At 38.8% G+C, this 113924-nt stretch overlaps 5 protein-coding genes and 1 pseudogene across 10 annotated transcripts in view; 3 read left to right on the top strand and 3 right to left on the bottom strand.

The window, feature by feature from the left end:
• The first annotated feature begins 2781 nt into the window (after window positions 1-2781).
• wdr17 (WD repeat domain 17) lies at window positions 2782-24540 on the top strand. Of its 3 annotated transcripts, none has more exons than XM_026303661.1 (31): window positions 2782-2904; window positions 3088-3271; window positions 3354-3584; window positions 3741-3851; window positions 4096-4236; window positions 4568-4690; window positions 5006-5193; window positions 5347-5515; window positions 6301-6392; window positions 6663-6745; window positions 6852-6938; window positions 7063-7227; window positions 7457-7572; window positions 8570-8656; window positions 8968-9117; window positions 10773-10903; window positions 12485-12610; window positions 13113-13268; window positions 13993-14057; window positions 14627-14759; window positions 14964-15049; window positions 17741-17840; window positions 17935-18074; window positions 19303-19414; window positions 19544-19685; window positions 20338-20440; window positions 20542-20643; window positions 21202-21300; window positions 23325-23387; window positions 23648-23750; window positions 23838-24540. In XM_026303661.1, the coding sequence occupies exons 1-31, from the start codon at window positions 2782-2784 to the stop codon at window positions 23955-23957; spliced, it is 3831 nt and encodes a 1276-aa protein (XP_026159446.1). In that variant the 3' UTR covers window positions 23958-24540. The 3 variants fall into 3 exon arrangements, with proteins under 3 accessions (XP_026159446.1, XP_026159444.1, XP_026159445.1); XM_026303659.1 differs by having other exon boundaries at window positions 23325-23392; window positions 23662-23750; XM_026303660.1 differs by having other exon boundaries at window positions 23325-23393; window positions 23654-23750.
• Window positions 24541-26214: 1674 nt separating this feature from the next.
• On the bottom strand, window positions 26215-42421 carry hpgd (15-hydroxyprostaglandin dehydrogenase). Of its 3 annotated transcripts, XM_026303022.1 has the most exons (7): window positions 42196-42419; window positions 41377-41500; window positions 38815-38921; window positions 34831-34927; window positions 30338-30414; window positions 30064-30227; window positions 26215-28404 (listed from the first exon to the last, which is right to left on the bottom strand). In XM_026303022.1, the coding sequence occupies exons 1-7, from the start codon at window positions 42286-42288 to the stop codon at window positions 28281-28283; spliced, it is 786 nt and encodes a 261-aa protein (XP_026158807.1). In that variant the 5' UTR covers window positions 42289-42419; the 3' UTR covers window positions 26215-28280. The 3 variants fall into 3 exon arrangements, 1 of the variants encoding a protein (XP_026158807.1); XR_003295493.1 differs by lacking the exon at window positions 26215-28404 and having other exon boundaries at window positions 30156-30227; window positions 30338-30994; window positions 42196-42421; XR_003295494.1 differs by lacking the exons at window positions 26215-28404; window positions 30064-30227 and adding an exon at window positions 30845-30994 and having other exon boundaries at window positions 30370-30414; window positions 42196-42421.
• A 5201-nt stretch (window positions 42422-47622) lies between these two features.
• glra3 (glycine receptor, alpha 3) lies at window positions 47623-71141 on the bottom strand. 2 transcript variants are annotated; one of them, XM_026303509.1, is made up of 8 exons: window positions 71063-71141; window positions 66668-66735; window positions 59998-60221; window positions 57774-57856; window positions 54476-54613; window positions 53894-54108; window positions 52179-52328; window positions 47623-49453 (listed from the first exon to the last, which is right to left on the bottom strand). In XM_026303509.1, exons 1-8 carry the CDS (start codon window positions 71139-71141, stop codon window positions 49121-49123), a joined length of 1290 nt encoding a protein of 429 aa, XP_026159294.1. In that variant the 3' UTR covers window positions 47623-49120. The 2 variants fall into 2 exon arrangements, with proteins under 2 accessions (XP_026159294.1, XP_026159295.1); XM_026303510.1 differs by having other exon boundaries at window positions 47623-49381.
• Window positions 69819-69937, top strand: LOC113128899 (uncharacterized; annotated as a pseudogene).
• A 20970-nt stretch (window positions 71142-92111) lies between the features above and the next one.
• Window positions 92112-101138, top strand: LOC113127730 (docking protein 1-like). The gene is made up of 7 exons (XM_026302461.1): window positions 92112-92234; window positions 93585-93663; window positions 95880-96007; window positions 96099-96209; window positions 96379-96448; window positions 98165-98334; window positions 98521-101138. The coding sequence occupies exons 1-7, from the start codon at window positions 92178-92180 to the stop codon at window positions 99406-99408; spliced, it is 1503 nt and encodes a 500-aa protein (XP_026158246.1). The 5' UTR covers window positions 92112-92177; the 3' UTR covers window positions 99409-101138.
• A 4713-nt stretch (window positions 101139-105851) lies between these two features.
• Window positions 105852-113924, bottom strand: part of gpm6ab (glycoprotein M6Ab) — an 18976-nt gene continuing 10903 nt past the window's right edge. The window contains exons 3-7 of the mRNA XM_026303569.1: window positions 113830-113924; window positions 112974-113127; window positions 111293-111369; window positions 111101-111166; window positions 105852-107087 (exon numbers count right to left, since the gene is read on the bottom strand). The exon at window positions 113830-113924 is cut by the window's right edge and continues 62 nt beyond it. Of these exons, the coding sequence (XP_026159354.1) occupies window positions 106935-107087; window positions 111101-111166; window positions 111293-111369; window positions 112974-113127; window positions 113830-113924 (545 nt within the window). The 3' untranslated portion in view covers window positions 105852-106934. The remainder of the gene's footprint in view (window positions 107088-111100; window positions 111167-111292; window positions 111370-112973; window positions 113128-113829) is intronic.

The following is a 113924-nucleotide window of genomic DNA, read 5'->3' as shown; positions in this document are numbered from 1 at the left end:
CCGGTAAATTGAGAACTTCATCTTTCGGTTCAGCTCCTTCTTCACTACAACAGACTGGTACATCAACCGCATTGCTGTTGCCGATGAACCAATCTGTCAATCTCATGTTCCATCTTTCCCTCACTTGTAAACAAGATCTCAAGATACTTAAATTCCTTCGCTTGAGGCAGGATCTCTCCCTTGACCTCCTAGAGAGAGAACTAGGTCTAAGTCAAGTCTAAAAGTAGCAATGAAAATTAGTAAATGATTAAATAGCCACTAGAATTTAATGATAGAGGTGGCACAGTTTCAATGAAATCAAACAACCTTTTTATTAAACATTGCTGCATCACGTCTAAGCAAAGTTAATACTTACATGTTTTTAAGTACTGAATGTTAGACAGTTCACATTAGAAAAACTAGAGACATGTCTAAACATTAAACTGAAATGAAACCAGGGCAAAATCAGGTCTAACCCAGGCCCAAACCAAGACTGAACCAGGATTAAACCAGGAATAAATTAAGATTGAACCAGGACTAAATCATTACCATCACATACTGCACAAACTGCCTTATCTGAGCGCTATCTAACCAACACGGCAACACCAGTGGGACAAACTGGTCGCAGCAGGTCACAACCAGCGTTCAAAGGTGCTGGTTCAAAAACCTGCTGTACCAGAGTGTGTATTTTTAGAATGTGTAAGTGGGACAAACCACACGCAAACAGGGAACTTAATGAACATGGTCAATTATTCTTTGGTTTTAAAATGTTCTACATGGTTAGGTTTACATTTTAGCCTATTAGCATTAGCTAATTGGCACTAAATTGGCAGTGGTAATGTCTTTAGTTTTGCAGAAATGATCACTGCCATTCCCAAAAGCACCACTTCTATCATCTCTAAAACTTAATGTTAACATCTTAATGATCTCCCTTTACTGTCATGGTACTTTGTTATTTAGGGATGTCGTAACCAGAGATGAGTATTTATTACCCTCTGCCACCTCTAACTGGGCCTTCTGTATTTTCTCCTCACAGTGTGAGTCTCACAGTATGACGAAAGTACCAGTGTTTTAATGAATCTAGAATTCCAGCTGAGAGAGTATAACCTGCCAACACCCTGTTCCCCAGAAACAATTGATCTTAGAAGTGAAGATTACTGATTCTATAAACTTTTACTTCTCCTAAAGCAGCTGTGATTTCAACACTGCTGCACACAGTGCTCATAAGATTGATTAGGCCTAAATCAATTTTTAATTAAAAGAAATATGACAAACTTTTTGTAGAAACAAACAAGTAAATAATATGGTAGAAGAATTTCTTCAGGACCATACATTCTCTATCATAGAAGGAGGATTCAAACTGTACATGAAAACACATTGTAACATTAGAGAAGTATGTCATATAGAGATTCCCAAATCATAAGGTGTTCCTCATTTCAAATTGCTTAGTCATTAGTGTAACAACTGCACAGCATTACAGTTGATCACCTCATTATGTACTGAAAAGAAAATGGACAGTGACAAATTTAAATATAAATCAGCCAATTTGCACCTCAGAGGAAAAGGTCACAGGATAACTGGTCGACAGGGTTTATCTTATCTTTAATAGGGGAATCACCGGTTCCCTGTTTCCACTCTTTCACACCTTTATCTCAGTTTGGTGCCTCAAAAACTTTTTTTAATAATACAAATATAAAAGATTAAATTAAAGTAGTAAATTGACCAACTATGACATGTAGCTTATGCAGATTTTCCTGCAAGTTTATGTACCTAAGAAAGTTGTAGGTTTCTACAAATGTTACTCTATAAACATTTCTCAGAGCATCTCTAGTTAAAACTTCAGAAATACCCTGTAGACAGAAAGGATTGGTTTAACAGTTACAGTATCTTTGCCGAAGATAGTTGGTGATAACTAGCCCGTAGTATACAAGTTTTCTTAGGCCTCTTAGTTTGATCATTTTATTTTATTCAACCACAAGGTGGGCACAATCCATTGTCTTCATGTGCCGGTCCCAAGTCCAGGTAAATGCAGAGGGTTGTGTCAGGAAGGGCATCCAATGTAAAATTTAAGCCAAATCAAACATGTGAATCACAAATATGACTTCCATACCGCTAAGGGAACACTGGGCTCAACAGAGCTGTCACTTTTTGTCACTTTTTGTGATTGGTCACTGCCTTAATCCATGTTGTCGAACAAGAGAACACTGAACAACCCCAAGTGCAATAACTGTAATTGGTCCAATAACAGGACAATTGGAAGCATTGTAAATATACATCAATCTCTTAGAAGCCCACCACTCACTGGACTTGACTTACTCTGTAATTCTTTCTATTGCTATTCTATTTCTCCCACTTGTATTTAGTTAATCTCTGTACATATTGTGTGAACTGTTGTGACAAACACACTGAGACCCACTGTACCGGAGCCAAAATCCTTGTGTGTCCAACATACTTGGCAATAACCCTAATTCTGATTCTGATGCAGTGCAATATAAGATCACAAGCAGACAGTCTCACAGCTGACAAATGCTGTTTAGACACTGTTAAATATACAGTTTAGCCATCATGTGTCCAGAGATAGAGGGAGTCTGGGGAAGATCAGTTTGCTCATTACGATAAATTAATGTATTTAAAACATTTAAATGTATTAATTTATGCAGGAGATCAGTGCTTGCTTTTCATCAAAATAAAGAGGAGAATATAAACACAACTGAAAGTTATAGGGAAGAGTCGCTTTTGGATTTGTAAAATAAATATCACATAATTAGTGGTCTGCATTTGTTTCTGTGTCCCTAGGTAAAGATGGCTAAGGTGAAACAGGTGGGCTTACTGGCAGCAGGCTGCCAACCATGGAATAAAGATGTGTGTGCTGCCAGTGGAGACCGCTTCGCATATTGTGCTACTTTGGCTATATACATCTACCAGGTGACCTGGCCATGTGTGTAACTGTGGTGGTGGTAGATAGCATTATATGCTAGCGTTTACATGCTCGAGCAGAGCACTATAGCAGAGATGTTTCATAACATTATATTACTGAAGAATTTATGTTTAATGCATCACAGGAAAAAAAATAATTTTAATTGTATCCTCTTAATCTCATTGTTGTAGTTGGACCAGCAGTATAATGAATTTAAGTTACGATCCATCATGTCAGAACATAAGAAGACCATAACAGCTATCAGTTGGTGTTCTGACAACCCTGATCTATTTGCATCAGCCTCTGCTGATAACCTGCTCATCATATGGAATGTAGCAGAACAAAAGACTGTAGCCAGATTGGACAACACTAAAGGTAGGTGGATGATGCAGGTTATGTGTTTTGTGATAGCTTATTGCATTTATAAAATATCCCAGCATCTTCTCTGTTTGCCCAGGTGTCCCTGCATCAGTCAGTTGGTGCTGGAACCCAGCTGATGGAGTGGCATTTGTTTCCCAACGTGGTCCATTGTATATCTGGGTCTATAGAGGTCCTGACCCGGGGGTCACAGTACATAAAGAAGCCCACTCCTTCCTGTCTGATATCTGTCTCTTCAGATGGCACCCCACCAAAAAGGGCAAGTTGGTGTTTGGGCACACAGATGGAAGTTTGTCTATTTTTCAGCCAGGTACTGAAATATGCATCTTTTGATTTACACTACTGTCATTGCCTGGTGGAGGCTTAAACTCTAACCATAAACTATACATGTTTCACCCTGTTCTCCTATTCATGTTGCATCTATAGAACCATCTTCATTAACTTCCCTCTTGTGTTTCTTTGTTAGGAAGTAAAACCCAAAAGCATGTGTTGCGTCCGGAGTCATTAGAGGGGACAGATGAAGAGGACCCAGTTAGTGCTCTGGAATGGGATCCTTTGTCAATTGACTATTTACTAGGTTTGACAAAATATTAAAAAATGTTAAAAGGTCTTTTTACTTTATGGTACAGCTCTTGACAGTATTTGCTGAGTAATTGCAAGCAAGTAACAAGAAATAAAGATTTATAAATAAATGATATTAATAAAAACATTTAATTCTATTCATGTAAACTGTTCAGATACTGATCATTCCCAAATCTTTGACTATAATTATAGCAAAAAGGTACTAAATGATAAGCACATCCTCTCTCTCCCTCTGTCAGTGTCTAACCTCCATAATGGAATCAGGCTGGTGGACAGCGAGGCCTTGGTTTGTATCACATCCTTTTGTTTCCCCTCAGCTGCTGCATCAGTTCAGTGTCTGGCCTGGGTCCCCTCTGCACCAGGCATGTTTATCACTGGAGGTATGCGGTTATGCGGTTTTCAATTTTATGTGATCTGGGCTCACTTCTGCCCCAATGTATTTATTTCTACAAGTTAGATTTGCCTTTCAGTATCCAACATACCAGGCATTTGGTATGTGGTACATCTTTTTCTGTATGTATACATTCTTAATAAATGAGTACAAATAAATATATTAATTACAATAAGACTTTAAGATACTAGCTGTGGTTTATATTAATACTCCCCATGTATTATGACAGGACAGGTTTACTGGCCAAGGAAAATATTCAACACATTTACATTATGAAAAAACATTTGAATTGTTTTAACTGATATGTATTTGTATGTCAGACTCTCAGATTGGGGTGTTGAGAGTATGGAATGTGTCTCGCTCCACCCCATTAGACAGCTTTAAACTGAAAAAGACTGGATTTCATGCTCTGCATGTCCTCAGCTCCCCTCTTGCCAAGAAAGGTAACATATATATAAAAAAAACTGTTGGACTTGTGTGACTCTCAAAAGTTTATAAGCAAAAAACCTCATTATCAGATTTGTGCTTGCGTGTATGTGATGTGTGTAAGGGACCAAAGTATAACATTAGATACTGATAATGTTTTGACTGCTCATAGTAAATGCTGCCTGGGTATAAAGAAGCTTTTCAAACACTTTTCTGTCCCTAAAATAACATTGAGACTGACTTATTGGAAATGTCAGGATTATGTTCTAGATTTCTAGATTAATACACTAAATATTTTCTCCTTTCTTGGACTTCTTCCATTCTCTCTGCAGCTCAAAGGTCCTGTTCTCCTAGTAGAAGTCAGCACACCAGTTCCACCAGTGAAGCAGTACCTCCACCAACTCTGTCACAGAACCACTCCTTCTCTCTGCCTCCAGGCCACGCTGTGTGCTGCTTCATGGATGGAGGAGTGGGACTCTACGACATGGGTTCGAAAAAGTGGGACTTCCTACGAGACTTGGTATTTTATAACATCCCTTGTAAATTCAACAGCCTATACATATTTATGGATCACCAACAACCAAACTAATAAAGGAACATGCTTATGACTGTGTTCTGGGGTTATGATTATTATTTTTTTTGCATTTTTTTCTCATTTTTCTGTTGTTTCCAGGGTCATGTAGAGACCATTTTTGACTGTAAATTTAAGCCAGATGATCCCAACCTGCTGGCCACAGCTAGTTTTGATGGAACCATCAAAATCTGGGACACAAACACACTAAAAGCTGTTTACACCTCCCCAGGAAATGAAGGAGTGGTCTACTCTCTGTCCTGGGCTCCAGGTACTTTAACTCCACCTCTACATGTACAGGCACACAAGCATGCATCTCCTCTATGTGTGGATGACAAATCAGCAGAAATTGTAGTTTTAAAACATTTCAAAAAGTAATCACAAAAACCACATACATATGAAATCTTACAGTGTCATACTCTTTTCCATCCAGGACAGTATGTTATCGTTCCTCATCTAGTATTTTTACCTATACCTTTTCTTTTTTTCTGTGCAACAGCAGAAAATGATGAAGTGTGACTGTTTTCCCTTTAAAATGTAATAGAGTCACATTTTTGTTTTGTTCAAGGCACACAACTTTATGCATTCCATTAGAAATAATAGTTTAGGTTAACTATATAACACTATATCATACAGGGCAGAAAATTATGTTGACTATTTGAAAATGCCAAGGGGTAAAAATAGAAATAACATACATTTTTTTTTACAATTAGCTCAATGTTTAAAATAAAATCTGTAACATTGCGATATATGATTTGTACAACCTTAATGGTCCAATAAAAATATCAACATAACAGTTGGAGTACACAGTTATCCTCTGTTTAAGTCATGTTGTCTGTTAGTTTGTATGCAGGTTGTGGCTGTTTGATGTTTGGATCAAATTGGAGAGCTTAATGCACCAACTTTAATTATAGTATATTATTGATATCATATCAGAGGAACTACATAAACAAATGAACTAATACCAATTTATATTGGTATAACATAATTTTTGTAAAGAGTATCATCTGTTGTTCATGTGTAAGTTTTTGATCGTTCTGTCTGCGTGTTTTGAAGGAGACCTGAACTGCATTGCAGGGGCAACATCTCGAAATGGAGCATTCATCTGGGATGTCAGGAAAGGAAAGATCATCACTCGCTTTAATGAGGTTGCATTGACTTTCACTGCAAAATTATGTTGGTGTATCAATATGTATAAAAATCACCAATGTATCATTTAGCTTAATCAAATAATGAGCTAAAGCATGGCAGCTATTTGTATTAACAATCAAAAAAATATTTTCCATACGAGCTGGATAAAAGGTCCTTTTTATTCTGTGCTTACAAAGTTCCCCTTAGTGAAACATCTCTCTCCAACTTATGAAAAGTGTTGGATGGCTAAGATGTCTGCTGTCATGACCTCTCTTGTCTTCCTCCAGCATGGTAAGAATGGCATATTCTGTATATCATGGAGCCATAAGGATTCTAAGAGGATTGCCACCTGTAGTGCAGATGGGTTCTGGTAATTCACTCATTTTGCTGATAAACCTCAATTTAATGAAGATAAAAAGCATTCTATATGACATTATGTGCTGAGAATCTTAAATGTTTTGTGTTATCTTGACCAGTATTATTCGAACCATTGATGGTAAAATCCTCCATAAATACAAACATCCTGCTGCTGTGTTTGGTTGTGATTGGAGTCAGAACAACAAGTAAGTTGGCTGGCTAACAGTTATTTCTCTTTACTTACATGTTTTCTAGTAAGTTCTCTGGCAATTGTTAACAGGTGCCCAGAGTTATTCACATATCCCCCTACTTCATTATCTCTCTTTCTAGGGATATGATAGCAACAGGCTGTGAGGATAAAAATGTTCGTGTATACTACCTAGCTACCAGCTCTGATCAGCCTCTGAAGGTCTTCATTGGGCACTTAGCTAAAGTATTCCATGTTCGCTGGTCTCCACTCAGAGAGGGAATCCTGTGTTCTGGATCAGATGATGGGTGAGTACAGACACAGAGCAGTCCTAGATATACTACAGGCTGTTCAGAATGTTTCCCCTAAATGAGACAAGCATTTAATACAGTGGCTAACTGTACACATCAAACAAGTCTATGTTATGTAATAATTTCACATGCATGGAAATGTTTTTTTTTTATGTAACTGATGTTCAGCATAGCAGGCTTCATTCTTCTTAGGATTTATTGTGTTGTATTTGTGTTGTCTGTGCAGTACTGTTCGTATATGGGACTACACACAAGATGCATGTATCAATGTGCTGAGTGGTCATACAGCTCCAGTCAGAGGCTTGATGTGGAACACAGAGGTTCCTTATTTACTCATTTCAGGTAATATATACAGCAGCTTCATCATTGGTCTACAGCAGCGTCATCAGGTTTTTTAGAGGCTTTGTACGAAAGACAGAGTACATGGAAAAAAGCTTGGGGTGATCATAAAAACTCCACAGAAACTCTGTAGCCACCAGATTCACACCCAAAATCTCCTTACTGGGAGGCAACAGTGCTACCCATTGCACCACTGTGCAATGAATTATGAAAGCTTAGTGTTTGGTTATCTTAACCACTGTTCTGTGCCAGTATTAGGTTACTAATAGCATCTTTAACAAATCTGAATCCTGTTCAACCCTGATACGTATGTGAGTGTGAGTGTCTGCCTCTGTGCCAGCCTTGTGATAGAATGGGGGTCTGTCTAGGGTGTACCCTGGCTTCCAGCTAATGTCAGCTGGGATAGGGCTGGGAATCAGTTTGGAACCAGTTCCAAATTTTACAATCCATCAGAATTGTATGCCTCCTTGCTTATCAATTTATTTTATTAGTGCTAACAGTTGCACATGCATCATGACCTCAGACTTTGCAGCTTTGCCACTAGAAACTTATAAATGGGTGTGACAAGGTATATTAATTAAAGTACCTGCGACAAATGCATGAATGCCACTGTTTCTCAACTGAACAGCATGTTCAGCGAGGGAAAATGTCCTGTGTTGTTACGCCACACTGCAGGCTCAGCAGATCTTTATTTTACTAAGGAAAATTTAATACTATTCTCTCATTCATTTCAGAAGATGACAGACTTACTACACAAAGCTCTGATGCTGTCTTTACCAAATGTACAGCACATAGTGTCTTGCACCAGAATCATGTTTGTGACAATACTGGACGTGTGTTTCAAATGACTAAAACATATTTTCTATCTTGTACAGAATTGAATCAAATCCATGGCAAAACTAATAAACTAATAAGAAAAATGCACAAATTTAATTTAATACAATTTCGACAATGTTGAAGTCATTGCTGTATTTTAATAGTAAAGTGTGACATTTTGTAGGTTCTTGGGATTATACAATCAGAGTGTGGGACACAAGAGATGGCACATGTCTAGATACAGTCTATGACCATGGAGCTGATGTCTACGGTAAGACAACCTAATAGACTATGAATGCTGGAGATGATGGATGGTAAAATGCTTTAGACTCAAATTGCATGCAAATAAAGTAAAAACCTTATTTACTTTAGTTCACTCTCTATAGGGCAGGCTCAGAATAGAACTTGTTCAGAGGGCTGCTGAATATGAAGATAGGGCTTAAATGAAATATTCTTATTTTTATTTTCTCTCAATAGCGATTTTGTGTAAATGTCCCTTCACTGAACTGAACTGTCATAAAGTGACATCCCAAAGATATCCTATTTCATTAACTCTGTGTATCACGTTGTGTTACACTATAGGTTTAACATGTCATCAGAGTCGTCCGTTCACCATGGCCAGCTGTAGCAGAGACAGTACAGTAAGACTGTGGTCTCTCACACCCCTCATCTCCCCATTGCTGCTTAACATCCTGACCAACCAGCCTTGGGAAAAAATAATAGGAAACACAGGTAAGAACAGCCCTGACCTTCTCTGTTTCAATGTGTTCTGTTCTAAATCCTAATTGTTCTTTTCAGGTTCAAAAATTCTTTATTATTACTATTTTTCCATGCACTTTTTTGATACCTTCTACACCTTAGGACATTATTGCTTCTAACGTTCTCACTCATTTCATTTACACTTTCTGAAATATTCAACATTTTTCACACACGCTAGAGTAGGAGAAGCTTTTAAGTTTTTCTAATGTTCTCTCTAAATTGCTCTTACAGCTGCAATTTTGCCTCTTGATAAACCATTTTCTCAATAGTAGTGGATAAATTTGTCTGGATTTAGAAAATGGGACCACTGAAACCATCAGACTTTTTTCTCCTGAGCCTTAATTTGACAGGAGTACCATCCAACTGCAACTCCATTCACTCCCATGTTAAATGAGTGCCGGATTTTGAGCTGGAAAGCTGTGAATTTGTAAATCGCTGCAGAGGGCACATTTCTGACACAGACACATTTTTCACACCATTATGATCAGCAGAGTTGTCTCTCATAAACTCACATTTTTTCAGATACAGTCTAGTTGTGGTCAGCCAGAGTTCATGGGGGTTATTTCAGGGTAATCTCTAAAAGACTGTAAGCAGGTCACATCTCCATGGTAACCAGAAGAGTAGTTGTAAATCAGATTAAATAATTACTAATGTCAAACCTCTGCTACATGCTGTATTTCAGACAGGTGTCAAGTTAGCACAATATACACACATAGACAGACATACACACACACACACACACACACACACACACATAAATAGATAAACATACACCCAGATGTACATGGTTAGAAACACATTCGTATATACAGATACAAATAGACTGGCATACAAAATTAATGTGTACACATAGGCACACACTCACACACACACACACACACACACACACACACCCTCACACACACACACACGCACACACACACACACACACACAAACAAACATTCACACATAGACACATACAGATACACACACACGTCTAAATGTACACATTTACAAATTTACTCACAGACAATCACACACATGCTTGCACACGATTACATATACACAGAGGCACACAAACAAACATTCATACATACAGATACATAGCAACACACACAAACATACACATGGACAGTTGTACTGAAGGCACACAAACACAGACATAAACATGCAAACAAACATTCATAAATATACTCATGGACATACTAACAATCAAATACATGAATACACATAAACACAGATGCACACAAACACCAAGATTCATGCATACAGACACATAAAGATAAACACATTAATCCACTAATGCAGAAACTTCATCGGAACTCTAAAGAATTCACATCTCTTAGGCTTCTCCCATTTATTCAGATATTTTACATGCTATCTCATTTCCTTGCATAGATTTTGTACTCTTCATCCACTTTCCTCTTTTTCTGTTCTTTTACTGTGCTTTTTCATACAAAATATATCACTGCAGTGTACAGTTCTCAGCTATTCCAATTGTGTCAGGCAATTCAAACCAGCTTCTGCTGTTTAGCAGCCAGCAATGCAGTTTAGCTTAAGTTTTTTTTTCTGCAGCCGGAAATCCTAACGCGATTTCTTCAGAAATTGCATTTTCTTGTTTAACTTTGGTGGTTGTTTCCCTTTGCAGACACCGCTATGGTTCCGGGCTCACCTCCACTGCTTTGTGGTAAAGTGTCTCGAGACATCAAACAGGAGCTAGACAAACTGAACTTAGACATCAAGGCCAAGAAGCTGCGCTGGTTCTCTGAATGCTTTTTGGTAACTACATGCTCACTCCTTATTTATCTTTAAATAAATGCTTCTGAATTTAGCTGATGTAGTCTGTCTAGAATAGTTTTGTCTTACACAAATCTTATAAAGTTTCCTCCAAATTAGCCCTACAAACATGCAGTGTTTTGTTGCTAAGCGTGTGTATTTTTTACGTTTTAGAACCTACTACCAGGGACGTTGTTTTCCTTCTTTATTAAAGACTATGATATTTACTAGCTAGCTGATAGTTCCTTTCGTATTTCACATTATTTTGAACTGGAAGTCTTAAAATCAGTTCAGATATGTAAATATAAAACCAAATATATCCATATACCATTTAGTTGTTTACTTAGTCAGAAACTCTAGGACAGTGAAGAAATGAAAGAGCACAATTTGCACCCCAATTTCTGTCCCATCATCTAATTCAATTCAATTAAATGTTGGAAATGCTGTTTTATTTGTTCAGCACCAAATCACAATCATCCCAAGGCACTTTACAAAAAACAAAAAAACTAAAAAAAAGTGTTCATAACACTGTCAGCAACAGGCTTTCTCCTTTACCTGTCTTATGTCTTTGTTTACTTAAAGGAAACGTAAATCAAACATAGTGTATAAAAGAAAATGCCTTAATGCCACTTCTCTAACATAAATACTGATCCACCTTTGAATTTCTTTGCTGAGTCAAATTCAGTTAGAGAAGAGAAACAAAAATACTTAGTGTATTTTCCAACTACCGTATTGTAACTGTATTACTATACACCTGAGGTGGGACCAGGTCTTTGTCTTCACGTCCCAAGTCCAGACTGGTAAGTTTTGCAAGTCGAATCCAAAGTCCTAAACTTTGAATTTCAAGTCCTTTTAACAACAATATACATATATTTGCCATTTAAATATATAAAATATATAAAATTTAAATGACAGATCATGTATACTTCTAAATTCAAAACGTAATTGATGAAACAAACAACACTTAAATAAGTTAATTCCATAATGCACTTTTAACTAATTACATTTAACTCATTTGGAGGAAGATTGTTCCTGTTAAACATTAAACAAAAGGTGCAAAAGTGCAATTGAAATTATTTGCACAAAAAATGTTGACATATAATTTCCATAATATAATGAGTATCACAATAAGTTTTTGTCCTGTCTTGTTCTCTGCTCATCTCATATTGTCTGTGTGTGTGTGTGTGTGTGAGAGAGAAACATAAATATATGAGCATAACAATGAACAGTCTTGTATGGGAGTTTTTTGGATTCTTTTGTGTTTGGTTATTGCTGATTTTGTCTTTCCTGCTTATCAGCTCATTTTTAATTCATTTAGTCAGCACCCAGTGTTTTGTAGGTGTTTTTTTTTTAAAGTTCATAAAGTCATGAATGCATATCCTTGGTGGACCTTCTTTTTTCACAGCATGAGTTGGAAATGTCTTACTATTCCCTCAAGTGGCATTTCTTTTTTTTTTTCGCTAGTTAAGATTGCCATATTTTGCAACTGCACTAAACACATCAGTGATCAGTTTGTTTCCTTTGTGTGAGTATGATTGTGTCTGTGTTTCTGAACATATTTGTGTGTATTGTATCCTTTGCCAGCCTCCAGGAGGCAGCAGTAATTTGTGGGACTTGGTGTCAGTCATTAATGGTCAGGATGACTCACTGCTGCCACCTAGCTACAGCAAAGGAGTGATGCACATGAAGCATCTGCTCAAGTTTAAAACAGTAAGTCACTCTAATATCCTAAGCGGAAAGGTCATAATATATGCAAAGTCCTAAAGGTAACATGCAGTGAAGAAGATGTTTATTACAAGCACTGCCCTGAGGTGTGTATTCCACTCAAGTAAATAAATATAATCTGAAAACACTAAACAGTTAAGATAATAAATGCAGGACATTTGGTCCATGCTGCTAATAAAACACAATTTGACTTCAAATCCATCTATTCCCATTATGTATATCCCTCAAATAAATATACTGATTTCCTCTAGTTTACAATATTTCAGCAAAATAATTCCTGTTTTTCCCTGCTCTGCTGCTGCATGGAACTGTATGCTTTCAAGCTAACTCTTGTTAGACAAGACTTCTTATTTCCTGCATATTATTTAAACTTTTCTGTTTAAATAGGATTATTCAGCTAAAGTCCTTCCAGAAGATGTTTAAATTCAGAGGTATTTGTCCTCCAAAGGGACTTTATGTTTCTCATATATTTTGTTTTGTCTTTCAGTCTGAAGCCCAGGAGCTCACTATAGTGAAGATGTCTAAATTTGGAGGGGGCATCGGAGCTCCCAGTAAAGAGGAGAGGCTGAAAGAAGCAGCAGACATCCACCTGAGACTGGGACAGATTCAACGATACTGTGAACTAATGGTGGAGCTGGGACAGGTAGGAAGTCTGTGTGAGATTATGTGCAAGTGTATTGTATGTGTATTGCTGTTTTCTTTTCTAGAAACAATGTGAATCAGAGGCTACTGAGATTCATTTTGTCGTCACTGATCCGGTCTGTGGCTGTGACCATTTTAATGTTTTACAACATGTTCTTTAATCATTGGCTTGTGCCACAATAGTCCCACTTTCACCTTTTTTAAATTATGCAAAATTATGCAAGTTCAAGTTTATTGTACAAAAACTAAATCATAACATTAATGTTAATGCTATGTCCGAGTCAGCTCTGCCGTCATGGAGCAAGTAGAACCACTAATGTGTTTTGGTGGTCAGAGTAGAAACGTAAGAGCTTGCAAGTGGAAACTTGAGGTAAAAGAAGTTGAGAAGAAGTGGGTAGGTATGGGGGTGTGGGCTGTTGATGAAGAAGTAGCTGTACAGATGCAAACAGTAATAAGTGCATACAAAAAAAGAGGAAAAAACAGACCAACAAGTTGTTGGCTGGTCAACAGAAAAAAAGAAAAATCTCTTCCCAACAGGAGGTATGCTGCTGCTATGTCTCTACCACTCATGATTGAAATAATCAATGAACTAAAGTCTGGTTGTTTTGGTATGGTATATTTCTTCCTTTTAAAATTAATGTGAAATTATTTTGCAAAATAAATAAATAAAGATAATTTCTGGCATGGTGGGGAACTCCCAACCCTCTATTTAATCTCTGTTTCAGTGGGAGAAAGCTCTATCTGTGGCACCAGGAGTCTCCATGAAGTACTGGAAGAAACTCATGCAGAGGTAAACCATGTTTACGTTTGGTTTTCATCATTAAAAGTGGAATACAATTAAGTGTATGCTGCCAGGATGATAGTTTACTTATTAGCTTAGGCTACTATCTTAGTGTCTGCCTGAGTGCTTAATTCTGTAGTTCTGATCTCACCTAACAGGGGGTAGACAAAATCAGAGCAACACTTGTGCAATACAGTGCAAGTCAGTGCAATTAATCTTGGATAAATACTGCACTACCTCAAAAAATAGAGTTGAATCCAAGAGAGGTCACGATTTAACGTTATGAGGATTTCTGAGGATGTAATGGTGGACAAAATATCAAGAATACTAATAATATAATTCAACATGATAAAACTATAAAATGTCTTCAAACAGCAACAACAAAGCTGAATCGAAACCTCTCTGACACAACCACAAAATATGAATACTACACTTTACAAGCACTAGTATTTTTTATGCACATTTGTGGTTCTTATTTGCCGTACAATGTGTAGTTGTTGCTCTTATTGTATTCATCACAAGCTTCAGATGTAAAATATATTATTTGTATATTTAATATTAAAATCTCTATGTTGCAGAAGAGCTGACCAGCTGATGGCTGAAGATAATGATGATGCTATCCCATACTGCATTGCCACAGGAGAAATAAAAAAACTTGTAACTTTCTTCACTGGCAAAGGACAGTTACTAGAAGCCTTACTAATAGCACAGGTACAGAGAGGGAGGGGATGGAGACACTGACAGTAACAGTTTTCTTTAATAGATCTTGAATAAAGATGGGTCACTGAGATTGATGGATGCATGAGGAAGAGGGTTACATAAGTGATGGGGAGACAGACAGAGAGGGGAGATAATATTTGAACTGTGATGTTGAAGTTGTGCTAATTGATCAGAAATTATATTTCTTGTTTCTAGGCAGCATGTGAAGGGAACATTCATGCACCTCAAAGCTCCCCAGTCAATCACACAACTAATGATGTGGATAACAGACAATACCAGAGGTAAAGTTAATACACACTAGTGCAAAATTTCTGTTATTGTTGCATGAATTAAACTGAATTTGAATATTTAACCAGAATGGGCAGCTCAAATCTGGTCTGCAGTTACAGAAAACTTCAGGCTAAAGCTGTTATGCAACATACTCTGTTGATATGCAGTGTCTCTGTCACATCTAGACATTTGGTACTAAGGTTAAAAAGAAAAGGGCGAAGGTGCTAATCCTAATGAAAGTATGGTAACATTTAAATATAACCTTTTCATGCGAAGAACTCTGAGGAGATACTTTTGGGAGGTTTTTATTTTCAGTGTGAAAAAACAGCATTAGTAAGACTATCATAAAAATTTGAAAATTTGACAACTTGAATATATAGTGTTATAATATAAAGTGTTATTCAAAATTGGATAACTCATTTGTAGTTCTCAAAACAGAACAGGCTGTAGTCAGCTTGAATTCATGTCAGTTACAATTAGGTGCTGGCTAAAAATTAACAACTGAATATTATGTACTGGTATGTTTACAAGGATATGAATCAAGTCTACACTAGTACATACTGCCTCCAGGAAATGTGCTCACTCTCTAGTCTGGCACTGACAAAAGTTTATTCCTTCTTCTGTCGTCTTTGTTTTAATATGTTTCCAAACTAACTGCCAGCCGTGATAATGAAAGTATTACAGCCTTAAATGGTGTTACAAATTTGCAAATACACAGGTGGTGACTGGCTGAATAAATTTCCCCTCAGGACTTATATTAGCTGTATGTGCTCACAACTGAGCAACTGGACTGGAAACTGGAAACGTGTATTCAACTTAACTCGGCTACTGCTGATCTCATCCGCTGTCCTTTGATGCTCGCCCGATTCATTCACGTACCCGACTCACACGGTAGACTCAGTGCTTGTCAGTCTGACAGACTGTGGATGTTACTCCTGATTTCTGCTGCCTGCAAACTTTGGAGAGACCCACGGCTGCAGTGAAAGTTACACAACTATTATGTCTAGATTACATTTATTTCTACTGTAATGCTACAACATGCATATGACAATGCAGAATTTTTACACACAATTATAGCTGTATCATAAAGACTTTTTAATTCATCAGCTTCATGTAACCTACAGCTTAATATATTATATATTCATTCATTATCTACCCCCGCTTAGTCCTAATTAGGCAGGTCACACCCTGGACAGGTCACCAATCCATTGCAGGGCCACATGTAGATGGACAACCTCACACTCTCACATTCACTCCTATGGGCAATTTAGAGTCACCAATCAACCTAATGACTGTGGGAGGAAAATGGAGTACCCAGAGAAAACCCACACAAGCATGTGTAGAACATGCAAACTCCACACAGAAAGGCCCTTGCCAGGTTATGAATCCAGGACCTTCTTGCTGTGAGGGAACAGTGCTAACCACTAAGCCACTGTGCTGCCATTATATTATGTATTTTATCCATTATCTATGCCCCCTTTTTCCTTTCTAGGGTCATGGGGATCTGCTGGAGCCTATGAAATACAGTATATTATATTAAGGTGTCCAACACTCAACTTTCTAAAATATTGTTACAGCATATTCCGCTTTATCTATTTGAATGCTTTAGACACTTATCAAAATATTGCAAAATCACTGTCCTGTTTGTGCCTCACCCTTAATATTTATATCGTGACATTAGCATGGTTGATGTGTCCACTTGTGGGCAGTTTTGAAAATGTCATTTGAACAGATCAACCAATTATTGCATCTGTTAGGGATCAGGGTTTTTTGTGCTTTAGCTCAAGAGAAAAATTTGACAGGAGGATTAAGTTTTTGGTGTGTATTTAAAAAAAAAAAGACGACTGAGGTAGAGGGTTAAAGTCAGGTAGATCAAAAAACTAGTTCATGCATTTATTACCTCAAGGCTACATTATTGCAACTCATTACTATCTGGATGTCCCAGTAACTCCATAAAAATCCTCCAGTTAGGTAACCCTGAACCATCCCTTAGTTGTGCTGCTATAGGCCTAGACTGCCTGAGGACTCTCCATCGGTGCACTGAGCTCCCCTATCCTAACCCTCCCCTCTCTTCCCTTCCTTTCCCCTCTCCTCCTCTCCTCCCCCCTCACATCTATATTCCACCATTGAATGTCACTCTTGTGCTCTCTCTCTCCCCTAGTTTGTGCTCTCTCCCTCTCTCTCTGTTCTCTCTCTGTACCTTCAGCAGGTGTCCCTGGTCCTGGAGCTGTATATTGCTGATGTGCAGTTACTGGCCCCACCAACCTTCAGTGTCTATTTGTTGTTTATTGTTGTTGTTCTTTTCTCTCTCCTCTATCCACTCACCCCAACCAGTCGAGGCAGATGGCCGCTCAAACTGAGCCTGGTTCTGCTGGAGGTTTTTTCTCCCGTTAAAGGGAGTTTTTCCTCTCTACTGTCACCTTGTGCTTGCTCATAAGGGATTTGTTGGGTTTTTTTTATTTTTTGTAAAGTGCCTTGAGATGACTCTATTGTAATTTGGCACTATACAAATAAAATTGAATTGAACTGAATTGAATTGGAAATGTTCTTTCTCATCCTTAATCTAAGTCTGTAGAAAGCAAAATAAGCTCTGCATCACTGCTAAGAAATGTAATGTTAATTTATTAGTTCTAACATAATCCCAGAATTCAGTATCTGTGAGCTCATTACCCCTGGCTTTACTTTGGTCTTTTTCTATTCAGTCTTCTCCATAAGGTTTGTAAGGAACTAGCTGAGTGGTACTTCCAGGATGGATGCTGTGTCCTAGCAGCATGTTGTCACCTAGCTGTAGACAACATTGAGGTACATACCAGTCTGTACATCTTAGAATTATTGTTTGTATGCACACTTCTCTGTTAATACAATTATTTGTGTGTTTCTCTGTATGTGTTTTTAGTTAGCCATGGCTAGTTTGATCCGAGGTAATGAGCTGGAACTCGCTGCATGTGTGGGTACTGTCCTAGGAGAGACAGCCCCTCAGAGCACTGCGTACTGCCTTGAACTCTTGGCCAGGAAGTACATGACCACACCTACATGGTACGTCTTTATCAATACACTTTCAATTAGTGCACAGTGCTTGTTTTCCAACTATTTTTACCCTATTCACTGCTGATTACCTGGACCAGGTGTGTTCAGCCAGTAGGAAGCTGGAAGGGGAGCGCTGGTTGGAAAACAGGCAGGGCAGTGGCTCTCAAGGACTGGAGTTGGCTACTCATCATTCTTCTGTAAACACTGGAAGTAATCACTAAACCAGTTTGGCTTCTTTTGTGCTAATTTTACAGTTTTTAATGTTGTACTTACATGAATTTTTTCCCCCCTACTTATAAATGTTTCTTTATGAATGATCTTTATCTTTTCATGTTGTAAACCTCATCATGAATGGACTCATATCTATTTTGGTTGGTGCCATTTTTTGGTTTGAGTCAACTACAAGAACAATGGGTTTACAGGTTTTTTTTTTAAGTTTTATGTTACAGCTTGATATATGATCCTGATTTGGAAAGTTTTATATGAAAAGCATTTCTACCTTGACCACAGTTGGATCCCGGTGACTGCCACTACAGGCAGACCACACAGTTCTGTTAAAAAGGGCACTTGTAGGCTAATCTAATTAGGGAAAACCCTAACCTTACTGAAGCTGTCTTTTATGTCCCTAAGTGAGTCTATGGGTAAGGAAAGCAACACAAAGAAATTATAGGGAAAGAACAAAAACACATACATATAATGTGGGGAGATAAAGGAGGCGTAAGGAGTAAAGAGTAAAAAAAATCATCAGACAAAGGAAAAAACAAACACACATTGTTCTAAATAATTCAATTTAATTCAATTCAATTTTATTTGTATAGCACCAAATCACAGTACAATCATCTCAAGGCACTTTACAAATAACAAAAAAACCCAACAAATCACTTATGAGCAAGCACTTGGCGACAGTGGAGAGGAAAAACTCCCTTTAACGGAAGAAAAAACCTCCAGCAGAACCGGGCTCAGTTCTGAAGGTACAGAGAGGGAGGACAGAGAGAGAGGGAGTGAGAGCACAAACTAGGGGAGAGAGAGAGCACAATGGCTGGGTAGAGCCGTGACCATAACACTGTCATTGCATAAATCTGTCAAATTTCACCTCTGCATCCACCAGTGTCTGTGATTCTGGATTAACATGTCACTAACGTTAGCTCACACAAATTTCTCTGTTTAATAAGGTGCTTGAAAGGTACAGCGTGTACAACATGTGGTGAATGTTTATCTTTCCTGTGTTTACATTTAGGGAGCTCTCAGCTGATCTACTGCAAATGATTCCTGACAACTACATTTTATTGGCTAAGCTGTGTGCATTTTACCCAGGAAGTGACACTGAAATCAACCAATTACATGAAAGGGTGAGTATGCAAGCTTTAAGCTAAAGCTAAGACAGGTGAAATTGAATGATGGCTTCATGGCTGATATTAATAATACTAACAATTGTGATGATTACAGTGATTGTGATTATGTGTTGTTTGTCATTGAAGTGCCGTCTCCCTTCATTAGAAGAGTGTAAGGCCTTGGCAGAGGCAGCCATGTCTGAAGGAGACTTGTTTTCAGCAGTTAAATTCCACCTGCTGAGCTCTGAACCGGAGAATGCACTTCGGATAGGGATAGATCATGTTAAAGGTATTGCCAAGTTTTGCTACCTAACATAATATCTGTACATTTTAAATATAGCACAGCTTCATTTCAAATCACATTTCACATCAAGCAGTAGACAATTTTTAAATGTTTTCATCTAATGTGGTAGTCAAAATACAGGAGACATGACCACAGGACTGGAGACATTCACAGGCAGTTACTCCATTTTTAAGCTCATTAAACATGCATTAGTTGGTGCGTTTGAAAGAAATCTGCAGTTTATTGTTGTTTTCACATTTTAAATTTAAATTAGGTCATGTTTTATTGTAAATAATATACACTATTATACAATATACAGTTATATTACATTACTATTATTATTACTATTATACTGTACAGTATATACTATATACTATATATACTATATACTTGAGAGACTCTGTATTCATGTAATTTAATATAATTAAAAGAATAGTAAATTTCAACCAATATATGTATTATGTTTGTTGTCCATTATCTATACCTGCTTATTCCTATTTAGTGTCACAGGGATCTGCTGGAGCCTATCCAAGCTCTTTTCGGGCGAATACTAATTACTGGTGCTTTGCAATGTTAGTTTCCCAAAAAAGAATCAAAATGGCTGTCTTTATGAAGCACTATTTCATTGGAAGCTGTATTTAACTTTCCTCCTCATCAGAACAGCTGGCTGGACCTGACTGGACGGTGGACATTGTTCAACCAATCCTGGAGCTGATGAGTTACATCAGAACTGACTGCCTCATTATGGCCAAGTTGACTGAGTAAAGCCTTTACTATAATATTAGTATTGATCTTGATTTTTATGAATTGTCATTATACTTACATTGTCAGCCTTGATCATAATCCAATTCTGTGTGTGTAGAGTCCGCAGTGAGCTGTTGATCCTGTGTGGTTATATTGGAGGTTTGCTTGCCATTAGAAGACAGTACTGCAGCATTGTACCTGCACTCTACGAATACACCAGGTATGCACACAATTGTGTTTGTAGATTTTAACATGGCTGCATTAATCGTAAAACTCTGATCATCTGAGTGGTGTTTCCGTGTGTTAAATGTCTGGCTAAAAATACTGCGACCTCCACATAACATTTTCTGTCCGGCTCGTCTGAAGTTTACATGAAGTCTTAGAAAGACTGGGCGTAGTTTATAGATTTCTCTAATTACATTATTCTAACGGAACAAGACTGAGCAGATCACTGATATATCTGTAATAAGACATGACTATTGCTGACATTTCTAAGTGATTTGGAACATTATGGACTTCAAAATGTTTCCCCACTTATTGCATCGAAAACAAGGAAGAATCTTTGTTTTACACTTTATTTTAGCATTTGTTACAATATTTATACTCTAGGAGCCATTACAGATGTTTTTTAAACAATAACACGAGTATACACCAATAATGGGCACTGTGCTCTGCAGTTTATATTTTCATACTTTGATAACTGCCATAATGTAGTTGAAAATGGATTTATGATTTGTATGTTAGCCTAAATACCACATTTTACTTCTCGGTTTCTCAGTCAGTTGTTAAAGCGGAGGGAAGTTTGTGTTCCTCTGAAGATTGAGCAGCTGTCTGTGGAGCTGGACGCCTGGCGGGCGTGCACACAACCTAACAGCAAGTAAGTTACACCCATACAAACATAGACACAATTGAATGACAAAACAAAATAAAAATCCTCAAGATAAATTGCAGATGAGGCAGATTCAAGAAAAAGCTGGGTGGAGAGGAGAGGAAGGAATCATCAGACTGAAAACACCATTGTATTCATGTCCAGTCTCAGCTGCCCAGTGGCACTTAAAACTGAGGCCATGAGGAATATGTTAGGCAGACTGTATGCTTCTTGTGATGGACTCCACAAACAGCCACATGTGCCATCAGACCTGCACAGTTGCTTAATTGCAGCCGGTCCATGTACTGTGTATGCCTCTAGAAACTGCTCTTTGTTGCTCTGTGCTTGCTGTAGACTGGTCCACAGCACCCCATACAATGAGGGCAACAACAACTTCTGCAAAGATGGGACTCATATGACATGAGCAGACTTGAAATGCAAGAAGAGTATGATGACAAGTATGGATGTTCATCAGGCTTCATTTGGGTTGTGTGTAGAAAACAGACTTCAGACGGCTGAGGTTAAGGCAAATTCATGGTTTTCACTTGGCCTTGGACAGATGCCCTTCTGTCCATACTGCAACCAGTGGTATTTATTTTCTGGCAGAATCCAAATTTTGTGCAGTACGATACAAGATGGTGACCTCTCACAGCAAGAAGTGTCACTTTTTTTTTTGTCCAGACAAATGGAAACTGGGATGAACATGATGCAGAATTTAGGAAAAGATTTTCACAAGATTGAGTCAAACAGACAAGTAATCCACGACGACAGAGGTCCATTCATTACTTATACATTGCTTATCAAATCAAATTAAATCAAAATGTATTTGTTTAGCACTTAAAACACAAAAACGTTGACCAAGGTGTTTTACAAAAAAATGAAGACAGACAAATAAGGTAATAAAAGGAAAACAAAAACAGAATTTCATACACACTAGATGCAAAAAATCAAAGAAATCAAAATCCTTGAACACCCCAACTTCTGTAAACTACTAGAGACTGAAAACTTTATCAAAAAGATAGGCCTTAACTTGGTTTTAAAAAGTGATAAGTTGATAAGGAAGACTAGACCTCATATTTCCAGTTAGAAAAAAGATCAGTTAAGTAGGGTGGAGCAGACTATTTAAACCTTTAAAAACAGATAAGAGCATAGAATCAATACTGAGACGGACAGGCAGCCAGTGTAGTCAACAGAGAATGGGGGTGACCTGCATTTGTTAAAAGATGCACTGGAGCCATGGATGGATTACCAAATGAAGAATGGGCACAGGCCCAGGGGCCCAATCGGTCAGGGGGCTAGAGAGAGAGGTATGGAGGGGCTGTTAACCCTGTCTGTTGGAAAGTCAATTAAATGACTGCAAAAAGTTACAAAATGAGAAAAAAATTATGCAGAATGACTAAACAGAAAGCATCTCTAGAAATATGCAAAATGACCAAATGCAACACAAAAAAATGGAAAATCATTACAAAGATGTAAATTGAGTAAATGTGCATGTACATATATTTGATATAAGACATGCACAAGAAAACAAACTGACAATAAGTCTTTTGGATGAATAATTTGTTGTCTTGTTTTGGGAAGTGTAGGAGAGATGGAGAGTGGGGACCATTTACATGTCTGTGCCCCTGGGCTGCAGCATTCTGCACAAATTGTAACCAAAAAAATAGAGGATTGATTTATCCCAGCACAGTGCTATAATAGTCAAGGCAAGAGATGAGAAAAGCATGAATTACTTCTACCGGTTTAAAGAAAGAAATGTTTTGACCTTAGTGAGTTGGCACAGCTGGAGAATGCATGTCCTGAACCAATTTGTAGGTTAAATTTGTGGTCGTTATCCAAAACGACCCCTAAATTCTTGACTGACTTTTTGAGAAACGCTGCGAAAGGTGCAAGATTTGAACTGGAACCCTAGTGGTCAGCACAATTGCCAAAATAATACAGTTTTACTTTGATTCAAACTGAGAAAATTTAAATTCAGCCAGCGTATGTTGCATTTAAGCATCAACAAATGTATTTCTGTCTGTTCTCAACAGTCCTCCATCAGAATGTCAAAGAGAAGAGTTCAGCTGCCTCAAGAAGAGAATCCAGCCAGCAGACTCTGGTAAAGAAAACAGTTTATTCAGGAGAACCTAGGTATAAAAACTTACTTTAGGTGTAGACATCATCTAGAACAACATAATTTAGCTGAGTTGTTGATGCTGGTACTGGCAGGCCACAAGGAGGCGACAAGATTTTGGTGCAGCTCATATGAGTGATTATGCAAATTAGTAATTGTGAAAGAACATAGGGGTTATAAGAGTATTATTTTGTATGTATAAGCATTAAACACTAAAATGTGTTTTTTTTTTTTTTTTTTTTCAACTGCGTTAGTTCTGCAAGGAGCTGATTACGTGACGGGCTCCAATATGCCGAGCCACTCAGATGTTGAACTGTCCTGTTTCACAGGACACAAAATACAGGTGTGTGTTTCTGTGTTTTATACATGGGAGTCTTGGCAACCTTTGACCTTTCTCATGGTTTCCATTTTTTTTTTATTTAATGTTCAGGGTCCAGTGTTTTTGCTGGAAGATGGCAAATCAGCAATCTCCCTTAATGATGCTCTTATGTGGGCCAAAGTCAATCCCTTTTCTCCACTGGGAACAGGACTCCGCATCAACCCCTTCTAATACTCACACACACACACACACACACACACACACACACACACACACACACACACACACACACACACACACACACACACACACACACACACACACACACACAAAAGAGGACATTCCAAGGGATTCCAAGGGAAAGCATTTACAGATTGTAGGGAAGGAAGAAAGAAAAGCCAGAGGGTAGTCTGTAATAGCAAAAGAAAAATTCAAACCTTACAGAAAACAACATTTTAGTGCTTCAGCTAAGTGGCCAGTGACAGTATTTCAGAATTTCCTGAGCCAGTCAACATGGTGACATCCACAAACAAAACATTTGTGAACATCTGTGAAGACAATTCAACTTCCTACAAACTCATGGTTTTGGTAGATTTGGGTTCTGGTTAGTTTAGCTGTCACGTGATGAGAATTTAGCCAGTCATACTACATTTGTAAAGGAGAACTCAAATGAAATATGTGGGCCATTTGGGTGGATTTGCTCTTTTCTTCAACCGACAACTTCTCAAAGATTGTATATACAGGGTATAAGTCTAAATTACTTTCTTTTGTTGTAAAAAATGATTGGTGGAATAAAGCAACCACTGAAGTGAGACTTGGCCTTGTTGTATTTTACTCATACTGATCCAAAAATACAGATATTAACAACAGCAACATCTCCTGACTGAAGGAAACTAAGAGACAATAAAAAAAAAAAAAAAAAAAAATCATTCGTGCATATAATGTAGGAGAATGAACAGTGTCAGAATATCTTCCTGAGACCCAGCCTGTTCATTTATGTCCTCTGTAGTCTCCATTTTGTCTCAGCATGAAAACGAAGTTCCCGCCATCCCACCCAAACACATGAGATATCATTGGAAAGGCCGGGATTTTCTCTATTGAGCACATCAGCTCAAATCAGTCTAAAGACGAAAAACAAATGTCCACCACAGAGGACAAATGAATAGGCTGGGTCTCAAGAGAATATAAGAACAATTCATGAACAAGCACTGTTTTATACAACTCTTGGTACAACTATGAGTATCAGGTACATCTATGAGCTTGTGATACTTAAATAGTTCAGATGTCTGTGAGCAGTTCCACTAGTCACAGATCCCCTCTAAACTTCTCAGACTGTTTCATTTCAGTTGTTTGCAGTTGTTTCAATTCCTCCTAATACTTAATATAAATTAGTGTATCAGATCCATCATCTCGCAAGGTTTGGGGTGGGACCTGCCTGCTAGACTGGGAACCACTGGACTTCTCAGTACTTTCTCAGTACTTTTCCCTCAGTAGTACACAGATGCTTTTGCATCTTGTGAGGCTGTAAAACCGTTTCTGGGATAATCAAGCTTCTTTTCATTTCAAGTCATTTTCCTACACACACACTGCCACTGCAGACTCTCAAACAATGACCTGCAAGACCACTACCTTCTCTGTCAACCTCCACTTGTATGTTTTTGATGTGAAGGTTTACTATATTAAGGGCTGTTCGAAGTCAGTTCCTGTGGAGGTCAAGAAAACTCTAGTTCCATATCTGAATACTGTATTATCGTAGTCATACACGTGCTGCAGTGCCCTGGCTTTTCATAGCAATGCATTGGAGCATTTTACTTTGCAGATAGTTATGCAGTTTAAACTGTACAGCAGCTGCACAGAGCAAGGAGTTTGTACACCCTCCCCTTCATGTGCCTCAACACAGACTTCAAGCAGCTTCCTGGAAAGAGACCAGATTGTTAAAGGGGCAACATGATCAAAACAGTGAAAGAATCAAACGGACAGAGAAGGAATGTTAACATGGACTGACATGCTAAGGCTTAAGGACACTGACACTATCACAGGTCAGTCGTGTCAATAGTGTTTCTGTAAATTAACATTGCGTGTGACATTGGGCTGTATAAATAAAGTTGACCTGATCAACCTACAACTCCCTTTCTCTCATTTTTCTTCACCATTTTGGACTTAACACAGTATCCTAAATATTACTTCATTAAACATGCTCAGTGCTGAACCCCATTGTGGACCTGTAGCAGATGTGTTTTATTTGGCAATCAGAATAAGCCTGATTTTTAACTTTGTGGGCTGCTAGTGTTCTCTGTTATTCTTCTACCACAATGTATTTACCACAACCAAGGAGATTGTTGGTTTTTTTTTTTTTTTTTCTTTTTTTTTTACAGACTACAGACACTGTGGTGTGTTTATCAGTGCACTGACCCAAACAGGAAGAACAACAGCGTGGGTGGGTGTGAAACACGTAAACACTCCTTTGAGAGAGGAAATGTATAAAGTTTCTGCTCAACATTTTTATTTTAATAGTCAATATTTGTTAGTGGGTTAATTGATATGATTTTTAAAAAAAAAAGATACAAACTGTGGTTTTACAGCAGACATCTGCATGTAAGAAACGGCTGATGTTCAAGTAGAAAAACCCTCCCTTAACAGGGGTGGAGGGCTCAAACATAACTTGTCTTCAATCTACCAGGCTGTCCCTTCATCTGTTTCCAGGAAATTAAGGAACACATCAAATGTCTTCCAGGGAGGAAACACTCTGCAGCCAGGTGGTGATTCAGAGGGGTCAAATGAGTCTACCATTAGATCCTAATGGTAGCATACAGCATATATAATATATAATATATACTGTATGTCATATAACAGTGGCTGTTTTAGAATAATGACATTATAAAAAGAAGAAATTCAAAAACGTCCAGAATTGGAGTGAAAGAAAAAACCCAACTTACAGCAGTCCATCATAAAAAGGATCATGCAAGTTTTACCTAACAATCTAAAATGGGTTCCAAATGGAGGTTAACCTCCAGTTGAACTGTTCTTTCCTCTGAAAAGCAGTCAACACATAAAACCAAAAAAAAAAGGAAATGGATGAATCATTTGCATTTTGCAAGACATTTTGACAGATCACAGTAATAGCTCGTGTATTCTGAGCTAGTCCTGTCGACTGTTTCAACCCTTCATTCAGACTAAAACAGCATTTTTCTTTGCCCAGAATGGGGCTTTAAAAAACAAAAAAGACAGAAAGAGAGAGTGAATTTAAATTTCAATCTTTTTGCAATAATGTCAGCCGGCCCTGTGGAGGTCAGAACTGTGATGCAGTAAAGTTCAGTTATCCGACAATAGAAACAGTCACAGATGATATCCTGACCACTCAATTATTATTTATTGGGAGGGCTGTCTGTGCCACTACTGTTGATGTGATGCAGGCTTGTTTTCTACCAACTGAAAACGAGGGTGTAGAAGATTTATGCAGTTTTACTGTGGGCAGACCTCTCTGCAAAAATGCCCTGAGCATGCTAAGCTGGATGCAGATTTAAAATGTAGACTGCTAAGTGCTGTTATTCTCAGAATAAAATACTAATATAGGTTGGTTGCTACATTTACACTACCTGCTGAAGTGCCCTAAATGAGAGTTTTGTGTCCCTCCAGCTGACTCAGATGTGATGTTTCCACAGAAGTGTGAGCAAAGCCAGATGTTATAGCTCTGGGTCACTGGCACATGTGGTCCCAGAGTTGATTTGTATCCAATTTGTGACTGTGTGAGTGTTGTCAGAAAAGTTAGATAAGTATACATATGTTTTTTTGTAATGTCTTCCTTCTCTTCACATACCACCTGTTGTCACTCTCACTGTTGACCCCTCACTAACTGATAAAAATACAAACATGGAACTTCACACTTGCTGGGCATTTATCATTTATGGAAAACCTTCTGATCAAACCAAATTGGAAGGGATATTTCACAATTCACTTAAATCTGTACATGCATGGCATTTTAGGACGTCAGCAGTGTTCACACCATTGCTGGACGGATCTCACTTCCAAATAAAAATGTAAAGAACACAAAAATTAAAAAAAAAGAAGAAGCTCTATCTCATTTTTTGGGAAAGAGCATTAAAGCCAGTGGTGTAAATGTAGTTTATGTTACACATATGACAATAACCCACTGGAAATTTGAGGTCTTTGTACACAAATATATAAAACCATATATAAAAGTGGTTCTTATAATAACACTGTTTAATCAAATAAGCTTCATGATAAGTCATATATGAGGGGGATGACAATAATTGTCTGATATTTCCCATAAGACACAGAAACTGAAAATACAGATCTACAGTATAGCTTTGTTTAATAAAGATATATTTCTTGTCTAGCAGGAAAAATCTAGTTCTAGTTTTGAGCACTATAATCAACATTGCCATGTTATTATTAACATAATTATTAAATTATTAAAATCTAAAAATTGCTATGACATAGTTCAGATATTAGCTCCAGCAACAACCAGATGTCCTGAGCTGGTCTCTGGTGTGTTGCACTTGAGACTGCAGTGTTCATCAGGTACGTCACAGCTCAAGCAGACATGGGTTCATACGTGTGGAAGTGGATTCCTTTGGAGCAGGTGATCTTCATCACTGCTCCGTTCAGAGTGGTGTCCATGATCAACCTCATCATGCCCTCTGCTATTAATGATGGCCTGTGGATGAACACAGTGAGTGAAAGGGTCATTAAATAAAACTACAGATGGAACACACACACACACACACACACACACACACACACACTTTATTGCAGGTTTATCTTTGAATTTGTGGGTGGGAGGAGGTTGCACAAGAAATAGATTACTAATTACAAACTCAAAACTAGAGGTGACAGAGCTTTCTTTGTGGAAGGTCCCGGGCTTTGGAACAGTCTGCCCCTGACTATCCGAGCTGCACAGACAATTTATGTTTTTAAATCCAGGTTGAAGACATACCTTTTTACACTGGCTACTTGACTTTTAGCTGAATGAGCTCGATCTTAGTATTTTATATGCTCTTTTATGTTTTATTGTATTTATCGTATTTATGTATGCATGTGTATGTGTATGTATATAAGTGTGTATATGTTGGCTTATGCGTGTATATGTGTATGTATGTGTATATGCATGCATATGTGTGTATGTACGTATATACATGCATATCCTTTTTTCCCCCTGTTTGTCCAGCACTTTGCGCAGCAAGAGCTGTTGTAAATGTGCTATATAAATAAAATTGAGGGGGGCGTTGAGTATCAGAGTATCAGGAAGTCATTTGGCCTCAATTTTCCCTGACATTAAAAAGCCCACACCAATGTTTGTTTCTGAGCTGCACATTTTGTACTTTTAAAGATTGCTTTCTGCAGACCCATAAATAAACACAGTCGTCACTGCGGTGTACAAACAGCTCTGACTGTGCTCATTAGTGTTTGTGATGAACCTCCACACTGAGGCAATGGAGAATCTTGGCCACGTTTTTTTTTTTTATAGGTGATGTGTAGTGCAAGCGCTTTTTAAAGTTAGTAAAGTCTATTATGCTTTAGTCCCACTCAGAACTGCTACAAATAAACACTTGTCAAGTTTTCTGAAAGATAAGTATCCAAGTCAAGTCTGGACTACTTGTGTGAAACAAGAATGTAATCAGAACAAGAAGAGAAAAGGGCTGGAAAGCTGCAGATGCAGCTGGAAAGAACAGTGGATGAGTGGAAAAATTACAACTCAGAGCATAAACACTGAAAATCCAGCAGCCTATTTAGGAAGAGCCATTTGTTAGCACATACAGCTCAACAGTTTGCGTTTGTGTCTTCTTGCAGACACACATGCAGGCTTTGTTGACCAGTTACTGCCAAGTTTCTGCAATTACTGAGGCATTCAAAATAATAATTCCTACCACCTTTACACACATTGCCACATAAAACAAGTTTACCTTTTTTCAGCTGCATTCTCAGCTTCATTCCCCATCCGGGGAAATAAAACACAACTCTTGAATATGTTACTCACAGAAAAACTCCTGTTGATTTAGTTGATACTTCCAGGTTTCAAGTCAAATTAAGGCTATTCCAACATTTTTCTCTGTAATTACAGAATAAGTACACCTCCCTTGTTCCATGTAATTACAAGGTAAGTGCAACATTTTGCTGGCTGTAATATAATACAGTGATTGCTACCTCAACTTTGCTCCCTTCACCTATGGTAACAACATCGGTTGTTGTAAAAATGTTAATGTAATCTTGTTTTACTATTCGTACTAACAAATTTACATCTAATTATAAAAGGATTTTACAAAAATGAGGCTTTAGGAAGGAAAATGTATGTTTGTGCTATCGTGTGTGAACTCACTGTAATACTCCAAACTTGTTCATGCTGCGTTTGAAATCGTCCTTGAACTTGACAAACTTGCCCATGTTGTCCTCCTGTTCGACAGAGTGCAGCAGAGGAGTGTCAACAAAGGCCGGACACAGGACGTTGATACGAACTCCATAGTTGTCCTGAGAGGATGCGTCCTGCAAGAACATGTAGAATAAACTGCTAAACTTTGGGTTTCCTGAAGGGCACAGCATCCACAAAGATAGTAAAGCAAAACCCTTTGTTTTTATGTGAGTGGGTGCCTTACTGCCAGAGCTCTAGTGAAGCCAATGACTCCATGTTTTGTGGCAGTGTAGACAGGCTGATGAGGAGAATGCATGAAGGCTGAAATATAGGAAACCAAGAGGACAGAAGACAAGAAAGTACACTCAGTGACTGGGAATTCCACTTACTGCCATACATATACTGTGTTTTTTTCCACTGTGAGCTTCTCTCCACTTACCGGGAGTTTTAAACATCCAGAACATGTAAGACAGTAACATGATGCTTAAAAAAACAAGCAAAAAAAAAAAAAAAACAAGACATGTATCAAGGCTGTTCCCAAACAACTACTTCACTAGTAGGTTTATCCAGGCTTGTTAAGCCAAGACTCAGCTGCTGTTACTCACAGCTGCATTAAAATATCTTAGTCTCACATTTCTATGTTCCCACATTAAAGAGAAACAGCCCCTAGAATTGTGGTTTAGGTTTTAATATCATTACATAGCCCTCTCTTTCAGTTAAAACATTGAAATCACTGCAAACATGACATTATGTTTCAGTCAGTCGTCTCCCTCTGTCCCATCAGTACAGCTCCTTGACGGTTGTTCATTTTCCTTTTTGAGAGGATCATCAACTGTTTTTAATCATCGTCCTTCATGAGTAAGGGTCACATTCACAGCAGGGGCATTGTGGCCAGCGCCAACTATGGGACAAGAATGCTATTTTGGTGGACTTTCAGGATTTTGGAAAGTGTTGAATTCCTCACAAACTTCTGGAAGAAAGATGTTGAGTTTATAGGCTTGGGTTCCTTCAGGACAAAGGTGAGAAAGCTGCCCTGCACCTACAGTTTGATGCGACATGCAGAGCTTATTGTTTTAAGATTGTTAAAAAAACAAGGTAAGAGGTAAAGACTGTTAAGATTGTTTCCAAATATGGACAATTTAACAGCCAAAGGTAAACTGTCAGTCTACTATGGGCTGAATCAACAGCCAAGAGTTGACATTAAAAACACCTTGAAAACACACACACACACACACTGTGTATACACACACATTCTTTCCCACACAATAATATGTCTGTAGTGTGCTTGACCATGTTTGGACAAGTCTGTGTTTGCTATGGGAATGACAAGTACACACACAGCGATGCTATCGCTGGAGAGATAAGTGAAAAACCAATTACCATATGTCTGCTGTTACTGCAGGCTCAGCTGTTCTAGATCTGCAAGACGATGTCTCCAAGAATCAAAAACATCCTTTGGAATGTGATTTAAAAACACGAGAGCTCTAAAAAAAGCTTCTATAGATTTAAAGGGCTTCAGTGCTGTGACCAGAGAGAATGGAATTCTATTTAAAATATACAGCAGCAAAATTATGGCAAACAGCTAAAACTGAAACCTAGCAAAAAAAAAAAAGGTTACTGTAGCACTACAGTACTCATTCTGGGTGTACTGCATGGAGGTGACCTGTGTGTCATGATTTATGAAACGCTCGCCACACAGAACTATTTACTACAGCTCTTCTCCAGACAAGAGAACTATGATAGCAAGCCTGTTGCTTTATGCTGCAGTCTGCTGGGGAGGCAGCATAAAGCAGAAGGATGCAAGGCAGCTGGACAAACTGGTGCAAAAACCTGGTTCAGTGAATGGATGGAATGAGGCTGGACTTCCTGGAGGATGTGGTGAAGAGATGCACACAGAAAAAAGTAGATGCCATCCTGGAATATACTGATCATCCCCTTCGAAACATCCTGATGGAGCAGAGAAGCAGCTGCAGTGGATGACTCACCTCACTGCAGAGCAGGACAGAATGATACAGGAGATCCTTCATTCCCACTGCCACCAGAGCTCCAGCCCCCATCATGCCCACCTTCTACAGAGGCACCATCGAGAGCATCCTGACCAGCTGCATCACTCTGCGGTACGGCGCATGCACCGCATCCTGCCGCAAGATCCTCCAACGCATAGTGAGAGCAACTGAGAAGATCGATACCCCCCACACCCACGCCCACAGTACACACACCGTCCTAAGTGGCTGCAGAATTTGGACTGCTCCTTGTGCACCACAGTCACTTTATCCAGACTGATAAGCTCACGTAATTACACTGCCATCAGAATTTGTTCATATATTGCACTGGTTTTGTATGCTAAGCTGCCATGTGCCTTATGCTATTTGTACTTATTCATTATTGTTTATTTTTTACTCTATCTTATCTAAGTTAATTTTGCATGCCCTTATTTGGAATTTTCACATCGCACTATTTAGTGTTTAGAGTTTATCTGTCTGCACCAAGGGTCTAAGAGCAACGAAATTACTGAAGTGCATTGTGATTTGAAGTTGCTGCCGTGGAGTGTTGAGGTCATTGCAGTTATTTTTGTCTTTTTATTTAAAAAAAATTATTTCAGAATGTAAAACTAATCCTTTTTATCTGGCACATTTAGGTGAACTTTTTCATTTTTTGAAAATCTATATTTTGTGCAACCTTGAGCTGTATTAATAGGTGGTGGAAAACTGTGCTTCAACCACCACATGCCACATGTAATGTGAATTGGTGCCTTTCATGGGGACAAACCCAAAGATAGTGATCTCCTAGGTCTGCACAGGTTTTAGTTCTTAGTTTGAGTCATGGCTGGAAACACCCAACTATTCAACCTCATTTAGAGCAGCAGCAGCAGCCAGCTGTTTCCTGTGAAGTGCTTACTGCAATGCCTGCTGAGGACAAATGACAGGCAAGGTTAGCAAACTAAAGAGCTGAAAAGAGAGAATACATAGCAGTTGGGAGGAAACCTACAGATGAATGCTGTTTGTCAGACATTTGGGGGGGGGGGGGGGCACTTAGATCAGTGTGTGTAATATTTGAATGTTAACATCAGAAATACTGATTGATGGAAAGATAGTAACAAGAATGTCAACTATTATTGCTTTGTTCCCTTACAACTAGTGACACCAGTATTCCCATTAGCATTTCATGTCATTATATAGCTCATGAGGGTGTTTGCAAAAGGAGTGATTTTATGTCATTATGATTGACATGGGTGGCAAATAACAGGAAAATCCAACATAACAAGTGTGTTAGTAAGCTATTGGGACACCAAAACTACATGTCAACTACTTCAGAAGTTACACAATCATGCCAATAACTCCACATTCCCCAAGTAAAAAAAAATTACATATATTCTGGGAATATTTTCATATATATATATATATATATATATATATTTTTTTTTATATATATATATATTTTTTAACATTTGCAACAAGTATACGTAAAATGTTTGAAGTATATTTTAACAGTAATGTACTATTTTGGTAAGCAAAAGTACCCAACAATACATGAAAAATATGTTTTTCATGTATTAAAGCAACAGGCAGCATGGTGGTTGAGTGGTTACAACTGCTGCTTCACAGCAAGGAGGTCGTGGGTTTGCAACCCAGCCTTTCTGTGTGGAGTTTGCATGTTCTCCATGTGCTTGCATGGGTTTACTCTGGGTACCCCAGTTTCCTCCCACAGTCCAAAAACATGTATGTCAGGTTGCTTGGTGACTCTAAATTGCCCATAGGAGTGAGTGTGAGTGTGTGAGGTTGTTTGTCTCTATGTGGCCCTGTGATGGACTGGTGACCTGTCCAGGGTGTACCCCTGCCTTTCACCCAAAGAGAGCTGGGATAGGCTCCAGCAGATCCACGTGACCCTGGTTAAGGAATAAGCGGGTATAGATAATGGATGGATGGATGTACTAAAGCAGATTTATTTACTTAGGTGGTTGCATTTTAACACAACTGCAAGTATAATAAAATGTAACATTTAAAAAGTATACTTAATATACTTTTAGAAAATATACAAAAATATTTTTTTCACTTAAGAGGATAACAGTCACTGGATCCACTTGATGTAGTGGTCAATCATTTAGCTTTTTTTTCATTTATCTCCCCTCTGCATATTCTGTACCTATAGTGGAGTTTTTGCACATTTTCTGCCACACTACCCAATAATGTCAGTCTTAAGGGCCAGTGTTCCTAACAGTTTTGTAGTGTTATACAATCCACATTTGGGCGTGTGTGTAGAAAGAGGTTTGGAGTGTGGTGAAGGGCATACGTTTTGTGTTGCAGTATTTATGTCTTCCAGTTAAAGATTAACTGGCTCTGTTTTTGTCACCTGCACCTAAACCACTCCTCTAAAATTCATGTGCACAAAAGCACAGTAAACCGTAGATATAAACAATATGTAATAGCAGTGACCAAAAACATAACACATGCACTGCATGGTGAAAGTGATAAATGTCACTTGAATCAGCTTTGGTTCGGTTGGAAGACCACAAATCTGATGGCAAAAATGCCATAATCTAACAAGTAAGAAAGATTTCTGGGTACTACAAAGGGCAATTATGAGTCCGTGAGACTACCCTGTAACAATCAAAACTGACTAAATATTGCAATGAGATTTTAAGGAATGGAAAACAAGATAAATATAACAAGCTCATAATTAAAGTGATTGTCTTTTAATATGTGCATGCAGTTGTGTTAGTATGAGTGCATGTGTTACCTGCCATAGAGGATACATTGATAATGGTGCCTCCTTCTTTGCCGTACTCTTTGCTCATATGCTCCAGTGCTAAGTAGGTCCCCTTAATTACAGAGGTCTGTAAAGATAAAGAGGCAACGCTGTGGTAAACTTCACACTAGGCAAGTGCACATAAGCAGGAAGTGAAACGAAAATTAAAGAATGTGTGAACATACTGATAAGTTAAAGTATTTATAGTTGTATGTTGCGCTGAGGACATTTGTTGCTGACTGTGACAATAGTGTTTTGTTTTACTTTAACTTAATTTTACTAAAACTTTATTTTGAAGCACAGTCATGTATGGTACTCCTTATTATTGCAATAAATGTTCCTGTTGGGAAGCCCAAATACGCACAGTAACAGACCCAGGTCAGGGTTCTGAGAAGCATCTGACCATGGATTCTATAGCTCTGGTGGGGGATGCCAAGAGGGGAAGTTTGTGAGTTTTGGGTAATGACCAAAACAATCAGATTGTTAACTCAAGCATCCTGCTGTCAGTGCTTGCTAAAAAAGATATTTTTTCAGTCTCAACTTGTAAGTGTTGCAGTACAGAAACTGGGATCTGTTCATTTACTTTTAAGAACCTTTAGCTATATAACAATGTAGCAGTATATAATATTAGCTTGTTTATTTTTGGGCCACATCGTAAGTATTGCATCCTCTTAGATTGATCGTTTGAGTCTCTTTTCAAATCATCAATCCAGAACAATATAAGTTAGAATACACTCTGTAGTCCTGCTAGTTGTTTTGTTTCCAGGTGTTAGACATAAAAACTGTGATAAAGGCAACCTGGTAGTTATATTTTTTGGCAGGCTATTCAGTCAATGGCCAACTTTGCAAAAAACAAAGAGGAATGGTTTCTAAACAGATGCTTGAGATTTACCACAGTGCTCTCACAAAGTGTGGTTAACCTGTGCTCTGATCCAGAGGGTAGACAAGCTTACCTTGCAGCAACACTCAAAAAATGTGTTGCAAGTGAAGTGCCATGACAGCACAAGCTTTTAAACATTTGTAGTGTGTAAACATCCTAAAATACACATCCATCAATCACGTCACATCCTGTTTGTCACACAATTATGTGCTTTGCCTCCTTTAAAGCCCACATTTCAAGAGTGATCACATTTTGATGGACTGAGGCTGCACAATTCTAAAAACTACTTCAATCGGGTCCGAAATATTTAGCTCCTTGAAAATCTCGTTCTGGCTTCTTTACATTTATGACTGAGTGTAGTGTTATTACTGTTGTCATTTCACTCCACTGCTGTATGCAGAACTATCTGCACACCTAAAGGCTTATGAGTCCAAAGACACAATAAGAGAACTATTATTATGAACAGCTGAATAACTGTGTCAATTGAAGTGAACTTTTTGCGTCTTTTAGTCTTTTATTGGGAAGCTGGACATGTTTATTTACTGTTGGACATTGAGCTGCTCACAAGAATTCTGCTTAGTAGTAATGCAGTTGTAGTAGCTTGAGCTTGGTATAGTGTCATGAATAGCTGTGGGGGAGGCCTTTTGATGAGAGATGTCTAAAGAGCAGGCAGAGACTCTCACAGGCCTGGGCTGGGGTCTTTAAGGGCACAAATGAGGCCTCCAGTTTGATAGGGAGCATTACACATTATCAGTAGGTTTCATTAGTTACATATTATTTCAATAGAGACTGAGTTTGCATCATGAGAAAACAAATTTCATGTACCTGAGTGTACTCAGGTACATGGATCCTGAACTCCTGATTGGTCGTTATATCTACATCATTCATGTTGGATGATGACATCACTTGCAATATCTTCCTGTCACAGGTTTTTACTCACTGGCATGTAGCTCAAATAGAAGATGAGAAAAGACAGAATAGACTGTTGGCTGTATTTCTTTCAAAATAAACAAAAATTGCGGTCACTTTAGCTACTTCATACTGCTGACCAACATAAACAACAAAAGGGTTCAAATAAGACTATAAATTACGTCCCACTTGGACAGGATAGCATTGGCTCACAAAGTGATTTTATCACTAATATGTGCATAAGCCATTACAGAGTAGCCTGCTCCATGTTTTAAATACAGGACTTTTAGAACAGAGGATTGTCTTTTCAGTTGTTTTGTAGTGTTCTGAAGCAGACTTTAAGAAGTTTAAGTCAGTCAATATTTGCTTCAAGGTTGATTCAGGAAAACAAAAAAACCTATTGCCTTTCACTTAAGTCCTTCTATTTATCATATAATCTGGATGAATGAGGCTTCACAGATAGAAATATCCAAAAAATAAAATTTAAATTTGGAACTTACGCTCTCAACACTACATAACAACTATATCTACATTAGAATTGTTTTCTGATGGTGTCTAAATTTAGGTTAAATCGGTAATACAACACACAATAGTAAATTAAATTATTAAACATGATGAGTGGACAAACACACAAGACAAAACAGTTAGCCGTTAGTGAAAGGTCTTTAAGTGTGAATATATATGTCCTGATTGGATTTAGATCATCTTGCTGAAGGACTGCAATTGAAAATTAGCTGGCTGGCTAAAACATCACAGAACTGAATCATTATATGTGACAACAACCAGAACTGTAGGAGTACAGAGAAACTACCCCTACCATGCCCCAGGCACTCTCCTAATACAGTATATCAGTGCCTAGATTTTGTGGCTACTGGCCTAAAATAGGCTCCTACATCCTATTTCTATGTTGACCTGTTTAAAGGCAACCAGTGATTCTGACACCTCTGGCCATCCTGCTAATGCTGTTTTTGTGAATGAGGTACATGTAGCAGATAATTCCTGGCGTGTCTCATAACTAGAGAAGTCCTTAAACCTAATTTTTAAATATTGAATGATTATTGCACCCTGTGGTGTCATGATTCTTTGTAATCTGGTCTCTGCATCAAAAGGCAAGTTTCCTTTTTCACAGATTAAAGTAACTTGCATTACCGTAATATCCCACATCTGAAACTCTGGCACAGTTTCAGTTACTCATATATGAATTTATAATAGGTTAGCACTTTTTTAAGTCACACAAATATATGTGCTGTCAGGTCATTAACCTGTGTGTTGTGACCTACGATCCACCCTGGATAATATTTGAACTGCCTGCCTACTTTGAGCTTTTAACCATTCCTAGCATTCCTTGTCATCTGACTCATCCAGGGTAAATCTCTAAACTGCTGTTTCTCAGCACAATTCACCACAGTAAAGGTGGAGGCTAAAAGTTTTGGCTGTTGTACCGTTTCAGTTTCATGAATAGCTTTTATGTTTTGTTATAGTGGTTTCCTCCAGATGTTCAGTGGAGTTCCTCCTACCAACAAAGAGACACCAGTTAAATTAAGTTCATTTAGGGATGGACATTACATATCAAGTGCCAAAAGGCTCAATTTTGGATCAACTAGTTAATAATCATAACTATTAGGCGTCATCGTTAAGCAATCTGCAATATTGATTCTCCTTTAATGTGGACAATGCCCAACTGCATACAACTGCTAATTTTGATAACTTCAACTTTATGGCCTGCCTTGAAAATCATCTCTCACAAATGCCAAGGGGAACATTTTCCTATGCAAAACAGACGTCAATGCCAGAAAATAGCGTTTATTTTTTTAAAGAGCATTACTAAGCTCTGACCTTTATTTCCTAGGAAGATACAGAGGTGCTTGGCATTGCATTTGTATATAACAAGAAAGATTGTATTCAAATACAAATGATAGTAAAAGTAACACAAGTAATTATTTTGTTTTCAAATTTGGCAGGGATGTTTGCAGAGAGCTTTAATAGTCAGGTAAATATTGCCACTCACTGAAGGTGACGTGGTCTGGCCAATAAGAACATCAACAGTCTTTTCTTGCACATATCAAACACCCGAATTGGAGGGCTGAAGATAGAGGGTGTTGGTACATTTTTGATCCTGGATAATATAAATAAACTGGAGTTGATTTAAAATCTAAGTTTATCTTATTACCATCTTCTTATCTTACCAGGTTTACTTGTATGGTCTTCTCCCAGTTCTTTTCATTGTTGATGCCAGCATTGTTGATAACAATGTCCAGACGACCAAACTGGTTCACAGTACTCTGGAAGGCATCTGAACCAGACACAAAAAGCCATCAGTGAATGGCTCTGACCATGGCTTTCCATGGCCACTTTCTGAAACTGTCAAACCAGAAATGAAATGCTACTTTCACACTGTTAATTAATGTTGCAGATAGGGGTATTCAGGAACAGGAATTGACAGACAAAACTCTTTACTGTCCTGGAAGCACTTTGTTTATACATGTAACTCAATGACATACTGTGGTCCACTGAGCCACTCCTGCTCCATCACACAGCTCCTAGTCCAAACACAACACACTGACGTGAGCTGTTGATGTTCAGGTTTATGGAGATAAGGCTGTATAACCCATCAATGCATACGCAAACTTATCTGTATGCCGTTTTTGCTATCTGTATTTAATTTGACCATCAATAACACCTAAAACACCATCTTGTCACTTGTGTGTTTTTATGTTTCTTCGAGTGTCACAGTAGATTAAATTAACCCATTACACCTTATACATTTGGAGAGAAAAAACTAAAATAAAATAAAACACAACTACCTGTACACACGTTTTGTTTCCTTGTGACTAAACCGACCTCAGACATGTTGACTGAACAGTCGAAAAGATTGGGCTGTACTGTACATTAGTGTGACAGAATGAACCACTAGTTGTTTGTTTATCCTCATATGCAGAAAGACATGACTGGATAAACAGCTGAAGGGAGACATCTGAGGTGGTAAAACCGGCATGTGTCGTCACCTGCCTCATTCCACACTTGGACATCCCACAATTAGAAACTAATATAAACACACACACGCACATTTATCCAGTTAACTTTTTGGTGACACTCACTCACATAATGCATTCCCTGGGTCTCTACCCTAACCTTAAAGGTTTAATGTGTGATATTTTGAGTGATCTAACAACATTGAAATGTCCTTGTGCATATGACAGTATGTGTTAGTTATTGTAACATTTCCTATTTTTCTCTAAACCCTAAACTTTTTTACTTGAAATGTGACCAATTTTAACAAATAAGGGAGAAAATACACAGCCCTTGTTCTATGTAAAAATGCTGCCAAACAAAGTGAAGTTACAGGATGTGGTCGTGTTTGTGTAAGACGATGTTCCTAAAACTGGCTGCAGTAATTTACACACTGCAGCATAAACAAAGATTAGGATGGCCAAATTATCATACGTCACTTCTCAAACTCAGCGTCTAAGATAACTATTAGTTTATACTGTATGTCTAATTCCCTCTGCTGGCACCGGTAACAAAACCTGCATGTGACTACACCAGTTCAAATTCGCAAGGAAACTCAAATTAACTAAGTGAGACACCTGATGCTCCTTTCATGCCATGAAAAGATACAGCTTTATTAAAACCTACCCTTTAATAAACATCTAAATAACTAACCCCAACAATAACCCTAACCTTAACCTTAACTCCTAAACAATTCTGAACTGTCTTTAAAGTGTTGTCAGAAGGTATGGACCAGATAAAAAGTCCTTACGTAACCTAAATGTTCTCAACCTATGGTCCTCACTGATCCTCACACTTGATGACCATGCAACTACACACACACACACACACACACACACACGCAGAAATGAGTCACACACATATCAGATGCATACAAAAACACATATGCTAAAATAATGCAATGAATTGCATGCCCTGTGCACGCACAACTATATAAACGTATATATACTTACCACACACAACACACAAACACACAGTCATTGGTTTGGAGCAGGCTTACACTGTGTCCACATCAACAGCAGTACTATCACACAGTTAGGAGTAACACTAAACAGCATTCCACAGCCGTTAGCCTGCAGGGATTTACTTTTTAAGTGTCAGACAATGAAACGTTGTTCCTCTCTCTTGCTCTCTCACTCACTCTAAGACACATTAGTCATTTACACACACTTACACATCACTGGGAGATCTGCAGAAAAGGGAAAGATAATTGAAGAGCAGTAATGTAGAACACAGCTGGATACTGTACATATGGTGCGACATGCAGTCATGTTAAAGATAAAATTTAAATACATTCAAATACATGATCATGTCACAACAGAACAGCTTACAGGCTTAACGTGAGGGTAAGAGACCTGACTGACCAGAAAACCTACTGTTTTCACAAAGGTCACAGATCCTTCTGTCTTGTCTGACTACTCTTTCACACATGCTGACTGCAGCTGTCAACGTAGACAGCAGTAACACTGTCTTTCTCCTAAAACCAGCAAATAATCTTGAGGTTTTGCTTGTGATTTTGCATTCTGAAATGACTTCCTTATTCATCATGAGGTAATTTTAAAAATGAGTGGGCAAAGCGCACTCTTCTGCAAACTGCATGAGAAGTCATGGGACCATTACTTTACACAAACAGCCAGGACAGATGCCAATACATCAACAAACTGAATCTGATGATAAAAATTTTATCTCATGAGATGGTGTCACTGAATAAGCAGTAATGAAAAATGCAAAGGTATTACCTGTCAGTGCTTCTCCATTTGACACATCACACTGAATGAAAGCGCAGTTGCCCTCTCCAAACTCAGCATCAAGCTCTGTCTTGCACTCTTCACCAGATGTTTTGTTCAGGTCAACCAGAGCAACCTGGAGGAGAGAATTCTGTTAGTGAGCTGGACTTTTTGAGTGCACCCACAGGGGAGCGGTGCAAGGCTAAACAAAGTTAAATGCAGCTCACTTATTATTTATGTGTTAAACTTGTGGTTTGGCAAGTGTGAAGATCAGTCAGCAGTGAGCCTTTCAAAAGGGGAACTAAAATACAAATGTAATGACATGCACATCTTTATGATTAGCATCATTTCAAATGGTGTAAAGAAAGTTTGCAGAAGATCATTTACATTTTTCCCCCTAGTCTGGTGTTTTTGTCTTACTTGCATTTGAAATTTTTCTTTTCTAATTACTACATTAAAGATGATGTCACTGGTCTCAATTCAAAACACATGAACCTCATTTCAACATACTGTATGTACTGACCTTGAAAACCCTATAAAAGCAGAAAAAACAGCAGCGGTATTGATAAAGAGTTACTATTAAAACAAGTGTGATGAAGCAGGAAAGATACAATGCTTTTCATGCAGTGAAATACGCTTTTACAAAGTTTAAGCAAAACAAAATAAAGCAAATACAATAAAGCAAACAAAAGCAGCGCTGCTATAAAGCGAATCCATTTAAGTTGAATCAATAAAGCTGCAGACAGCTCCAATACAGTGGAAGGCAATTAGTACATTTGTAAAGTAAGAACGTCAAAGCAGTAAAAGTTTAGGGGTAGGGTTAGTGCTCACCTTGGCTGATCTATGCAGTAGTGACTGGACCACAGCTTTCCCAATGCCCTGAGCCCCACCGGTCACCAGAGCCACTTTCCCATTCAGAGACATGATACCAGCACAGCTTCCTTCACTGTCACACGCTTTACCTTTCTCTCTGCCTCCACTCTCTTCTTCTCAGTTTTTCTCTCTGTCTAGCTGCTTTCATAGACTCTCTCCCCTGTGTGTTTTCAGTCTTTTAGTTGCTGATTTCCCTCCCTTCTTCCCTCCCTCTCTCTCTCTCTTGCTCTCTCTCTCTCTCTCTCTCTCTCTTGCTCTCTGCGTAATAGTCTATACAAACACTGCATGTGTGTCAGAGAGAGAGAGAGAGAGAGAGAGAGAGAGAGAGAGCTTGGCAAAGACTAAGTAAACTCCGTAAGATAATAATTAAAGGTTTTATCCAGCTTGTACCTGCCCTCCTGCCTCCTCCTTCTTCTTTTACACCTTTTCCTTTTTTACCCCGTTCTGCTCCTCTTACTCCTGTTTCAAAAGCACACCTTAGCCCTTCACACGTCACTATTTATACTGGAATCTGGATTTGTTGACATAAAAAAATAGTCTGGAAAGCAGCTTTTTAAATAGCTGTCAATCTCACATTCTTCTCTTCACCACATCCATGTTAGCCTATTGTGTGTCTTCTGTGTAACAGCTGTTACACAACAAGCAATGCGTTTCAGAGATACATTATACCAAAGTTCCTGTCTCTGCATGTTGATTTTCACATTGTGCTGATATGAACAGAAACCAGCAGCTGCTAGCAGCTAACCAAAAAATACTGGGATGTTGCTTTACATAAAAAAATAGCAATTTCCAATGAATTTCTGTATATTCATGTTTTCCTTTCCATGTCACTTAATGGTTTTTTATATTAAAAAATAACCCATTATTTATACTGTGATGAATAACAACTGACAACTGGACAACCTCATAATAATATATTGATGTGATTATTCATATAATGAGGTTTGGGCCATAAAATTTACAGGAGTTTCCTGGTAGACATAACAAAAGGGGTGGGGGGTGGTGTGAAATACGGGAGACTCCCAGGATAAACAGGAGTGTTGACAGGTATGACACACACACACACACACACACACACACACCCTCACACACAGTGCTGCCAGCTGCCACACAGCAATGGATATGTCTCTTATTTATTAATCATATACCATTTTTAAAGGCAGGGTATTGTTGTGTCCTTTAGTAGTATCAGTACACCACTACCCACACTCAATAATCTTCAAGGCAGTGATACAAATTCACTGGTCATGTTCTATTGTGAATGAAATCTGGGTTTAATGAGATGTGCAAATGATTGCATTCTGTTTTTATGTAGATTTTACACAGCATGCCAACTTTTTTGGCATTGGGGTTGTATAAAAAAAATCTGCTTTTCAAATGAATTGCCTTTATTCTTGGGATTTGGGCATAAAACAGATAACATTAAATGGACAGGCTTTGTAGTTACTTAGGGGTGCAGGGGAGCACTCACTTTTGTTTTACACTATATTGGTTACTGAAATCTTACCAGACTCCCAACAGCATGTCATCGACAGAGTTTGTGAGTTTGTGTGACAGTACTGAAAGTAAAATGCATTAAACACAAAAAAAACAAATGGTATGTGTGACATCACCACAGCACAGATTAAGGTCCACTGCTTTTGCCCAGATCTACAAATACATACTGTGTCCAAAATCCATTTCACATACAAATTCTGGGTTTTGAATAAATACTGTATTTTACATTGTAAAGTGAACAATTAAAGTACGCTCAAAAAGTCCAAATGTAGTCAAAATCTACTTGAAGTATGAACACTACAAAAAAATATGATGATGATGAATTAGATTTCAAGGCAGATCTGAAATTCAGCTAGTGGTAGATTTCTGGAATACCAGTTTGATTTGTGTGTGTTGGCACAAACATCTCTTGGTTGAAAAATGTATGCTCTGACCATGAGCACTATAAATAGTACAAAAATAAGTCTTCATAGAACACTGGCAGTAGACAACACAAATGTCTTGACAACAGCAAGTTGTTTTCATTGGAACCATATAAATAACTGAATAGTGTGAATAAAAGATGGAGTTTTAGATGTGGCCACTATGTTCATCTGGGAAGAAGAGTATGTAAATGACATACAAATATTACACTATTACACTAACCAACAAGTAGTCTATCTGCATACTGAGTTTACAGGGTATGGTCAGTGTGTCCACTATCTGAATACATATCATGCCACAGGCACATATACACATATAATGCTGGCAAGTCCATAGTCCATAGTTCTTTTTATTAGTCAAAATATAAGTGACATTGTGATTAAAATTTCCTCCACAAAGTCTTAAAACCTACAAACTGTGTAGCGTACCAACTATTGTGTCACACTGTTATTGTCCACTTAGCTAGCCAGGTCATGTTGAAAAAATGCTATGGCTTTCCATTTCAAGTTTTGTATTTCTCATAATTTGTGTCTTTTATTACAATCTGGCTCACTCCATGTACACTGTCAGGGAACAATGTTTTGACACACTTCTTATTAACATTAATCAGGGGTAGTGTAATTTGATAGACCACTGAATCACTCTACATTACACTCACTCCATGTAGCGTACATTGCCCAATCACTAATAAATAACAGAACCAGATTATAATGAGCGTAGTGAGGTTGGATAAAATGGTGATAAAGAATTACTAAAACATTGAGTACAAAACTCACTCTGCTCAACAGAAAAGATTGCTGAACACAAATCAACAGAACCCCTCAACACGTGTTTAGAACAATAATAATGGACAAACAGCTGGATGGTTGCCATGGACTATGATTGTTTTGTGCAGTGCCCAGATGCAGTGACGTCTTTTCTAGAACTGCGTCGAGAGTGACAGACATGTTTGCTGCTCTGAATGGGCTGTCTGTCACTGTTTTCCTGTTCTGTCTGATTGGGAGGCAGCCCCCTGGATTATCACTTCATTGAGCCTGCGCATTGAAGAGAAATTCATCTATGCCCAGCTGGAGTGGGTCCCCTCAGCAAACTGAGTGTCTCAAACATGAAGAGGCAGCCATGCCTTGTGGACTGCTGGTTTACTCTATGGGTGCAGGACAAAGCCTTTGCTGCTGGCTTGGGTTCAGAAGGAGGCTCTGGAAGTGATTCTTAATGCTGCTGCAGCTGGCATCTCCTCCATAGAAAATTTCAAGAAGAGAGGATGCTCTCTTACAGGCAGTTGGAGTAATCTTCAGCTCCCCAGTAATAGGGCAGACCCCGACATTGTTGCTACCATCCAGGGTGTGTGCACTCTGTCTACCACGGCACTGCATTGGACAATATGGTCCATGGAAAATGGCGTCTTCATGATTGCATGGCCCCTCCCCATGGTTTTGTCTTTTCCCCAGTTAATACTGGTGAGGAATTTGTCATTTGGCACTATCAAACACCTCATTCCATGAAGGATTTTGCACCAGATCAGTATGTAGTCACCAAGTGTTTTCTGAGTGAAATGTCCAGCATGTCCACTAGCTCCACACTGGGACCTCGTTGTGGTCTCAGTTCGAACCTTTACAGCAGGTCCTGCTACGTTTTCTAACAGGAAAGACCACTCTACTGCTGGTATTAGCGTCTGCGACCCAATCCTGCATACATGCCTAAATGCATCTTTAGCTCGTTCAGATGAAGATTAGTCACACTGTAGGGTTTCTTTCCTCCTGCCCATGTGTCCACAGAGGAGGCTGCATCCCATCTTATATCTTCTATGACTGGTGCATGCCCTGGCGTGTTATGTGGAATGCACAGGCTTACGGGCTTACACTCTACTAGAGGAGTGTCATCCTCTGTAGTTCTTTGTCATAGTTTTGTCAGTGGAAGACATTTGTGCTGTGGCCTAATCGGCCTCCCCGTGTTCCTTCGTGTGTTTCTACTTGCGTAATGTTGCTACTACATCCCTTTTTCATGCTGTCCTGAGGGTTTCCTCGTTGTAATCCACCTGGAAAGTCGAGCACATGTCTGTCTGTCTGTTTATTACACAGATGTGTGTAGTCACCCCTCTGTTATCTCTATTGTGCATTCCCTCTGGTGCTAACTTTGCTTCAGGTCAGGTCTGTTGTGATTATTTTTTCTGGCTTTTCTCCTGGGTTGCTGGGCCCAGTGGGACATGGAGCATTTCTGGCCATCACTTTTGACCAATTAGCAATAGCCCAGAGGGCTGCACCCCAATAAGACAAAACACAATTCTAACCAAAGATTCTGTGAATTGGACGCAGTCCTCTGGGCTGTGGGCCCCACTGGTCCTTCAGGCTAGCTGAAGAAAAGACCGGTTCGGTTCTTAGGGAAGAGTGTTCCCAAACCCCGCTTATGTCTAAGAGTTGCAGATGTGATTGAGACACTCAGGTTGGGTGAGGGGGCCCATGCCAGGTGAGCATAGAATTTCTCTTCTGTGCACAGGTATGAAAAAGGGATATGACCCGTTAGCGATAGCCCAGAGGGCTGCACCCAATTCACAGAATCTTGGGTGACAATATGTAACTAACATTTTTGGTTGTCATTTACTTTACTCTCTCTATACAAAACAAAACAAAACAAAAAAAAAACAATCACCTCTGTGGGTTGGATTACTCATCACAGTGAATAATATGTCTACTTTTATTATTAAAAATGTTATTGTTGCTTGACAGGTCAGCTTTTAAAAACACCAGTGATGATACGTATATATGTGAAATAATACATATAATAAATCCTGCCAAATACACCAGTATAGTCCTGATCAGTTACTGGAGGACACACATTTATAAAGTCCTGTTCACCCTGAGAAAATCTGAATATCTTTGCAACTGGCCACAAACAGACAAAAAAAAACAAAAAACAACAAAAAAAACATGCATTTTTCTCTCATACATAGGAAGTCTAAAGAATCATGTTTTAATGCTGCAGTAACTGAATGTAATTTGTACACACACACAAACACACAAAAAAAGGTGTACATAATAGCCTCCACAGTAACAGTATTTACTGTTGCCACAGTAAATTCTTGAGTTTTTTTTTTTTGAGTGAATATGCTGGATTATATTTTTATATATTTATATACTATATATATATATGTATATATATATATATATATATATATATATATATATAAGTGGCATACTTAACATATTGGCAAACATCATTCACAAAAATATGAATAATACAGGACAGGTCTTCCTCAAACCTTTTACACCTTTTACTACATCACCGCCTCACTGGCATCTAATGTGTAACACAATTACTGTGTTTTTTTGTACCACTGGAGTTTGGCGTCAGTCATAGCGCAAACAAGGAATCAGTGTGGTGAAGTTACAGCACAGTAAGTTCTGGTGCTTACCGTTGGATAGCATAACAATAGCAGCAAGATGCCGTGTGTGGTTTGGTGCCCCTTTGTGGGTGTAATAAGATGCTTAAGGTGGGGCTGTATTGTAAGTATAGGGGACAAAAGCACAACACTGACAGCTGAACTGTAAGACACAAGTGGGTGAAACTATCTGTGTGTGTGCAGTCTGTTGCTGCTCCCTACAGCAGTACTAATGGAACCATTTTATAAAAAAATGCATGATTACAGTGGTAATTCGAACAAATTACAGTAGAAATGACAGTACAATCCTGCATGTAGAAAGGCAGAAATAATTACATGACAACATATACACTGAACAGATGAGTAATGTAATTCTAGTAAGAACTGCCCTTAACACCTCTGGAATCAGCTTGTCTCTGACATGTATGTTTTACATAGAGAGGAAACCTCATTAACCACCACAGGGTTCTTTCTGCTGATCATGGTTGGTCTGATATTGTCACAGTGTCTAGGAATCACATGTAATCAAATATTAGGAAATGCTCTCCATTTGCTCCAGCAGATTCCCATGACCCTGGTTAAGGGATAAGCGGGTATAGATAATGGATGGATGGATGTACACATGATTGCTGTTAGTCTCCTTTTTAAAACCTTCATAAAGTCTGTTTGCCTTCAAGAAGTCAAAAAGCACATACTGAAGCATTAGAAAAATGTAAACTAATGCTAGCTGCCAGATGTAATATTATGTCTATGACCTAATTTAGACGCAATATGCAGATGGTTACATATTGTAAAATGAATGGTCTGAAATCAGAAGCTGTGATGGGGCACAGTTAAATGTATCTTGGAATGTCTATTTGAGTTCAGGTGAGTGGGATGGATCTGCTGAATTTAACAGGAGGTAAAGGCCTAATAGAAGCAGTTGTTTTTTATGTTGTTAATGCACCTGTGTGAAATATTGCTGATGGTATAACTGCCTACAGTAGTAATAGTAGAATAAGTTTTGTAGTAACAGTGTTATTGATCGTGTTACTGCACACGTACATGTATGTGAAGTCAGGATGTACCCCGTAAAAAAGGGCTCCCTCTAAAGCCGCTGTGTGCTATAATTCAACCCCTGTTTATAAACCAATTTTTGTGCATATGTGCCCAGATATTTCGGTGCCCTTATTCTTGTTCTTATTCTTTAAAACCTCCTGTCACACATTTCATCACCTATTCTTCAACACGTGAACTCTAGGACTCCAATTAAATCCCTCATTCAGATATTCTTTGCAGTCAGTAGCTTTTTGAGAGCATCCTGCTGTATACTGTAAAGAGGAAAATTATTCCTGTCATTTGGCCACAGCAAAGTCTGCACTCTGATTCCTGAGCCTTTTGTGTGTTTCTCTACATCAATTTGAGCCTCCAAAGCCAAACATTTTTGCAAAGTGAGGTCTTCCTGAATGGCTCTCAAGATCAGGGTAAGATTGGGATTAAAAGACAGGGTTAGAAAGTCTAGTTGATAAAGTGTCCTCATATGAGTAGCTATACATGGATGTGTGTGCATGTGTGCATCTATATAAATAAGCATTGCTCTTCCTTTTTTTAATGCTTATGTACATCTTCATGTCGAAGTATCTTATAAAGGACCCAGTAGAATATATTGAAGAAGAGAAAGGCCAGAGGGAAGCCAGCCCTCGACACGGTATCAATCTTCTTGGCTCGGTCGATAAATAACTTCCTCATCTCCTCAGTGCTTTTACCCCCTCCACCCACTGCTGCTCCAGGTGGATTCTGAGCAGTGTTTGCTGTGGTTCCTGGGGTGTTCGCAACAGTAATAGTATTGTTAGTGCTGGCCTTCATGTCCTTGATGTTGCTGGGAGTGGAGGTCACAGCAGCTGTGGAGGTCAGCCTGCTCTCATGTACTTCCCCTTCCTGCTGCAGAGACAAAGAGGAGAAAGGAGGTCACAGATCAAGTAAGATAAATAAAAGACTATTATTACTTATTATTTCTGTCCCCATGTGTCACTGATGGGCCTTTGAGCAAGGCACAAATTTAAGACTTCAAAACACTGGCCTTGCGTTGGATTGGTTAGTGTGGAAAGAATTCATTTTACTCTAGTTGTATGTAACTTTACATACTTGAGATCCCTCACAGATTTACTCTTTACTTAAATTTATCCAAAATTAATTTGGACATGATTGTTCTGGGTTCTATTTGTGCATCGTTGAGAATGAGATGACATGTTATATGCATGCATCAAATTTAAGGTTGGGCCTTTGTAATCTCTACACATTAGTTATGGTTTACATCAGCATCTACAAGATAATTATATGTGACCACTGCCTGATCAGGACTATATGTGTTGGAAATAAGGTAAGTATCAAAGGTTGCTACATAATAAGCAATGTGACCATAGAAACAAACAAAAACAAACAGATCAGCAGATCACTTGTAAAAGTGATCTGCTGATCTGTTTGTTTTTGTTTGTTTCTATGGTGGTGAGTGAGTGAATCAAAATCAAATCCAGCATTTTAAACCAGCAGATCACTTGTAAAAGTGATCTGCTGGTTTAAAATGCTGGATTTGATTTTGATTCACCACTGCTTATTGTGTAGGCTGGTTTCATGTAATATGATGTGATTGGCAATGCTATTAAAAGCACAAAATCAGCAGTCAGAACTAATTCCAGGCTCATCCCAGCATCCAAAAAGGCTTTCAAAAGCAGAGCATGTTTATAGCCCTAATAAAAAACAAAACTGTACAATGAAACAATGAAAGGATACAGACAGTAGACTCTTTTGCAAGTTCCCATTAATACAAGCGTTTAAGCTAACAGTTTAAGTGGAGCAGTGATTCTGTTTCTTCTGTCTTTCTATTTTATCCATATAAGTGCTACCTGAATACTATTTTTGTTATGTTTAAAGTATCTCTTTTTGTTAAACCAAGTGCCAAACTAATAGAGGAAGAATTACAATAATAGACTTGTTGGGTCATGCAACTAACGCTCTCACACACAAATACGAATGTGCTGTGAAATTACCCTGTGGTTGCTGGTTGAGATGTTAGCCATAGATCCATACATAGGGTCTGATGGTTTGAGGCCGTTGCCAGTGTTAATACGACGGAGGGAATCAGCTAGCTCCCCTGGATCAACTGCACCTCCACTGCTCTACCAGTCGAGAGCATGCACACAAGTAACAGTTAACACAACACACACCACAAGGAAAATAATAACTGCATACAAAACCAGGGCTGCAACACCCATGTGTATTCAGTCAACACATGTTTTAAATGTTTTAGTGAAATCCTGTCTTTTACATTTCCTTTATCTTTACAGACCAATTGACAAATAATATTAACTAATTCATGTTCGTAACACACTTTGCAAAATTGATGTTTGTCTTGAGATAATGCTACTAAGTAAAAATGGCCGTTCATACTATTGCTATCCAGGGGAAGGTATTTATAATGTTTTTTTTTTTTTTTTTTTTGTATTCCAAAATGTACAGAGCCTTGAGAAAGAATTTTTATGCCTTTTTTGAGTATACTGACTTTTTATTAATATCTCATCCTGTGCATATCTATACATACTCCATCTAAAAAACAGGATTTTGAGGGTAATCCAGCCAGTTCCTTGAGTCCTTTAAAAACTCACCTCCACTTTCCACTTTCATAAACCGCTAAATACATACACACAGCTTCAGCCATGTTGTTGAGTTATGATGTTTGCAACATAATACAGCAACATCAGCAGTTCTCTGTTTGATCACAAATACACCTGAATCCCATAGGACCTGGTTCCTGACCAGATAGCAGGAATTTGCTGTACTTGTTTCAACCCATTTTATGATTATTTTGACTACATAAAGTCAGTTATATATTAACCTGTTTTTTTTTAAACTGCATTCAGATCACTACAGGCCTTACATTATAATCAAAATATATACGTAAATACTTTACCCTGTTATTACTTTCACAGTCATTTAAAATGAGGTCATTCAGTGTGAGGCCAGATATCAATACTGTATACTGAAGGTAAAGGTGTTCTTTTGTTTTTCACACGCCTGTTTTGTTTTCAATTACTTTTCAATATATACCATCTTTTTGCTGAGTTGCCTCTGGGGAAAGGCTAAGCTAATTTTTAATCTGCAGTTTCCTCTAAAGTAAATGTTTATCTGAGTTGACTGAATGCTGAGTGGATCCTCATCATGCACTGACAACAGGCTCATCCTTTGGATGACCTTCTCTCAGAGAAATAACACAACTGTGAACACAAGAATCATAAAAATACAGATGCAGCAACAGCCATGCTATATCATGCACAATGACACATGGTGTTTCACAAGACTCAATCATGCACATTCAGATGCACTGCCACTTTATATCAGCTGTCACACATCAAAAATGTGTTGTTTTCAGCGCTTCTGTTGCCAACATTATGACTTTTTTCACCTGAAGCTGTCCCACTGCAATAGCAACATTTGACCACAAGGTGACAGTCTCCAACCAGAGTTGAGAGAATGACAAACTACTGGTCTTCGTGTTTATGTGTATGCCTGTGTGTGAGTGCAGGTTTAAATGGTGTCATTCATTTTTTTGCCTGCTCTTACTGGATGATGCAGTGCTGACTGTGATGTTCATTGCAGAATTTTGCTATACCTTGCTCCTGTTCTTGTGATGGCGTTTGAATCGCAGCAGCTCTTTATGTTGCCTGGAAACAAAGTTGACAGCAGCGTACTCCAACAGTGCAGAGAAGACAAAGAGCAGGCACACCGCCATCCAGATGTCTATGGCCTTAACATAAGAGACCTGGAAGCAGACCCAGACACTTCATTAACTAAACTGTGCTTTTATCAACATAAACCCACAAGAAACCTTTTGTAAGCTCATCTACACAGGAGCTTCGATTTTCCCAGTTATACATTAATATGTATGTTACATGTATGCCAAATAATAAAGATTTATACTGAAGAGAAATGACTACGTGATTTAGTGGTTTATGACCATTTTAATTGCCCTTTAAATTCATGCATCAAAATTTTGGCAGTAATTATAGTGTCACATAATTACTTTTTATTTCTTTTTAGCAAGAAAAAGAAGTTATGTGTTCTGACATTAGCAAATTTATACATGGATTTATCTGAGAAAAGCTTTCTCTAGAGCCAAAATCCGTTTAAACTCAAGAAAAATTTGGAAGGTATTTCTGGATAATTGTTTCTGTCTGGCTACACAGTTGCTTGGTGGTTAGAACTGTTGCCTGACATCAAGAAGGTTCCTGGTTCAAAACCCGCATGCTGTGGTGTCAAAATGATGTCCCATCATTCCTTCATGAAAAAAGACCTTGAAGTGCAAAGCTCTGTTCTGCACTGGAAACATGGGAACCCTCCTAACCGCTAAATACATACACACAGACACAGCCATGTGGCTGAGGTGCATTTGTACAGTTTCTGTCAGAGAAATGGGTGTGCTAATTAGGGTTATGTAACACAGCTCCATGTCAGATTTTTTCTCATGCATACAAGATAACATGACAAGACTAACAGACTCTTTCCTCCACACGCTCTAGCAGCAGCATATGTGTGTACTTAGGAGTAATTGTGAGTGTGTGAGGTTTCTTTGTCTTTATGTGGCCCTGTGATGGGTGTACCCCTGCCTTTCACCCAAAGAGAGCTGGGATAGGCTCCAGCAGATCCCCATGATCCTAATTAGGAATAAGCGGGTATAGATAATGGATGGATGAATGAATGGATGGATGGATGGATGGATATCCCTTGACCATGTGCAGTAACGTCTGTGAAAACAATGGCATATAAAGCAACACTATGTAACTTTTGCTCAACCCATCTGGTTGCCCACAGTCTGTTACCAGTGTCATAAATAATGTTGCTGTATGAGCTTCCCCGTGGGCAGCGCAATACACATGAATTAGGGAACTAGTGTATCCAGAGTGTTAAGCCCGTTCGAAATTGATTTGTATTCGGGCTCATGTCCGATCACTCTCTCTCTTTCTTTTCTTGCTTCCTCCGACAAAACCCTGTTTGGTCTCTTTGCTGGCTCTGTGTCTGTGATTCTGTGTTAGATCGTTTTGTCTTGTAGTTAGCTGTTAGATACATTATTTTAAGCTCCAAAAACTACATCGTGTTGCTTTAATGTGAAAAAACACATGGTATGCCTAGCTACATGTAGTGCTGGTTACTATGTAAAAAGATTGACAAACAAGCAAAAAGAGGATTTGGTTAAAACCGTTATATTACATTACAGTTCATGTTATATCTTGCTGAAAAAGTCCATTGTCTGGTCAATGATATGAGGTTAATTCACTCAAGAACCCCCACACACAGGTAAATAACATAATAAAGTACAGTAACACAGACCTTAGGCAGTGAAGTCCTGGACCCTGAGCTCTGTGTTGTCATTGTGAGTACAGTGGTGATGCCCAGAGCCACTCTGGCCGGGGCCGCGTCCATGTTGATCCAAAAGGAGACCCAGGACAGAATGACAATGAGCAGAGAGGGGATGTACATCTGGATCAGATAGTAGCCCATTTGACGCTCCAGGTGGAATCGTACCTCAATACAAGTAAATTTACCTGCAACAAAGTAGAGACACAGTAAAATAATATTCACTTCTTTCTACAATCAGCAGTCAAAGTGGGGCACAATAATGATTTTACAAGGCTTTGTTTCCTATGTGTCAACTACAGCTTCAGGCCATTGCCCAACCTTCTCTGGCTCAATTAACTAACAAGTCGGAAGCAGAAATTCACTTATGCCTGTCTTCAAAAATAGTTATTGGTGATATCACAAATAGGGTTCCAGTGATTGTTTTGCCCTCCTGAAGCTGATTATTTTCTTTGACTGGTTCCCTGCAGCATAAAACTTGACTGATGAAATGTGGCAACTTGTTTTATCCTCTATGTATGTGTGTGTGTGTTTGTGTGTGTGTGTGTGTGTTACCTGTGTTATAGTGCTTGGTGCAGTATCTAAGGTCTGATTCATCTTTGAGAATAAACTGTGGGAGCGTGAGGCCTTCGGCCACTTGCACTGATCCATTCGCCTGCCACTCAAAGATCAAGTCATTCATGGTGTAACCAACTAAAGAAAGCAAACCACAAGACAATAATCAACAATTAACAAAACACTGTGCAACATAAAGTCAATAAAGTACAAACAATTCAAGCATTGGGTATAATTATAATAAAGTTCAGTAATTTTACTTGATCCTTCATTAAAAATCTTCTGTACCAGGACATTTAATTGTCTCTAGCAAATGTGTTTTTGTTCCTCCTCCCTTCGTGCAGTACTAATATTTCACCATAGTGAGTGGTACAGCAGCTGCTGCTGCTGCAGTAGGCTACTTCATTGGCAGCCACAGTCCTGCTACATTGAAAAGCGGTTTGACAGTGCTCACATCCCAGAATGCAATCAGTTTAGTTAGCACAAGTCAGAAGAAAAAACATTTGAAAATAACACCCCCAAGCTACAGAGTGTGCCCAGAGACATGATCAGTTGAGAAGGGGCCAGAAGGCACAAGAAGCTGATACCTTAACACTGATGCATGCTGTCATAATCAAAATAATCTATTCCAACAAGCTTTTTTGAAAAGCACAATGTAAACAGATGCTCCTATAATATCCTTACTTACATGTTGTCTCATGTACTTAAGCACACATACCTCGTCAACCACAATGTTTTTTCTCCCACTGAGATAACAGTGTTTGTTACTAATGGAAATACTGTAATAGGAAAAGAAACAAACTACACAAACAGATGTATGAGATTAAGGACTGACAGAAAGACAGCTACATGAAAATGCATGCAGTCAGGGCATTGTAGGGCTTTTTGGTGAAAGCAGAAACCAGCTGGCACATGCCGGTACAAGCCTACAGCCAAACACAAAAAATGTAGTTCCTATTTATTCTTACTCTTCGGCTAAAGGTATATACATAGTGAAAAAAACAAATAAACAAGCAAACAAATAAAAAAACAAAAAAAAAGGAAACAAAAAAAGAAACTAACTACCCAGCTCTACACACAAGTGTAGTTCAGGAGGTTTTTAAATCCTGCAATTGCCCCTGGTGGTGACACTGTCTCTGACTGTCAACTCAGAGTACTTCTGTTCTGCTGGTCACTCCAACTGCATCAAGTCAGTAGAACACTGCTATTTCTGTTTCAACTGCTTCAGTCTAGTAAAGGAAAACAAAAATCACTGAATCAAACGTAATAATCTGAGCAGGGATCTTCACTTTATCTACCAATTAACAGTTTAGTGTGTCTATATGTAATCTGGAAAATTAAACTGAATTGGATATGGAGCAGGGTTGAGGAATGTTTTCTATCAAATATGCATCATATCATGACTGTAATCAGATCCTTTTACCCCTCTTGACTGTCTGTTTCTGTCTGTCTTGATGTGCAAGTTTCCAAGAGAGAGGATTTACACAGCAGCAATAAAGCAGCATTAAACACAGATCTATGTATGGTAACGCCTCAAGTCAGGAAGCTAGAGCCATCCATGAAGACAAGTAATTTGTTTAGGTGTTCCCTGTCCCCTACAGCCAGGTCACGCTTCTGATTAGACAAAATGTGATTTAGTCATCATAACCCTATTAACATTATTAAACCTGATTTTGTCACCTTAACTTCACTGTTTAAAAAGGCTTTCTATAAGAGGGTAAAGAGGAAGCCGGATGGTACTAAATATACTTTGGAAAGCTCTGTAGATGAAAAATGAATGGAACATAGTGAAATAAACAAGAATTACATGGAATTACACTGTGAAACTCAAGATTTACCAAGCATTAGATAGAAAATAATAACAGCCAAATGTGGTGCTCCACCAAAGTGACTAAGGTCTGTGGCCTTCCCATTTGAGAAATCAGAGACTTACAAACTTTCCAACCCTGGAGGCACAGACTGTTATGGTGTGTTTTTTCTGTTTCCAGGTATGGACTTTTATTTTGGTTTCTGGTTTCCTCCTTCACCTGTGTAAGTCATATGTAGCTTTCTGTGTCGTTATTTCTGGATTAGTTTCACCTGCGCTAAGTGTCCCTTTGTTTGTAGTGTATATATACTTCCCCGGTTCCTTTGGTCTCTGTTGGAGGGGTTAATAACGTTATGTTTGTTCTTGTCAGGCTTGACTCACCAAAGAATAGGGTTTTGCTTTTTACGCCGAGTGCCGTTGGAAGTTAGTTTTGTACGCCGACTGGTTTGGTTACCTCGACTGCAGATTTTAGTGTTTAAATCAGAAAGTGTTCTCATATGTGCCTGAGCCTGGTGTGTTCAGGGAAAAATACTATGTTGTCCTGCGCCTTCATCCTTCACCACCACCATCACACCCACCTCATAACACAGACACACAATTTTGGTGTCCATTTGAATAAATTGACAGCTGGATTTCACAAACACATGAGATAGAGGACACTGTCAAATTCATCACATTTGTTCCCACCCAAATTGACATAACTGTCAAATTTCTTAACTCAATGGAGTGAACATTGCAGGTCAGGGCATAGGACAGCAACTAAGGAATGCATATGAAATGAAGGTAGGTACAGGCTTGTATATGTGTGTGTCCGTTCGGTGTGTGTACACTTCTTTCTATGGTTGCATGGACACATTTTCCCCCTCTCTTATGTGGACATTTTGTAGCCTGGGCAGCCTGACTAACTCTTTTTCTATTCTACACAAAGAATTAGTCTGGAATCTTTTTGGTTGAGGTTGAATTCCACGGGGTGGGCCAATGGACGCAGAATAAACCAGAGAAACGAAGGATTCTTCCGAGCAAAGCGACAGTGAGACCAGTGAATGGCATGCAGTAGAGATCGCTAGTGAATGACTGTTGTTGTTTTCGTTGTAAAAACGTTGTGTGTAAGAATGCAGACTGTTATCACCAGTTCTGTGCATATTTTTGAATGGTGTAAACAGCGTGTTGCAGAAAGATTTGTGGACTTGGGGCCAGCATTGAAAAATGTTATGAGCAAGTCACGTATAAAGCCCGCCCCATTGCAGATAAATGGCTGTAATTAGCCCCGCTCCTTTGGGGGCGAAGGAAAAAATTCCCTAAGGCAGAGGGTCTAGACTCACATTCTTTAGCTCAGAAAGGGATTAGGCTGGCTGGCCGGGCTATATATTTTGGCCTTGTGTGGACATTTTGGCCATCCAATTAGGGTTAAAATTATGTTAAGGATAGGGTATGGGTTAGGGTTAGTCCACAGTTAGACATGCAGTGTGTGTGTGTTTAAACTGTACTTACAGCTTTCCAGTTGCATGATACAGGTTTGAACATCCATAGGGAAGTTTTTTAAATCCATGGGACATGATAGAGTTAATGTTAATCTGAAAGCAAAGAGAAAGAAGACAGTTTAATATGACATTAGATATGTTAAAGATCATTATATTAGTGATGATTTTGTTAAAAAAAGATGTTTGATAAGTTGATAAAAACAGTTGTTTACCGTTGTGTAAAAGCTTTCAGTGATGCTAATAGCCAGATAAAGTCATAATAGTGGGAGATTTTAACATTCACCCACTGTTTCAATCGCACCCTTGATCTTGTTCTGAGATATGGCATCAAAATTGAACATTTAATAGTTTTCCCCCAAAATCCTATTTTGTCAGATCATTCTTTATTAACTTTTAAATTTAAGATAATGGATCATGCAACATTCGGAAGAAAATTCCACTACAGCAGATGTTTATCTGACAACGCTGGTAATAAGTTTACGAAAGTGATTCCATCTTTATTTACATCTATGTCATGTGCCAACACAGTGGAGGGCAGCTGCCTCAATCCTACTCCCTACCAAATTGATCATGTTGTTGACAGTGCTGTAGCCTCACTGCGTGATACTCTTGATACTGTGGCGCCTCAGAAAAAGAAGTTAGTGAATCAGAGGAGATTAGCTCCATGGTACAGTTCACATATCCATACCTTAAAGCAGGCATCACAAAGGCTGGAAAGGAAGTGGTGTTCCACAAATTAATATTAACATATAAAAATGCTCCCCATGAAGCCAAAACTGCATTTCCTTACTAATAGAGGAAAATAAGAACAATCCCAGGTTTCTTTTCAGGACTGTAGCCAGGCTGACAAAAAGTAACAGCTCTGTTGAGCCCAGTGTTCCCTTAGCTCTCAGCAGTGATGACTTTATGAGGTTCTTTACAAATAAAATCACAACTATTAGAGATAAAATTCATCAGACGCTTCCTATAGCTGCCATAAATAAATCGTCTGTAAGACCTCAGTTATGTTTAGACTGCTTCTCTCCCATAGATCTCTCTGAATTCACATCAGTAGTTGCTTCATCTAAATCATCAACGTGTCTCTTAGACCCCATCCTGACTAGACTGCATAAAAACTCATCTTTATTAGACTTGTTAAATTTATCTCTAGTAACAGGCCACGTACCACAGGCTTGTAAGACTGCAGTAATCAAACCCTTACACAAAAAGCCTAGTCTCGATCCAGGAGTCTTGCCTAATTATAGACCAACATCCAACCTACCATTTATTTCTAAAATCCCTGAAAAAGCTATTGCTAAGCAGCTATCAGACCACTTACACAGAAATGAACTATTTGAAGATTTTCAATCAGGATTTAGAGCACATCATAGTACAGAAACAGCACTGTTAAAAGTCACCAACGATCTTCTCTTAGCCTCAGATAATGGACTTGTTTCTATACTTGTCCTGCTAGACCTTAGTGCTGCATGTGACACTATCAACCACAACATCTTATTACAGAGACTGGAGCATGTGACTGGTATCAGAGGAACAGCATTAAAATGGTTCAAATCTTATTTATCGATCAGATTCCAGTTTGTTCATGTTCATGATGAACCTTCCACAAGCACAAAAGTTAGTTATGGAGTTCCACAAGGTTCTGTGCTAGGACATATTCTGTTCACCTTGTACATGCTTCCTTTAGGCAATGTCATTAGGAAGCACTCTATTAATTACCACTGTTATGCAGATGACACTCAGCTGTATCTATCTATGAAACCGGATAACACAAACCAGTTAGCCAGACTTCAAGCATGTCTAACTAACATAAATAACAATAACAATAAATATAATATATAATAGAAATAACTAACAATAAATACAAAATGCAGTTTTTAAATGATGATTTAATTTATTAAGGGAAAAACGCTGTCCTGTGGGATAAAGCACTTGACTGCATTTTGTATGTATTGGGGTTATCTTTATGTAATATTAAAACTTGTTTGATGATCTGACTAATTTGTGTGATAAATATGCATATACAATACTTTTCACAGCACTGTATTTGAATAAAATCCCAAATGCATTCTTATTCTTCAGTGAGGTCAGAGGCAGATCTACAGCGAGGCAGCTGCCCCTATACTGCTGGGTTATGTCCCACCTCTGAACATTATTCAGGGTCGTGTCAAAAAGGAATATTTTTCACTCCCAAGCTCAACACTCACCAGCCGATGACCACCTTCTCTTGCAATTACCTTATAGAGTATAAAACATTTCCATTCTTAAATATCCTAAGCAGTTTGTTTTCTGTTGTGACATCATGAAAGTGGGCTCCCTTCTCATTGGCAAAGAACAGATCTGGTTTCCATATTGAGTCTAACATAGAGGGGTCCAGGTCCAGAGAGTCATCTGGGTATTCAGCATAGGCAAGCCTGGGATCATTCCACTTTTGACGGAGAAAAATATTCACACGGTAGTCCTATAGACAAAGAGAATGAAATGGTTACTTAAATAGCACAAATGTTATCGAATGTGAAAAAAATAGCAACTTAAAAACTGTACATTTTCATTTTGAATTGCCTGAGTTTTTTTCCTGTGTTAGTATATCACTTAAGACTCTAATAAACCTATAACCTATGTCACTGACAGGAAATGTTCACAGTTTCCCATTTCTTAACCAGTTCAGGCCAAAATACAACTTCTTCCTTTTTACAAGGCAGGAATTTAGGGCATTTGTTTTGAGTGTATGTGTGTGTGTGTCTGAGTTTTGAATGATTAAAATGGTCTGCGAGAATAAAAGCAGCATCTCACACTGGTTCCTAGAGACTGAACTGAGTGCCCTGATGCCAGTATCACTTCACTATGCCACAAATTCAGCTCCCTAGAAAATTCCCAAAATGCACAGACAGCGAGCATCTCAGCTCACTGCTTACTGACTGGATGTGCCATCACTACTCTTCCACTTCACTACATTTCTAACAGCTCAGTGAACACAGATTGGGCAAATGAAATCACACGAGGGTAAGTCTGATTTACTGTAGGTGTGACAGTAATACTAACTGTTGCCAATGCTTTTGGCCTACATGAGTCAAACATGCAAATTTTATTTTATGAGTTGTGTCTTCTCTGTGCTTGTGATGTGACAAGGGCCCTCTTGAGAAGCAGTGTAATAAACAGAATTTACAAATGTGCAGTTAAAGGTATATACATGTATCTCTTCATTTTTCATTTTCTTCTACACCACATTTTTCTAGTCATGTCTCTGTCACTGCAACCTAGGACCCATGCTGCAGGCATTTCAGTGTCTCAGTATTCACTGATGTAGAAACCTAATCATGGCTGAAAATACAATTTACTGTAGCCATTCCTGCCCAGAGTCCTCTATATACAGATTTGATGTCTCTCTGATCCCACCTTTTTTCACTATAACATGTGCTCTATTATTCCATGTTTTGTGACATTTATAAGCTCTTTGTGCTGATGAATTTCTTGTCTGTCAATTTATTACCTTCTTTCCTTTTTACTTTTTTTCTGCATTTTCAACCTTGAATGTCTACTGGCGAGACTTGTGAAGAAGCAGCACTGACTGAGAAGATAACCTGCACTCATCAGAGGCAGTGTAACATAAATATTTAGTGGTACCAAGGTTCCCTCAGTTCTACAGAGCGTTTTGTTGTCTTGTGGCTCATTGTTTTATGTTGATTCCCACAAATGCAGCTTGCAGCCATCTTTCCAGCCACAGCAGGCAGCTGTATTCAGAGAAAAGGCTCAGATAAAACTACTGTGTGCTACCTGCCCAGTACCAAACAGCTGTGAGACAGAATTAACATCGAGCTGGTGAACATAGAGAGGAGCCAGATGTTTCTCTCAGGAGTTGGAGACTGAAGCAGAATTAAAATACAGTAAATAAGAGTCTCTTTAAGTGGGACTACATTCGTAGGTGTACACAAATAGAATTACAAATCAGTGCTAATGCCTGATGTCTGTAAATTGGAAATTGCTTGCAGTTATGTTTACAGTGTTTTAAGATGTGAAATGTCATTAACTTGTATTTGTTTTGCTTCCAAAAATAAATAAATAAATGATGCTGTACCAGTATAACCAGTAAGAATACAGGTAAGTGCTAAAATCAAAACAACTAAAATATTCCAGCCTGATAAAACTGTGGCATTAGCATTTCTCAGTCAGACACAGAGAGAGAATGGATTAAGAGGGATGGAGAGATTGAGTGAACAAATGAAAAAGCAGCCTAACAGTAGTAAATCTCTTTAAAAAAGATAGAGTGTATAGCTCTAAGCCCTCTGTATATTTCCATGGGTATGTGTGTGAGAGACACTGAGTATTCAAACATTAACTCTGTCTCTCTCAGTTTTTTCCTCTCTTTCAGTGACAACATACTGTATGTTTAAGCAGTCATATTGAAGCCATAGTATTCAAAATTACATCATTTTTACTTGAAATCCAGTGATTTCACTATTCACTATTCAGATCCCCTCATTTTTTTTTTCATAATTCAATGTGAAGATTTAATTTTAAATGAATAGAACTGCCAATGCAAAAACCCCTTATTGTGACCCTTATGTTTTTAGACATCTTTGCAATTTAATAAAAATCAAAAGCTAAAATCTCTTATTTTCATATTCTTATGGAGAGACTTTGCTGTAATGTTCCAAATTGCTACTGTGTCCTTTCATTATCTTTGAGATATGTGAAGAAGTTTTGGGAAATGGAGGCCCACTGTGAGAAAAGGATTATATGTAATTTAGAAATACATATTTCTGTGTATAGAATTGCCCATAAAACCAAGCCAAGGAACTCCATGTAGACCTCTGGAATAAAGTTGTGATGAGACAGATATCAGGCAAGGGTATAAAAGAGTTTCTAAAGAAGCGAGTGCTCCCAGGACCGCAATGGCCTTAATAACTATGAAAGTGAATAAGTTTGGTACCACTAGGACTAATCTTATAGTCTGCTGTCCAAACTGACTAACCAAACAATAAGGACCTTGGTTATGTAGATGGCCATAATCCTCACTGGCAGGTTCTCCCTTTGTAGACATTGGTGAACCTGCCAGTAGGTGAATGTTAGGCACTGCTCATCACCTGCCTACAACACGATAGGGGCAGCATCAGCATGTGGGGACATAGAGACTGATCAGAACTGAAGGAAGGATGGATGTAGCTAAACACAGACAGGTCCTCAAAGAAAACCTGCAAACTTAGACTTGGGTTACAGTTCAGCTAACTGCACAACTAATCTGAAGCAAACACTACTCGCAGACAATACTGGACAACCTGAAGATGTCTTCAGGATGAGTGGCTCTGCCAACTGCCCACATCCAGATGTGTAAAGCTTGTAGAGACACAGCCAAGAAGACTCTGACTCAGAAGCTGTAAAGGACTAAATACTATTGAAAATAAGAAGTTAACTTTTAAAACATTTTTAATAAATTTGCAAAAACGTCTAAAAGACATGTTTTGACTTTGTCATTGTGGAATATTAAGTGTCTTAATGAAGAGTGCTGTAATCTTAACACTGATATTATATTATTATTATATTATTATTATTGCCCATAGTGACAGCAATAATTCAAAATAAGACATAAAAGAACATTTTTATCATGGCAGTAAACCACATCAGTGTTATTGATGTGTTGATGAGATTACGTCATCAGTCTCTCTTGTTTATTAGAGGAAAAGAGGATGATGAGAAGACAGAAGGATCTTAATCGAACGTGACATATGGCCCGGGTACATATGCATCTGTTCGCACTCCACACTCTCTACAGCTCTCAGTACATACTGGGAGTGACCTGTGCATTTGCACTGACCTTTATTCAGTCTTCATCCCCACTGGTAATGTCTGCTTTTAAAGCCCCTTATCTGCTGCCTGACTCTGAGATCTTGCTCTTAGTTTTCAAATCACTCAATAGATTCAACAGAAATGTATGTATAGTACAGTTTGATGCTTTGAGATCCTTCTTCCAACAGGACCCTGCTAGCTGGTCAAGTTATAAGTGATTTCCCCCACTATTCACACTAATATAAGAATATGTGATTGTTAATTACTATCGAACCTATGTTTTTGTTGTTTCTGATTTTTATGCCATGAAATGGCATCTTTTCATCCTGTAAAAGAAAAAATTCAGAACAGTGTAGAAGTCTGTACAAGCTTCTTTTGACATATGTAACTGCTTAAAGCGCAAGGCTTTCTTTGCTTCTGCTATAATTAAAAACAAAAACATCATCAATCATAAAAAAACAATGTATTTTGTGCATAATGTCTTTGAATTCTGAACTGCACTGAGTCATATCGCTGGATTTTTGTAGGAAAATGTGTAGGAAAATTCAACTGTGCCTGCACATCATTTCAGATTACACTACGTTGCTAACTTTTCATGCTACACTGAACAGCACAAGAATCACAATCAGTACATTAAATTTGTTTTTGGTTTTGGTGTGTGCATGTGGTTATAATACCCCAAAAATGAAAACACCAACCCTTAAATTATTGCAAAAAAATCCTTATAACTGAAAATATATAAAAATAAAAAACTGAAAAGGCATCATGAAAACAAAAAAAACAATTGGAATTGAAACATAAATGAAAATGCTAATGAGATTTTACCCCTCATTCACCACACACTACAGACATACTCCGAAAAGAAGCCATGATGGACACCATGACACATTCATAAGGCCAGCTCAGTGTTGTGTAATCATGCACACACACTGCTATGAAAAATTAATGTGGGTCTGCTAAATAATAAAAGTAAAATGAAAGCAATATTGAACTTTGTCAAATTTCTCATGACAGTTCATGCTTTGACAGGCAAACACATCATGCCACACAAAAACCACACACACTGCATAAATGGCACATCCATCCCAACAATGCCCAGTGGTGCAGAAAACATTCAGACCTTGTAACTTTAATCATCCATCCATTGTCCATCCATCCATCTTCAGAAAAGGCTGTCAGAAGCAGCTAGTGGCCCATAAATGCTGCATTGTTCATTGGACATCATACACAGCTTGGTAAAATATTTACCAAAGCTATACCAAATTTTAAAGCTTTATCTCCTTTCCTCAGTATTGTATTTTGTATCCAAATTGCATGTGCTGTGTCTTTTTAGGACAGTGACAAATCCAGATGAATTATTTTTGTACATGTGGTGGCTAGTGAATGGTTGAATACCATGTTGATGTCCACCCCAAATCACTGCTGTTGTAATTTTTTGTCACTGATTAAGCATAAATTCTAAGTGTGCATGGATTACATACTGGATGCAGGGCCGTTGCTAGTGGGGTGAAAGGTGGTGACAATTATAGGGGCCCCCACTGCCCAGGGAGCCCCACAAAATCCAGCAGTTATACTCTATAAGCCCCTGTTTTGTGAATAATTCAAATATTTATGTTAGTTGCATGCCAGAGATTTTAATGAAAACCACAGAAACATGCAGTTTGATGAAAGAGGTTTTCCAAATATCTGCTCTTCACCCCTCCCTAAAAATGGTTTAGTCCGATACGAAGTATTTATTAATTATTCAGTCAGTGACTGAGGGACCCAATAAATCACATATCCCACCATAGCTTGTGAATAGGACCAATCAGTGTTGATGCAGTCGCTGATGTTAGAGATGAAGAGATGAACTTGGTGGAACAGAAGGAGACTGACTGACTGATTGAAAATGAAACAGGTACCAGAAAAGCCATGAAAAGAAGGAGAGGGAGGCCAGAAGAGCCGTTGTATCCAAGTTGATCAAGACATTCTTTACGACACGTTAATGTAGCCTATTGCCTTTTCGCTGCCCGATTTATTTTCGTGGGAAAAGTACCGTCTACTGCTGTCAGGTGGGTACTGTCATTTTTTTTTTTTTGTTACCAGGTGGGGGCCCTGAATTTTCTAACTACGGCCCTGACTGGATGAATCACTTTTACATGTATTCTGATTTCCACATATGCTGAAATTTCTATTGTTTTATGCCCAGTTGTTAGCAACAGCTTTGCAGTGCTTTGCATCCACCAAGTCCTGAGCTTGGTGCATGTATGTGTATGACTAATATTGATGAACAAATTGGCTTGTTGCTGGACCGACTTCATTCTACTTTAAAGTATTTGCTGTCAGACTCACTAAATGTCTTTGCTGCACATCTGCTATTCCTGTCTTGTTGTCTGTCTCTTCTGATCTCTATCGCTGTCTGCCTCCCTCTGTCATTGTCTCTACTTGTCACTGTGTCTTCCTGTCTTGTCACCAATTGAAGCTTTTCTATCTTTCTCCTGCAAATTATTTGGCCCTCTGGTACTGCAGTAGGTGATCATAATGAACAGACTTGATCATACATTGGCATGGTAATAGAACAGCAGTTTAACATGTCAGGGGTTATGCATTTTAAAAGCTCATCAAACTCCAATCATTCAGTTTTAAGCCAGTATTGCTATAACTATAAAGTGTGTTCTGCATGTATATATGAATGGAGGAAGAATTGTCATAATCTACACTAAACATGGGAGTAATGATCAAAGACTACCTGATCAGAGCTGGCATCATTGCTTCAAAGGTCCAGACTCTGATTTCATGATGTCTGACCTGACTGAATCAGCCCTATAATCTAAACTCTCAACATGATCCATTTCACTGAGCACTATGTTTGGAAAAATGTATGTACTTTAAAATATAAATTTGTCTGAAACAAAGAAAGCTTTAAATGCTAAGTAGTAATGCCCTAACTGCCTCACCTTACCAACAACAAATTAATTATGTTTTTAGAAATGTAAATCAAGGTTCAAGGATTCAAGGATTTTGAATGTAACAGAACCTTGATTTACATTTTATATAGTTTGCTTAGTGGCAGCCGCCCCTCATTTTTGAACTTGGATGAACTTTGTCTGTGTCATGCTAATTCAGTCTTCCTCTAGTACTTACCATGGTGGTTTCAGCAATGGAGCCAAAGCTGTTTATGAAAATGTTACAAGTAACATTGACAGGAGGACCTGCAGAGCAAGACACAGAATAATCAGATGGATATAAATACAATACAATACCAATCATTCGGCATTATCTCTTAAAAAGTCGTTTTTTCTTCCTCAAAAGTTATTTTCTTGGAGCTGTTGTTTTAGATAACAGATTTAATAGACTTGCTACAAGGAGAACTTGTCTAAAATATTCTCAGGTACAATTTTAATATGCAAATGTAATTCAATTCAACACAGCTTTTAGAGCATGTAGTTTTCAGGTTTGCAGTAACTGCTTTCAATCTGATCATAAATTATCTTAGTACAATGCAAGAAAAATCCTGAACACAAAAACAATGCTATGATGTTATTGCCATAGAAATAACTTTTCTGAAAGGATACTTTTTATTTTTAGGAAGCATTTTGCAAAACCCATAACCAGGATAATAATTTAAATGCACTTAATAATGAATATGAGCAGGATCTTGGGCAATAATTTTACTACAATTTGTGTAATTCTAATACACAATTCAACAAAAACTCAAAATATTAAATATGCCATAAACTGCATATTGAGTAAAGGAATACACTTGAAACCAGCAATTCATTATGTCAGTACAGTGGAGTGATGTTGTGAGTTGAGAATCAGCGCCAGGTGGCACAGTGCTGCAGCCCCAGCTGGAGGGATTTAATAATCAGTAATCATCGCTGTTAATCTTCCCGCCTTTGGAGCTGGTGCCTGTTCATTCTGTATATTAACACCTCCGGGTGAGTTTAACTGTTTTTCTTTTGGGTATTGGAGTGGTCTGCACAATGCTGGTTGTCAACATCACTATTTTGCACAATTGCAGCTTAACACAAAACCCACAAGAACAAAATACAGGAACACTTATTCATCACACACCAAACTTCAGGGATATCCATCTGTCCAAGGAAGCACAAGTGATTGTGAATCAGTTTCAAATGAAAGCTACAACAGTGTTAGGATCCTGGATTTTGAACTTTTTGTTTGGGACTTTTATTTTGACTTTAATTTCCTGTACTCCCTCAGTTGGTCTTTTGTAACTTCGTTTAATCCAGTCTGCTCAGTGCCCAGTAATTAGCAGGATCTACTTCACCCTTTGCCAGATTGTGGTTTACTCTTCAGTGATCACTATTCAGCCACCTGCCTGACCTGGACCTTAAGAAGTCTACTGAAATGTTTGTGGACCTGATTTCTGATTGCCTGACCGGATCCCTGATTGCCTGAATCAAACCAAAGTAAGATTTTGATTTGCTGGCCTGACCTGATTCCTGACTGCCTGACCTGAACATAAGTCAGGATATTGATTTGCTTTTCTGACCTGACTCCTGCCTGACCTGAACCGAGTAGTGGTTCTGATTCCCCTCTCAGATCTGATTCCTCTTATCTGACCTGGTCTGCTCAGTGAACTTGACTATATCTGTTGAACCTGATTCTGATTTGGCCTGATTCATCTCGGTTACTTGGCTGTAACCCTGTTCCCTGAAAAAGATGCTGCGTTTCAATAATAGAAACATTCTTTGTTCGACCGGTTGTGAAGCACATGTCACGAATTGGCTTAGATAACCTTGGTGGGTGACGTCATTTGATTACTGGACTGAGGTTATAAATAGACGTGAAATGGACATACCCTCAGGTTAAACCTTGTCTGAAGAGACGCCCAGTCACGCCTACAGTGTGGCATTGAGGCGCAGCATCTTTTTCCCGCTTTTTCACAGGGTTACAGTCAAGTAACCCAAGACGTTCCCTATCAAAAGCTTCTCTCGATGCTACATTTCAATAATGCTGATGGGAACAAGAATACCACCGCCGCCGCACTGGAATTGTCTGGAACCCCCAGGGTTGTGTAGTGTGTGCACAAACATTGAAGAGGTCTCAGACATGACTTTGGGATGTTGAGTCAAGGACATGCGAGCCTGGAGTGGCATGGACATCCAAACTATAGAATGTGAGAAATATGTGCGTAGAGGACCAGCCTGCTGTGTCACAAACTTGCTGCAAGGGGATACCTCTTGCCAAAGCCGTAGAAGATGTAACCCCCCTGATTGAATGGGCCCTTAAACCTAGAGGTGAAGCTTGCCTCGTAGGCTAGGTCAATAGCATTCATCACTCAATGTGCCATAGTTTGCTTAGTGGCAGTCGCACCCCCTTGCTCTGAAGGTGTGCCAGGGCGCACATCCTCAAGGGCATAAGCTGTGTGCTTTTCCAGAGGCACTCCAAGCAATAATCATGCGAATTGTCGTCAGGGATTACTTGAACACAAGGTGGACTGGACATGATCTACTGTTTTTTTTTTTTTTCAAACAAAGAAAACAGTGAAATCAACGCACACACACACAATGGTCTCTGAAGACACTTCTATTTATAACCTCAGGTGCACATAATCAAATGAGTCACCAATCAAATCTAAGCCAATTCTTGGCATGTTTGGCACGTGATTCTCAACTGGTTGAACAAAGTGTTAAGTACTTCTCAGTATTTGTTGGATTTTTCTGTTAATTGGAGAACTTTGAAGTGGTGGCTGGGAGAAGGACTCTTGACTGTTATCCATCATGGATAACCCTGACCATCCTCTCCATCACATACTGGACGGATAACAGAGTGCCTTCTCCAAAAGACTCAGCCAACTCCGTTGTCACAAAACCACTAATGGGTATCTTTCCTGCCACAAGCTATTAAACTGTACAATACTTCACCTCTGTATGTCAGATAACACATCAGACTCTGTATCAGAGTCACTTGTAACCATTTGCACAATACAACTACAAACATATCCATATATTGTATAATTTTTAGGTACATGTAAATACTATATTTTTAGAGTTTATTTTTTTTTACTACTGCATTACACTGTGAGCCTTATACCTTGCTGCTGAAAGAAAGGAATTTCCCCTTGGGAATCAATAAACTAACTGATTCTGACTCTGATTTCTTTAGATTCCTAAAGAAGGACCTCCAGTAGGTTACTAGTGTACATAATTCTGAACAAAATGTCAATGAATTCGGTGTAAGGGCCCAATGTCCTCTAGTACAACATGTGCTCACAGTCCAGCACCATGTAACTCATTTGACATTCACTAGAGAACACCAGAATTGGCAGGTCCGTGGCCATACCATACTGCGAGCACCCTATCCCGTCCGATCTCGGAGGCTAAACAGGACCGGGCCTGGTTAGTACTTGGATGGGAGACCGCCTGGGAATACCAGGTGATGTTTTTTATTTGGGGCAGTCGTGGCCTAATGGATAGAGAGTTGGCCTTGTAACCCGAAAGTTGTGAATAGTGAATGAGTGAATAGCCAGCACTCTTTCACATGTTCAATACCATGACTGAGGTGAGACCCTTAATCTTAATTGGTGCACTGTTTAGAACGGGTTATCTCGCTCTCTTTCTCAGTGTATGCGTGTTGATTATCTGCAGGTGGTGATTGGGTCTGCATCCATGTTGAGCCTGCTGATTGGCTAGTTGTTCATGGAGGTCCCTGTCCTACATATGAGAGCGAGCATGAAAGCAGAACTAAAGGAGAGGATGGATTTTTGATACTATGGATCTGAGAGCTCATTTGATTATTTAGTATCCCTCTACTTTAACAGCCTTGAGTTGGAGGTATGGAAGGTCGGGCTGAGGTAAGGAGGCGGCCACGTTATACTTGCATATACCTCGGAAATTTTGAGCTGTATAGAGACATTAGGTAAGAAGGCATGCCTTATAAATTGCATATTTTGGAATAGTTTTTTTAGGGAGGGGTGATAAGTTTTTGTTTTCAGATTCTTCTTGTGTTTTTTTTTTTGTTGCTTTCTTTAGTAATTAATTAGAGATGACCAAGGGTGTTTTGTTCTGTTTCTTGTTCTTGTTCTGGTCATTTACAATTCCATCTCCTCACTTTTTTAATGGTAGTTGAAAAAAAGGTTGGCTGAGAGAGCACTTGTTTGATGGTGAGTCAGTGACAGTCTGGAGGAGGCCTGCACAGACCTCTCCATGTCATAGTCAGCAGTATTCTGACTGACTGACGAAATCCTCAGAGTGACTGTCAGACTTCATGCTGATTGAGTGGGCCCTGGGTTCCTCCTGGTACAGGACAACACCTGGTGTCATGTCATGTCCGGCATTAAACCACCATTTCTACCCAAGGACACATTCAAATGTTTTTGTTGTAAATGATAAAATTGTCATTTGGTGGATATGGTTATCAATGATACAGATATACTAGCAGCTGCCCCCAAAACATGTAAAGTAAAATTAAATCACTGTCTTGCTACTCAATAATGTATAATTCCTTGCATAGAAAGTCAAATTTTCCCAGTTTCTCTGAAAAAAATAGACACAGAGATACCTAGCTAGATACCTTTAAAGTTTGGTCTTATCCTGGCATCATATCCAGATGTTCTCCCCATCAGTTTGTCCAGGAAATCTGAGGGAGACATCAGGGTCTGTCGAGGCCTCGCAGCGTTGTCCACCTCCTTACACTGGCCCACACTGTCACGAAAACAACACGTACATAACACAAGTAATCATCAGTGACAATATTTTCACAGCTGGATATGTGTGTTTGTCCTTGTCAGCTAAGCAAAAATTTGATTCTAAAACTGAGCTTTACTTTGTCCATGCACACATACAAATGAGTTTTGTTAGTAGAACACTGGCATGACATTTATGAGACGGGTATTGTCTGCCATGTTGGTAATGCCAGAAAGGACTTGGGACTAAAACACTTACTGGTTACTGAATTTCAGAGGTTAAAAATTGCCACAAAATTTCAACACTAAATATTCAATGTACAAGAACTCAAATATTGTATATTCCGATCAAGAAATTCAAGGTGGAGCCCGGTGGGCTGAGGCTTATCCAACTCATCACCCTATCACAGATCTAACGTTCAATGATTTAATCTTAGTTAAAAGTTTGATCACTCCAACTGAACAGCCTCCAATCTCCCACAGAACAGAACCTCTTAAGTTCCACATATCAGGCAATCATCAGGAATAATTAGAATTCCTGATTTTTCCCTGCTGCCTCATCCCATTTTTCTCATTTTTGGTCATCCCTGGTTAAAATTACATAATTGATTGGGAGAGGTGTACCATCCTGAATTGGAGTCACCACTGCCACATGAATTGTCTGTCCTCTGCTTTTTCCCCATACAGAGAGTAAAGTCCCTGCCACTACCACAGAACCCCTGGATTTCAGGAACTTTGCCTCACAATACTAAGGCCTCTCACAAATGTTTGGCAAGGATCAAGCGCTCTCCTTGCTTCCACATCGATGTGCCATAGACCTCTTTCCAGGAGTGCAACTTCCATCTTCCTGGTTATACCATTTGTCCAGACCAGAACATGAGGCAATGGAGAATTACATACATTCACGATTCCCTGGCAGTGAGAATAATTCAGCCTTCCTTGTCATAACTCGCATTTTGTTTGTTTGTTTGTTTTTTTTTGTATCTAAGAAGGATGGCTCTCTACGACCATATATTTATACAGGCCTCAACACAATGACAGTAAAGCACAAATGCCCCATACCATTACTTACCTCTGCTTTTGAAAACCTGCAGGATGCAAAGGTTCTCTCCAAGTTGCATCACAGGAATGCCTATCATCAGGTCCAAATCCGGCAAAGGGACGAATGGAATACCATTCAATTCACCACTCGTCCATTTTGAATACTTGATAATGCAGTTTGGACTCGCCAGCACTGCAGCGGTGTTCCTGGCAATGATTATCTATGCGCTATGACTTCCTAAATCATTTTATTTTTGTGTACCTAGATGATATTCTGGCGTTTTCTGGAAGCCAGGAAGAACATGTAGGTCACGTGCACAGAGTTCTACAGCAGCTTCTGGAGAACAAGCTATACATCAAAGCAGAGAAATTTGAGTTCCATGTTCCCATAGTTTCTTTCTTGGACCACCTTATTGACTGTGGGCAACTAAAAATGGATCCAGACAAGGTTCGTGCAGAGACTAATTGGCCATCTCCCATGTCCCATAAACAGCTGCAACAGTTCATGGGCTTTGGAAACTTCTACTGTTGGTTTATCAAGGACTATTCCAGCATGAGCAGCAAGCCAGATGTTGGATCCGAGAGTCCGATCCGAGTGCCATTCTCCCTGAGACCCGCATCTTGAGACTCACATGGGGAATAGAAAAGGTAGTACAGGAAGCCCTACTACAAAAACCAGATCCTGGTGGAGGACTGTCAAAGAGACGGTTTGTACCTACCTCAGCTAGATCTTCTGCAATCAAATGGGCACAAGAGTAGGTTTTCCTGCTACCCAGGTGCAAATCGAACCACAATTTTAAAACATTTCTGGTGGCCATCACTAGCCTGAGACATTAGGGAATATGTGAATGCATGTCAGGTGTGCGCACGTAATAAACCTTCTCACCAGCTCCCAGCAGGTCTGCTGAACCCTGTGCAATGGTCCCACATTGCCTTGGACTTAGCCGCAGGTCTGCCTTTATCTAAAGGAAATATTAACATCAGACTGTTTCTCCAAGGCAGCCCATTTCAATCCATTGCCTAAGCTTCCCTCTTCCACCAAGACCGGAAGTGATGACCCAGCATGTGTTTAGGCTACATGGGATCTGGTGGAACATTATCGGACCGTTGACCGCAGTTCATCTCTGCTGTTTGGAGAAACTTCTGCCAAGCTCTGGGAGCCCAAGTAGGCCTTTCCTCCAGTTTCCATCTGTAAACCAACAAACAGAAATGATGATGGAGATGGCTCTCTGGTGCATTTGTGAAGCCAACCGTGACACTTGGAGTCCTGAAATCTCATGGGTCAAATATGCACACAAGTGTGATCTGCCACTGGTTACTCTCCCTTTCAAGTTTCCTTGACTACCAACCGTCCTTGTTTCTTGCACAAAATGTGACAGTGTTATAATCTGGTGTTGTTTCAGTTGGTCAGGCTGAGGCACTGCAGTTTGAAGTTGACTCCTGAATGTAGTGAAAGACCGGGTTACCCAGTCAATGGACTTTTTCTTCTGACGGTTCTGGAAGCCTGAGGAATCATTTTCACACATGGACTGGCCTTAACCCCATCAAGTCTTTGGGAGGTGCTGGAGAAGACTTCAGATTGGTAGTGATGGCCAAATGAAGCTTTCTGAAGCAGTGAAGCTTATATCAAAAAAAGGGTTCATTACTCAAAGCTTTTCAACACTTTACTCTTTGGTGGCATCTGGTGGCCAAAAGTATGAAGAGCAGCTCGAATCTACAACTTAAAATTAACTGCTTCGTTATGGTTGCCCACTCTACAGAGTTGAGTTGACAGCTTCTGTTTATCATGTGACTCTATCTCTATCTGATATTGTTCTGCTTTGAATGTATTTATTTGTGTGTGTAAACAAAATAGATTTAAGGTCTCTGCCTCCATGTGCTTATGTAATTCATTAACCAGTGGACAAGTATGTTTATATATAATATCATATTGTAACTTATATGTCTAGTGTATTTCTTTGACCTGGGTGTAGAAGTGCTTATGAACTGGTAAAATAAACACATAATGCATATAAATTTATTTTATGTGTTTTTTATTGAGGAAGAGGATTTGTTCCATGGTACAAGGGTTGAGTCTGTTTCTCTTCTTGGAGATAACGTCTCCTGCCTTAGAGAAAATCCTCTCCCATGGAACTGAAGAAGATGGCCTCTGATCTCCTCCAGCCCAGGCATGTGATGAATGGTGTTGTTGGACACAGACCAAGCAATCTGTCAATATCGCTCTCACAACCACCAAAACACACCACAAATCCAACCAATGATTCTCTTCCTTATAAAGCATTGAATCAGGTTCTGAAGGAGTGATGTACATGTGACAAATTAAGCTTCATCGATCACGTGACTCTGGCCAAACAAATCAAGCCTCGACACAGTGCTTCTGAAGCACAGCGTTGTTTTTTGGTTTTTTAGGGGTTTTTTGACATGCGCCAGGCCTCCTGCTTCAAACGGACAATCACTATTAGAGTGGTTTGACTGGTCCTCTGGTCATTGATAAAACATGTCAGCCAAAAATTAACGCAAATCTGGATGGAAATAAATGTAGTGATGTTGCTGAAAGAATGCCACAATGAATTCATGATATAATCAGAGCCAAAGGTAGTTCAAGGAAATAAAGGAGCTGGCGGCTTCTTTTCTTGCTGGGAAGTGTATGTCAACACATGTACTTACAGCATTAAAATTGGTATTTCATATACTTTGTGCCTGCAGATCTCAAGACACACTCCCTGTTGACTTTAGAATTTTAAAAAAATGTTGTTTAAAAAATCCCTGTCAAGCTCATCATCATCTGGAAAAAGTGTCAGTTGTGATCAGGAAAGAAAATGTCATTAAATATAAATTTATATTTGTTCTCATTACCATGTCTGACTTCAGAATCTGGTCTAGACTGGGAATGTTACAACCACCCTTCTTGCCCTTGGCCAGAGAGCATTGAAACAGAAATGTGCCACTGAGTTGCCTGGCTGCTGCGCTACCACACACATTCAGTGACTGCTGTCTGTGTGAGTCTGCCCATAGGTATGGATGTGTCTGCTAGGAGTGTGTGAGTCATGCTTCATGTTGTGCACGTATGTGTGTTTGTCTGTCTGATTATCTTTTGGTCTCTGAGACAACAATCCAGCAATGTTTCTACCTGGCAGTGGAAGCAGGTGCTCCTGGAGCATCTGCGATTGTTGATGCTTTTGGGATTTGTTCCAGAAGGTAGGAAAATGTCACTGAAACATTTGTACCAGTGCTAATAAGTAAAAATCTGCCCTCTTTTAGCAAACTTTAATGAATACCATTTCCTATAAATCTTAGGTTTAGATTTTCTTTTGGTAACTGTATTGTGTTTTGTTTGTTGATAACAGGTATATATCATCAATATTTTATGTGAGTACTACATTTACAATCAATGCAACTCTAACCCACCTTTGTCCATCAAAGCTAGAGGCCTTAGCCTTGTTTTTTAATTGGTGAGTCTTAAGATGCTATCCATCTTCCGAGAAGTTTCTTGGACGGTACAGTTAACAGTCACACTCATGTAGCTCAGAGCATCCTAAATCAGCTGCTGAGCTGCTAATGTTACTGTAGCATTCCCTCTCCCTATCTTTTCTGCTGCTCTGCTCTCCTCTTCCCTCCTGTAGTCCCTTTTCCACCTATTTTTTGTGGCTCCTGTTCCATATCTCCTCCGTTCAAACTGGAGACAATAGGAAGGAATGTCAAGAGACATGGCATAACATCCAGTCCTTATCAATATTGGATGAGCTTTTAATCTAGAACTGCATTACCATTGCCAGGGCCATTCAAATGGAAAACTTGAAAACATGTAATGCTTTTTCATACTCCTCTTTTTATTGCTGCAAAATTACAACTAGTATTACGACTATCATTAGTATTATTGCTTCTACATGCATAAAATGTCACAAATAGTAAATACACTACACAATACAATTCACTATCCATCTATTATCTATCCCTGCATAGTCCTAATTAGGGTCACAGGGATCTGCTGGAGCCTACCCCAGCTCTCTTTGGGTGAAAGGCAGGGATACACCCTGAACAGGTCACCAGTCCATCACAGGGCCACATAGAGACAAACAACCTCACACACTCACACTCACTCCTATGGGCAATTTAGAGTCACCAATCAACCTGACATACATGTTTTTGGACTGTGGGAGGAAGCCAGAGTACCTGGAGAAAACCCACACAAGCACAGGGAGAACATGCAAACTCCACATAGAAAGGCCTCAGGTTTTGAACCAGGAACTTTCTTGTTGTGAGGCAACAGTGCTAACTATCAAGCCACTGTGTTGCTGATAAATACACTTGTGATTTCAAAATGGAGGTGTGTACACAAGTTTTCAGGCATAATAAGATTTTTGCCCTTTAGATAGAATTTTACCATGCAGCACACAAGCCAACCACCATATTGGAGTTTTTTAGATTTCTACACAGAGCTGAACTTATACAGATACTGGTCAACAGTTTGTAATGACAATAACAATCTAGATGAAAGCAGAGTACAAGTTCTTAGTACAAAATAAACAATTCTGAAACTCACTTCAAGACACTAAAAAAAATACAGCCTGATTGCTGTAAGTAAAATTAAAAAAAATAGCAAAATGTTTATGCATACAATGCGCATACATTTTGGGCAGATGCCTCCCTCAATGTGCAAAGCAACAGTGCTACATTTCATCACTGTTTAGGAAGAAGGCTTCTTCATATGGTGCTTAACAGATCCAAGATCAAAACATAGCCGCAAGCTCTCAACATGGGATGTCCATCAAATGTACAGAACTAATGAGAATGTGCCAAATTTCTCAACCTTCAGATACAGGAAGCTCTAATTGCTAGCTTGCCACACGTTGGTTCTATGTCAGTCAGGCGTGTTGCACATGTGTGCAGTCATTCTCAGTAACCACTGAAGTTTGGTGTTTGTCAAGGAATGTATTTGAAATGTATGATACATTTCCTGTTTATTTGGCAAGATGTGTAAATTCATTTTAACACTATTTTGTCATATTTTAATATATCAAAAAGATGCATGCAATTTGACATCTGCAATATGTTGACATCACGTATACCAAATTTGACAGAAATCTGATGAATGATGTAAGAGAAGTATGTCAAATCAATGTCAATTATATGGAAGAAAACCAAAGTTATCACATAATAACTTTTGAAAATGGGTCAAATTGACCATAAGACAACAGGAGGGTTAAAGTATTCTCTGTATTCTAAATATTTGTCAAGCTACGTAAAAGAGGTGCATCCATAGTTGAACGGAGTTCCTGCTCTAACACCGATTATATTTGCAAGGTTATCCTGTTAACAATGACTAAACCTGAAACCATATCTTCCAGTTGTGATTAACTGAACACACCTGATCCAGCTAATCAGCAGGGGGTAAGGCAGGGATAGCCGGAAAACAAGCAGGGCGGGGGCCCTCGAAGAACGTGGGTTGTGCATTGTTGACCTAGTTGTTCTGCCTCTTCAATTACGAGATCCTGTGCTATTTTGTAATGTTTTCATGTCTGTGTACTACACATAGTCTGTCACTCGTGTTTTGTTATTTTCACCTTTACTATAATCTATATGGTGTTTTACTATGATCGGCTGCATTGTTTGCAGGATTCTCTTGTTTTTGTATTTTGTTGACATGTTACGTGTTTAAATAAACCTGCACCTTCCAATTTGGACCTTGCTCTGCTTTCTGTCAGGATTTAGGTCAAAACCCTAAGTCACCATACAAAAACCTGAGAGACACAATAAATGCTTACAAAAGCAAATATATCTAAAAAGATGTATTTTTAAAAAAGCAAGAAAAAAAGTTTAGACATTGAAAATCATCCATACTTTTCACCAGACCCCCAGGAGTAAACCAGGAGGTAGAGACTAATGTAAATAAGAATGTTACATTACATGATTCATTAATTCAATATGTTTTTTGGCTGATAAATATTGAATGACACTGATGCTGAATGTGGACGTTCAGGTTTAGACAATATTTTCTGTCATCTGGGCATGAATGATGCAGATGTTTTCTTACTGGGGAAACAGCTAAATTAATTTTCCCAGTCCCTACTGTGATAATGCAACAAACAGGCTGACAGATCCCAGAGGATTCAGCATCAGCATTCATCTAAAAAAAATACATCACCTGCTCTTTGCAATTCAACTATGCTAAAAAGCCCAACCCTGTTTGGGAAAGGTTGGGTTTGAAGTGCTGACAGAATTATTTATAACTAGCTCTCTGATTATGCAACAAAACATCTCCATGAAGCAAACACGAAGAGACAGACAGAAGAGGCCTTTCGCATCTGGCCATACTGAGCGTGCCTAGGAGACCTCTGTTTATCTCTAAAATTATATAACACCCTTCTCTCTATCAGCATGACAACAAGCATGCAATGCCCTCTTTGCAAAACTTGAACAGACCAGCAAAACAATCAGGAATCTATAATTGTAGTGTGATTTGTTGAGAAGGATCTGAGCAAAATGCCTTGCTTTAATCCTTGTTTATCATCAGGGATGCCCACAGAGTGTGGCAGTGATGTAAGTGTGGAATTGCATACACATGAATCTGTAGGTGTCTCCTATATTCAGCAATTGATGTTAGACTAATGTTTATTATTGAACCATTATAGATGTAGAATTTCTTTGTCATAATGAAGTAGGTGTAGTCAGACGCAGTGCATCTTGGCACAACTGCTGCAACTTTAAAACTGAAGACACAGGAAGCTAATATACAATAAGGGTGGTGAACTAAAGCCCTGTGAAGTGCAATTTCAGTGTTATGGCTTTTAAATATTTGAACAAAGAAGAAAGTAGTGGAAAAGAAAGAAAAAAGTTTGCCAAAAAAACAAAATGAAAATGAAGTTGCTTACAGTTATTTATGCTCTGAACACCACAAGCTGTACAAGACAAAGCAGTCAGATGTTTTTTTTTTAAAGGCAAAAGGTACATTAGTACACAAAACAGAGGCAGACAGTGTTGCTGGCTCCACTGTCACACACTGCATTGAAACCAACTTTTTCACACATTCAATCAATATGTGACCACTTCAGGTCTACTGCTCTCCTCTGTGCGAGGACAGATGTTACTATGGCTGACTCACTCACTAGCAAGTTTATGACTCCAGCATTAGCTGCACCATACAGAGGAAGGGAGGAAAGAAAAGAAAGACGAAAAGTGAAAAGAACAGTTCAGCAAGAGCTTAGTAATAAGGAATGACAAGGAATTTAAACACACTCATAAAAGATCACACTATTGTGACTCTTTCTACATGGTCCCTGAAATTCAGACGATGACATGAATGCACTGATTCCAGCCCACCAGACAGAGGCCAAGACACAACTACAAGATGGAAGGGTCTATACAATGGGAGGCCTGAAGATTCAGATGTCCACTGTTATGTATTTTATTTTTTTAATAAAGTTTTCACTATTTGTGGATTGATTTCTGTATGGAAACTGACCCTAGCATTACTCCTGTTTTTATTATCGCACATATCAATTTGGAAAGCAGTATTCAGTCCTAATCAGAAAACAAATGTATAGCTTCAGACACTTGACCCTACTTTAAGGTAAAAACAATATTTTGCCCACCCTACTCTTTTCTGATTTTCCTTATGTCACCTCTCTCTATTTGTAGCTGTACTTGTTCAGACTAATTAACTGCTGGATTAAAAACATACATCAGAAATACTGCATTTCCCACCTACCCCTGGGGTATTTTTGGCATTACAGCCTAGGACAGCCCAGTGCTGTGACAGCAATGGGGTCGACTACTGCCCTCAGCCAAATATTCACTTAGTGTGGGAGCTACCATTCTCACCTCCCCCAATCACTATCCAGCATCACATACACACTCCCAGGCAGAGCACCACTTAACCGGTTAATGCAAAAAAAACAGATCATGGATTTTGATCTGGGAAAGCATCATTTATTGTCAGGTTGGACAAAAGTAATGAGCAGTGTGACCAAAAACTCTTTCAATCTATATATCTATATATTGGATTGTGAGTAATGCTTTTGGCAGGGTTTTCAAGGCTAAGGGCTCAATTGCAGAAACAGTCAAGGCAATGTGAAAAGGTTCAAGCAAAACTTAGGTAGAAATAAAGCTTTCGTCTTATGTGCAGTTACTGACCCCACCAACCTTCAGTGTCTATTTGTCGTTTATTGTTGCTGTTCTTTTCTCTCTCCTCTATCCACTCACCCCAACCGGTCGAGGCAGATGGCCGCCCAAACTGAGCCCAGTTCTGCTGGAGGTTTTTTCTTCCATTAAAGGGAGATTTTCCTCTCCACTGTCACCAAGTGCTTGGTCATAAGGGATTTGTTGGGTTTTTTTGTTTTGTAAAGTGCCTTGAGATGATTGTATTGTGATTTGGCGCTATACAAATAAAACTGAATTGAACTGAACTGAATTATGTCTCTACACACATCACCTGCTTTATATTCATCCAGATATATGCCAAAGACCTGAGTTCATAGCACACACTTCATTATTGTAATCATGCAGGCAACAGTACACCATCTGATTTCAGCTTTTAAAATGCAATCTGCAGGCAGTATTATTGGTGTTTAGTGGCAGTTTAATTATTAGACTATATGCTGCTCCGGGTAGACGACCTGCTGACTATTTCTAAACATTACACGTTTAATTTAGTTTGTATAGTAGATCTATAACAATAATTCATAATATCTGTTCATACTTTGCATCAATTAAACTGGATTATTGTATTAGTAATCGCAAAGTGTTACGTACAGATAAGTGATAAGTGTATGAACTCACAGATCGCAAATGTTTGTATGGTTTTAATTCCCCTGTGCTAATAAATGAGATTTAAAAAATTGAGCATCTGGAACAATTAAACGTGGACTATCTTTCCCATTTTTTTTGGCATCCTTCTTAGGCTGACATAAACCTGAATAACAAATGACACACACTATGCTTATTATGAAGAAGGATGTTTGAAAGAAAAAAAGCATTCATTCACTACACTTGCTTATTCCTATTTAGGATCACAGGGATCTGCTAGAACCTATCTCTCTTTTGAGTATAAGACGGGTACATCCTTGACAGGTTACTAGTCCATCGCAGGGCCACATAGAGACAAACAACCACACATGCTCACACTCACTCCTATGAGTGAGTAGAATCACCAATCAACCTGACATACACTGTGGGACGAAACTGGAGTACCCAGAGAAAACCCACACGAGCACAGGGAGAACATGGAAACTCCACGCAGAAAGGCCCTTGCCAGTTTTTGAACCAGGAACCTTTTCACTGTGAGGCAACATTGCTAACCACTTTACCACCATGCTTCCCAGAAAAAGGGTAATGTCAAAGCAAATCTAAATAAACTTCACTGTGTAAGTCTTCTAATGTTCTACTGTCTCTATGGAAACCATTATTAGACTCAAAGACCCCTGAAAAAGTGTTTAGCATAAAAAATACAAAAAATTTATTATTTCGGTGATCACACCAGAAATTAGAAAATTGATACCAGAGGCCTGCTATGACTTGTAATGGAGTGAAGAAAAAGGCAAATGCAAAAACAATAAAGAGACAGCGTTGTTTGTGTGCATGTAAGACACCTATGGAATTTAAATAAGATTATACCATTTCTTTAAAACAATTGTTGTATCAATACTTATTGTTTGCTCCTCCATCTCTGATGTCCTATAGTACCTGTACGTACTACAGGTTTAGTGGTCGCCATTTCAAAATGTTCATCACTTCCGCCTCCTCGTAGACTTGTTTCTTATTGGCTATTGTGAAAGTACCGATTGAGGTGCTTGACAAGATTTTTGCTCTGATTCTCGGGAGGGGGAAATCGGGATTAAATCAGGCTGAAAATCCTGTATTGTGAGCCCGGCATTAGGCTGGGCACACACTAGACGGTTTTAAGCCCGATTTCATGCCCGATTTGCCCCATCCAGTGATTGTGGGGGCGTGGCCTGATTCCAGGTTTCTTGCGACTCATTATCTGTGTAAAGAATCCTCAAGTGTGTGGTGTCAACACAATTATTTTACTGCTTCTGATAGGTCGGAGCCTCGAGCCTTGGACCAGCTCCAAGCAAGTCAAAACAAAACCAGCGGCAAAAAGCGCATTACAAACATGCTTGTTGAATTATGCCAACAAGACAAGTGTCTTTTTAACGTATTGTGCATGACATAACGTGACTACAAAAGGCCCCGAGAATGAAAAGGCATGTGTCACGATGTCACGTTTAATCCCGCGAATTGCCACATTGCAATCGGCAAGAGTGTGGTCCCCCAGTCTGTTTCAATCCTCTAGTGCAGGGGTCACCAATCCTGGTCCTCAAGGCCCACTGTCCTGCTGGTTTTCCAACTATCTCTGCCCTTGCAGTTTCTGATTGGCTGAACACACCTGATCCAGATAATCAGCTGTGTGGAGGGCAGGGATATCTGGAAAACAAGCAGGACAGTGGGCCTCAAGGACCAGGATTGGTGACCCATGCTCTGGTGTGTGCAGGACAAAGATTATAAGATTATAAGATTGTAACCCTTTAAAAACCCTTTGCATATCTATTTTTAAATGGCTGTAGAATTGCAACCAAATAAGATAGAGCAATAATTCCTTTTGCATATAAAACCGGAGGACTTACACTTAATAATCACACATTCAACATGTCCGAGGGTGCTGTTTACTCTGAGTAATGGGTTTGCAGAAATTCAGTAAAAAGCGCACACTATAAAATCATTATAATCCAGACTGCGGGTCTGGTCACAGCACTTCCTACATTGGAATACACATGATCACGTTGTGAGCATGAACTATCATTTGGTCACCAGAGCAGTAGATGGTCACTACCCGCGACAATAGGAAGTGACATCTTTTCCCGGGAATTATAGTTTTTCTGCGGTAAATACTTCTCTCGCATGCAGTCGTACTGGCACTCTCGTGGCCTCTGTGAACTGTAATTTGTGGTGAGGGAGAACTCAGGCAAGGGTATAAAACATTTTCTAGAGCTTTGAGTGTTCCCAGAAGCACAGTTGCCTCAATAACTGTGAAAGTGAATACATTTGGAACCATGGACTCTTCAGAGAGTTGGCCTCTGAGACAAACTGAGAAGCCAAACAAACCAAGCCCTTGGTCATGACAGTGGGCAAGAAACCAACAATCCATCTAAGAGAACTTCAAATGTTCTCTGCAGAGCTGGAGAGCCTGCCAGAAGGATACTATCTAGCAGTTCTGCAGTTTCGAAAAATGTGTTTTCACACTACATTATGGGTTAGATGTGTAGATGAAAATGACAATTCTGTCCCTTTAAAATCTAAATCTGCAACACAATAAAGTGTGCAAAAAGTGAAAGGGTCTTAATACTAAACACTCTATGGGTAATTTAATGTTGTAGAAGACAGATCAAAGGAACAGTAGGAAGAGAAAACAGATATCAGGATAATGTAGGAAATAAACTAAGAAAGCAAAGCCTACATTAGTGCTAAGGCAGTCTGGTGAATGAATACGGCAACCAGAAGGTGATGATACAGTCAAGAGTAAGTGTAGATGTACATGTTGGTGGGGCAACTCTGATGATGCAGGTGGAACACAGGGCAAGTGGGAGTGGTGAGGTTTATAACGTCAGGAGATGTTAATGCAAGGGAACAAGTGGCAGGTGAAGGAAATGCAAAAACAGAACTTGGGCATGGGTGTCTAACAATACAGATATAAGCTGTGACCAGAGATAGTGTCCCGTTCCTTTCTGACAGGGAGGCAACAAAAAAAACAACAAGGTCGCAAAGGCAAAAAAGGAAGAAACAAAGATTCAGTATTACACAGGATTGAAAAGCTGCAGGCCAATCCAGTAGTTCCTGTTGAATGACTATAAGCCTTTAAAATCTTGTCTTTGAATCCATCCATAACCCCATAAGAAGATTTACTGAGGCTTTGATCTTTTCAGCTGGCTTTTATGCTAAATCTTGCTCAAACTTTTGGGAAACCAGATTTATTTTAGTTTTTTAGAAAGCCACAGTTTTAAATAGGAAAGCATATAAATGTTAAGCGTAACAAAAATCCCCTTTAGGAATTTGTAAGCCCAACAGTGGCCGACAAGGGCAAACGCACAGACAAAACACATGCAAGAAAGAAACACTGCAACATGGTATGGTATCATTTCAATATACTTTACACAAATTTACTTTAAATATACTTTTTTATATAGGTAACTTATCGTTCTTTGGAGACTTACCAAAATGTACTTTTACTGTTTTAACACAAGCGCAAATATATTTCTTAAAATTCTTAGCACACTTTATATGCTAAAAGAGCGGCCGCACCCAACTGTGAGTGCCCGCTAGAGTTCATCCATCCATCCATCCATTTTCTATACCCGCTTTTTCCTGAAAGCCAGGGTCACAGGGATCTGCTGGAGCCAATCCCAGCTCTCTCTCGGGTGAAAGGCGTGGGTACACCCTGAACAGGTCACCCGCTAGAGTCTGATCTTGGAAACCTAGTAGGGCTGTGCCTGGTTAGTACTTGGACTGGAGACCAACTTGGAAGGCCAGGGCCTGCTAGCCTCAGCCACTGAGGTTGCATCAGGAAGGGCATCCGGTGTAAAACTTGCACCAAATTGATCATGTGGACAAATTAATCTGCTGTGGTGACCCCAAAGAGGAGCAGCCGAAAGAAAAAAAATGTTAAAAGTATAATTTAAGTATGAAACGACATATTTATTTTTCACTTGGGCTACCATCCATTCAGGACAAATTTCAGGAATATTTGCATAAAGAGAATCACCTGTGTTGTGAAAGATTCCACCCACCCCCACCATGCACTGTTCTCTCTTCTGCATTGCAAATTGTGTTCTTATACAAAGCAGAGTGGCAAAAGTGGCAATCAGATTTTGAAACTCCTTCTACCCATATGTGCACATATCACCACCTGTGCACTAAATGGACATGATTTTTACATTTTTACACCTGTTGCTATATGAGCTAAACTTGCTGTTGTTTTTCACACACAATCCACAGATTTATGCCTCTGTTATTCATAGTTATATATAGTCTTTAGACTCCTGTATTTTTATATGGTCTTATTCGTTATATTGTGAGAAATAAATGTAATTTCATTCTGCTGTGTGTATGGTTATGAGTGACAATAAAGAGCAACATTAACCCAATTAGGTATACTGAGAAAAAAAATCAAATTAATTACAATGTGGCACTGAAACATCAACCATTAAAAATAAATAAATAAAATACAAACAATTTAGCTACACAAAGAAATATTTTATATGTATATGAAATTCAAAAGGAGGGTCATTTTAATTCCTGAATTAAGTAGGCCTATGAGCGTAGTCATGTCGTGGTGTGCGTGGAACATAACTTTTTTAGGTCCACCATTTTTTTTTATTAAATCCATTTATCCCAGTTAATAGACAGGTAAACAGTCATTGACACAGAGCCAGAATTTACCTGAGTAGCAGTACTTTCCAGACGAGTATAAAGGCCGGCACAGAGAGTGTCCTCCTCCCCATCTCTCTCTAGGGGCGCGGAAACCTCTGCCCTCCTGGCGCTCTTGATGCTTTCAGCACCGCGAACAGCGTTCGTGCTCCAGCTGTGATCAAACAACAGGCGGGGGACGATTCATAAATATACTGTAGGGAAAGAAAAACTCCGAAACTCAGCGTGTTCTGTTAATTTCCATTCCTAGGACGAAATACATATCACAATGTAAATCGGTTTAATTTTGAACAGGTTTTTAAAAACACGAGAAAGCTGGCGCAACACGCAGCAGCTGCTCTGACTGCTCTGGGCTGGTTCTGTGCCCTAGTGAAGCACGGGGGCAGAGAGACCCGCCCTCCGTTCCAGTTTAGCATGATTGACAGACAGCTTAGCCAGTCATCTGGAGCGTTGTTAATTTTTCTAGTTGAATCGCATCTGAAATTATGAGCGCAGAGCTGGATCAAATGTAACCCCCCCCCCCTCCTATAGCTTTCCATCCTGCCGTCCTCCTCATCTTCCTTTCCTCCGTTTCTTTCTCTATCTGTCTCCTGCTCTCTGTCATTCCGCTCGTTCACAGACAGTGTTTGTGATTCCCAGCTCTAAGGTAACCTGTGCTGATGACAGCTGACCATATGGGGTCAAAGTAGAGAGATGTAAATTAAAGTTCAGATTTGGTCAAGGGAACCCTGAGGCAACGATGAGCATACAGTCCAGTCAGTCCTTAAAAGTTGGAGAGTGGCGTGCCACTGTGACTCTTTTCCAGCATTTTGGATTTGGTGCCATTTTGGTGCCAATGTTGTTATCAATGAGAGGCCGTTTAGGACATAAGACATACTTTGTCACACATTCTCTAATAACCTTGCACAGTTACAACTATACTCTCACATGCACAGGGCTGTACGCAGGGATTAAGAAATACTGAGATCAACAAAGCTAGAGAGGTCTGGGTCATGCTCCCCTGGAAGAATGTTTTGAAAAATAACCCCTTAAATTTGTGGAAACTTATTGATAAATTAATACACACTCATTCTAACAACTTTAAGCAAGTCCACAGGGAGTTTGACCTCCTCAAAGAGTAAAGAATTTTATAGGCTAAATGAAGACAGTAAATATGGGAAAAAGAAAAATAAGAAAAAATAAGAATAAGAATAAGAAAAAAATGTGTTTGCTACAATAATGTGCAATATTTTGATAGTTTTGACTGTCGACTGTTTTCCAAAGTCTTTAGTTAATCCGTCCCCCCCTTGCTCTGTCAGGAGAATTTTATTAACGTTAGTTTGTAAAGCAACGAATCCGGAGCCTGCTGAGATTATTCTCTTAATGTAAAAAGATGTACTAGCGGTCAGTTAATAAAGTTGGTTATCTTAACGCAGTACAATGTATTTACGACACCCAAATTAAGTTATTTTAGGCAATTATTTTCTGTTATATGTGCCTTGGAAGAAATACTGAGGTCAGGACCTTGGTGTCCTCAATGGTGGATGCGGCCATGCACATGCACACTACTATAGAGCTCCAGGAGCAGATGTCACAGTCAGTAAGTGGCGCCATTTTGACAGGCAAGTGGGAGAGCGCCAGAGTAGGTGTAACTTCATAGCAGGCAAACTCGCCAACTTTTAAGATTTCATTATGGTGGATTGCTGCTGTGGCCCAGGATGCCAGAACCCTCGAGGGAAAGCAAAGGGGAAATCATTTTATTGCTTTCCTATAGATCTTGAAAGACAACAGAAATGGATCACAGTAATAAAGTGGGCTACTAACGCAACACCATCATTTCTAATCACCACCCATGGCTTCAATGCAGGGTCATTTCTTTTTTGGTAATGTTTACCCTGTGATTAATATTTCATGATCTTTATATATTTATGATATCTAGTGTACTCACAGTGATGTAACTATATTGGCTAACTACAGATGACGACAGCTAGGATCGTTTAGCTAACATTATGTAGCATTATTGACTTACCCTTCCGGTGATGATGATAAAACAGTTGAATATTGGAATTTAGATTGTATCCATTTGTACCCCTCCAGGCTTTTGTAGGCTTTAAAAGAATCTCCAGAGTAAGATAATATCAGAATATTGCAAGTCCGGAAAGCTGTCTGTTTCTTCTTTGACACAACTAAAAAGCACACCGGGGGCATTATAGGGATCTGTTATGTTTAATCTAACGAGTGTGACTATGTACAGGAATTGAAACTTATACTGGTGTTCATTCGCTCCCTGTTTGCTCTCAACTTTTCTTGCCTGCAACTATGCGGCATAAACAAAAAGCACAACGTGACTTCCAGAGCAATACAACTATACCCTCACACGCACTCTCATATACAACTATACCCTCACACGCACTCTCATATACAACTATACTCTCACACGCACTCTCATATACAACTATACCCTCACACGCACTCTCATATACAACTATACCCTCGCACGCACTCTCATATACAACTATACCCTCACACGCACTCTCATATACAACTATACTCTCACACGCACACTCATATACAACTATACTCTCACGCGCACTCTAATACAACTATACTCTCACACGCACTCTCATATACAACTATACTCTCACACGCACTCTCATATACAACTATACTCTCACACGCACTCTCATATACAACTATACTCTCACACGCACTCTCATATACAACTATACTCTCACACGCACTCATATACAACTATACTCTCACACGCACTCATATACAACTATACTGTCACACGCACTCTCATATACAACTATACTCTCACACGCACTCTAATATACAACTATACTCTCACACGCACTCTCATATACAACTATACTCTCACACGCACTCTCATATACAACTATACTCTCACACGCACTCTCATATACAACTATACTCTCACACGCACTCTCATATACAACTATACTCTCACACGCACTCTCATATACAACTATACTCTCACACGCACTCATATACAACTATACTCTCACACGCACTCATATACAACTATACTATCACACGCACTCTCATATACAACTATACTCTCACACGCACTCTAATATACAACTATACTCTCACACGCACTCTCATATACAACTATACTCTCACACGCACTCTAATATACAACTATACTCTCACACGCACTCATATACAACTATACTCTCACACGCACTCTCATATACAACTATACTCTCACACGCACTCTCATATACAACTATACTCTCACACACACTCTCATATACAACTATACTCTCACACGTACCCTCATATACAACTATACTCTCACACGCACTCTCATATACAACTATACTCTCACACGCACTCATATACAACTATACTCTCACACGCACTCATATACAACTATACTGTCACACGCACTCTCATATACAACTATACTCTCACACGCACTCTCATATACAACTATACTCTCACACGCACTCTCATATACAACTATACTCTCACACGTACCCTCATATACAACTATACTGTCACACGCACTCTCATATACAACTATACTCTCACACACACTCTCATATACAACTATACTCTCACACGTACCCTCATATACAACTATACTCTCACACGCACTCTCATATACCCTTGCTAACATGTTCACCTTAACAACTTTAGAGAGGTGATCATTCATCTGGTGATCATGCCCCAAAATTCTAAATAGACTGTTAAAATGATTTTCCTCACCATAACTTTGCAAAAATGTTTATAATTAGATGATATATATATTTAACTAATGCACATACTGTCATTAAGATTTAAATACTTTATTTAAAAAGCAGTAGATATATCAGATAATAATCTTATTTTAAAAGTATATAACATCATGCTGAAATGTATGTTTTTGTGGCAGTGACCTATGAGCTAGAAAAAAGCAACAAGAGGAATGTGCTAGATCAACATCAGTGTCTTTTAGGATGAAACAGAATTATCTATAGCCTTTTTAACCTTCAAGATTCATTGGCACTTACCCTAAACACTGAGCTGTAGGACAGACGCTGACAGCCCAGGACAAAAAAGGACAATACAATATTCCATTGAAGTGATTTTTTCACCAGATGGCTAATGATCCATCAATACTTTTTTTGAAAATTATTTTCTGGGCAGTTTTTGCCTTTATTTGATGGGACAGTGGTGAGAGACAGGAAATTAGGGGAGAGAGCAAGGGAAGACATACAGGTTATATGATGGCTGATGATCCATCAATACTTAAGGCCACAGTAAATTTCCCAGGAGAAAAGGTTTGGCATACATCTCACAGCCCCTGTCCTTCAGTCAATGTGGGCAAATTTAAATATCTTAAAATGTGATATAGTGCAATTATACAATCTGTAACATGTTAGTACCTTGATATATATCTGCTTATTCCTTTTTAGGGTCATGGCCATCTCTTCAGGTGTGAGGCAGGGGTACACCTTGGACAAGTCGCCAGTCCATTGCAGAGCCACATATAGATGAACAACCACACACACTCACACTCACTCCTATTGGCAATTTAGAATCACCAGTCAACCTGACATATATGTTTTTGGGGAGGAAACCAGAGCACCTGGAGAAAACCCATGCAAGCACAGGGAAAACATGCAAACTCTGCACAGAAAGGGCCCTGCTGATTCAGAACCAGGAACCTCTTTGTTGTGAGGCAGCAGTGCTAAGCTGAAAATATGTCAGCATCAAATCAAGACTGTATGGGTGAACAATAATTTTAAAATATATTTTTTAGTTTTTTGTTATTGTTGTAAAGAATTCCAATAAATATTACAATGTATTTCTGTCACGCAATCTTCTGCTGTTGTTGAGCACCAAAAAGGAAAAGCATCTTTTGTTACGATGTGTGGGTGCGGATGAAGGGAGGTAGGACCCAAATACAAGACACAAAACAAGTTTTATTCTGTCTGGACTTACCAGGCACAGGCAACACAAAACTCTGCCACTCGGCATAAAACAAAAACCCTCTCTTCTCCAAACATGCACAAACTAAACATAAACCACAAATACTACAACTGCAACTACAATGCTCCGACAAGAACAAAGAAAGTCAAGAGGCATAAATATCTTCAGAACAAAACACTAATTAACACAGGTGAAAGAAATCCTACTAATGAAGACAAAGCTACCTATGATCATAGGAGAAAACAGGAAACTAACCAAAATAAAAGTCCAAAACCGGAACTAAACCTCACTCCATAACATCTTTAATGATGCTTGAATAAATGGAGACAAATGTGGTCTGTGTACATGTAAACTGGTATTCTCATTGTATTTAGCAATGAACTTTCCTCCAGCAAGTTTGCTAACCTGATCTTATTTTGAATAACTGCTCAAAAGAAGTATTATTATGTTATGGTGGGATATTTCTGTTTCCGAGTTTGGACTTTTATTTTGGTGCTCGTTTTCCTGTGGTGCCTAGCCCAGCTTCAGCCCCTGCTGCCGGCCCCCCATTATCCGTTGTTGGCTCACCAGTCACCGACAGCCTCAGGCGCCGGCTCCTCAGTCTGCACCCCACGGGTTCTCCAGTCCCGGTCGCCAAGTGCTGAGTCTCCCCTGCCACTGATGCTGGCAGAGGCTCGGGCCATCTGGTCCAAGGGGTCATCAACCAGAGCATCCCCAGCTCTTCATTCACCTGAGCGGTCGTCCACCAGAGCAGCCCCAGTTCTCCTTTCATCCCAGGGGTCGTCCACCAGTGTGGCCCCAGCTCTTTTGAGATTTTGACTTATTCCCCACCTGCCTGGACTGCCCTAGGGCTGTGTATGGACTGTTAGGCTGCCTCGGGGGTGTCCTGTTATGGTGGGATATTTCTGTTTTTGGGTTTGGACTTTTATTTTGGTGCTCGTTTTCATGTGTTACCTGTTTTAGTCATTGATAGCTTTATCAATTATCTGAATTAGTTTTCACCTGTGTTCGATGAGCTTTTTGTTGCCACTGTATGTATACCTCCTTGTTTCTTTGGTTCTCTGTTGGAGGATTAATGTTTGTATCCAGGTTTGAGAAGGATCACGTGTGTTGGAGAGTTTTGTGTTCACTTCCACACCGCGTGGCGGAGTTGCCTAGACGGCTGTCATGTATTATTCCCGAGAGTGTTCCCATGTGTTCCTGATCCTAGTGCGTGTGTTCCACAAATAAAAGAGACTTGTCTGCACCTGGGTCCTGCTCCGATCCTTCCTAATCACATAACATATTAAATATAAAGGAATATATGAACTTTTTGTTGTATTGACCATATTACCCATATTCCATTACTTGGTAACCGGAAAACAAGTGTGGGTGTGGAATGGCATTTTTCTTGAACTCTGTCATTCTGTCATTCCCACTGGACTGCATCATGACTGCACCTCTACGTGCATATGTAGTGTGTGAGTATCAGGTAAGGATCATATTTCAAGAATGCTTGAAAGCACTGCGGGCATGTCCCAACCCTATTATTTACGTAAGCAAAAAAAAAAAAAAAGACTGAGAACGACTCATACAGCATTGTAAATCCAAAGGGGATACTGAAGTGCATTCACTTCCCAGATGGACTCTCAGACCAAAACAGGAAAAGTTTACCTGCAACTACAAAAAGCCAGCAAAGTGAGTATATTATGATGTAATCGGCTCTTTTGTTTTAGCGAGCTGTTAGACAGAATTTCAAATGAAAGAAGTTATAGTGTTTGAGGGTATTTCCTTATATTATTTAATAATTACTATATTCTATAATTACACTACAAGTATATTTATATTGATCTCACAGGAATGCTGTCAGAAATCTAACATCACATAAGCGGCAAAGAAAAAAGAAGCATGAAATGTTGTCATCTGTGCTTGAACTACATTGTAATATATTGCTCTGTATGTAATAAACAGATGAGATGTACAGAAACCAAAGTTTTTTTGGTTCTGATTTCATGCAGATTCTACAGTTAGCTGAGAGAATAAAACATGATTGTAAAAGCTCAGGAACCTCTATGTGAGGCTCCAGAGCAGGAATCCAAATGAACAAGTTGAAACACAGCTCCCCATAACAGAGAGCACACGCATACCCATTCTTGATTGTTTATGGTAGTGTGGAGTGGAGACATTTTTTCAAGAAAATTGTTTTTTACTAAAAAGTCCAAATCTCCACCCTCCATAACTGCTGATGTTCTTAATGCTTTCTATATACATTGACTAAGTGTGACATTGTTAATAGCTGTGCTTTGATTGATGTAAAGACAAAGGGCAACAGGCCTCCCTTGTTATACTGCTGACCAATCACAGTTTGGCAGTGGCATGATGATAGCCTCATTTGATTAGCTGAGCATTCAGGGTTTTTTTTTTCCAACAAGGGATGCCTGTTTGTACCTGGCCTCCTTGCAGACATGACATTACTAGTAAGGAGTGCAATGCAGTGGTTCACCACCCAACCCTTAGAGGGATGCTGTTTAAGTCATTGTAAAATACTCGATTAGAAATGGGGAAGACATGACAGCAAGCGACAGCACCAAAGTTTTACTGAAACTGACAAGTGAAGTGCTTTTATTCAGCGGACAAATACAGTTCAATTTGAAAAGAGAGGGGAAACTTGGCTTCCTTTGGCCTTCAGGAAAAAATGGAACAGAGTATTTGATTGAATCTTTGAAATTGAATATTACTCACAATCATCACACCTATAGCCTAAACTGGCAATGTTACAAAGTACTTAAATTGAATTATTACATCACACTACATGAAATATGAGTTATATGTCAATTTTTCTTTTCTTTAAAATGAGTATTCTATTCAAAAAGAGAAGGTTTAGACTGTAAGTGATTTGAAAGTGGATATAACGTGCAGGAGAAAAGTGTGGGGAACTCTTATACATGATCCAGGTATTTATATTTTGCTCTGTGTTGGTAATTGTTATCCAAATCTGCCATCATCAGTTTGTAATTTCTCTATCATTAATCATCTTGCTCTTAACAGAAATGGAAGCCAGTATGGTTGTCTCTCTTTCCACCCAGCAGCAGTGGAGTGGGTCGACTAGAGATTCAGGATATAGGAGGTACGGGAATCTAAAATACCGACTTCTGTCCCTATATCAAAGTCAAAGGATATTTTGATTCATTGCAACTTCCATGTGATTTTTGTAAATTCTAAGATGTGGGTACATGATGACGTGATTAAGTCCATTGGGGCAACAACTACAAACACCCAATTAGACAAGTTTTAAAGGGGTCCACAGATGTCTTCAGGGTTTTTTCTGCTTTTCTATCAGACGTGTACACAGCAACCCTGTTTTACATACAGTGTACAAATTCACTTAATTCAATGTAGTTGTCAGTCATACTGTCTCTAGAAGAAATCTGTCTTGTTTTTCTAACATTTATACACAGAAATACAACCCCCCCATCTCCATCTACACTCACTCACACACTGAATTTCAAATAGCCTTTGTTTTGTTAAAGACGGTATGTTCTCACACTGTCAGACATACAATACAGACATGTAATTTCATGTCTGTATTGCTTGGTAAAAAAGCTTGGTTCTGACAGTTTTCATTTCAGTGAAATATATTTAGCTCTGTTATTGTACAGGTTCTAATTGCATCATTATTTTCATTTTTACCCTTACAGATATGTCTAGACACAGTAGCAGTGACTTCATAGTGCATCTGAATAATGTCACTCATTTACATCTCCTGGTATCAGTTCAGAATTTGTGTTTTAGCAGTTTGGTTTTCTTTTACTGATGTTTAGAAATTCCTTTTTATGTTTCCCTGAGCCTAAGATGCTTTTTATCTGTGTCATAGAAAAGTGGGAAGGAAAGGAAAAAAAGAATAGACAATAGTCCTCTAGGTGTGACTGGGTACACATAGGTTATCAAGGTGCAGCTACTTTATCTTTAAGGGCAACACCCAACAGTTTAGCACTGTGCATCACATACAACAGATAAATAAAAATAAACAGCAGAACTCAATATCTAGCAGGCCTGAAAGCAAAAGAGTTCGACCAAGCTGAATTACTGCTATGAGAGTTAAAGTACTTCAGAATCTTTTATAACAGTGTTCATGTTACAATGTATTCACTTGTAGTGCGAGCGTGTGTGTGTGCGTGTGTGTGCTCAAAGTCCAGAGTGTTTGCCAAATAGGTGTGTGAAGGAATGTTTGAGGTTGCACTATTACAAGAAATACAAGAACTCCATACATTTACTTGTATCAGTAATTATGAGAATGTTGGGATAAAGAAACTATAGTGTACAAAACTCATTCCACTTTGTTGCAGTGTTTTAAAGAACTGTATGATGAGTACATCTTCAGTAAACAGCACAACAGAACACTGTAAGAAAACAGTTTTTTTATATGCTGAAGCAATCATGTTTCATTACTGATGTGAGAGCAGGTGCTTTGGAAGTATATTGTATCATACTTGTCCCCACCATCTGAAATGGTCAGTGGTGTGCAGCTGGACTTACCATCAGCAGGAGATATGCCACAGATAAACTGTTAGAATTACTGTCTAATTCTATGATGTGACAGTGCTATAGTAAAGGTTTGGTTAGGTTATGCTCAAACTTGGTCACGCTTAGGAAGGGTTGATGGTTTTGATAATATCTTGTTAAGGTTAGAGGACCTTTACTGTCATTGATTACAGTAATGAACATGTGATTATGCATATGGAACAGTCACAATGGACGACTATTGGTTAGAAACAGCAAACCACCACTTGTAAAGTCCAATGTTTCAGTGATGCTAGTAATCATATTAAATTTGCATTGAAATTATAGTGTGCAGTAATACTTCAAGACTGTGCATGTGCATTATAAATAATAAAAATTCTTTGTTTGGGCATGTATACCCATAAACTCATAAACAAAAGGATATGCTGGTCTAAGAACCATATCAGCTTAAACAATACTTACCTATTTGTAAACTTTTCATTATAAAAACAAGTCAATACACCTGGTACAGCTGTAAAATGCATGTTTAAAATACTCTTCACACCTCGTAGTTAAAGCTGTTACCTGTGTAAGTTGGCATTCAGGAGGGCATGTTGCCTCATGCTCTTTCTTTTCCCTGAGAGATATTGTGTAATCTTGGAGACTTTGCATAACTGCTGTAGGCAAGTTTTGGTAAATGGCTTGATGATGGGGATAAACTGCTCCCTGTTTTTGAAAGAATGTATGTATTTCCTGTTATAGTAAATGATCTTAATTCTGTTTTTAATAATAGCAAATAAAAACTTCACACGTGACTAACTTTTAACTCTCTACTGATGGCAGGAAGTGATATTGGTGCAGTGAGCCGGAGACATCACCAGCCTCAGGGGGACAGAAAGCTGAAGGTGGTTCGATTGTCTGAGCTGATCAGTGTCCTTAGGCTCCCTCCAAATGCTGAGGCCTGTCCCATGGTCAGTGTCTCTGATTATTTAGAATCTTTACATATACATTATCAGGGCTGCTGAAATGATTACTACAAGGTATTATTTGTGCTGCTCACAGGAGAACATGGCAGCATTTTGTGTGGAGACACAGGACAGAACAATGGTGTATGCTGCGCTCAAAGACGAATGCATGGACTGGGTAGAAAAGCTGTGCCAATGTACATTTCAGGTGAGACTGAATCAGATATTACATAAAATGTGTTACCTTGATAGTATTTTGGGAACTGGTAAAACAGGGCATAAGCAGTTTGAATACAATGGCTGGTCTATGTGGATTATCTTCAGATTTGATCGAATAACTATTCATCTCCCTTTACTGCTGTCTGCCTCTGTCACAGAGAAGTGATGGCTCACGCGCTAATCAGCTTCATATGGAGGAGAACCAGATATATGCTTCAGTAGATCAAGGTGAATCTTCTGTTCCTACACTTTTATCTTCTCTTCTTTTTTCAAATGTTTTAAAATGCTGTTCGGCTTCCCACGAGAACCCTGACCAACAAAGGCATCAAAAACACCACAATTTTTAAAATTATGTCATGGGTACAGAAATTCACACACTGTCTCATGACTGCACCAGGATGTTCAATTAAGGCCAGTTCATGAAACCTGTGTTACCATGGGCTCTTAATTAGTGAGAGAGCTGCTCACATCCATCCATCCATCCATTATCTATACCCGCTTATTCCTTAATCAGGGCCACGGGGATCTGATGGAGCCTGTCCAGCCTATCCAGAAACACCCTGGACAGGTCACCAGTCCATCACAGGGCCACATATAGACACACAGAGACAAACAACCTCACACACTCACACTCACTACTATGGGCAATTTAGAGTCACCAATCAACCTGACATACAGTACATGTTTTTGGACTGTGGGAGGAAACTCCACACAGAAAGGCCGAGTTGCAAACCCAGGACCTTCTTGCTGTGAGGCAACAGTGCTAACCACTCAGCCACTGTGCTGCCCTGAGCTCACAATAAAATAAAATAAATATATTATTATATTCACAATAAAAGTCTACATTTATTTAGAGGACATTATTCCACATTTCTAAAGTGTGAGTATTAAAAATTAAAGTTTGGATTTTAATTCCAGGTCACATGGGTTTGCTGCAGCATGCTACTCTTTTAAAATAAAAGCCTTTTTATTATATTGTTTCAAAATAAAAGCCAAGAAACACTGTGGTGAGCTTAAACCCTCTGGGGTCTAAGGGGGTTTTGGGGCCCTGGACAAGTTTTGACATGACCTGACATTTGTGCTTTTCTCAGTTGCTTTTAAACATATTAATGGCTAAAGTCTGATAACACTGTAATCAGCACAAACTGGGCTACAATAATATGTGAGCAGCATGTTTATACATTTATGTATGCAGGAAAAAAACCATGTGCATGCATGCAAGGGGAGGCAGAAATTTTTCTTTCTGCAAAAGAGGGCCCGACAGAAAAAGTTTACAACATCAAACCTGTACGTAGTCAAAACTACGCCTTACTTTATGTGTAAAGTAGTGTGAGAGAAAAAGACATGGAATCACAACAACATAAGGATTAATCCTGTTGGTAAAAAATATCTACAACAAAAAGCACACTGAACAGAATCAATATATGTGACTCTGTATATACTGTATGTGGAACCAAAATATATGTGATTTTCACACAACATCACACTTTGTGGTCCACAAATTGAAACATAAGGTAAACAATCCAAATTATGCTTACATTACAGTTTATCATCACAAAGCTGTGTGTTTATCCTTGAGACATACCGGTAATAATCATGTTGAATTTCCACCTTGATTAAATATTTGCAGAGCTGATTTTTCAAAACAGGTTGTCTTTTGTTGATATATTGTCTAAGTCTATTTCTATTTCTAATCTTATTTCTATTTGTATTCCCATTCTATTGGTATTCTATTTTATCCCCCCCCACTTATATTTAATAAATCTATGTACATATTGTGTGAACTGTTGTGACAAGCACATTGGGAGCCACTGTACCGGAGTCAAATTACTTGTGTGCCCAACATACTTGGCAATAAACCTGATTCTGGTTCTGATTCTGATTTAGCAAGTGAAACCAGCTTCAATCAAACTGTACATGAGAATCTTCATTTGTTCTTTTCAGCCTCAGAGTTCTGGGTTGTGATTCAAAAGACAGATGCAGCAACACGTTGTGGTCTGCAGGGGTCATACTGGCTGCAGATAGGACCAGAGTCACTGCTGCTGAAAGAATCACAGAAGAACATTGTCAGAGAATGGCCATATGAATTATTAAGAAGATATGGAAAAGATAAGGTAAAGATTTTAATATCATAAAAATCTTTTTTTCATTGCTCTTATTTTAACTATAAAAACTGAATTATACCATGAATTACATGACTATGAGTAGCTAGTAGTGGATTGTGGAACATTGCAAGGAGTTGCTTTTTATTTTAAAACTGCTGGTTACTGCTGCTTTAAGTGTCTCTGTTTTTTTACCAGCTGGCTTTAACCATTGAAGCAGGTAGACGCTGCCACTCTGGTCCTGGAACATTCATATTTGAGACACAGCAAGCTGAGAAAATATTCTCCCTGATTCAGACTACCATCAAACGGAAGACTCCAAGTCAGCAAAACCAAGAGAGTGAGAAAGTTACCCAAACCAACATACAGGCTCATTCCCCTCTCCCCAGAACACCTGATATGACCATTATGGCTGCATTTTTGGAGAACAAACTGAGGACACAGGAGAAGAAATGTGCTGCTTCAGATGGGACTGCATATATTCAAGAAGATTTGGTTGGTCAGTCAGAATGTGTGTCAGCACAGCCAGCTCCTATCACCCTCATGCCTCTTCCATTGGTTCCCACACATGAAAGCATCTCTGGACGTCATAATGGTGACCCAACAGATGCTGTGTATGCCAATCCATCTGATTGCCTCCAATCTGCATTAACACCGCAACTGACCTCAGCTGTGTATGTAGACCCTGCCCATGTCCTTCCACTCAAACCCCCCAGTTCAAGAGAACCAGTTACTTCCGTTCCCTCCCTGAGCATTAGTCATCATGATTCAGTCTATGCAGAGGTGTTTGACAAAATTAGCTCAGCTCAGAATAAACAAGCTGTTCAGAGCAAAGGAAAAACAAAACATACAGATGATGAACCAATTTATACTGAGCCTTTAAATAAAAAGGAAGAGGTGTGCCATAAAAATGAAACCAAACCTGACCCATTTGCACACCTTTATGCTCATGTTTGCAAACCAGCACCATCATCTAGTCCCTCTATATCTTCCCACTCTGCCTCTGTTACCGACAGTACAACTACAAAAAAAGACGCAGGCACATCTCTTGATGATGTCGTCTATGAAAACTTAGGCGTCATTTAACAACATGGTTTTAAAATACTAAACCTAGCTCTTTGTACATTCTGACATCTACGTTATTGTTGTGAGCTCACTGAGATCTACTAGCACTGCTAGTAAATGCACTTCAGTGAAAATGTACAGTGTAGCAATATGTATAGCAATTTATATTAAATATGGATGTCCATTTCTATGTGAATATCTTTTTTAAAAAAGTAAAATAGTTGTGAACAAAGTAAAATTTGACTCACTAAAATCTTCCAGCAGAGGGATAGTTCTAAGTTTTATGATATATGTATATTTCTACAATAATTTATATTTAATAAAAAGATCACAGAGTACAACACAATGTGAGATGCTAGCATTATAGTTTCTTAAATTGCACAAAGTGGGATGAGGGGCCAGCAGCAAATTTCTGGTTTATTCAGCCAAATATCCATGTTGGATGTGTTGAGTTTGGGGCTACAAGTGCTGCATTGCCTTGGTAAAGTGACAAATACAACTTTACATATACAGTGTATAGTATATATATATATATGTATTTACTGTGTTGGCCAGAATCATGTCACAATATGTATAACTGAGTAAAACAATATAGTGATATATTTGGTGTTGTATGTACTAAAGAAAAAGAACAATGCTGTCATCATTACTGTGGATATTGCTTTATATCAATCTTGGATGTAACCTGCATCAAACACCTTTCAAATACACTAAATGTTGACAGACCAAATACCTTTGCTCTAGTAAAGTTATATCAGTTGGGTATAAAAGGTACATATTAAAACATCAGTTTTATTTTCCAGTCTACCCAGGGGACTGCTGTGAATATGCTACAGTGTATGTCTGACTGGCTATTTTCTTGGTGACTGCATATATTTAAATATTTCCGTTTTACTTAAAATTTTAATAATTGAAAAGTAATAAAAGCTCACTTCCAAATAATATAACAACTACACCGGCGTTATTATTAAGTAATATTTAGTTAGGCATATGGAAAAAAACACACACACCTCACTAACATCTACTGGAGCATTTCGAAGTAACAGCTATAGGGGAGTTAACTATTCAAATAACTGACTGTTCTACTAAGCTGGACTGCATCTTCTCCATACTCCATTGTAATAGGACACATCTTTCCAAAGTACTATATATTTTGGCACAATGCCTCCTTTGAGGACACACAGTCTATGTGGATATGTACTAGTGTTTTCTTAAAATCTAAACATGTACACGTGTTTAGAATATTTTTTATGATTATTTTAACTCCTTAAGAGCTGCCGAAAGGAAAAGAAGAAGAATAATTTAAAATATTAAAGTTTAAGGACGATAACTGTGGGTCATTGGGAAGCCCTAATGGCAGTCTAGCTGAAAAGTGCTCTCCCCAGAATAGTGTGATTCATTTAGTGCTTATAGATAATGTAAAACAATGTAAGTACCAAACTCATTTCATCAGATGTAATGTTAAGGTTATATACTGTAATTCATTATCACCTGATTGTGCGGGAAACTTACACCTTGACAGACATCACGTCTGCTACCTCCCTGTGTGACCTGTGTGAATTCAACAAAGACCTTTGACACTGTTTTGTATTTGGAAGCAGACGAAGAGACAGGTAGTCACATCGACACGATAATTATGTTACGTATGTCGCCACACCAGTATGATTTACATGTGAGTGACTCTGATGTGTACATTAACACTGATGAGCAGATATAAAAATCATCTCCTTTGTTCGGGGGCAATCGGTACTGACCCGTTCTGCAGCTCGTATGTTCTGTTGTGACTCTGCTGTTTTTGCCTATTAAACTTGTCATCCTGATGTCTAACTGATGTTATATTTTTCCTGCTTGTCCCTTTAGGCTTTTCACTGCATCTTTGTGAGTCATTTTTTCCATTGCATACTTTATATAATGTAAAGTGTTTTTACAGGTGAGGAATGGCAGAGAACTGTACAGTGAATGGCTGTCAAATAGTACATTTTTATTTTAGGCTTACTGATTTGAGTTGTAATAGCATGTACTGTACTTTGTTGTAACAACATTATTGCTAAAATGAATCAAAGCCATTTATTACTAAAACATGCTATAATATAAAATGAAGAGACAGACTCAAAATGTTCCCTTAAGTACACAAGTACACAAGTGTATTATTTTGTTTTATTTATATATGCAAGCAAGTTAATGTCTTTACAAATAAAAAAAGCCACTGTCTGCCCAAGCTGTTGGCACAGATATGTACAAAATGGAGGAGTGAATCAAATAAAGCCTGCTACTAAGAGTGAATTACAAAAAGTATACATTATGGAGAAACAGAAAGAAAACTACTTCCAATGTCCAAAATGTCCAACCTGACGTAATGCATATGGATCATTTTATGTATGATGATCAGTTTAAAGTCACAGACTGACTTCATCAGCTTTTAGATCTGTGTACCAGTTCATGATGGAGAAGAGCGGAATCTGTTCAGGCACAGATGATCAGATTTTTCATCTTGTGATACAGAGTTGAGGTTTTCTCAAACATATCAACTCTTTCTCACAGGAGGTTTGAAATCAGATTTCATTTTATTAAAATTTGTGCTTTATTGTGCTGATATGGCAAGTTTACTGTGGTCAGGATTGTGGAATGGTAGAGTGAGCCTATATTCAGCTGTGGTCAGTGGGAAGACAAGAAGGATGGAGGATTAGTACATGTCAATACACATATTCATCTTTACAAGGAAATGTATGCTAGAGCGTAAATGAGGAGACTTAAACAGAGTGAGCTGCTCACATCCTTTTCTTCTTTACTTTAATGATTTGGATTCAGTGCCGCCTTTTTAGTCAAGTAAAAAAAACAGGTATTTTCAGATGTAGTTTTGTCATATTCTTATGTGGAGATCAGCTTCAAGAGGATCTGATATTTGTGTTGGTTCCTTGTGTCCCTCTGAAGCAAGGTAGAGTAACAATAGTCACTGAATACTGTAATCTGCACGCAGGTGTCATTCTTCTTGTGATTTTCTCTAAATATGAAAACTTTTTACTTCTAAAACCCTTTAAATAAAACAAAAAAACCACTGTCAAGCTGTGTTGCGAATGCCTTAACTCCCAGGCAGAGGAAGAGGATGTAAGCAGAGGTGGGTGCCGGATAATGGGTGGCCAGAGCAATACATTAAACCACATCTGCAAATCCACTTTATTAGGAATAAATAATAAATAACACCATGATCATATCACTTAAGACTTGCAGTCATAGATTCATGCACTTGTATGCCAGAAATGTACGGGAATAGATTTTTTGTTTTACATCTTGATTTCTTCAAACTGCTACAATATATTGCTCTGGTGGTAAACAACTGAGCAAGCAAGCTAGCTTAGCAACACCATTAGCAAGAGGAACTGCAATACTGCACACTGAAAAGTGGAAAACAAAACAAAAACAGCAGAACAGTGCCAGTGGGAAAAAAGTTTTTTTTTTTTTTTTGTATTATTTTCATCATTAAAATTATGACCACTGAATGCATAACCATGCCACAAACAACAACTAGATTCACTGTCTTTTTTGTTTTTTTTTTGTTTGTTTTCTTAACTAGTATAAGATCATCTTCATTATTATGAATTCATTTGTTTTCATCATTGTTATTTCTTCAGGTTATAACCAATGCTGCGAGACTATACACAGGTCCCACAAAGAGGATCTCAATGCACTTACACACCAAGAATAAGAGAGAGCTCACAATGGTCAATAAGTGCACAAAAACTATTTTTTTTCCCTTTTATCTGAGGTTAAAAACACTGACAAGACATCCATTGTCAGGCAATGAAATGATAGAATACTGTTACTGTAAAACTAGACCTTAAAAATACTGACTGTATGCAGCTTAGACATTTGAACAGAACAGAGTCTGGTGGAGTCTCTCCTTATTGACACTGATGATATAGTTTTTTTTGTTTTGTTTTGTTTTTGTTTTTGTTTTTTTCAAATTCAGCTGCATTTACACAACACAAAAAACAGATTTAAACTTTTTAATCCTGGAAGAAATGTTTTGTGAGAGGTGAAAGGTTTTATTGCATGTGGTGTTGACTGGCTGTTTTGAGCTATTTCTTTGTATTGGTCTCTGCATACATGTAAAACCTCACAGGTTCTCCTTGAATAATGCTATTTTATGTATCAAACAAATGACACTGCTCTGATGTTGTCTTGGTCAAACACATTTGATCAGAGGCACCTTTTTTTCACTATTTCTGCCTCACTACAACTAACATAGTTTACATTACTGCCAAACCTACTGTACCTAACTACCTTTAAGTCTTTCACTGCCATGTGAAATTAATTTTGCAGAGTCTGCACACATCTGTAATATAGATCATTTTTCTTCTCTTACCAGCCACTTAAAAAAACTTGCATCCTTTATGTGTGTGTAAATGCAGCCCTTATAGAAAATAGAAGCTCAGGGCATTGGGACTGAACTAGCTCCTCCAGACTCTGTAACCAATAGGATATTGTTCTCTGTGCTGCTTACCTCAACTGTTTTCACATATATGTGTATCTTTATACAGCGTTAATTTTGGTACAGTGCTTAATACTGCCCACAAAAAAAGAAAAAAAGAAAAAAAAATCAAATTCAATTATTTCACATTTAAACTGTTTCAGAGATTTAAAGTTGATAATAAAAGTCAAATGATATTGGTGAAAAGTAAAACAGCGAAGAATTATGGCTCAGATTGATGAGTGAGTGTGGAGTGCATGTGTATTTATGTATGTGCATGTGTGTATGTTTGTATGTGCCGGTAGTCTCATCAGATCAAACCAGTGGCATTATCACTATCATCATCATCACCATCTCCATTATCAGTACAGTAATCCTTCTGAAGACAGCCTGAACTCCCTCTAAGTCATCTCTACTGGCAGATAGAGAAGGGAATCATCACATTCCTTCACAGCTGGAACCAGAACATAACATTTGCCCTATTCTAATGGACGGTTCAAAGCAACTTAACATACAATACAAAGATAACAGCTCTGGAAACTGATGGCAGACTAAGTTTATACAGATAGAGTTTCCCTTGTTTAATAGATTTAGTCCTTTTAGTGGGATCAAAATTATCCTGATTTTTAGCATCATAACTACAGGTTTAAACACGTGTAATTGGTCCCTTAAAAAACACATGCAGCAAGAATTTAGAATTGGATCCAAATCAAAACCGCAACCAGAACAATGGCGATTTTAAGAACCAGTCTGTACAGATTAATGACACTGCAGATTTGCAACCATAGTTCTGTTGATCCAAAACTCATATCAGACTTCCAAATATAAAAACCAAAAGAGATGAACAGAGACACCAAATATGAATGTGGAGCAGCCTCTAAAACCACAAACCTATCTAGCAAAATAAGTTGCTCTCAATCCATGAGCTTATCAGCCGAGACATCATCCATTTCTGCTTTCACTCCCAGTAATATGACTCTAGTGGCATCAATCCATGCACATGCTTACGTTATTGAGTTTGTGTCCTGTTACTTGTGCACCTTCACACCTTTTTAAAAAATGTTATATTCCATCGATCCCACTATTTCACCCTGTCACAACCATCCTTATTTAACGCCTTACAAATGTTTCAAATGTTACAAAAAGCTATACCTGTAATGCTTTTTGAAATACTCTTTCTGCTCAGTACAAAACTAACAAGCACAACCTCTGAGTGAAGCCATTCCAGCACAACCAAGACACTGCCCAGAACTCACAGCACTAAACAGTTTAATTCACCAATTGCAAGTTGAATGTTTGTATCAGTGAGTTATGAAATTCAACTTACAAATACATTTTGGTCACATTAGGGCTTGTTGACAGAAAGACAAAAAACATGACACTATAATGAATGAATTGAAACTCTGGTGACTAGTGTATATGCATATGTATGTGTGTTTCAGTATATTTGTGTGTGCAGAACCACTGAAATACAGAATTCATTACAAGAAAATGTGAACGTGATCTAACCCAATCCCCAACCCCCACCCTATATAAATACCCTTGATGCTAAAATTACACATAAATAATACTGATAAAAATGTGGCAAAACTCTAGAAAGTAAGAAAAATCATTATTTAACAAATTGATGAGACTAGGGCACATGTTAAAAAGACTTTGTGCTGCTAAGATGTGCTGTTTCTGAGGACAAATCACAAGTTTATACAAACTAGGGGATAACAAGGGAAGTGGACACCAATGCCCTGTTTCACTAGTTGTTTTAAATGGCCTCTTTGAAACCCCACAGCGATGTTAAGTGCTTTCACTCTAACAAGAGACTGACATTTGATGTACAGTGCAAATAAAGCTATATTAAGAAAATTTGGACTCATTTATAACATAAGTCAATGCATATTTAATCAGTTAATGTAGGCTTTGATTATTATTGAACTATTCAGCCTATTAGACTACCCATTGAGCCCACTGAAGTGCTTAGTCAAAAGCCAAACCCCCCACCCTGCACGTGGCCACTTTTGGGACATACTATACTGAAAGTATGTGTAACAGCAATGTTTGGAACAACTAATGAAACTTGGCTCAAGATAGAGAGGTCACAGAGTGGTGGGGTGGGAAGGGGGCACGTGGGGGGGGGGGGGGGGGGCACAGAAAAGCAGGGGGAGGGGAGGGAAAAGGGAAGGGGAGGAAAAGTTGGCAAAGCTACCCATGTATACCCCTAAGGTACATTTTTTCTCACGGACCGTATTTCTCTGCAATACCGATCATCATAAAGTGGCGAAACGACACAACATAGCATGACACCACCATACAACACTGCCTGCACAACACCAACCATTCAGCCACATCAATGTGTGAGTGTGTGTGTGAGGTGTATGTAGCCACCAAAGTCATCCATGTGTCTGCTGTAGCTCAAGGGGTTTATGGTATCACGCTAGCAGCTTACAAGAGTTCTGCATCTTGCTCCACAATTTTTTTTTTCTTTCTTTCTTTTAGGCCAGTTGCAGGTGACTGCTATACACCTGCACATGTTGTAAAGCCAGTTATTTCTGGGTGCTGAGGATAAAGGGTAAATAAGATGTTACAGTGCGACAATGACAGAGACCAGACCTGGTAAATTTATGCATTAATATTAAGATGTTAACAGACTGTGTTTTAGTCATGCACACCAGCACCACTTCCTCTGATGAGGAATGTGGAGTGTGTTTGTTATTTAAGGATCAATATTTACTTTTAAGGTAAAGCTACAGCAAAACCTTTCTCTAAATTAAAAGGATTCCAGGATTGAGTACATACGGAGGAAACCAATGTAATGGACAACAAAGCGTTAGCATAGACCACCTTAGCCAGCGATCTACTACAGACATAAGGATGATGATGGTGTTTTTGTACTTTTGTTCTTGTCTAAATTCTGCCTGCTCATGTCTTTATGTGTTTGAATGTATGTTTATGTTTTTTCACTTATGTATGTATTGTGTGCTTCTTCTGTGGTCTTTGTCAGACCTGACATGTATGTGTGTGCATGTATCATCTTGTTTGTGTCTGAGAGGTAAGTGTGTGTGTGTCGTTTCTCATAAATGCACATTTATGTGTAGGCATTGAGGCGTTCTTTGGAGCGTGTAGAGTGAATGTCATGCAGCTCCTGCTCCTCCTTCGACTTAATGTCCTCATACTTCTGCATTCGGCTGGCATCCTTCAGATAGCCCCAGTTAGCAGCAAGAGCCATCAGGAAATGGACCTGAGAGGAGAGAGGTTTAATGAAAGTGCAATTTGATTTCAGCATACTGACCACCCTTATTCTGTAAGGTCCCTAAATCAGACAGGTAAGGCATAAGCAAAGTAATAATGATAACGACTTTTTCCTACATGCAGTGGACTGTAGGAGAACACGTTGCATCAACACTGCACTCAAAAATCAAAAGTTTGTTTGTATTACCCTGATAGATTAATGGTTAAGGCATGCGTTTACTTCCAGCTTCTGTTATGACTTCAAATGAATAATAACTTTTGTGTCTGCAAGATGTGTAAACAACATGTGATTGTTAATAACTCTTACCATTAGAAGATGATATGTCAGATGTAGGCTCAAGTATGAATTAAAGAGAAACATAATGTATGGAATATGTGTAAATGTTATGCAAACCAGCATAAAGATCAGTGTGTAGTATGCAACTGGAACAAAGTTTAATAAAAAAAAAAAAACATGATTTCTTTTAAATAACAAAAGGTACCATAGGTTTGAGACAGTGGCAGATGCTCTCTGGTGACCCCCTGTGGCCAACACAGTCGTCGTCCTCTCCCGACAAGCCACCAGGGGCAGCAGAGCCTTCATCAAATAAATTTTAATTGGAGGCCTGGTTCTATGGAGCCAATTCAATGTCTTTAAGTTTTGGCATTGAAAATAAAGTTTGGCATTGAAAATAAAGTTTGGCATTGACAAAAGAAGCACTGGCATTGAAAATACAGTTTTGGCATTGAATTTTTGCAAACTGGCATTAAAAATATCTTAGTTTATTTTTGTGTCTTTTGCATTATATTGTGTTTTTCAGTGATAATCTTTTGATACTTTCTGTTTTTTCTTTCAATGGCAATTCTTTTGTTTTGTTGATGCCACTCCTTTTTTTACAATGCCAATGAGCAGCTCCAACTTTCTGTCACCCTTTTGGTGTGGAGGGGGAGGACTTCAAACGGAGGGGCTATGAGACCATATCATTTGCATACTGCGGAAACGCGGTCTGCCGAGTAACCAAAGGAGAAGCGGCCAACTTGCACTCCACTGAGTCCACTCCTAAACCACAAATGAGCCTAATTATAAAAAGATTTGCAAACTTCCCCAAAGATACATCATTTTGGTTCAAACATACAAATACAGTAAAATGCTAGTCATAGGTGTCACAGCCCTAGCTGTCCCCTCAGTGGGGCCTGTGTCATTCCTTTTTCTTTTGCCTGTCTGCAAGTGGCCCATGTGCCTGCTCTACCACATGATATACATATCATGCTATAATGCCTATGTCCTGTTCACCTCTGTGGACCCCAGCTGGATCAGTGCCAATTGCTTCAGCTGACAACTTGCTGCAGGTTGGCAGAGCTCTCACTGCCCAGGCCATGGCAAAGAGGAGCCATTTGCCCGGAAGACCATCTGCAGCCAGCCTGGTCCTACAAGCCCAGGGCCAGGTCCATGGTCAGGAGGGGGAAGAGAAGGAGCCAGAGCCAGAGCCCTCCAAAAAGTGGAGGCAATGTGTCTAGTTCCCATAGCACAGAAGGGTGTGGAACCAGTGCGCCAAATGTGGAGCACATGCATGTAAAATGCACCTCACAGTGATCTGTGGTTTATGCATTAAATTGTGAACACACAAAAGTCTACGTTTTTTTGAATAAACCTTCATTGGGCCTGGAAAATCAGTGTTATCAATTATTGCCACATCACAAATATTCAACTTTGTCTCTCCAGGGGGCGTTGAACAATTCGCTACTGATTGGCTCATTGATCACCATGGGAACGCTCCCACACTGCGGCCCTGTCCCACTTCAGATACTGCATCCTTCGAAAGACGCGGTCTACAAAGGCGCAGCAAAGGCGTAGCCTATGTAGACCGCATAGGACGAAATACATCTGTCTAGTCTACGGATGACTTCTTGATTGCATCACCAACTGTTCCCATTGTTACATTGTTGCTATTCCCTACGTTGACCAATTCTGGAATGGTGTAATAGAGAATATACCTTGGAGCAAAGTGTGATCTTTACCTTTCAAACGCTTTGTTACTAATATGGTGAGAGAAGTCTCATTCACAATTAATTCACAGAACTCACCCAGTTAATTCTTCCCTTATTAAATTTAAATGGGACCGTCTGTGGTCTTCGGCTGTATTCATTAAGACTGATTGCTCTTTTTGTAACAATTAATGTGAAACGGTGTCACATCTGTTTTGGAACTGTTCTCTGTAAAATTCTGTTAGAGCATGTTAGATTTCATTCATAATGTTTTATCTCTCTTTTTGTTTTAGGGATGTTTCCCTTGGTATGTTTGACTTGAGGCTGAATATGAAAGGTTCTATTTCTTGAATAACCTTTTATTCCTTTTGGCTAAATTTCACATCCACAAATGCAAATTCAGTGGGTCCAAACCTTTTTTCCCTGCCTTTATGGTCGATTTTAATAATTATATCAGCTCCATTTTGTTTTCTAGGAATGTTAAAGCAATGAAAACTGTGGCCCTTTTTAGTACTTTTGTGAGCTCATAAGACTATTGCTGTGTGTGACTCCTATGAAGGACTATTGTAACCTAATGTGAAGGACTTGCATATCTTCAAAAGACTATTGCTGAAGGACTTACATGACCTCAAAGATCTAAAGATATATCTTTCTATACCCCCGTACATGATTTGTGTGTCTTTGTCTGGTGTTTTATGTCTTGTAGTAGTGAGTGTATGAATTGGCAAAATAAAGGTCTTAATAAAAAAAAGCAAAGATGCAGCCCCTGATTTGGGACACAGCTTGCCTTTTTGTCCAAATATGGTACTTCTGGCTCAAAAAAAGTAACATGGCAACACAGCCGTATATAGCGACTCAATTGGCTTAATTTTCGCGATGCATAAAACTGGGTAACGTCACATTGTATAGGTCCACCCCTATACACCATCAACGGCCTGTAGCAAAGCCCCATGTCCCGTGCTGCCCAATTAATTAATCAAGGGGTTCTGTGTCATAGTTTCCTGTTTAATGTACTCTTTATTTTAAACCTTGACATCTCCCTAGCTGAAGAAGAGCCCACCATATCAGCTTCTGCAAAGCAGAAATACATCTGATTCAGTGCATGTTGTAAAATTAGAAGTCTCTCATACTGCTGAGGTTCTGCAGTGTTTGAAGGATTCAGATTTTTTTTTGTTTCTCTGAAAAAAAACTATGGGGGAGGTGAAGAGTGTTTCTGGGATGCACTCCAATCCCCTGTGATTCTGAGCACGCATAAACAGGAACAGAGAATGGATGAAGGAGTGGTAATGCTCTGCTTTTTACACTGGTGTTGGACAGTTTGGGCCCAACAATTCATTATGTACTGCGCAGAGGGGTCCGGTTGCGATGACTGCAGGTCCCAGACATCCCCCTCCCCAGTTTTCCGTTCTTCTTGGGCCTGGGCCCACCATGGGCCAGGTTAGTTTTTCTGCCTCCCTCTAAGGTTTGAAAATTGTTTTCTTTTTTGCATGTCTAATTATAAAAAGATTCACAAACTTCCCCAAAGATATATAATTTTGGTTGAAACATACAAATACAGTAAAATACTAGTCAGAGGTGTCACAACCCCAACTCTCCCCTCAGTGGGGCCTACGTCTGTCTCTATGTTTTGTTTCCCCTCTATGTGTTGCAGGTCTTGGTTGGGGAGGAGTCTATGGCACACCTGGCATGTGTCCCAGAATGCTTAAAGCTGGGTAGTGGCAGTTGTTGGCTCTCTCCTGAACCACAGACTCATACTGCTTCTTTTGTTACTGTCTCATTTTTTGCACTTGGTGCTCAACAGTTCCACTTATCCATCACCTCACCCACACTGACAGATAATGCTGACTCTTACTACACACAATTCTGAAGTTTATTTGAATAAATTTAACCTGGTCTCTCTTGTGTTTGCCAAGGCTTCCAATGAGCCGATTTTGACATAGGGCACAACAAATGTTCTGGTAAGCTACGTTCTACTCTTTTCCTTTTGAAAACTCCACCCGTAGCAAGTTCTGAATATAATTGTATATTGGTTCTCACCATGGCGATGACAGCAGCTCCTGCTCCTGCCAGAGCGCACACAAACAGATGGAAGGTCAAGTCCAGCTGTAACACATACGATACAATAGTTTTAATTTAGCTTCTTAGTAAACAAATCATTGTATTTTAAATACAAGACCACAAAAGGCCCAATCGTGATTCCTTCCTTGTTTCTTCCATGTTTTGTCTTACCTCATTGGATTCACACATCTTGAAGAACTTCTCAGAACTTGTACACACCTTCCTCTCCTCGGAGATAGTCACTGCTCCTTAAAAAAAAAGAAAGAAGCAAAATTAGTATCAACACAAACTACTAACTACTTGTCTGATCATTTAATTTGACTAAATGATGAATGGATAGTGCAAACTCTTCTTAGTTGCTTTCAGTCTTAAGTCACTTGTGGGTAATTGTGCTTTGTCCTGTTCTCTTGGCCACTGGAAACTGACCAGTATGATCACAATGTGCTGCTGGTGAAAATGCAGCACTGAATCTGACCACAAAATTATCACAGTGTAATAATATCACAAATCTTGGGATTGTGATTGTAAAATTGAAATCTTGTAATTGGTCCCCATGAGAAATGTTCCTTACAGTCAGTATTGTTTGATGACAGGACCATTTTAAGTTTCTATATTTAGACAGTAGGTGGCAGTGCTGCATTGGACTCAAAATGCTTCTTAGTGCGTCTTCAGCTTTTACGTGGGTATCCCAACATGGTGGATAATTCTGTGAATGCATTAACTAGCCACTAAGATATTTGGATAAAATACAGTATCTAATGCAACTCTGTGCAGCTGGATATAATAAGAATGATGCATTCTTTGTGATATTGGATTATTTATTTCAAAGAATCTTGATTTTATGGTTTGGTTGGCTGGTTTATCCACCACATGCATGTTTTTACACACAGAAATAGCCCATGTTGTAAAGCAAAACAAAAAAATATTGTCCTGAAACAGAAGTACACATAAAACAACATATCTTTTCAGAGGGAGTCTGGGAAGTGGCAAGGGCACCAAGAGTGAAACTGCTCATTTCAGAAGATATCTTGTAGACAGATGATTAACCTAGTGCCCTGGTTTGTCTTGGTTATAGATTACCAGAAATGAGACAAACACAGTTTCACAGTTCAATCCACAGACCTTCTGCCTACATTTACTAAAAAGCACAGATACACAAGATGGGGTCAGATATTAACAAATAATTTAGTTAGTCGTTTCAGATGGTTTAGATTGATATGAAGCATTCTGAGCTTTGTTCTTGCAGCACATGGTACACTGTGGGCTTTTTTACTGGCAATCTGGCAATTTAGTTGCACACAGTTTTTTTCCATCATGTTTGCCAGTTTAGTACTCCTTCTACTGTATGTGGGAGGATACACACAGTATAATGTGCGTATCCAGGGTTATGAGACAATGCAATTTTACTTCATTTAATTGACACACTGACACAACCTTAGAAGCAAAGGACGCATGGATAAACTGTATTCAAAATCTAATTAACCCTTTCTGTGCATGATAAGAGATTTTTAAATTCTGAAACTTGTGGTTGAGAATGGTATTTTCCGATATAGGATCACATGGGCAGTTCTTTTCACATTACTGCATTATGGGAAAAACTGAAGGTTAAAATTCACAAAGAAAGACTCTGTTATCTCTTTGTGTTTGCATTTAAATGAGAGGAATACAAAAGTCTATACTAGCTGCAACTTAAAAGCAGCCATCATAACCAACCTGGGTCTTTTTTCAAGTACTACTGAATTTATTGAATCACCATGCAAACTGTGGAAGTCCTTGAACAGACATAACTTATCAAGACAATGCAGAGATGGTCAACTTACTATTTCAGTGAGAAAAATAAATAAGACAATACCAAACTGGCGCAGGTCCAGGCACAGGTTGGCTCCCTCCACCAAGCTGGTATTCTGACACATGGACCAAACATTGAAATACATGAAGACTGGCAGGCTGGTGAATGCTGTCACTCCAAGCCAGACCAGGAAGAACAGATAGGCCAGGAACATTAGCTGTAAGCACAGGGACATGAGATAAAGAGTGACAGAGACAATGTGCTTTGCATTAATGTGTCATTTAACCACTTGAAAACATTTTATACTGTTGTGACAATGTGACATTTAATGCATTTTATTTGCAGCAGGGCAATGACCAACATCAAAGTAAATCTAATACAACATGGCTTCTTTGGAGTGACTCATTTATAACCCAGAAGTTAATCAAATGGTGTTGAATGGTCTCAGAAGAGCCATTTACAGCAGACATGCTAAGACTGGCTGAGCTGCAGCAGTTGTGTGAGGAAGAACCAAATGGCACCAAATTCCTCCTGAATGTTGTGCTGATCTTACCCACAGCTATATCTTATTTGGAAAATGTTACACAAACAGGAGAAATTGTATTGGGGACTATTTTTAGTGGTGGAATAAGATACAGTATACTGTGGTCAGATTGATGGTGATGAAGAAATAGTTTTTTGACAGCAATAGAGCACAGTGGCGTAGAGGATTATGATAGCCATTCACAGGCTGCGAACACACACACAAAACCTGTTACTAAGCTCACTTCATTGTCGAATGTGGTCTCTTCAATTGTTCACCACATTTGTTCTTACATAACCCATTACTTATATTTACCCCAAAGCACCTTGCTGGCAATACACTGCTTATTTTCTATATTTTCTATTTGTTTATATGTTATTTTTTAAGGTTCCTTACAAATGCAGTCAGGCAGCGTCCGCAGGCAGTGATCTTGAACTCTCCATAGAGATCTCTAATAGCTCCAGTGGTGAAAAAGCCCTCCACCAGCAACA

This window comes from Mastacembelus armatus, chromosome 1 (assembly GCF_900324485.2).
Source record: "Mastacembelus armatus chromosome 1, fMasArm1.2, whole genome shotgun sequence".
In the NCBI taxonomy this organism is placed as follows: domain Eukaryota; kingdom Metazoa; phylum Chordata; class Actinopteri; order Synbranchiformes; family Mastacembelidae; genus Mastacembelus; species Mastacembelus armatus.
This window is presented reverse-complemented; position numbering and strand designations above follow the sequence as displayed.

Excerpts from the sequence above, each read along its gene's own strand:
- glra3 (XM_026303509.1), bottom strand. The coding sequence starts at position 71,141 with ATGTCTCCCTCAGATTTCCTGGACAAACTGATGGGGAGAACATCTGGA. Across the intron at positions 66,736-71,062 it reads GATAAGACCAAACTTTAAAG|GTCCTCCTGTCAATGTTACT; the intron begins GTATCTAGCTAG and ends CTTGCTCTGCAG. Across the intron at positions 49,454-52,178 it reads ATCACAAGAACAGGAGCAAG|CAGGAAGGGGAAGTACATGA; the intron begins GTATAGCAAAAT and ends TTGTCTCTGCAG.
- hpgd (XM_026303022.1), bottom strand. The coding sequence starts at position 42,288 with ATGTCTCTGAATGGGAAAGTGGCTCTGGTGACCGGTGGGGCTCAGGGC. Across the intron at positions 41,501-42,195 it reads TACTGCATAGATCAGCCAAG|GTTGCTCTGGTTGACCTGAA; the intron begins GTGAGCACTAAC and ends TCTCTCCTCCAG. Across the intron at positions 30,228-30,337 it reads GCTTCACTAGAGCTCTGGCA|GACGCATCCTCTCAGGACAA; the intron begins GTAAGGCACCCA and ends ATGTTCTTGCAG.
- LOC113127730 (XM_026302461.1), top strand. The coding sequence starts at position 92,178 with ATGGACTCTCAGACCAAAACAGGAAAAGTTTACCTGCAACTACAAAAA. Across the intron at positions 96,008-96,098 it reads ATGCTGAGGCCTGTCCCATG|GAGAACATGGCAGCATTTTG; the intron begins GTCAGTGTCTCT and ends TGCTGCTCACAG. Across the intron at positions 96,449-98,164 it reads ATATGCTTCAGTAGATCAAG|CCTCAGAGTTCTGGGTTGTG; the intron begins GTGAATCTTCTG and ends TGTTCTTTTCAG.
- wdr17 (XM_026303661.1), top strand. The coding sequence starts at position 2,782 with ATGGCTAAGGTGAAACAGGTGGGCTTACTGGCAGCAGGCTGCCAACCA. Across the intron at positions 9,118-10,772 it reads AAAAATAATAGGAAACACAG|ACACCGCTATGGTTCCGGGC; the intron begins GTAAGAACAGCC and ends TTCCCTTTGCAG. Across the intron at positions 14,760-14,963 it reads AAGCCTTACTAATAGCACAG|GCAGCATGTGAAGGGAACAT; the intron begins GTACAGAGAGGG and ends TCTTGTTTCTAG.